The sequence below is a fragment of the Lytechinus pictus genome, chromosome 10 (genome assembly GCF_037042905.1).
Source record: "Lytechinus pictus isolate F3 Inbred chromosome 10, Lp3.0, whole genome shotgun sequence".
Classification (NCBI taxonomy): Eukaryota; Metazoa; Echinodermata; class Echinoidea; order Temnopleuroida; family Toxopneustidae; genus Lytechinus; species Lytechinus pictus.
This window is the reverse complement of record NC_087254.1, coordinates 17,906,345-18,050,523: the sequence shown is the minus strand read 5'-3', so window position 1 is coordinate 18,050,523 and position 144,179 is coordinate 17,906,345. Positions and strand designations below refer to the sequence as shown.

The 144,179-nt window shown below is 35.5% G+C and overlaps 7 protein-coding genes across 10 annotated transcripts in view; 4 read left to right on the top strand and 3 right to left on the bottom strand.

The window, feature by feature from the left end:
* LOC129269921 (cytochrome P450 1A1-like) overlaps window positions 1–1,441 on the bottom strand; it is a 3,276-nt gene extending 1,835 nt beyond the window's left edge. Inside the window, exon 1 of the mRNA XM_064106134.1 lies at window positions 1–1,441. This exon is cut by the window's left edge and continues 1,835 nt beyond it. Coding sequence (XP_063962204.1) covers window positions 1–1,256 — 1,256 coding nt within the window. The 5' untranslated portion in view covers window positions 1,257–1,441.
* A 36,366-nt stretch (window positions 1,442–37,807) lies between these two features.
* LOC129269194 (cytochrome P450 1A1-like) lies at window positions 37,808–42,431 on the top strand. Its single transcript, XM_054906659.2, has one exon. The coding sequence runs from the start codon at window positions 38,498–38,500 to the stop codon at window positions 40,148–40,150; it is 1,653 nt and encodes a 550-aa protein (XP_054762634.2). The 5' UTR covers window positions 37,808–38,497; the 3' UTR covers window positions 40,151–42,431.
* Window positions 42,432–55,148: 12,717 nt separating this feature from the next.
* Window positions 55,149–62,433, bottom strand: LOC129270278 (cytochrome P450 1A1-like). Its single transcript, XM_064105471.1, has one exon. It carries the CDS (start codon window positions 59,889–59,891, stop codon window positions 58,341–58,343), a length of 1,551 nt encoding a protein of 516 aa, XP_063961541.1. The 5' UTR covers window positions 59,892–62,433; the 3' UTR covers window positions 55,149–58,340.
* Window positions 62,434–70,032: 7,599 nt separating this feature from the next.
* On the top strand, window positions 70,033–76,180 carry LOC129269915 (N-acetyllactosaminide beta-1,6-N-acetylglucosaminyl-transferase-like). The gene is made up of 2 exons (XM_064105470.1): window positions 70,033–70,182; window positions 70,915–76,180. Exon 2 carries the CDS (start codon window positions 70,979–70,981, stop codon window positions 72,449–72,451), a length of 1,473 nt encoding a protein of 490 aa, XP_063961540.1. The 5' UTR covers window positions 70,033–70,182; window positions 70,915–70,978; the 3' UTR covers window positions 72,452–76,180.
* A 7,122-nt stretch (window positions 76,181–83,302) lies between these two features.
* Window positions 83,303–87,622, top strand: LOC129269913 (N-acetyllactosaminide beta-1,6-N-acetylglucosaminyl-transferase-like). Of its 3 annotated transcripts, none has more exons than XM_064105468.1 (2): window positions 83,303–83,701; window positions 84,390–87,622. In XM_064105468.1, the coding sequence occupies exon 2, from the start codon at window positions 84,447–84,449 to the stop codon at window positions 85,926–85,928; it is 1,482 nt and encodes a 493-aa protein (XP_063961538.1). In that variant the 5' UTR covers window positions 83,303–83,701; window positions 84,390–84,446; the 3' UTR covers window positions 85,929–87,622. The 3 variants fall into 3 exon arrangements, with proteins under 3 accessions (XP_063961538.1, XP_063961539.1, XP_054763336.2); XM_064105469.1 differs by having other exon boundaries at window positions 83,566–83,658; window positions 84,390–86,586; XM_054907361.2 differs by lacking the exon at window positions 83,303–83,701 and having other exon boundaries at window positions 84,370–86,012.
* A 3,199-nt stretch (window positions 87,623–90,821) lies between these two features.
* On the bottom strand, window positions 90,822–118,704 carry LOC129270273 (sodium-dependent multivitamin transporter-like). Of its 2 annotated transcripts, XM_064105465.1 has the most exons (16): window positions 118,517–118,704; window positions 115,101–115,266; window positions 111,040–111,259; window positions 110,215–110,332; window positions 109,744–109,811; window positions 109,277–109,431; window positions 107,899–108,039; window positions 107,091–107,176; window positions 105,043–105,087; window positions 102,565–102,620; window positions 101,753–101,841; window positions 99,320–99,483; window positions 98,123–98,276; window positions 97,549–97,666; window positions 95,090–95,229; window positions 90,854–93,633 (listed from the first exon to the last, which is right to left on the bottom strand). In XM_064105465.1, the coding sequence occupies exons 1-16, from the start codon at window positions 118,605–118,607 to the stop codon at window positions 93,450–93,452; spliced, it is 1,995 nt and encodes a 664-aa protein (XP_063961535.1). In that variant the 5' UTR covers window positions 118,608–118,704; the 3' UTR covers window positions 90,854–93,449. The 2 variants fall into 2 exon arrangements, with proteins under 2 accessions (XP_063961536.1, XP_063961535.1); XM_064105466.1 differs by lacking the exon at window positions 105,043–105,087 and having other exon boundaries at window positions 90,822–93,633.
* A 4,745-nt stretch (window positions 118,705–123,449) lies between these two features.
* LOC129269917 (peroxisomal 2,4-dienoyl-CoA reductase [(3E)-enoyl-CoA-producing]-like) lies at window positions 123,450–136,259 on the top strand. Its single transcript, XM_064105464.1, has 9 exons — window positions 123,450–123,574; window positions 126,130–126,198; window positions 126,847–126,898; window positions 128,508–128,573; window positions 130,106–130,175; window positions 131,137–131,261; window positions 131,878–131,971; window positions 132,389–132,493; window positions 133,135–136,259. Exons 1-9 carry the CDS (start codon window positions 123,501–123,503, stop codon window positions 133,338–133,340), a joined length of 861 nt encoding a protein of 286 aa, XP_063961534.1. The 5' UTR covers window positions 123,450–123,500; the 3' UTR covers window positions 133,341–136,259.
* Window positions 136,260–144,179: the final 7,920 nt, after the last annotated feature.

The following is a 144,179-nucleotide window of genomic DNA, read 5'->3' as shown; positions in this document are numbered from 1 at the left end:
GGCATGATAGCATCCACCTTGGTCTTATCAAGGAGACCAGTCTCCTTGTCAATGAAACGATCTGGATTGAAATCTGATGGTCGGTGCCAAGTATCTGGATCATGGTGAACAGAGTAAAGGTTGACGAAAACCACAGTGTCTTTTGGGATATGATAACCAAGAAGAGTGGTGTCTGAGGTCGTACTGTGTGGGATGGTGAACGGTACCACCGATGAGTGACGGAAGGTCTCTAGGAGGAACGCCTGAGTCAGTGGAAGATGATCACGTGCGGCGAGGTTTGGTAGACAGTCTCGCCCGAGGACCTCGTCGAGCTCGGCTTGGACTCGGGCAATGACATCAGGATGACGTATGGCGTAGTACAATTGCCAGGTGATGGTAGCTGATGTAGTATCAAACCCTGCTCCAAATAGGTCGAATACTGTTGATATTTGCAATGCTTCACGGGACACCCCGAGCTGCTGAAGATCAGCATCATCTAGTTTGTTGGACGATGTGACGAGGTAATCAAGGATATCCTTCTCGGAGTCCTGTTCATACTCACGGCGGTGCTCCTCGATGTATGGAATGAACCATCCACGGAATGTATTAAGTAGTTTCTTGAGGTTCTGTGTTGTACGAACGGTGACGAAACGAACCCAAGGCATAAAGTCTGCGATGTTTCCGCTGCCAACCGCGACCGCGAAGTCGTCCGATTTCGAGACAAATTCACGAAGTCTAGAATCATCGAGCGAATGTCGTTTACCGAGGATGCACCACAACATTACGTTACTCACTGAAAGTTTGATGACATTAACGGGGTCAATCTGCATGTTATCATCATTGTTGTTATTGTTTGTCCAGTAATTGATGAGTTCTTGAACCTCTTGTGTCACTGTTGATTCTATGCTTGATTTTCGTTGTCCTGAGACGAAGAATCGAATTGAGGATTCAGCTAGTTTACGATGCAATTTCCATGTTGCATCGTTTGTCTGAAATGCAACGGTTGCCTCTGTGTTCTTACGAATAAATTGAAAGGATGCTAAATCAGGTCTACCCGCAAAAGCCACTGGCTGGTGTACAAGTGCACTTCTAATAGCCTCCTGGCCACAAAGTACAACCACAGGTCGACTGCCGAGTCGAATCTGATAGACGTTACCGTATTCCTTGGCTAATTTCATCAGACCTACGTGCGGTTCGTCACTGCCGAGGTTTAGAAGGTTACCCAATATTGGCAACCCCCACGGGCCGGGCAGCGATTTAGCTTTGCTCTCGCTCATATTTCCAGCTGACGTTCTCACAAGTCGTGGGATGATGAAAGCTTTGCCTTGCTGCGGTTTGATTGCTTGGCACGCTGATTATGACTTTCAAGGGCTTTGCCGCCGTCTTTTTATAGGGGCAAATCATAGGTCATTTGTGTATGATAATTCTGCGGAAATCACCTCAGCTGTTCACGACACCTCATCGCAGTTCGAGGGGGAAAATACTTGCAATGAAAAGTGTCAAAACTTTAGCTGCGTAAAATCTGTTGTTCTCAAAGAACGCCCCCTTGCTAAACTGTACACGGTTGAACCATCTCCCCAATTGGCCATGAATGAATCAAAGTACCCGCCCACTTCAGCCCGACCCAGATGACAGGAGGCCTGCGATTGGTCCAAGCTTTGTCACGCCACGTCAATCAACGTTCTACTACGTTTGCTCACGTGAAAGGGCATTGACTTTCTCTGTGGAATGTGCGATAGGAATCCAACAGCCGAGGCTTCTCCTCTACCGTATATACTCATTGCCTTTCTTATCGGCTCACTACTTCACTCGTTAGCATGTTTTTGTAGATTAAAACCGGTAAAAGAATATAATAATAATGATGATGATAATAATAATAATAGGCATTTATATAGCGCCATCTATCTAGAAATAATCTATTCCGAGGCGCATTGTTTATCATTATTATTACCCCGGCTTTAGCTCGAGCTGCCTCTCAGCGCTCAGTGCATTCAAGGAATTAATCCTGCCGAGTACCCATTCACCTCACCTGGGTTGAGTGCAGCACAATGTGGATAAATTTCTTGTTGAAGGAAATTACGCCACGGCTGGGATTTGAACCCACTACCCTCTGTTTCAAAGTCAGATGACTAATCCACTGGGCCACAACGCTCCACAAAATATAAGATCAAAATATCACTCTTTTAGGTAGTACAATAATATGATGTTATGTTTGTAAGATGAATGGAATAAATACTATCAATCACTCATTAAGAAGAATATGAAAGGAATAAAGGAATATATTTTTCGTAGGAGGTTGTGATGACGATGTTGAAAACTTGTATTTAGGCTGTTTAAAACAACGAATAAGATATCACGTGTTACGATTTTGATAATGGCAAATGATAGAACAAGATAGAACAATATTTGAAACATGACAATTTGATTTTCATTATCGTCTTTTGAACACATTATCCCGTATTCTGAAGTGGGGTTTAATTTAAACTCTGATCTAAAATTGCGGTTTAACCATATGGATAACTAATTGTGAAATAATTCTTCAATGCTACATGTTAACTTTACTCGTTCATTTAATACTCAAATAATCAATAAGTATTTGTATATAGGAGCTAAAACAGTTATCTTCATCATTAGAACATGATAAACGAGCACAGTAAACATTAGAAATTTACAATTTAAACATATTTTTGACATTTTCGGCTTACCATAAGTTTCAGCCCAGAGTATGGCTTAAGTTAAACCGGACTTAAAAATACCGTACGGGCGGGCCATTAAAAACGACCCCAGACCGATAAAAGCTATTACGTTATTTTTCAATGACAGATCACTGGTCGATTAGGAGTCAGTTTCATTGATTTGACTGAAATATTAATACAATTGGTCGGTTGATCTTTTTATAGTTACTAATTTGTTATAATTCGTTACTTACACAGTATAGTCACTTCAAGCTCTATATGAACAGTTCTTCCAGCGGGCAGGAATCACTACTTCTGGGCATTTTTTTGTATCAGACAACCTTAAAATCTCTACTTATAAAGCTAAAAAATTGCAAAGTCTAACAAGAGCTGGGAACCTCACTACTTCATTATGAAAAAAAATGTGTCAAAATATAACCATGGCGACCTCCTCTGGAACAATGAAATATTTTGATGTAGTAGATGTACTTTTCTGTCTCACCACCATCTTGTATGAGTTCTGTTCATGATGGATTAATTAAAGAGGAAAGCGACAAGTCTTTGACTACTTCCCCAAATAATTCTTCTTTTATGAAGTGTTGAACTAGCGATTCTTTTACTTTTCAGTTTATGTGCCTTAACAATGAAAACTTTTTTTTATTACTTTGTTCCCTTTCATTGTACTCAATAGTTATTAGCAAAAGGGTTGCTGAAAACTAACATCAACGCCCGATCATCATCGCACAATTCATAAATCTAGCATTCATTATTTGTTTTTCTGTATGACCGCCTCGTTCTATTTTTCTGCCCTTGCGACGTAGTTCGACACGCAATCTCAGCTTCAGCTATTATCTAAAGTCATCCCGCATGCATACACGCAATGAGTGACCATCATGCAAATTACTGGATTCGCACGCGAAGGCCCATTTTTCATTCATCATGATAACATAAGGCTGGTTGATGATTATATCAAGTCGTGCGGATGAAAGAGTGGGGTGGGGTAGGGTAGGGTGGGGGCAAAGGAAAATGGAAGGACGCTTTAATTTGTTTTCAAATACAATAGATGGCATGATAATAAACTATGATAATCAATTTGTTTGTTACATTAATTTTAAAGCTCACACTTTCAATACGGATTGGGGTAGGGGTATTAAAAAAACGGATAATTAGTTTTGTTCGTGAACTTAATTGAAATATGCATGGAAAATTTCTTCCTTCGTGATTTGTAAAATGGCAAAATATACATTTTGGTTAATAACCATCCTTTTCATTTTAGGCAATATTCATAATTTATTGAACATTTTGAAGATTGTGCAGCCTGTCGTATAGTTGCCAGACAGTCGCAAGACCAATGGTGAAAGCAGCTTCAACGAACTGTTTTGTTTTCAAGTACACATCAAGCTCTATGTTATACAGAATCTTCTAACTAGAGGATCATTGATGAGTAAAGCAGTAATGGAACGCTATTGTCTGATTAGTATTCTTAATCTAATTAAAATGATCTCACGCGATGATGACAATCACTGACCAGTATTACTGCTACTGATGACTACCAGCGAGATATGGGTCCAGTCACACCAACGAAACCGATTCCAAACCGATCGATGATATGCCGATGGATATAAAGTAGAGTCTTGCTCGGTCTCATAGGCGGCGGAAGCGGGTGGACGGGGGGTCTTGCCCCCCCCCCCCTAAATTTGAGGTGAGGGGGACGTTCCCCCCTAAAAAATTTTGTGATAACTTTTTTTTTTGCTTGTCAATTGTGTTTTCTGCGCCCCCCCCCTAAATTCAGATGGACCCCCATAAAAAATGTTGGTTGATAACGTTTTTTTTTTTTTTTTTTTTGCTTGTCAAATTTTTTACCTGTGTCCATCCCAAAATTTCAGGTGGACACCCCCCCTAAATTTTTTGGCTTCCGCCGCCAATGCTCGGTCTGGAATCTGCTTTGTCGGTGTGACTTGAAAAGGGGAAGGCTATCTACAAAGAACATCATGTAATAAAGGTTTACCAGTCTTTTATAGGCTTGTTATTTCACAATAATAATAATTCTTTGAAAAGCTTTATCATTACCTCAGTTTATTTGCGCCGGAAAGGATACAAAAAACTGCGGAAGCACTAGACAGCGCTCAACCTTGCAAACCCGTTCTATAAGTGATGCTTGATGTTTCAAAATATTCTTCCCTTTCATTTAAAAACTTCTTTCTCTATTTTACAGGGGATAAGATGGCTATCTCAATGTTTTTTTTATCATTTCCTTAAAAAAGAGATGATTTTATTTTGTTATTCTTAACCTTCATCAGTCATGAAATAAGAAAAGGTGAATGTTTATTGTTTTAGAAGGAAAGTGCCAGTTATACCTTGAGATTTACATTAATTTTTTTTTGTAGCGTTACTTAGGAAATACTTGAATATCATTTTTTGATTATTATAATATATTTTATACCTGCATGCTGACCAATTGTGATTATATCGGAGTGTCAAATGTTCTATTCATTTTTTAATAGTTGAAATGACAGTTTCAATATTATCTCTCAATGACTCCTCACCCCTCCCCTATCCCCTTTCTCTCCGCTCTCCGTCTCTCCATCTATAAATTATATCTAGCAATTTATTAAGCTTGTCTATCGCCCCTCTTTCCTTCTTTGTGTCCATTAAATTGACTCTTCTTCCTAGTTTTATATTTTTATTTAACTTTTACTCATTTTTATGTGCGTCATTCAGTTGTTTGTCAAATATTCCTCCGATATACTATTATAGACCAAGGTGAAACTTGTAATGCTCACTAGTAACATTATGTTTATAAAACATTGTTTTTGATCTTTCCGAATTTATAAAAAAAAATATTCCTAATGATTTCGGAAAGGATATTGACATCGCGATTTTATTTGGAATTGATATTTACTATGATTGTAATATTATTGCGCAGCTACCAATTGATAGTTATTGTTACATTTCACATATTATTCATAATAGGCCTATCATTATTTTGATCTTTGCCATATCAAAATAAATTTTTGAAGTATCATGAATCATGTTCTGTGATAATAAAATGAAAATACATTTCCAACAAACGAATCATAGAATTCCAATCAATTTTGAGCATGAATACTATGAGAATTACACGTTGCGATTATTTATTCTGACATTTGAAAACAAATGAACACAATATAAGTATGTTTCGTAAACATGGTATATAACAGTAAATTACATTTACACCTTGACCTGTATTTGATTGAAACTAAAATGGGAGGTAACTCATTTCTACGGATGCCCCATTTTTATTTATGATCTTCTCTTCTCACGATTGAAGCCATAGATCATTGATATAGATCATAGCGGATTATAAGAGGCCTAGCTGTATAGGCTTCGTCGCCCTACTCATCACGCGATTTTTATTTATTTGCGGGGGTCATTCCATCTTCCCAAAGACAATAAAAAAGACATGTTGAATAGCGAGATAAGTTCTCTGTATACATCACACATAAATCGTTACGCACTCTTGTTGTTTATTTAGTGACCCAGATGATTTAAAATCGTAAATGCTACAGGGGTCCGAAGGTCAATTCCACCCCAACAAAAATGTTGATTTGATCAAAAGTGACAAATCAAGCACAATGCTGAAAAATGAAACAAAAGCGGACGTCAAAAAAAGGCGAAAGTTTTAATATTTTAAAGTTTCGCTCAATTTCACAAAGGTCTTGCAGGTACATTGCGGGTGATTTGCTAATTAGGAAACAGATGACGTCATAAACTCACATTTCCCTTTGTATATTGTTTTATTTCAGGTAAGAGTCTTAAAACTATGGTTTGACTCTACCTTGAACATTTTATTTGATACAATCAGAAGCTTCTTTTTACTAAATTAAAGAAATGAAAATTTGTGATGATGTCATAACACGTATAAGAGTGTGAGACATCATCTAGTGTTGAGCATACTACTATTTAACTATTTTAAGAAATTAAGCTGAACATAATGTCATAGGTTTCTTATTTATTTATTCATTTCCGTTTTATTTCAGCAGGGTAGCCCTTTCAGTTACAAAACGGCTCTACCAAGGATGTCTTATCAGACATTCAATTTTATACAAATTTGTAGTGTTCTAATTGTTAATTATCTGTTATCTGTTATTAAAATCGACTTATAGATATTCAGTATTGAATTTACATTTATTGAAGATGCTATTAAACGATGTACCCTCACTGTATTTTGACTTTGTTACAGAATGATTAAAAGTAATAAAACAAATAAAATCAAAATTTAAATTCAACATTTTTGAACCCGTCTAGAACCATGGTAAATGTATCTTCTGACATTCCAATCTTACAAAAGTCTATAGTGGAATTTTTTTTTTAGTCAGCCGTCAATTTATTTTGTAAAAATTAGAATATTAAGTATTAAAAGTATTTAGCGCCCTCTCTTCTGCAAGTTTTTTTTCTTTGAACATGTTGAAAGGGCAATTTCAAAAACTAATCTTCCATATTTGGTAGATAGATATCAGAAAGCTACATAGTTCTTATTTACTGACATTTCATTGCTAGAAAAAAAGTGTTTTATTTAAAAAAGATGTTTTATTTTGTTCGGTCATCCGATTATGAGATCATGCCGATCAAAAGCCCTTTTTCAAATAAAATCGCAAAATTCATCCAATAAAGTATATTTCATTTCCATATCCTCATGATTCTTCACGTGTTTTAGGCCCTAAAACACGTGGTTGGTTATGAGGATATGAAATTAAAATGTTTTTTTTGCGGGAAGAAGGGGGCAGCCTGTCAAAAATTGACTTAATTGGGCTTTGATATAAGCAATTAAAAAAATTAGGCATCGACAGTGCCACTCAATTTGGTTTAAAAAAAAATGAACAAAACATTAAATGATCCAGGGGCGGCGGAACGTATTTTCGTTGGGGGGGGGGGGCAGAGCCAAAAAAGGGCACTTATATGTCAACATAATAGGCATTTTGGTGCAAACAGATATTGACATCATGAGATTATCATCTGGGCGAAGAAGTTGTGTGTTTTGTAGTAGTTATGTTGAGCAAGTCCTTTTTGAAGTGATTTCTGATTGATAAAATGTATAGTTGGGCTCTATTTCATTTCGCGAGCGAGCGTAGCGAGCGAGTGATTTAGACAATTTTTCAAATCTGAAGTTATGAAAGGTCGCATTTTGGTCAATTGTGGCGCTAATTACTGTTAGAATGGCATCTTTCCGAAATATTGCGAGCGCGAATAGATATACCGACCACAAAAGTAACCTGATAAGGACTGCATTTAGTGACTGATGAATAGGATACATAATTTATCTCACCAATAGAATAATGCAAGCGCGAACTGAAAATTTGTGATATTTTAACATGAAAACTGGACATTCTAAGCACTTTTTGTAACCAAGAACAAAATTAATACCTTACTAAACAATAATTGATGCGAGCGCAAAACGCGAGCCAAAAATTTGTTATATTCCAACCTGAAAACTGGACTTTCTAAGCATTTTGTAAACAAGGACAGAGTGAGTACCTTACTAAACAATAATTGATGCGAGCGCGAAGCGCGAGCCAAAAATTTTGTGATTTTCTAATTTTCAATGTATTATGTTTTACTTCAAAAAGAGTATTTTATTGTGAAAAGGGGCATATTACATTTTTAGAAGAAGGCACTTTCCTTTGTGAAAAAATTGCATTTTTTTCCTACGGGGATTTTTTTTTTTTTTTTTTTTTTTGGGGGGGGGGGAGGGAGGAGTGCCCTCACTTCCCTCCAGCTCCGCCGCCCCTGAAATGATCGTTATGTAATTCGTTCATGCATTCAGTTACCTGAACTTGAGTGATGATGAGTATGGTAAGTGTCAAAGAAGTAAAATTAGCTTAACGTCATTCATCAGATCAGTTTTTTCCCTTTTCAGTAAGGGAAATTCCATGGTAGAAATTATTGAAAATAATTTTTTGGTTCGCTCGCAAATTAAGCCCACAAGCGCACATGCAGTAATTTTGTTCAAGAATCGCACCTTGGCCACTCGAATCAAAGAAACCCAAGGGGCAGGCCACCCTTTCAAAGAAAGTAATCTTTTATGCAAAGACGAATCGAGTTCAAGTTCATGTTGGAGCTAATCTTTAAAACATACGCCTGCAGGATGAAAAAAAAACCCAACAAACTATACGTTAATTTGCTGTTCAGATTTAGGTCTATTACGAGCAGACACTGAACATATTATATAGGTCGGGTTTTACAGTCGACAATGTGTGTGATTATGGGAGGGTGCGTGAAGGCGTGTGTGTGTGTGTGTGTGTGTAAATGCATGTAGGAGGTATATCATTTATAGTCACTGGGTGATCCACCAGTCCATTTGATATAAAGGATAAAGCTCTAGCATCCCGCCCTCTAGAATTATGATGACATTATTTCTATGGGTTGGGTGGGTTTGGCAGGTTTTTAACAAAAATATTGGTAGTCGTAGCCTTTATCTTTTGCTTACTTGTTCATTTTTTTTGGCAATAGAGATGTCACATCTCGGAAACAAAAAGTTAGGAGAAGAATTTTTTAAATGGTCAATGATTTAATAGGCATACAGTTTTTACCCGTACTTAAAATATCCTGAATCTGCTACCGGATTTATTTACTGCGATAGCTTCGAACTTTGGAAAAAAAACTTTAATGATGACTGATTGCCAAAAATTTTGAGAAAATAATAAGCGTTTGTGAAGATGATTGGATCGACCTACATTTTCTTTTCGGATGAAAAGATACATTTTATCACAAGACAGCTATAATATAATAATATGAATATAATAAATATATATATGAATATGATAAATAATATAATATAATATAATATGATATTATGATAAAAAGACGGAACCTTTAAAGGGGAAGTTCACCCACACAAAAAATTTATTGTAAAAATAGCAGAAATATAATGAAAAAGTATTGCCGAAGGTTTGAGATAAATCCATCAAAGAATTAAAAAGTTATTAGAATTTTAATCATTCGATTTGTGACTTCATATTCGAGCAGCATTCATACATAGCGAATGGAAAAATCAATGAAATGTTATTTTCTCAGAAAATTGAAAATGGGTCAATAGAGAAATCGTTTCACACCCGATCATGAAAAGAAAACAAAAATAAGTCATCAGGAACCATTGAAAAATGAAGTTCATGCATTTTATATTACATAACATATGGGGCACCTGCTCGTTTATGACGTCACACATCCAAATTTAAAATTCGAATAACTTTCTTAATTTCTAACGGTTTTTCCTCAAAACTTCACCATCATTTTATTATTTTCCTGCTATTTTTTACCACAAACTTTTCTTCAGGATGAACATCCCCTTTAAAGTGCCATCGACATGACGACGTGGCAAGATACTTTGGTGAGATACTATATGACGAGATCCTACCATGTAGACTTAATAGCCTTATTATGTCAACGTGGCGAGATATATTATCTTATCATGTCGACTTATTAGCCTATTATGTAAACAGGGCGAGATGTTTTATCTTACCAAGTCGACTTAATAGCCTTATTATGTCAACATGGCGAGTTATCTTATCTTACTAAGTCGACATAATACTAAGTAGCCTTATTATGTGAACAGGGCGAGATAGCTTATCTTACTAAGTCGACATAATACTAAGTAGCCTAATAATGTGAACAGGACGAGATATCTTATCTTACCAAGTCGACTTAATAGTCTTATTACGTCAACATGGCGAGATGTCTTACCAAGTCGGCTTAATAGCCTTATTATGTCAACAGGGCGAGATATCTTATCTTGCCAAGTCGAGGTATCTCGCCATGTTGACAAAATTAGGAAAGTAAGTCGACATGGCAAGATAACGCATCTCGTCTTGTCAACATGCATTTTTTTTTCAAAAGTCGACTTGGCAAGATAATGGATGAAAATAATTGATTTTATTGCTCGTTCGCAACGCTCCCTCGTAGGTTGTTGTCACAGATCTCAATCCGCCGGATGCTATTCTCGTCTGCAAAACCCTAGTGCATTCATAATTAAATACCCCAGATCGGTGGTTTGCCATCCCATCCCCTCCTCTTGAAAATTCCTAGCCGCCGATGCCAATGAAAACCCATTATTTTTATCAAGTTAGAATATATTATTATGAAATCTTTGATATTTAACTAAATATAGTCTGTTTTAAAGAATAATAAATACAAAAATTTACATGGCTACGATGTTACCGAAAACCGTAGCTTGGCACATCATTTCACCAGATGTCAGATGAATAAACTGGACATTCTATCACATCCTCATGTAAAATACGTCGAGAGAAAGTACGATGAACTTTAGCCTTTTTTCCAGACTTTCACTTTAGCCACATGGCTAATCATTACACGCATTTGAGTGTTAATAGGCAAAGTTTAATCATTTTCACGTTAGATTGATTTTGTTTGATACCCACGTAGACACCTGACACCATCAGGAATCATGAATATATATTTCTTTAGAATTAAATACAAATTTGACTTGAAACGATTCTAATCAAGTTTACATTCTAAAGAGTGCAATATCTCATCTCTGTCTGGAGGGGGGAAGAGAAAACGGATAATGCTATTTTTATAGCTTAAAATGTCGTTAATGTAAGCTAATTTCCCTGGAGTGGTCTGCTCGTGTTTTGAACAATAACAATTAGATCTCTTTGAAAACAGGTTGATAACACGATAGCCCGACTTTCCGATTGTATTTCCAAATAAACCGACACAAAATAAAACTTGCCCAAATTCCTCGATGTTTATTATAATGGAAGCCTCATCGATTTGCAATTCTTTATTTTTGTGGAATCTTTTTTTTATCGAGCGTCATGTTTATGTTGGTAAGAATGTGATATTGACGTAGGATTCTATCAGAAATGGTAAACTATGTCGAATATTGTTACCGACATGTTTCATCCTATATCTTTCGTAATTTTCGTTTATACTCGGACATCTCCATTACTATTCGGAGATGTAGTGGACCATCGGCTGGCATCAGGGCCTACTAACATGAAACTGAATGATTTCTACGATTGATTCCACTCTTAATTGTACATAATCAATAGCAGTTGCTAAGATTTAGGTTACCATGATTACGGGATTTCTGAATTTCTTATGTAAGTCCGATCGGGTATAGGCCTACATGCGTATATTATATACCTTTATACCCCCCCCCCCGCCCCGAAACGTACATGGATAAACACTTTCGCTCTAATACGCTTGAAATATACGGATCGGTGGTGCCGAAGAAGTTTTGTTCAATTACATTAAATAAGTGACAAAGTAAAAGCCGAAACTCGGCATCTTTGATCAAAGTTTTGTTCTTGACATTCGTCAGCACGACTTTGAATTGTCCTTGACACGGTGACCAAGTAAGAAAGAAATTCACTCTGTACATCATTTTATATGCCTTCGTATGAAAGTATACACTCACATGAGAGCCACCCGTCATAATAAAATATATATTGTATGTCATACACAATTCAGTGTTTTAAAAGCGCCACTTTATATCTAACATGCAGCCAATAATTATTTTAATGAATCTGGGATATTTTCTAATTCCTTCCCAATCGAATAGATAAAAGCAAATTTAGCTACAGTTATTTTCAAAGAAATGAAAATGTAATCTAACCGCGGGTAAGAAAAAAAACAAGACGCGCATTTAAAATCTTCTTAAACGAAATGAATTGTGAATAAAGTGAATGAATTATCAAATTGCACCACTATTATGCAAATAATTTTAAAATCATCGGTATTTTATCGGAAAATAATAATAATGAAATGTAACTGTAAAGCCTAAATTCCACTCTGTAGAGGGTTCAAGAATCCTAAACAATTCAGGAGTAAATGAAAATGTTAATGATATTATTTGAAGGACTCAATAAGGATAAAACTTTTGACATATCAAGGAAGGCTATGTTTATTTTTATTTATTTTATTTCCAGGCAAAAGACATCATGAATATGTACAAGAGGAAGAAATTACCACCGACTAGTGACTGAGGATGGTTAAAGAAAAATGTTTCTGTTATGAAACTCTCTTCACTAGTCGGGGCCTACAAATATACAAAAATGAAATCGGTATAAAATGGCAACAAATGTTAAGATGCATCATTTATTAAAACAAAGAACTTAATAATAAAGAGTGTTTGTTTCCATGTTTACGATATCCAGTCATTATGAAATGTTTATGCATTCTATCAGATAATAAAGCCTACACTGTTAAAAAACCAGATTTTACAGGGAAAAAAAGATTTTGCAGAAAGCAATAAGGATCATTCTGTAAATTCAGAAAACAGGAATTTTTCGGCAATTTAATAGAACAGGTCTGTTTAAAAAGGGGAAAAGGGTGTTTTATTAAAGGAAATTTGTAAGATTCCATACACCAAATACCAATTTCCTGTAAGATTACGCAATCTGGTAAGATTACAGGTGTTCTCGAGACTGCTGCAGGAACTTCTTTTATTTTAAAGAAAAATTTTCTAACAGTGTAGTCAGAAAAACAATTAATTATACTCCTCAATGTGGGGCATGCAAAGATTTTTAAACTTCTGGAACCACAAAGGAACCCGACTTTGAAGAGCATAGACCTAGTTGGTATGTCATATAATGTTAGGGTGAGAAACAGAATATTACCCAAATCAAATTTCAACAATAATAATGAGAACTTTATCATGTTTATGAAAATAGTTCATAATGGCAGTGGGAAAATATACATGTAAGATTAAAGTTCATTTCAAATTGAATATAATTCGCGAGACGAAGTAACGATCATGATCGGTTTAAAAATGCAGAATGTTTTGCTTCCTGATTCGATTGTATTTATTGGAAATATTGCACAAATGATCGCTTTGTAGTAAAAAAAAAATCGTTTTGAATAAGATTATGAAAAGGAGGGGTACTCTATAGGCTGAAAATAATTACATCTTAAGAAATGAGGTAAAAATCACTTAGCAAAACGCTTTAAAAAATCATTTATATCTAATAAGTAACAAAGTTAATTAATTTTAATGCTTAGCAATATTTTGAGAAAACAGTAATATGCATACAGTTATAATAATATAATAATATAGGGTATTTATATTGCGCACATATCCACCTTGTTAGGTGCTCAAGGCGCTCCTACATTACCCGGCTAAGCTAGGCGTTCATAGCGCACACAGCTTTTTAAGGAATTACTTCCTACCGGAAGCAATGGGTTAGCTGATGGTGTCATGTCCCCACTTTCAGTTTTCTTATGTTATTATTTTTACGATCATTTCATACATGCATTATACTCCAATCTCCATAATAAGTTGCAGTGCAGCAGTGATTATTTTGCACGTTAAATTACTTATCAATCCATTTTTTTTTCTCTTCTTGGTGGACAAAATTTGAATTGGTATATTTTATATAATTAAATAGAAAAAAATAATTGGAGATATGGCATCATTGCTAATTACAGATAAGTAATCAAAGAACTGTTTCACCGAATATAATTCAAAACTTTGAAATGTCATACATCATGTACATTGTTATTCTTTTCAGGTTTTGATAAAATTTTCAGTGTTTTGTTTGTCTGATTTTATTATGTTCAAATCGTACTATTTTCAGCCTGGATTACCCCTTTTGGGAAATTGAATAGTCATAGTTCATGACGATGAGACTAATATCATGAACATAATTTGAACAATGTCTATTCTTTTGAACTATGAGAAGTTCCATTAACTATAATCTTTAAACAACACAGAACAATAAGAATGAAATGTAATCGTCGATTGGTCATAGTTAATTTCTTGGATTTGATTGATTCACTCATTCACGAATAATTTTATTTCAATTGTCATAAAAAGACCTTTACGTTGATGGGGTATGTCAACATTAATAACCAGAGCTATCGTAGTACTTTGGGGTTGTTTTTAGTTTACTTTGATATCAATGAGTATATATCTCAATTAATCAATCTCTCTTTGTCGGGTGCTATATATTTCCAGAACAAATCAAAATGCACTAATAAGAGCTCTTTTTCAAATTGCGATCTCCATTTTTCTATGTGTAAACAAAATACTGAAAAGGGCTTGAGAATTAAGGTCTTGGTGCAGCAAGTTCTAAAGTTTTACGAAAAATGATATTTTGACACCCAGCCAGTCTGGTTTTAGGCTACGTCAATAAATCATTAACACTTTTCATAAGGTAATCGCTGGCTGTTTTCACTCCATTTTCTATCGATCATGATTATTCAGACAAAATTATAGATATTATAAGAAACTTGACAATAAAAAATACAACATCAGAGACTAATAAGAAAAATCAAAAGTAGATTGTCATCCCTAAGAATGAATGTCGGTATATAGGAATAGGAACAATAACGAAAACATAAATTAAATTATTGTATTACCACATGCAGTTAACAAAATAAAAAAGTAAACCGTGTTTATTTATTTACTTCTCTTGAATTTTATTTTTGTTATTCTTTTCATTTCTAACTTTACTTAAAAATTCAGGTACATGTGATAAATCGGAATTAGGAAACGTAATATAACCCATCATTTTAATTCTACTAATATAAGAATAACGATCTGAAAAATAAAATAGTTGAAAGTAGCGTTCATCGGGGTAGAAAAACGAATAATAATTATGTTTCTTTATTAACGAAATAGCAATTTATCATTATCAGGAATATATTTCGTGACAATCTATTTACATTAAACTTTTTATTGAAATATATATATGTACATTATCATTTTTATCTTTCGATATCTCTCTATCTCTTGCACGGAAGTACTTTTTGATAGTCTCCTTGTTCTAAACTGTGTTTCCGACAATGACTTTATGCATTCTTTTTTTAGTAGGAAATCGGAAGTAATACAGTATGATAGACCTATATATGTGATAATTGTTTTATGTATTTCCATAAAATACTATTAATTGATTACGAGAGATGGTTTCAGAGAGTAATCATGTATAATTTGATTGATAGCGTTTGTGCAGTGAGACTATGACTATCGTGACACTATTTATACGTGTGTCAATGAGTGTGTGTGTTGAGTAAACTATTAAATTATGGCGTGCCAAGATATCACACGAGATTGTGTTCGTGGACATTGAAATTTGCACGAAATCTATCATTGTATATTTACCCAACGAAATGTGTGAATGAAAGAACTGAAACAGTTTCAGACTTTAGCATTATTGCCCCTTGTACCGTCAATAAATTTAAATTTCCGTTCAAATACTACACATGGAAGTAAAGTTTAATGAGGAAGAGAGAGAAAACGAGATATGATTGCAGATATATTTATATGTAGATTACATCAATGGAAATTCCTTTATCATCGAAACGAATAATATATAAATACATATATATATATTGTGATAGAAATCTGGATGTAGATATATTTCTTTCACAGCATAAGTAAGAGTTGCCAAAGGTGATGTACATTTAAATGTCTCACACTATTATAATTATTATCAGTTTCGATAATGAAGGAATTTACATTAATGTACTCATGTTTACAGGTCTTTGTATTCAAATTTACATTTTCTTATCAGAGCACAACGAATCGATACTTTTTCTGATCTGAATTATTTCTCCGAAAAATCAACCCCAAATTGCTTGCAGATTCATCACGGAATAATACGCTTTTCAAATTCAGGTATACACCTAAATATACATCTAACACAAATTGTACTAATCTTATGGATAAAAAAAATAACCGCGCTCAACATGCTCAAAAAGATATTTAAAAAAAATAGATATTGGTTTGAATAATTTTTTTTTTTCAAAAACTTTAGGCTACATTTGAAGAAGATATATAGATGGTGATTTTGCAATATCCCTAACTATGGCATACTCCACCTTTACTTATTTCCCCTTTGTTCTTTGCTATTTTGAATAAATAACGACACCTATAAAACCTATATAAATAATGATAATTTTACCTTAACTATAAAATCGACAGGATAGTATGTGATAGAATAAATCCAGCAATGAAATATTAATTAAATAATTATCAAAATATTACAAACAATTTAGACAAAAAGATCAACTTTGTATTTTAGATAATCTTAACTTTGCAATAAATTTCAAGTAAGATCACCAGTTCCTTTAATTACACAAGAAGGCTCACCGGAGACCTTGCGTGTTACTTATCTCTTTTGATTTCGGAAGAGAGATTCTAAAATGATAAAGCAAAATAGCGAGTTGGTTTTTTTGTCTATTTAGAAACCACTTAATTGTGTTTTTATGATGAAGAAGGTACAAACACTTGACAATCTTTAGAAGGTTTAATGTTTATTATTTGAAGTTTGCTCATACGGTCGGTCTCTCTCTGATAGCCTGCACGCGATGCTTGGTCTAAAGGGGAGTGGGTCAACGTTTACATCACAATCACTTCTTGAAGAATTTCTTTCAAAACCTTTGTATTCCATTTTATTTCATTGATTCATGTGGTTTGAAAGATATAAATTTATTATTTGTGTAAAATTCTTCATAAATATTTATTATAAACTATTTCTATCTAATGAAGTAAAATGGTTGGCTTTCGCACGAAATTTACTTTTAAACTGACCGAACTTCACACGCTATATACGATCATTTATTGAAAAGAGAGATGTGCATTGGGCAACATACTTCTCTATCACTTAATTTTCTATCAAAGTACCATTCTCAGTTTGATGGGGGTAAGGATCTTTATAAGGATATAAATGAAAATTACCAACTAATTCAATTCAATTCAATTCAAATTTTATTTTATTCAGGTACAGGAAAAAAAAAACATGATGTAGCCAATATTACATGGATGAGGATCAGCTGAGAAGTCGACTTATGAGTTGCTGACCCTAAAACATACCTGTAAAAAGAATGATTGTACAGGTCTAAAGTACACTGATGGCCGTACACACACACATACACGCACACACACACTCACACACACACACACACACACACCCTCCCTCACTCACCCTCACATACACACAAACATACGACGCTAAAAGAACTATGGATGATTTTTAAGTAAAATTTTTGATATTTTCGTTTGAAGAGAGGGGTTAGATCTGATTCCTTAAGGTATACAATGATTTAGGGCCGTTGAAAAAAACTGAGCTTTTTTTTTAAATAGAGCAGCTGTTCTTACCTAAGGTAGATGCTAGTTACTCGTATTTCTTGTTTGATATGAGTGAATTGTGTTCAGAAAAAATAATCAGTCAATGATTTAAAAAATATTTATAAATACATGAATATTGCAACTTGAAATTGATATATATCAAGTACATTAATAATAATAATAATAAAGGTATATTTACCCAGGGTAGCCACTTCAGTTCCGAAAACTGTTCTCCTAGCGGGCCCTGCTATTATTACCCGGCTAAGCTAGGCTCGGTGCACACATCTTTTTTGAGGAATTACTTCCTGCGGGTACCCATTTACCTCACCTGGGTCGAGTGCAGCACACTGTGGATGAATTCCTTGCTGAAGGAAATTACGCCATTGCTGGGATTTGAACCCACGACCCTCTGTTTCAAAGTCCGGAGACTAATCCACTGGGCCACAACGCTCCACCATTCAGTGTCCATTTTCCACACAAGCTTTTCTTATTGTTTACCCGCAATAATTAAACAAGCCTCGTACAATCCTCCTTTTTCGAATTTCGTCATAACGAAAAATACCAGTGTACCACTAATGACAATAAATTTGTTTATTTCATTATTTGTTTAAATAAATCCCTGTCTCGCACGTAACGATTGGTCATCCTTACCACAAGAAGATGACGATGAGGAGGAGGAAGAAGAAAAAGAATACGACGAAGAAGAAGAAGGAGGAGGGGGAGGAGGAGTCGGGGTTGGAGGAGAAGAAGGAGAAGAAGACGAAGAAGGCGAAGAAGAAGGAGAAGAAGAAGAAGGAGGAGGAGGAGAAGAAGAAGGAGAAGAAGAAGGAGGAGAAGATAATGCTGATGAAAAGAAGGAGAGGCAATAATGACTTTATAATGACAATGATGATGATGATTTTGACATTTATAAGTGTATGCCTCCTTTTTTTCTTTACTTTTGTACTAAAAAGAAAATGATTAAGATATCGAATATCAATAACAAGACATGCAAGACAGGTTTGTGTTTATCATTTGTCCTACAATTAACTGTATTTTATTAACATATCAAATTGTCATTGATATGGTCTAGCTTGCGATTTCTTGTGATAGTTTTGATCTTTTATCATTATACCAATGTACTCGGGTCAATTATTTACTGAAACGAATTAACACTTCGCTATTTCCCCTCTTAAAACGATGATCTTGAGAGCAGGGCGGGTACACTTGTTATCAATCTTATTAAAAATTGAAAATTGCTAGTTGCGAAATATAGAATCAGAATGAAGAGCAAAGCATTAGTTTTGTGGTGAAAAGTTTGAACTAGTGTGTCTGAACGAGTAGACTATGAACGACGGAAGCTATTCGTGACCATAACTCGGTCAGAGATGGAAGTCGCTTTATTATCCAAACTCATGCCCTGGAATATAAATATTAGCACGCCAAGGTCAATGTCCCAGCCTAGCCTTTGAACGCCGTGTACTTGAGCTGGAAGACGGCAGACGATAAGAGAGGGAGGGGAGAGAGAGGGGGAGAGAGATTAAGATACTGAATCAGAGGTTTGTGTTGGGAAGCATGAGAAGTGGAGTGCGTGTTGAGCGCACTTGCGTGTGAGTGTGTGTTTGCGGTAGGGTGTGCGTGTGTTTGTGGGTGGGTGTGCGTGTTTAAGGGTGCGTGTGTACGTGGGGGTGATGCGGATTGAAAGGGGAACATCGTGAGAAATGCGAAATTAAATTATTTGTTACATTCAATATGCACGGGAGACAGGACGCCACTATTTTGTTTTTAATATCATTTCTTTTTTTTTAGTAGTTACTTTACTGACCTTACATTAAGACACTGTAAGGAATTGTTATTTTGTATGTCTAGGCCTATTGCTATAGATACGTCGCTCTTTTGCTCATAGATAATCAAGAATACTATTCATCTAAGAAAAATTTCCATATTTTGTCCTTTTTGTGCGATATGTTTCGAGTTGTATAGTCATTTTTAGTTTGGGGGTAATTTCCCTTCTGGAATATCGAATTAATTTCTTGATGTAGCCTTTCATTATCCTGTTTCGTAAATAAGGGGCCTAATTTATATATCAATCTATTTATTTTTTCCTATGATGTATTGATTTTATTTCTTTTTTCCTTTTTTTCTTCCTTTCTTTCTTTCTTTATTTCTTTCTTTCTTTCTATTTTTCTGTTAAACCGGGCTGTTAAACTAAAGGTGGACATGGAGTAATTCCATGGGACTAATACATGAATAAGGTCAAGATTGTGATGACCTAGCAATTCATTGATCATTAATCTGCTTCGCACGCACGCTACTTTAACGTCCTGAAAGTGGACACGCAATGCCGTGGTCCAATCTACTTGAATTTCTCACGCACAACACACCCCACACGCAATGCTGTGATGTTATTATTAATAAGTATAGCGAATTATGATATCAATCGACGCGGGCAAGCGTGGCTAAGAGTAAATCTCTTACTCGATAGATCTCCCATCGCTTGCTCGCTACATGTCATTTAACTTCGTCCTTATTTTATGCACGCAAGCTGCGTTCGCGCTGAAAGTCGCCGTCAATCTGCACGCAACTCTCATTAGCTGACTGTAGTGACGACTTCAACACCTGTGTAATGTGAACTAGTTACAGGGAGTATTGCGGAAGCAGCGAACGGGAAGGCAGGTAAAATGAAAATGTTGCACGCGACGTGCGAGCGGCGCATTGGTTTCATTGCTATTTCGATTTTAGGTTTCTATTGTCAATTTACCCGGTCATGGATAAATATAGGAGCCATCCAAGGTGCTCTCACAGTCTGCGTTGAAATCATTCATAATGATTTCTCAAAGGCCGATCTCAAAGACTGTTATCATGCCATTTTGACGATGCCCATTGTTCGTTTGCACGTTTCGGCGTTTTCTTCCATTGAAATTTGTAAAGAAAAATACCTCTGTTGTGCGCTCACATGTTGTTGAATGATATAGCTGTCACGCGATTCACGATCCGCCTTGCACTGATTGACAGCCAGGGCTAATATAGTTCAACATACATCTCATTTCATTCAGTTAAAACAACAACGAAATAAAAACGATGTCACATCAATGTGATATCAATACTTTACCATGTACAGCAATTTGCAAAAAATAAAAGAATAATGTAATATAATCAAAATAAGTTTAATTTCTTTAAAAAAAAAACACAAAACAAAGAAGCATTAAATTATTTTTATATCAAGATTTTTTAATATATGATTTTAGATTTTAAAGGAGTGATTGACTCCCCATACAAAAATTTTAAAAATAGATTTTCCGGGTTGCCTCTCCCACTGTAACTCCCACTTTCCTGCGTTCGAGAACGGCTTATCTCGAGGGATGCGGTGCGTTGCTGTGCGGCGCGGCACGGAGAGTTTAACGCAACCTTTCGAGAAAAGCCCCGCCCTTTTTTCCTTTACCCAACATTATTGTGATAATATTTTTTCACACCATTAGAGATGTACATTGATGTAATACTAGGATTTTAGCAGATACTCATGCAATTTTTGGTCATTATTCTTATAGTTTTATGTAAGGGTCCCATGATCTGGTAATAAAGTATTATGACTTTGAAACAGAGGGTCGTGAGTTCGAATCCCAGCCATTGCGTAATTTCCTTCAGCAATAAATTCATCCACATTATGCTGCACTCAACCCAGGTGAGGTGAATGGGTATCTGGCAGGAATTTATTATTTGAAATGCCACCGCGCTGTAAAAGGCTGCGGGGCTAAAGCCGGGGTAATAATATCCAAGTCCTTTTGGAAGCGCATAGCGACGATATGCGCTATATAAGAACTGCGTTATTATTACCGTGTTTACACTTGATCGGCTTTTGGTTTATCTTGCACTGCGTTTACACGCTGTTACAGCTCGCGGTTCAGAACCGCGAGCCGATGCAAAAGCCGATTAAGACAGTGTAAACACGGTATTTATTATTATTATTAAATGATTGTGCGCATGAATCTATTCTTACGTTACAATGAAATTTCATCGCGTATTAGTTGCCAGCAGGGGTCCGTTGCAGAAAGAGTTGCGTTTAAACGCAAGTCAAAAAATCAATCGCAAGTCCCAAATGCGCGCTGTTGATTGGTTGAAAATCAAGTTTCGCATGATTTTTAGAGTTGCGATTGATTGCAACTCTTTCTGCAACGGGCCCCAGATGTGGTAAAGGAGCGGAGCGAGATTGCGTCAATTTATTTAATTCAAATGCGCTTGCACTTGCATCTTCACAGAGATTTCTTTTTAAAAATTACAATATTCAGGCGCCATGCTCATGATTTACAGGATTGCCATAAATGATGGTTAGTATAAACTTTTTTTTTCTTTATTAATTGATTTTTAGCTTTGTGGGGGTATCTAAATAATAATAATAATATTGGATGACCAATTTTCGTGGGATGCGTAGAAATATTGTTACTCGCTGAAGAACAATATTTACAGCAAAAACTGTGGTGTTAACCGGTGTACATAGAGGACCACACCAGTTATTTTACACCGGTGTTAAATTGGTGGTGTTAGTTTTACACCTATAGGTGTTATTACAACACCTATGGTTGTTACATTTACACTCTTTGGTGTTATGTTCAATCTCTAGGGTGTTATTTGAACACCTCAGGGTGTGGTCCTCTATCAACACCAATTGGTGTCAGTTTTAACACCACAGTTTTTATAGTGTTGGATTCGTCTCCGACTCATCCAATATTGTTCTTCAGCTCGTACAATATTTCTTCGCATCCCACTCAAGGCCATCCAATATTCCCTAAATATTGAAATAGACTCAGTTACCTGTATACTCATGTTAGATTGTTTTCAATATAAGGTTCCCCAATTGTTTTGGATTTTATTGTCTTATTTGTTTTAAATTATTTTGTTATTAGTAACTTCTAGATGATCCTTCCACTATTGTAAATGTTCTTTAATACGTAATAATTTGGTTTATCTGAAATATTTAATATTCATTGATATTTCATGGTATAGGGGATAGTTATCACGTCAACGATAATTGATTATCTCGCGGTATGTGACCAGTCGAAAGTGTCTGCGGGTTTATAGTTGATTGGATCAGGTGAAATACGATTGGTAAGGGTGATTGCGATTGAAGCTCTTATAAAATTACATTTGAAAAGAATTAAATCACGGTTAAATATATATATTTAAATAAAAAAAAATGATTCTGCATGTTCACCCCCCCCCAAAAAAAAAAAAAATTATTTGAGGCATGAGGAATACAATCTTGATAAATTTTCGTTTAACATGTGTCAATCAAGTAAGATGAATAAAAATGATTCATTTTAACGAACAATACGAGTTTATCTTTGAAAGATCTTCCGGGTTATGGCACGGATCATCTCTTTTTCTTTGTTAGAAATATTATTTGAACTGTCCAGTGAACCCTTGAAGTGAGATGATTTATCTGATAAACACCTGAAATAAACAGATGGTATTATGACATTCCAAAGGTGTCAGCGTTTATCTTCCATAAATTATTCATATTTTCAGTATTAGGTTAAACCTGGATATTATTTTTAGAGCTTTTGTGCATTATTTTTCATAATATTGAATAACGTCTTATATATATCCACAGGTAATAATAATAATAATAATGTTAATACTACTATGTCTACCACTACTACTACTAATAATAATAACAAAAACAATAATAATGATAATAATAATAATAGATAATACGAAGAAGAAGAGAAAGAAAATAAAGAAGCAGAATCATAATAATGATAACGGTATGTCTTCCCAGGGTAGCCACTCCCAGCGGGCCCTACTATTATTATTACCCCGGCTTTAGCTGGGCTGCCTCGGCGCTCAAACATTCGAGGAATTTCTTCCTACCGGCATGACCGGGTACTCCTGCACCTGAGTCGAAAACACGACATGGCTTGGAATCGGACCCACGTCCCTCAAATTGAAAGACGAGAGTCACAACCACCACACCAAGAAAAGGTTATAATGAGATTCCTGAGTGTACTACTAACTACAGGAACTAGAGAGTTAAATGTAATATTAACAAATTTCAGACAGAATATCATCAGAGTATATGATTCTTCTCTCCATCACAAGTCATGATAATTATATTAAAGATGAATTTTATTCCCCTATTGATACCATCACTGTATACTTTCTGGGAGAACAATCATCAATGCTCTAGTTCACTTCGTTTCCTTTTACATGGCTTCATGATTTCGCCACAGTCGAAACAATATTTTTCAAGATTTTATCTTTGAAATATGCTATGAAATCAAAGCTGTTCTGATTTTTATCTTGTCGACGGGTTATAGGTTGATGGAATACTCTTTCATCATTGAATATTTCTGATTTACGAATGGTGAAAACGACAAATGATTCCTAGATTGAAAACATTGATGATTAACACAGCTAATGATGGATGTCTAGATATATGTCGATCAAACTATAACTCTCAAAACAGAGTAGAAACAAGTGTTATGCAAATAAACATCGGCCTCTGGAAGACCCCAGATTGTCCGTCATTTACTGAAGGTTTGACCATTCAGGATCATCAACAATCTAAGGCCAAACCCACCCACCACTCAGGGGATCATCAACAATCTAAGGCTCAACCCACCCACCACTCAGGGGATCATCAACAATCTAAGGCCCAACCCACCAACCACTCAGGATCATCAACAATCTAAGGCCCACCCACCAACCAATAAGAATCATCAACAATCTTAGGCCCAACCCACCAACCAATCACGATCATCAACGATCTAAGGCCCAACCCACCAACCACTCAGGATCATCAACAATCTAAAGCCCAACCCACCAACCAATCAGGATCATCAACAATCTAAGGCCCAACCCATCGTCCAATAAGGATCATCAGCAATCTAAGGTCAAACCCACCAACCAGTCGGGATCATCAACAATCTAAGGCCCAACTCACCAACCAATAAGGATCATCAACAATCTAAGGCCCACCCCACCAACCACACAGGATCATCAACAATCTAAGGCCTAACCCACCAACCAATCGGGATCATCAACAATCTAATACCCCTTTCATAAACCCATCCTCCAATTAGCCGCCTAAGAGTAATGCGGATAATTCAATAAAAATTGCGTTCACAAACTCCGAAAATAATCCGCACTATTTTTACGAGCGCCCGTCCTGAAAAAGGCGGATAATCGTCATGGCAACCGCACACACCCCCTCCGATGTGGTTGTGTTTGAAAAGGGTGACCGCACCATGGCAATTATCCGCATTACTTAGGAAATGCGTTCATTAAGTCAAAATCTGGTCCCGATGCCGCTATTATGCGGATAATTGCAGCATCAAAATAATGCGGATAACTCTGGTCCTCCTCCAATTTTACGACCAAATTATACTGCTATTAGCCGCATAATTGGGTTTATGAAAGGGGTATAAGGCCCAACCCACCAACCAATAAGGATCATCCGCAATCTAAGGTCAATCCCACCAACCAATCGGGATCATCAACAATCTAAGGCCCAACCCACCAACCAATAAGGATCATCAACAATCTAAGGCCCAACCCACCAACCAATAAGGATCATCAACAATCTAAGGCCCAACCCACCACCAACCAATAAGGATCATCAACAATCTAAGGCCCAACCCACCGACCAATCAGCAGCACCAATAATCTTAACACCCCACCCACCAGCCAATCATGGCTTCCCTTTCAGGAGATTCATGAGAAATCAAGTTGACAGCCAGAGATCCCGGGGGGGCCACTTTCATTCACGAGTGGATACCATGCGCGACCATGGGGTCTCGAAAAGCACCCTAAACACGTAATTTCCATATTCTGAAAATGCACCCCTTAACAAGTATTGGCGTGTGAAACCATACCCTTAACAAGTATTGGAAACAAAACGATACTCTTGGCAAATATTCCCTGAAATGAACCCCTAAACAAGTACAGGAATGTTTTATTGTTACGGGTCCTTCGGTCGTCGGCTTTACCTTATTTGGTTTAGTACGACCCCACCTTCCACACCTCGCGCAAATCGGACTCTAAACACGAAGTGTTGGGGCAAAATGGACATCCTTTATAAAACATTTTAATTTTGTTTTATCATTCCCGCAAATTCGACCCTAAACACGTAATTTTCCTAGCGAAATAGACACCCTTTTTTCATTATTTTTGTGTTTTTGACACCCTTATCACGTTACGTACGTAACGTGCCGTATCGTGAAAAGGACATCCTTTTTACGTGTTTTTTTGGTCGCGCATGGTATCCACTCGTCAATGTAAGTGGCCCCCCCGGGCCAGAGATAATATTACTCACGAGCATTTTTAACAAGCACTTCTAAAGAATACTACTGGTAGATTTGCCACTCAAGTCAACTATGAAAACATTCTGTATCATGCGAGTCCCAGTACTGCCGTTCGCCTCATCGTCAACTTCTCCCTTACCATAATTAGTAGGGGAAAGGGGGATACATAACTTGAGAAGAGGGGATGAGAGGGAGAAAATGGACTCTAGAAGGAGGGAAAGTGTTACAGAGGCGGATCCATCATTATTTAATGAGGGGGGGGGGGCACTAGCGTACCTAAGGGGGGCAGACTTCCCCCCTGACGAGTCACAACTCATGCAGGGGACGTACCCCTGCCCCCCCTGACGAGTCACAACTGATCCAGGGGACGTCCCCCCCCCCCTTTGAGAAGGAAAATTAATAGTTTGTAATGTAAATATGCAAAGAAAACCGACGTGTGCCCCCTCTTTTGAACTTGAAGACTTTTTTTTTTTGGCTTGTCAATTTGTTTTCTGGTACGAAATCGTTTATTTGTGGTTGAAGAGCGGACGAAATATCCTCCAAAAAGTTTGCCCCCCTTTTGGAAAATCCTGGGTACGCCGCTGGGGGGGGTGAAAATTTCATTCAAATCTGCGGTGTTTGAAGAGCTTTATGTTGTTGGTGTTGGGTTTTTTTTTAATTGGAGGTAGCGAAGTGTGAAGTTAAGGTCACGTCATGTTAACTTTATTTTGACAACAAGATGGGGGTATTCCGTAAGGACTAAATAAATAATGCAAAATGCGACTGAGCTGATTTTTTTTAATTGACCTGAAAGCAGAACACTCTGAAGATCTTTTTTGTGATCATGAAACTGATGCGTATCTCACTAAACAATTAAAAAATAGGGGACGTTTTCAGGACTGTTTGTAGGAATACCTGAAAGAGAAACATATCTCGCCAATCAAATAATCTGTGCTAGAATAGCGAGCTGGATTTTATTTATATTCAGACCTGAAAACGGGTATTTTGAGCTTTTGTTTTGTTATCATAAACAGGATCCGTGTATCACTAAACAAAATAATGAAAGCTCGAAGCATGGGCAGAAATAATCAAGGAAGCTCCTTGAAATAATTTATCATGTTTATTGTCTTGAAAGCGGGATATACTAAGCGCCATTTAACGCTCTTGAAAGGAAACAGGCAACGGGAGCGCGAAAGTTTTTCTTTTTCCAATTCTTCCCTTTCACTTATTTTTTCCCCTTTTTATCCCCCTTTAGTTTTATTATTATTTCCTTTCCTTCTTTTATGTTCATGTTCTCAATTAGCTAGCACTAATTCTCTTACCCCAAAACGGTGGGTTTCGCGCCGCCTATAAGGAAGGTGGGAGCGTGGTCGCTTTGGTCCCTTTGATCTTCTACATGCTCAACGGGCTATACACACGAAGATAGAAAGATTCATTTTGCACTCTGAATGCGACACTAGCAGTACCATTTGTTGTGCAGTCTATTTGTTTGCATTATGATCATAAAAGGTACATATGCACTTTTTAGGGTACGAAATATCATACGTTCAAAAAGTTCCTTAAAATAAAAATGGTACAATTTTACACCTTTTAGGGCTCATAATGTCCGAACTCACTGTATTATTAAAGGTCAAGTCCACCCCAGCAAAAAGTTGATTTGAATGAAAAGAGAAAAATCTAAAAAGCATAACACTGAAAATTTCATCAAAATCGGATGAAAAATAAGAAAGTTATGATTTTTTTAAAGTTTCGCTTAATATAACAAAACAGCTATGCTATCCTGGTCGGCATGCAAATGAGGAGTAATAATCCGCTTTTATATAGAACGACGTGTCTAACTCTAAGCGCTTTTCAGATATATTATTACCCCGGTCATCGGATTCAATCAGTCATTCCTGCACACATTGTGTGCACGCCTTCCACTCACTGGGGAGTATTCCAGTCAGTCACCGGTGAGGCGCACACAGTACTGGACAAGCTACAATGACTTTCACATTCTACCGGGTACCCATTTAGCACCTGGGTCGAGAGTGGCAAAGTGTGGATTAACACCTTGCCAAAGGACGCCAGACCGCAGTGGGATTCAAACACGCGACCCTCTGTTTACAAGGCGAGAGTCAGAACCACTACACCACGGCTTCTCCACATAAGAGACTAATGACGTCATCCACTCACTTTCTTTTGGTATTTTATTATATGAAATATGAAATATTCTAATCTTCTTCTCATTGTCAAGTGAAACAACGATTAATTCCTCCCTGATCATGTGTAATAAGCAATATGGATCAGTCAAATTGGTCATTATCGTCAAATCTGTATAAAAAAAAAGAAATATTGTATAATTCAGACAATAAAAAAAAAACAAAATAAATAGTGAGTGATGGACATCATCTTCTGTCTCATTTGCATGTCATTGAGTTGTGCATGTCACTGTTTTGTGCAAAATAAGCGAAACTTCAAAATGTCATACGTCCGATTTTGATGGAATTTTCAGCGTTATGCTAGTTTGATTTTTCTCTAATTATTCAAATCAAAATTTTCTGGAGTGAACTTGACCTTTAAAGGTACATAAACGTGTGTATATAGCAGCAATGTTTTGATAATCTCATCTTTCACCCACTTCTCTCCCTTTCTTTGTTTACGTCTTTTTATGGGAGTGACATATTTTTTTGGGGAAGGGTTAATACCACAAGCCCTACCCCATACATCAGTAGGCCTAAAATGCCTAATTTATGCAAGATTGGATTAAAAAACACCAAATGCTGGGTAAATTGACACAATGTGTGAAAATATGTCCATGAAACATGACTTTTACCCAACAAACGAGCATGTATACCCCTTTCACCCAATTATTGAGTGGATTTTTACCCCTCTTATTTTTAGAGTGGTATCACAACCCTGGCATCTGATACCTCGTCATTATTATCGCTGTTTTCCAACTGGCAAACGAACTCTCGCGATGCCGAAAACACGTTTCTGAAATAAACGCTTTAAAGACTTTGTTCATTTCAAATTCTAGATTCAAAGCCGTGCTTCCATTAAATCGTCCGTGGGCTTTCTTTTCGAGCAGAATTTATTGACATAAAAAGTACCCCCTAATCAAACAAGTATAACCTTTTTTTAAATTCAAATAATTTTACACAGGTGTTCCTATCGTGTCTATATATCTGCCTATATTGACTATCTTTATGGAAAAGAGATTAATCCGTCAATGTATGTGTGCATTTTAGGCAAAGGAACTACCACCCTAGGATAAATTTTTCATGCCAAAATAACAGTAAGTGATATGCTATATTTAATCGATATTACCCAATATTCTAGTCAGTGATAGTTCAAAAAGCCATCACGTGACCAGAGCTGCAAGGATCATATTTTGTCGTATCATATATTTTTATGTAACTCCAGTTATATTGGCTTGTATTACTGATTCATTTATTTATCTATTTATCCAATCATTGATTTTTTATCATTTGACCTGGCATATGATAATTATGTTGATCCGAACCCACAGGCCAACTATCCCTACGATCCTTACTCATAACCATTTGACCGACAAAAGTAACGATCTATCTCACGCACGAGAGCATCGCACAATAGCAGTACGCACGCAATGGCAAGATATCGCGTGCGCAGAATGCGTGTGAAGTCAATTTCGGAGAGATTAATCTGATCCCTGTTAAATTGATTGAGAATGCGTATCATCGTGTTTTATTCAGAGCAACGCGCTTATGAAAATTTGAAACCAGAGCGGCATGACTTCCCCGTTTATAATGAATGATGCTTACAAACGGTCGTCTGACTTATCTTAGCTCAATGCTTTTGCAAACTTGCAGTTTATGCAGTTGGGGACATTTGAAACTCTTCTACCCAAATAAAAATTCCGATCAAAGCAATAATCTATGACGCCCTACAGAATATGGTATTGATTTTATCAAACGAAAAGAGAGGTGTGTTATTTGTATTTTCTTCCGTTTTTGTGAGGTGATCTGAAGTAGTTCAAGGGATGGATAGAAAGCAAAGCAAAAACAGGTAATCAATGGAAAGATATACAGAAAGACAATCAAGAGAGTTAACAGAAAGGAAAACAAGACGTTAAATTAACAAAAAACAAAAAGGGCATGGGGTGAGAGAACCTACCTTGCAGCTGCACTCCGGCTCTGAAACTCACTTCCCCCCACAGTTCAAACCCCATCTTCTCTTCAGTTATTCCAAACAAACGTGAAAACCTATATATGTCTCATAATATGCTTAATACCTAGTAAACCCCTCTTCCTATGAATTGCAGTCAAAATTTAATTCATATATATTATTTCGTTTTTTTCTAAAATACTTTTTGTTATGTTGAATTTATATTGAATTGACAGAACCCTTGAGCATTTTTGGAGTGAATAATGTGTGCATTCGAAATGCGGTCATTATTATTATTAAAAAGAAAATGATGATTGACTGAAATAAATACATTCGCAAAACGTAAAACATGGATAAAAACAGTGGGAAGGTGAGAACAGGATCAAAATAAAATGATATTTTATTAGTAGATAATATTTTATTATGATATATTGTAGACTAACTTCATAAAAAAATGATATTCCAATCGAAGGGAAAAGCATATTAGAAAAAAAATTATTAAAAGATATAAATGTAAAACCAGGGAGCGTTTCATCAACATTTTCGTCCGACTAATTGTCAAATTCGACATCTTTCCCTGACTTTGATTGGGTGAGAAGCACTGTTACTATGGTAACTGTCAGATAAGACAGGACTTGTCGGATAAAACGTCCGACAATTCCTTCCATGAAACGCTACCCTGATCGTATAATTAAACAAAAGAAACCGCGAGAGAGGGCAGTCTTTAACTTTGTATTTACGGATAGCAAAGCAGCAAACAAGAGCAGAGTGGTATTTAAAACATAGTGCGGGGGGGGGGCAAAAATAGTCGAAAAGACGATTCAATTATCAATTTATAGAAAGAAAAACGGGAAGATTAGTCATGAAAGCTCTTTGATTTACACCCCAAAAATAATTATGAATATGAAATTATATAAACGCAGAAAGATGATGACAAGAGGAGACGAGGGGTCGTGTGTACATTGTGTTGAATTTGGCAATGTTTATTTCAAAGACCAAATCTATAGTAATCTTTTAATCCGTTTTCGTTTTTCCGTTCACTATTCTCTGTCTCACTTTTTTATAGTTCTTTCTTGTAAACAGACGGGACGGGCTATCTTGCTTCCTTGACCCCCCCCCCCCCCTCGAAGTTCAAAGGAAAGTGAAAAAGGTAGGTCAATCACGCAAACTACAGTGAAAGACATAAACAGGACGTATAGTGTATCTTTTTTATGGATGATTCTTTGTTTTAAGACGCAAATCACTGTATCACCTATACACAGAAGCTTAAAGAACATTACATATTCTGATTTATGCTATATACAGTAACACTAACAAAACTAACTTCCAACCGACCGATGATATGTCATTATGTCTAGTTTTTTGTTATGTTAGTGAGGATTAATTCCATCAAATCATGTGTGCTTTCCATGATACATCCACCTGAAAGATATGTGTATTACCTTGTTATTTTACATCATCCAAGTATGACATTTTTATCTTGAAGTGGCAATAATAAATAAAATAGTAAATTTGGTTAGTCTAGAATCAGTATTGCTTGTGTTACCATGGTTACTATATCATTAAAGACTCTTTGACTGTCGATAAAAAGACTCGATGTTCTCGTAAATTGATTACTGGAGGAATTATCGGGAATTTGGGGAAGCTGTTTTTCTGAATTCCAAAGGTTCATGTATCGGGGGAGGGGGCACACTCTTTCGCTGAGTTGGTGAAAGTGTTAAGGCTATTTTTACCAGATCTCCAAACTCTCATTCGTAATTACAAAATAGTAGAGGCGGTGGGAATTTCGTTTACCTCGAGAACATTATAACACATGACACCAAATTTCAACTCCACTCGTTGGTATCAATCCTTTAAATAATCAGGCCTATCTTGACAGGAAAGAGAATAAATAATCAAAGCACCAATGTATATCACTCGGACTTCCTGTCTTCCGTAATCAACAACGTTGATATGATATGAGGAAAGAATAGAGTTTGTTCACCAGTGTCCATGACAGGTTGCGTGCGGAGAGCGGCTACTCAAGAGTCCTGAAGGATATCATTTGAACAATTATTTGATTACAACAAGATCAAACAAGCAAACTTTATCAAAATTTGGATAGAAAATCGTGATTGTATCGTTTATTGTTAAAACTGTATTGTTGCATTCATAAAGGGTTCTGTGGTTAGAGTACCTGTCTCATAGACAGGAGATCCTGGGTTTTGATCCCCGGCAGAGTCATACAAAAGACTTAAGAAGTGGGAATTTCGGTCTTTATGCTATGTGTGCTCATGTCTCATTATCCTAATATAAGGATAAGCAGGGTGATAATTCAACATTATATTTTCAGGGCCCATTGGAAGATCAGTCTGTAGATGACATGACTAGCCTATATATTATACTCTGGGTAAATCATTACTATCATCATCATCATCATTATGCATTATCATCAAAATGACAGGCACACCAGAAGCAATTCTGGAAGGGGAAGTCAAAACGCTAAAATAATGAAAAAAGGGTATATATTACGCCAGCCTGGAAAGCTATATATGTTAACAGTCCAATTTGCGAGGGTATAAAAAGACTAATTACTTTGCACCAACACTACGTGTTTAGGGTCCTGTGGAAGATGGGTCGTCCCGGGAAACTTTCTCATAAGTTGTATGTTTGTTTGTTTGCTCCTCTGATGTAATTGTAACTCAAATGTGCATACACATACTAGAAAAGGAATTTGCTGATAATACTGCAGCTAATAATAAACTATCGTATTTGTTTAGGGGGTCAAATTAAGGGAATACTTGTCAAGGGTACCTGTTTGTTAAGGGTAGGGTTTCACACGCCAATACTTGTTTAGGGGTACATTTTCAGAACATGGAAAATACTTGTTTAGGGTGCCTTTCGAAACCCCGTGGTATCCACTCGTCAATGGAAGTGCCCCCCCCCCCCCGGGTACAGCCAATACGCTAAAACCAGGGACTTCCTTCCTACAACCATGGACCTATTACGAATAGGTCCATGCTACAACACTGCCCGTGGACTGCAAACGGAGCTAATCTATTCATCTTGAGGGGGATGGGTGCGTCGGCATTCCGACCAAAATCGAAAGAACGGGCCATTTTTTTGTTCATTATTTTTACTACCATATTCCATTCTCGAGCAGGAAATTGGCTCGAAGTTTAATGATATAATCGTTGCTTATAGTTTTATTTTATTCAATCACTAAACTTGTAACATTATAGTTGTGAATGTCTTTTTAAATAAAAATAAAAACAATACTGAAGGAAAGGGTGACGATCACATGTTAAGTTCAATCTATCACAAAGAATTATCAGATGACAAAAGATTTAACGGCATTCACCTTTTGAAAAAAAATGAATGCTAGCTTAAAAACTTTAAGAACCAATTAAACCAACAAGTTATTTGTGCTTCCTTTCCATTACTTTGACTCACGTGCGGAAACAGTTTAAACAGATTTTATCTTCCAAACTGGATCTACTTCCAGATCTTAAAATATAGCAAATAATGATATCATTTTGACTTTGTACTTTGATGATAATTATGAATAGTTTTGTCACGCAAAGTTTACTTTTCACTTGCCGTATCTATTGAGTATGTTTGCATCTTTTGTCATTTGCTGCCTATAATTATTAAAGCCTATTTTACGTCCATTTCCTTGGCACGATCATCTCGTAAAGGCATTCTTTAGACATTTAACAAAAAATAAAGTCACCGTCATTTCAAAAAAACTTTCAAGATTTTGAATCGTAAATATTGTGAGTTTTACACTTGTGAGTCAAAATCAAACAAGGCGTTTAGCTAATACCTGAAATGACACATGGTCAGTAATGGGGCAAAATTAATAGATTTTCATTATTTCAAATCAAGTACATTTTCAATATACAAAATGATTAAGAAAACTCCAACATGGTTGAGTTTGAGTTCAAATTCATTTCAGATCTTGTGTGCAGTAAATTTATATACACCATTAATGATCAGGTAAAAGAAATCGAGAGCTAAAGAGAAACAAAATTAAAATGTGATGAGATTATTATGATAGAGAGATAGGGACATTAACATGAAGTTCAATTCAGTGACTATGATATGGGTCAATGGGCCGATCTTGACCCAATGCAAAAAAAATGCACTTGCTCAAAATATAATTTTTAAAAGTAAAATAGTCAAAGTTAGTGACCAAGCATATATAATGTTTAAATCAATATTCTTAAAATACAAACACATATATACATAATAAATAAATAAATGAATATATATATATACAGTGCGTCCCAGAAAAAACGAAACCGAGATTAAGCGATGATTTATCATAAATTAATCACAAATACAATAGACAAATGACCTACCAATGTAAAGCTTAGAATCTCCTCTTTCATCTGATATTACTTAGATTATTCCTCATTCACGCATGAGTGAGCAAAAACAATTTGAAGAAAGGATACCAAAAACTCATTTGGCGGGGGGTATCTGAATTTCAAAAAGAAAATCACATGACTAAAAAGCTCAATATCTGCTCTTTTATTTAATACCTTAATCACAAAAAATGGTCAAGAAGCAAAAAAGTTATGTTCCCTCGAAACAATGCTTGTATTTCCATAATTTCATTAAATAAACGTGTTTTCACCGGTCCCCCACATAAGCTATCGCATGGCTGATCGTCAACAAAACGGAGTGTCAAGTGAGTTTGAACGCTAGCCTGTAGAACCTCTTCATTTTATGAAATTATTGAAATTCAAGCCTTATTTCAAATAACAAGAACTTTGTTATTTCTTGACCATTTTCTGTAATTGAGGTATCAAATTAAAGAACAGATATTGAACTTTTTTAAAATGTGGTTTTCTTTTTGAAACCCAGATACAGCCCGCCAAATGACTTTTTGGTATCCCCTCTTCGAATTGTTTTTGCTCACTCATGCGTGAATGAGAAATAATCTAAGTAATATCAGATGAAAGAGGAGATTCTAAGCTTTACAATGGTAGGTCATTTGTCTATTGTATTTGTGATTAAGTTATGATAAATCATCGGTAAATCTCGGTTTCGTTTTTTGTGGGACGCACTGTATATATGTAGTAGAATCAATGGATTGCTTGCTGTAAAAAAAAGCTCTAAGATACAACCTATTTGCCGGAAAGCATATGGAGAAAAGGGCATTTTTACTCGTAGGCCTACTACTTGTCAGCATTTGTGTCTGTGATGTTTGTTCAAGCTACAACGAAATAAGGCTGAGCGATTGCATCTCATAATTACGTTCTATTTCAAGATAAGAAATATTTTAAAAGATATTACAGATTACGGATTCGTTTCTGTGACTTTTGAATGTGATTGTTGAGAAGATTACATGCCACGTTTTTGTTGAATGTCAAGGTTATACACACTTTTCGGATATCGCAGTAAAAAAATGTAAGGAACATGAATAACAATGTATTGTAACATCTTTGTCTAAAACAAATAATGAATCAAATTGTGATAACATTTTATTGTAGCGCTTTTGGGCCTTGATAAAAAGAAATTGCTTCAAAGTTCGAACGCGGCAAGGACGGGGGAGGGGGTATGTTTTCTACTGTTAACAATTATAAAATTATAAATTCTGTATTGTGATTTTTGTGTAATTAAAAATGGAAAAATAGTTGTACGTAAACCAGAGTGACAAGTAAAAAAGAAAAGAAAAATATTTTCAGTATAGCTCGCTGCCACATGTACCTCAAGGATCTAATATTACCTCCACTTATGAATATAAAAAGTAAGTGAACCCAAAATAAACTAGCGAAACAAAAAGCATACACTTTATAACAATATGAAAGCCATATAGGACGCCTGTATGTGGCCATATCATGTGTGGATGATTTCCAAAAATTTTACTCGGAGAATAATGGGTATACAATATTCGATAGGACCTCGTTGCATAAAAGTTACTAGTGTGGTAACGTTGTCATCCGATGGTAACTACTATATGGTAACACTAATCAACGGCCAATCAAAATCAAGGATTCCATGCAAGTTACTATTCCATGGAAAACTCAATATTTGTAAAAAGAAAACAGGAAAGAAGAAAGGGATCTTTGAATATTTAGGGGGCATTTGGAAGAATATGACAGTGTAAGAAAGTTGCATCTGCTCGATTTTTGAATTATATTAATATCACACGTACATTGTCATGAATAATAACAGAAGATTGATAAGATTCTTATCAATTAGTAATCACAGTAAGATTCTTATCAATTAGTAATCACAGTTTTCTCTGAATCCATCTAATTCGAACATTTTAATTACCTATTTTTTTAGATACGAATGATCAGTATTACGTTCGACATCTCTTGTACTTTCTATAAAAGTACAAGTTACTTTGGAATCATTTCAGCTGTTATACTGATCCAAGTTAGGTCACATATGGTTTTAAAATCTTATAATTTCCCGTGTTTTGTGAGAGTCATGCAAAGTTTAGCAGACGACATAATATTATCAAATATTAATTTACATTCCCCGAGGTAATAATATGAACATGTAAAAGCGCTTTACAGTTAGAGACACGATGTAATAAGCGTTAAATAAATGTTAATATCATTATAATTATAATTATCTATATTATGAAATAGATAATTCGGTTTAGAAACTAAACAGAAAACATTGTGCACAGATGAAATGACAGAAAGTTTAGAGAAGATTGGATGGAGGCGGTGATTGGCTATTTTAGGAAACACAACGTACATAGCCTGATCATATCAACAGTTATTCATCACTGAGGAAAACAGTTAATAATGATAAGTGGGATTTTTTTACCTGATAAAAAGACACTATTATGGAGATTTTGTAAATAATTTATATTCAAGGAACTTTCACTTTAAAGAGAGCTTCATGATTGACGATCGATTATCCCATACACTTTTGAGAGTCCCAATTTTATTTCGTTATTTGTTTCATATCATCGTCATCATCATAATCACCATCTTTATCATTATTATCATTTTTATCATAGTTATTATTCTGATTGTTAATGGCCCCATAATGAGCATTATGTATAGCATTGTTAGATTCATTATCGTTTTTAATGTTATAATTATTTTCATTATCATTCTCATTTTTTAGTCATTGCTCCTCAAGTTCATTACAGATATCTACATGTATTTGATTTTATTAGTTGGTGCGTCATCAATATCCTCAATACAAGTTAATAGATAAATCAGTTGGCATATGTGAAATCCCGTGATGCTGTTCAAACAGCTTTTAAAAAAAATATAGAAATATGACAAGGTCCGGAAATATCCAGTCTAGGCGTGGAACAACGATCTCCTGCTTCCTTTTTCAAACATTTAAATTTGAATTATCGTCAATTGCTGGAAGAGCGATTAAAGAGCCGCTTGCTCGAGTATTATTTGCTCCTTGACCTGGTGTGTACACAAACACCACGATAGGGAAGGGGGAGGGCTTTATTCGTGTTCCTTGCGTGCAGAGAGCACCCAAGACCTTTATCTATACCAAACAATGTCCATGGATAAAGATGATGACAGACTTGCGTGCGAATACGGCAAACAATCATTATGTAAATGGTTTTGTTTGTCAAACTACTTCAAGCCCCTATGATTTCTCCCTTTTTACCCCGTTTTTTTTTAATTTTACATTTCAATCATTCAGTCACGGCGGAGTGCACTCTTTCAGTGCAGGCGGTTTCGTTGGCACGCAATTTTCTCTTTGATACAAAGGATACGCTGGATGGGCTCGCACGCAAAGTCTGCTCGTACTTAACTTAACTATTATACAGTGTCCGCACGCTGATAGTGTAGTCTGTTTCTACAGGCATTTTTCCATTACTGCTTAAATTTAGTATTGTTCCATTACCCCCCAAACCAGACGTTTCTATTCATAAATTCATTAAAATAAACTATTAAGAATCCTTATTCATCTCATAATGACATCATAAATATGGATGTGGAGTCTATGGCCGTCGATTTATTGTTTTATCCCCAACTAGTATAGTATGACGTCACGGATCGACACCAGTGGAGTCAGTGATATGATTTTTAACAGTAATAATCCAAGACTACGCTAACAAGGTCGTGAGGAGAAGAGTGCACGCAAACTGGGGTGAGTGTTTATGGCTCTCATGCACGAAAAGACTCACGCACTTTTATTTATGGTGAATAACATCTATGGGCTAACCAGATCGATTTCATTGGTTGATTGAGCAAGAATGCTGAAAGAACAAGCCGTCTTGGAACGTGATGCTTGCATAACTTGGTTGACACAAGACTATTTAAGGACACTCGATAACTAGTATCTTCACTTATCAACCTGTTCGTCTTTAAAGGCACATCCAAGAATCGTCAACGAATATTGTTGAAGAAAATCTTCTTTTCGAATTTTGAACTTAATTGTTTCTTCTGAAAGTCTTCAAGATGTTGGACGTTAGTGCAACCACCTCGATGAGTCCTGGGTCTCAGTATTTGAGTCAGACCATTGCATCTTACTTCCTACTCGTCACTGTCGTTATTCTCGTCACCCGAGTATGGTTATCAGAATCATCTAGGCCTAAACCAATCAAGATGAAGTCATCATCGAGCCGAGATGACACCAGACCTCTTCCTGGTCCGTATGGCATCCCTGTACTTGGTAACATGCTGTCTCTTGGTCGTTCTGATCCACATCTCTCTCTCATGAATCTCGCCAAGAAGTTTGGATCCATCTTCCAGATTCGGCTCGGCAGTCGACCAGTTCTAGTTTTGAATGGTTACGAGGCAATCCACAAGGCGCTCATTAAACAAGCTGTGATCTTTGCTGGACGTCCTAAGCTCTTTACTTTCGAGCTTATAAATAATGGGGGCAATAGTGAGACATCGCTGACTTTTGCTAATTATGGAGAGACATGGAAAGTGCATCGGAAACTGGCGGAATCTTCTCTTCGCCATTTCACAGCTGGTAGTCAGGTGAAGTTCGTTGAATCTGTGGTTTCATCTGAGGCTTCAGAACTCGTCCAACATATCAAAAGTATGACATGCGACGAGAACAACAACAACAACAACACAACTAGTACCCAATGCAAATCTCTTCCTGAGAATGTTGGTAATATCCGAAATGTTCTTCGCCTTGCTGTTAGTAACGTGATGTGTTGGTTCATGTTCAGCAAACGACATACTTATGAAGATGAAGCCCTTCTTAAACTTATAAGTATTTCTGATCGCTTCACAGCCGCCGCGGGTAGCGGCAATCCAGTCGACTTTATGCCATGGCTCCGTATCTTTTTCCAGAAAGCAACGAGCGATTTTAAAGCCATGCTTAAAGAATTTCGTACTTTCGTTACTGGAAATCTTCTTGACGCCCATACAGCAGAATACAAGGACGGTTCTGAGCGTGATATCATTGATCATCTCGTTACATCAGGGCGACGCTTTAACCAAGATGAAAATAAGAAAACATCCATTGATGAGGGGGTGTTGCTGGATACTTGTTTTGACTATTTTGGAGCTGGGTTTGAGACTGTATCAACTACCTTTGAATGGTGTTTACTCTACATGGCTGCATATCCTGACATTCAGTGTAAACTCCAGCAAGAAATCGACGAGGTGGTGGGTCAAGATCGAATGCCATCTCTTCAAGACCGTGATAAACTACCTCTTGTACAATCTTGTATCCTAGAAATTTTACGCCACTCCACCCCCGTCACTTTCGCTATCCCTCACAGTACTACCTCCGATACGGTCCTCGACGGTTTCTTCGTTCCTAAGGATACCGTTGTCTTCACAAACCTTTATTCGGCTCATTTTGACCCTGAGGTATGGGATGAACCAGAAAAGTTCGATGCGAGTCGTTTCCTAACATCGGAGGGTTCTATCGATCTGGAGATGAAGAAACATGTGATTCCGTTTAGCGTTGGACGCAGACGATGCATCGGATCAGATTTGGCGCGAATCGAACTCTTTCTCTTCTTCTCCATCTTCCTCCAAAACTTTTCAATCGAGCATTCACAAGACGGTCCAGTGAGCATGGAAGGGATTGACGGGTTAGCCAGACGACCAAAACATTTCAATGTCAATTTAATTTCAAGAAAATAAATCGATCTAGTTATTTTCAATTAAATTTTTTATTGTTTAGATATAGTACCAAAGAGAGTATCGCGCATAAACTATGAATTAATTGTATCCAATATGAATATAAACCAAAGATCTCCAATGCTGTACAGAATATCAATATTATGTTAATAGATGAGAATTTTATTTACCGTATGTCTGTATGTCATATCTCATGTATTTCGTTCAATTTGAAAGTGTTGGTAGTGTTTTATGAAAATCAAACAAATCATTTTATATCGAGGAAGTTTATTTTCGGATAGTGAAGTTTCATTCAGTACCAATGTCTTTCAATAAATGATTGTCCAGTTATTGTCAAGTTCTCGTCATATACCACTAACTGAATTCTGCCATCAGCATGATCAGTCACTGCGTTGTTACCTCAATTTACTTGGCGATAAACTTAGAAAGCCAAATTGTGAATGCAAGCCCATATGTATATAATTATGTAATGTTTATTATGCATATAGTTCAAAATATATGTGAAGGGCCCAAGTATCAAAAGAATAGACAGATGTAAAACGGAGACATAGTTCACAAATTTGATATCGATAAATCGCTAAAATCTCGAATAAGGATTTTTTGGCGAAATATTGATATTGGTAGTGATGCCTTCGTTAATAATTTAATCAATTCTTTATCGCGTATATATATATTCGCTGTGACTAGATTGCGGAGTTATTTACACATTAAAAGAAATCAGTAAAAAAAAATGACTAGTTAATAGGGTCAGTTGGATGCAACTGTTATTCTAGTTATATTTGACTATTTTCTAGTCGTATTTTACTATAAACATAGTTATTTCGGACTAGAATATATGTCAGAAATGTGACAAGATATATCAGTTGCACCCAGCCGACTACTGGTCTAGTCAATTTGACCGATTTGTTTTAAGAGTGTAGCTATCACCAAAGATGTACCTATAACATAGATCTTTAAAATGTAGAAGGAATTATGGTTAAATAATCATTTAAGTCAATTAAGTCATGAAAATTTGTATAGATAATATAGTGATTTTCATGAAATACACAGATTAGGATGGCTTATAAGAAGGTCGGGTTTACTATGCCTGATTTGAATTGAGATAGAAGAAACAACAAACATGACAAACCATTTTTTTAAATAGAAATCGTTAGTAAACTAAAAAGATGTGGATTTAATAGTAATAATTCTCCTTCGTTCTAGTAAACATTGGTTAGGCACAACGCATGCAAAAGGGGTATGGAAACGAAGGAGCTGAAAAGTCGCCAATGATGTCACTCCTTCAATTATTTTTATGCGAATTTTCAAATATTTCATTCTTTTTGGTCCCTTGGCCTAAACGATTAATTGACTCCGTGTGTACTTGTATTACAACTGCTGGTTATTAAATCAAATGTTTTCCTGATATCAATTTTTAACAATGAAATTGGAAACCCATATACGTTCATGTTAAAAGACGTTCCTATACCGTAGTTGTTCGAGTTGGTGTTCACGAATGATTTCAGTGATCATGTTCCAGACTAATGCTACCTTCAAACTGCTAACGAAGCGGACTCCAAACTGACCAATGATAATGATGTTTGAAATAACCTAATGATCGGTCAGGGGTCGTTGGGGACTTTGACTATAGCATGATAAAGGACTATGTTTATAGTGATTTTGATAGTCAGGATGTTGATTGTGGTCGCAGTCACACCAAGCAGAAAGGCTCCTGACCGGTCAAAAATACTACATTATTTCCAATGGCAATCCATCCATGAAATCAGTTAAGATTCGGTTTTATTGTTGTGATTGTGACATTACCTCTGTGTACACCAAGGACCTATTATGAGAGGAACAAGTCCATGGTCCAATGGTACAACTTTGACGGGGGATCTTGACCGATATACGTCCTCGAGAGTGACATAATTATATCACTGCATCAGACACCTTTAAACAGAGAAAGAAATAAAATGCAACGAACGGTATTTCCTATTTATAAGTTCTAGTTCCACTCGAAAAATCAGCTAACTTTATGGCCCATACCTGCATATAGGAAATATAGCCCTATGTTATCTCCTCCATGTCCTGTTCTTGAATCAGAAAGTCTGATATCCTGTTGAAAATTCCCCATTATTTTGGTAACACGTACTTCGGCTCCAAATTAACAAAGAAATTAGATTGATTCATGAATGTACTCTCTACTTACGTGTACTAACATTCCATAACATACATGTAATGTATACAATTGTATTGGTATATGTTTCCCAATGATATTTATTAAAAATATGAATCATAGATAAAATTCTTTTTTTCTCGGGAGTTTCTTTAATTTGAGTCCAAAAAGAGACTCGATGAAAATTGTGGTTGATGATTGCGAATGAGATAAAGAACAAAGAGCAAAATCTAAATACTGGATGGGGAAACGCAACTCGTCTATGAATAAAAGGAAAATATTACTGCTTGCAATTTAAATATGCAATCACGAAAACAAAAAGTTTCATTAGAAACTGTGAAGTTTGTGAAAGGATGGAGTTCTGAAAAGAGAGAGAGATATGTCAAATGTGTTCAATGTTGCCATTTTTATCCTCGCCCTAACATCTGTCTCTTTCTTTACCTACACCATGTACACTGCAAAAACTCCGGTGTTGATTTAACACCAGCCCGGAATCTATATGTCCACTCCAGAGAAGTATTGAAATAACACCAGTTTGGAATCAAACCGATGCTGTTTTAATACTAATTGGTGTTGTATAAACACATATCTGGTGTTAGACCAAAACCAAACTGGTGTTGTTTAACACTTCTCTGGTGTGGACATATATAGATTTCGGGCTGGTGTTAAATCAACACCGGAGTTTTTTCAGTTTAGGTCCCTCTCTTTCCACTTCCTCTAGCCCTCATTCTCTCTCTGCATCTCTTAATGTCAATTTTATATGTGTTTGAATGAGGATGTGTGTTGTGTACGCACGTATAGAATTTGTTTATAATTTGACACTCTTATTTGCAATGATCACTAAAAAATTATTGAAATCAAAATTTCATTTTAAAAAGTCAGTTAATGAGGTGTATAAAGGGTCGTGTTTGTGTTTAAGATTGGGTGTGTGGGTGGATGAGGGTGTGTGTGTGTGTGATTTTATGGGAGTAAGTTTATATATTGATCCCTTTGGTTCCCAGGTTTTTCCTTTTTATTGAAATAATAATTTTTTCCCAGCATAATTTATGTTCCGCATTAACATGCATACATTTATTGCAAAGAGAAACACAATGATGAAAGTTTTGAAGAAAAAAATCGGAAAAGGGATCGTAGGCCTAAAGAAAAAAACAATGCAAGAAGAATTTTGAGTATATCTTTTGATAAGATGATATTTAAGCAAAGAAATAGTCCCGATATCCTATATCAAATAACATTCAATATTTGGCATACTGAAATCGCCATAGGTATAATGATAACAACTTTTTTTTTAAAGGCAATTGCTACATTTCTACATTTGTGATTCATTTTTGTTCAAACTTTGACCTGTCTGCTTCTTTGCCCTTTTCTTCATTTTATAAATAAATGGACATTCAACATCTTAACTAAAGTATATTCAATTTTTACCAAATTTTACATAGTCACAGTGGTCCATAAGTATTATATATACAAAAAATATAGGATTATGTGATAAATGTTAATGTGCTTACATTTTTTTTTTTTTGGGGGGGGGGTCTTTGAAGTTTTCCATGATTGGACATCGGTTAATGACGTAATCAAGGGATAGGCTTCATGATTTTACGTTGAATTAAAATCCACATTACTCTGTCAAATCCCATGAAAATGTCAATTCAAAATTTTCAGGAAACTAGATATCCTTCTTCATTTTAAGGAAAGAGTTTTAATTTGATGTCAACGTAAAAAAAAGTATTGAAGCTCCAGTATTTGACTTGTCAGGTGAACGACGGTTCAAAATCGAAATGGGCGAATGATGTTATAGATGAATCTTTTGAAACTTATGACCGCCATAACTGGGGGGCTTTAAAAGGAAAATAAAAGTAATTTCAATGGATTATACAATGAGCCAGGTGCGTTACTATGTCATTGCATGTCATTTGTTAGGTATACTTAAAGGTCAAGTCCACCCCCGAAAAAAGTTGATTTAAATAAATAGAGAAAAATCAAAACTGAATAACGCCGAAAACTTCATCAAAATCGGATGTAAAATAAGAAAGTTATGACATTTTAAAATTTCGCTTATTTTTTACAAACCAGTTCTATGCTCAACTCAGTGATATGCAAATGAGAGAGTCGATGATGTCACTCACTCACTATTTCTTTTGTTTTTTATTGTTTGAATTATACAATATTTCAATTTTTACGAATTTGACAATTAGGAACCCCTTGCTGGAACCACAACATGTTAAAATAATGGAATTGCACGTGTTCAGGGAGGAATTAAACTTTGTTTCACATGACAATGACGAGAAAATCAAAATATTTCATATTATAAAATACAAAAGAAATAGTGAGTGGGTGATGTCATCGGTCCCCTCAAACAGGATGAGCATATAACTGTTTTGAGAATCAAGCGAAATTTTAAAATGTTATAACTTTCTTATATTACATCCGATTTTGATGAAATTTTCAGTGTTATGCTTGTTTGATTTTTATTTTTCTATTCAAATCAGTTTTTTGTTGGGGTGGACTTGTCCTTTAAAGAACCCCCCCCCACCACCCCCAAAATAACAATTATAAACAGCATTCAAACTTAAAATCTTTATCAGTCTCAATTTGAAATAAAATGCAAAGTTGTAAATGACGGAAAATAAACACTTTTAAAAAGCTATTCGCATAGCGAATGCAATCTAAACCATAAAACACACCCAAAGGGCTTTAAGCATGTACAAAATCTGCTAAAAACTGCATATGTTAAGGAAAAATACTGGAACAAATATTTGAAAGGGGGCTGGGTGTTCCTTTACTCATTTCCGCAGATCCGTCCATATTATATTTATGCAATTAGAATGTAAAAACACAGTTGTAATTTAATACCGGTTTATAATCAAACCGATGTTGTTTTAACTTTGACTGGTTTTATATAAATACTTTTTTGATATTGGACCATAACCAAACTGGTCAAATTACTTTTGATGTGATATTTTGCATTGGTTGTTCATGAATGTTTTGCAGAATATAATGTACACCTTATTTAGAAAAAATGATAATAAAATTCAATAAATCCTGCTAAATTTCAAATTTTAAACCACCGCCGTCAGAAAAGCATGCACCTTGTCTTGCTTCTGCGAGTGATACAAACATAACGGGGGGGGGGGGGTCGACTGAAGAAAAAAAATAGGTATTAGAGCCAACTTTCATAAGTGTGGGGTATGTTTTTCAGATGAATATTCTAATCATAAACGAAATGCATTTCAAAATGTATGGGTATATACAAAATAATATATAATTATAGTTATAGGTATGAAAATAAAGAGAAAAACTGAGCTAGTTAAATGATGTTGGAGAAAATAATATCAAAGCCTGAAAATTTTACCTATATCATGCAGGAAAATGGCTGGAAAATGGCTTGCCATTTTGGGACGCTAAACAGATCATGGGAATACAACCCAAAAATGAGTTATTTAAAGACTATTTTGCAGAAATTCATGAACACTGTTAAATTCTACTGCTGACCCAAACATGGGACATTTTAAGCATATTTTGCAGCCGCCGTGAATAGAAAAAAAATATCTATTAAAAAAATTATTCGAGCGGAAGCTGAAAATTTTTTTAAGCGTTTTTTTAAACATCAATTTTTAAAAACATATGTATTTGTATTTGCCCAATCATATTAAACTCAATGCATCTATCTTTTCTTTCAAAGCTTCATTAAAAAAAAGACCTTTTATCAAGGTATTCATATATCTCACCAGCACTTGTACCTATATACTTGCACACACCCTCACATACACACACACACACACACACACAAACACTTCATATATTCACTTCTACTCTTTTCCCGTCACCCATGATGTGTGACGTCAGATTTTTTTTCTTTCAGACCCGAGCAATATGAGTGGTTTCCATATATTTACCTTTTGGCTGCTATAATTACTCAAGCATTTACTTTGCTTATATAGTTTGCCGCTGTAGTTTTGTCATTACTTTATCCTATGCTTCCATATTGTATTTATGTCTAAATGTGGTTATTGCTCTAATTCTGTTATAAATTTGTCACATTGCAGTGTACATTATTGTCATACTACCATTATGATTGTGTATTGTTAATTTATTTTGACTTTACAATAAATGCATAAACTCCTGCAAAACAAATAGTATTGAAATGGTAGTTTCAAACACACTTGTTGTATGATACACATCTCACTAAACACTTTAATGTAAGCGCGAAGCACATGCATGATGAAATCTAATTGGATATACAGACCTGGAAACGAACTTTTTGCGATAACGAATACGATACGTATACCAAAAATATACCTAGCTAGAAAGCGGAAATTGCAACGACTATTTGTCAATTTCCATTAACAGGATTTGGGTGCCAAGCACGAGCTGGATTTTTTTAAATAGATAATACGGACCCCATGTCTCGAATATAAAAGCAGTCCATATATATTTTATGAACCGAATTATTAAACATTAGATCTAACGTTAGGGGCTAGTCTAAGTCTAGATCTAAAGCCCTGGCCCTGGCCCCAAGCTAACGTTAGGACTTAGGTCTAGGCCCTTACTTAGCCCTGATCCTGAAGTTAGGTCTCAAAGTCGAATATCATAAGCAGTTCCGAGCAGTTCATACCGATAGGCCCCACTAGGCCTAGATCTAGATATTTTTAGGAACCAAATTACTAATTAGGTTCTGATTCTGAATAGGGTCTAGGCTAGATCTAACGTTCAGAAATAAATCCCTATGTGTACTCTAACGTTAGATCTAGTCGACTAAACCTACGTCCTAACGTTAGATCTAACGTTAGATCTAATAACTTCTAAGCTAACTAACGACAATTAACATTAGATCTACCCGTCATAACGTTGTCGTTTGTCATACCTAAGGCTAAGTAACGAGTAACGTTATGTTAACCTTAGAAAGTGCAGTGACCGTCTAACTTTAATCTTTTCACCCGACTCACCTTTTGCGACTGCGAGCATGAATTTGAGCGGTCTGCGACAAGACTTGATGATTGATACATCCGTTATGTCCTTAATAAGTTAGCTTTCTTTTCAATAAATGCCATATATTTTAACATGAATTAACAAGCAAAAGTCAAAGATCGGCATCGTTCCATCGATATGTCATATCCGTTGCGCGCACTTGCGCAATAAGCGCGTAAATGTGCGAATTGTCTAAAACTTTCGATCAAATCGCGCGGATATTTATGGTATCCGCAATCACCGCAGAAAGCAACATTTTGCATGCAATCAAATGGGGATCTCAGCCAAATTTTGCTATGCCCGTCGTTAAGGGGCGGGTCAGGGGGCAACGGGCAGAAATCTTGTTAACTATGCCCGTTGCCCTTGGTTACCACCTTAGTTTGTTGTTTTGAAGGCATGGTCGTTTACATGACCTCAGTTTTGACCAATCAGAGGAACGGATTATTCGACATTCTTAAAGAGAGGTTTATAATCAGTGATATTGACTGATAATTTGTTATAAGCTACGAGAATGCTTGCATCTGATTGGCTGTGATGGAGATTGTCAGTAAAAATCACTGACAAGATGTCTCATGAAACCCCCTACGATGGGGGATTCCCTCCTCAGTTATGTTCTCCAATGTTTCAGAAATACGAGAGAGGAGAGGCTTTAAATGTCCCCATTGAAATTCTGGGAGATTCACGTGACCTGCTGAGAGGAAGACATGCAGTCGGAGTGGTAAATTGCCAATTCGTCTACTGCCAACTCGTCCACTCACCACATGGTTTACTTTCATTTAGTCTAATGCCATTCCGTCCATCAACATTTCAATTCAATTCAATTCGGTTTATTAAGAAAAGACATTGTAAAACAGTCCGAAGACTGACACATACAAAGTTAACAGAAACAAGGAAAAATACATTAAATTATATACCTACGAATTAACAAAATCTAATAAGAACATAAGAGTAAGATTATATATTGCACTCGAGGTTGTACACATTACAGAAATATCATTAAGGGGATAATGCTATATAAAGAGAAAATAGAATGACCGATAAAAACACACAAAAATATTGGGAAATGTATTATGTTGATTGATTTCAATGTTAACTGAGGGGGAAAAAACTTTTGTAAATTATGAAAAAGGAGGTAAAGGGAAGAAAACAATTTTATACTTTTACACACAAATTATATACAAACATGAACAAGGGTTGACATGGAGTTCAATGGCATATACAGAGGCACATACATAGCAATAGCCAATTTCGACATATCACAGTGCAGCATTCAATAATGCTGTGACATGAGGAATCGTTGAGTTCTTGTATCTCTGAGTTCTGCAGCGCGGAGGAATCGTTGAGTTCTTGTATCTCTGAATTCTGCAGCGCGGTAAGTCCAGAAGATGCGCATTACGCAGGGCCAAACTGTGCCGCGAAACAGATTGACGTGTGAGGGGTAACATGTCTCGATCAGATTGACGTGTAAGGGGTAACATGTCTCGATCAGATTGACGTGTGAGGGGTAACATGTCTCGATGGCGGTGAGACTTGAGAAGACCAAGTCCAAAACTCAAGATGAGATCCTTTCTGCGTTCACATAATGAAGGGAGGCCAAAGAGAGTGAGCTGTTGTGAGTATGAAAAAGATGAAGGATACAAAATCATTGAGGGACAAAACTCTCACGAAATCACCGCGCATGATGGCAACAGATTTAGATTTTATTTATTTCCGTTCAACCAAAAAAAATGCAATCAAGGTATTCGGATGTATACAGCATATTGATATTTTGCCCCCCCCCCCCCCCGATAGTACTGCGAAATTGTTTTGCATATATGGGGCTCCCAAATTATTGAATATACTCCCCGCCTGTACAGCTGAAAAAATGATGTCATCCACTCACTATTTCTTTTGTATTTTATTTTACAATATATTTTCTCTTCATCGTCAAGTAAAACAACAATCAATTCCTCCCTGAACATGTGTAACTAGCATTGTTCAATTATGTTTCAGTCATGTTGGCCCTTATTGTCAAATCTGTAAAAAATAAATATTGTACAATTCAAACAATAAAAACAAAAGAAATAGTGAGGGACATCATTTGCATGTCCCTGAGATGTGCATTTAACTGTTTTGTGAAAAATAAGCGAAACTTTAAAATGTCATAACTTTCTTATTTTACATCCGATTTTGATTTTCATTCCATAACAATCTAATAAATATTTCAAATATGAATTTTCTTCAAAATTTGAATGATTTTGGTCATCATTTTGTCTTTGAACTATTGAAAATTTGCTCGCTCGCTTGCATTTTAAGTTTATTAAAATTCATTAGGCCTACTTTACATTCCAAATAATTATAGCCATCGAAAAAGTCTTGATGGGCCTTCAACTGAAGGATGGTAGTATTGTGTGCACATTCATAATATATACCTACGTATACATTGCCCGTGATGTGATAATTACACATCACTTGAAAGAAGGTTTTTGGATACCCTTCTGTCTTCCAACTGCTGAAAATTTTCTCGCTCACTTCGCTCGCTCGAATATTGATATCAACTGTAATTCTTTACTTAATATAACAATAAATCCATTACAATATAGCAATCGATAAATTCGTTATAGGCCTTCAACTAAAATTATGTACACGACTATATACCCACGTATACATAGCCCTTGAAGGGTGTCCCCATAAAATTTAAATTTCTTGTCAATATATTGCTATCACCTCCCCCTCGGACCAGATTTACGCCAGTGTGTCGGGTGTGGTCGTCTGCCCTCCCCCCCCCCTTCCATTGAGGGACAAAACTATGATAGCAACAGATTTAGATTTTAGATTTTATCTATTTTCGTTCAAAAAAAAAATACAACCAAGGTATTAGGATGTATACAGCATATTCATATTTTACCCCCCCCCCCCCCGATAGTACTGCGAAATTGTTCTTCCTACGATTTTTCGGTCTTTTTACCTTTCCTCACCACAGAAAAACCTTTTGTGTCTTTGAATTAGGCGAGAAGACTTGGACTTTAATTTTGTTAAAAGTCTCACGTCAATTTTTTTTTTCATGTTAAGTAAATTATTGCATGTATTGGGATTCGAACCGGCAATCTTGCCACTGTAAGTGCAAAGATTATATATTTTATTTTATTGTAACATATTTAGTCAGGATGAAGATAAAACATGATCAGCCGAGGCTGTTTTACATCTTGGTCCTGCCACACACACACAAAAAATATATCCAATGCACAAAATTGTTAAAAAGAGGTAACGACTATAATATTTCACAATATAAAAGTTCATAAATGGTCTGACCTAGAAGGAAAAACAAGTGAAAAGAAATAAAGAAAGACGAGAGAGAGAGAGGAAGGAAGGAGAAAGAGAGAGAGAGGGGGGGGGAATAAAAAGAGGTCGGCCAATTATAGCACAATACATGTAATGCCATTAAACGACTGCAGATTTGAAATAATGGCATTTATACATCCGCTTAAAAACTTCAAGAGAATTTGCATTCTGAATATCAGATGGAAGGCTATTCAAAACCAAGCCGCCAGGATATGTAAAACAACTGTTAAAACATTCGAGAGTGGGCTTTGGTAAAATGACATTCAACGCCACGCTGATGAGTTGCTCGAGTCAGTTTCTTTTTTTTTCTTTTTTTTTATATAGTTCAAAACTTAAAACATGGATTTTGCAAGATCAAAGACTCATAATTTTTACCAATCAATAGATGGCGCAATCCCATAATGTATTTTGTGTGTGATTGAAGCTCTTTGAACGCGACATTTGAAGCTCAAGGTTGTTCAGTCTTCTTTTCAAATCATCACGAGCCATATACTCTGAATTGTGTTTTAAGACATGATCTCTTTGACATAAAGTCGTAATTTATCGGTCAAAATCATCTAAGTAAATTATTCATTATATCCTACATAGATTGAATCCTGTATAGTGATTGGTTCAAATAGCATCATGTGACCGAATATATTTCAACTATAATTATGATGTTGCGTAACGTCAGACCTCGATATATTTTTCGCTACCAATATTCTGACGTCATTATTTCAGAGAACTGGATATTTGGCTAAACTCTCGGGCGCACCGGCCAGCGAGCTCTCTCTCCTGGCCAAGTCCCGCGATGTGTCGGCGCAGGCACTAATCTGCGTTCCGCTGAGCGCGGTGGCTCGGAGAAAAGTAGGTAATTCAACGCAAGTAACCGGACTTTGCAAGCTCAGCGCATCGATTTTGGTTATAAATTATTAAAAGTAGGATATTAAAAAAATATATCGGGCATTGCATTCGAAAGCATAGTGGGAATTATCAATCCTCGGTTGGACTGGTAAAACTACTATATTTCCCTCGGGGCTTCGCCCCTCCGGAAAAATAGTAATTGCCAGACCAACCTCGGAAAACAATTCCACTATACTTTCTGAAAGCCTGATATATTTGTTTAATATACACAGGCATATTCAATCAAATATCATTTTCCGATAAATCTTTAGATAAAGCATTTCCCTTTGAAATGTCACATTTTGTGTTCCGCTTCTTTCTCACCAATGTTACTTGATTTAACTCCCCTAAACGACGAAATCACGATGAAGTAGATTTCTCAATTTTTTATCCTAATCAAGATTTTTAGGCTGGATTACATCAGTACATCGTTATAAGATTCCTTTCCGTCTTGTCTTCTCAACATATGCATTTTCAATATCATCATCACTGTATTTTTATCAACATTATTTTCGATTTATTTCATATTTTCACAATCATTTGGCGAGTCTCTTCTACAGTGCCTATACTTTCTTGTCTTGTAACCTGTGTGTCCACGTCGATGTAACACTGTTTTTATTTTGTTTAATTTCTCGATTTTTCTGAGCTCTGCCCTATTTTGGTTGCCAATCTACTCTTATTACACAGGCGCAGATCAAGGGGGTGTAGATGTTTGGTCACTTCCTGTAACTTTTGAAATGGGTGCAGCATATTGAATACAATAATTGTGCATTAGGAAATAGACCAATTACGCATAGACGCATCCCATAAAATGATAAATTCACGAAATAACCATCATTTATTTTGACTCCTGAGTCTTTTTTTTTGGGGGGGGGGGGGCTTGTCAAATGAGTTGCATGTTTTGTATTTGATTCCATTATGGAACACAAGAAAACTGTCGATTTTAATCAAAAGAGAGAAAAAAAAACCATAACGCTGAAAATTTCATCAAAATCGGATCTATGCACAACGGTACACATTGATATTCAAATGAGAGAGTCAATGATGTCCCTCACTCACTATTTACTATGTTTTTTATTGTTTAAATTATACAATATTTCTATTTTTACAGATCAATATGGACCAATTTGACTAAACCACAAAATTACAATTGTAATTTAGGGAGGAATAAAACTTTGTTCACATGATAAAATATCGCCTGTTTCGTATGATGAAATACAAATGAAATAGTGAGTGGGTGGCGTCATTGGTCCCCTTATTTGCATACCAACCAGGATGTGCATAATAACTCTTTTGTGAAATTAAGCAAAACCTTAAAATATCATAATTTTATTACTTTACATCTGATTTTGATGAAATTGTCAATGTTTGATTTTTCTCTTTCTATTCGAATCAACCTATAGTTGGGGTGGAACTCTCTCTCTCTATCTCTCGACCCACTCCATTCCCTTTTCCTAAAATGCGATTATCATCATAATTTTGCTCCTTACGGTGGCAGTCTGCACCCGTTATCCCCCCCCCCCCGTCCCCCTCCTTCAACTGGTGCGGCCACCTATTTATATAGCCTCATCCACGGGAATCCAGTTCATACTACAGCCATCACAGGGTCAATTGCATTGCGTGAGAAGGATTCTTATTAATACTATCTACTTTTCCGCATTGTTCACTTTGTCGAAAGGCAGGCGTCAATAAAATAGAACTGTCACACCATTGTATAGAGTTCAATAGAAAAGGACTATCGACAACCGAGTTCATGTTGTTACAATACCGATCTTTACTTTGCATATGCCGTAGTGTGACTGAGTTATAAGGGCCACAGCATCGCGTGCAAACTATTGAATAACCAAACAATTAGCATTTGAAAACTGTCAATGTTTGCGTTGAATATTCAATGCAGAAGAAAAATGATGCGGAAAAAAGACAACAGACAAAAAAAACAGAAAAGGGACGCGAATAAAGGAAACTTGTTTACGGTGTTCATGTTATGTCTGAATTGCTCTCCTTCTGTATTCTTTTTCTCTCTTTTTTTTGGGGGGGTCCGGTTATTTTCCTTTCCAATTGTATCGATCTTTTATTTCTTTATCTGAAGCAATGTCTTTGCCTTGAGAGAGTTCTGTGGAAATACTGTCAGGTACTCTTATGACTTCTCGACATTTATGACATTACCAGCATTTATTACAAAAAGGATGATGCACAAAACTATAATGTCGTCTAAAATATATTTATATATGAAGAATAAGGGCAAAGGTGAAAATAAAAAGAGGTCTGACTAACTAAAGCAACAAACAAAATATTTGGAAACAGATTTGGAAAAAACGCTGATGAGAAGAGCTTATCACACAGTTCAGGCAAGAGACGTGACCCAACTTCAATAAACAAGGTATCCTGAATTAAAAGAACATTTATTTACGCGGTAAACTTATTAAAAAGGTAATGGTTCTTTGTCAAAGTAAAATCATACGGACATTTCTAGAGAGAAAATGATATTAAATTTACAAAAAAATGAGGAAGATATGCTTCCTCGAAAATGGCAATGGGAAGTTTACAAATGTAGAGCTCGAGACATTTCGCACATTACATAATTATGGGAACCATAATAGTTTTCTGAAAATAAAGGATCATCGTTTATTTAAAATTAAACATATATTATTAATGAAACAGAAGTCATAATATTGTAGGTAGGGTGCTCCATTCCACGAGTGGTGAATAGGCCTAAATAAATTAAATTAAAAAAAAAAAGTTTTTGATTTCTTCTTTATTTTACATTGATTCTGAACGATTCCTATAAATGATATACGCATATAATAATAGGTTGAAAAAATAACTTTAATGAGATAAGTTACTACCTATCTAATCACTTTTCTTTCAAAATGATTTTGTTTGAAAGCAAAATAAAATTGTCGCGCACAGAAGATCACAGGGAGAAGACGAAAGTTCTTATTGTCAATTCCGTTGGTTAACAGCGCCATCTAATGTTTGTAGTTTTCAACCATTTTTTTTATGGGGGGGGGGGGCGTTACACCAATAAATGTAAAAGTAGAAAAGACCAAAAAAAGGCGCCCACCAATAAAAAAAAATCCCCTAATGTGAAAACACTTTACCGGCAAAATACCCACATTATGTAAAACACTAATCACGATTAGAAACTGTTACATTTGAGGGTAAAGTACGATTCTACATTTTGTGGGTGAAATTTTTACATTTACGGGTATTTTTTAAATACAGTTTTGGGGTTTTTTTTCTCATAAAGACGGACAGGCAACAGAAACGTCAAGTATTGAAGACTCTCACCCTGCTTTCTACTCAAGCTTTCCACTCATTCTGGTTTACATCCATTTCAATGGCTACTCTCATTCCGAAAAGAATTTTGTAACCTTTCTAACCTCCACTTTTTCGCCTTTCCATTTCACTTTTATCTCTATCCACGTTTATCTCAGTCCTTCCAGGACTTAACCCTAAAAGGATTGGGCTATTTGAGAAGTATTGAGGAAATGGGGGGGGGGGGGCATCATGGCCCCCCTTCTGATCTCGTCCGCAGTTCACGCGATCGCACCAAAATTTGGCACGCACGTTCTACAAGCCAGTATAAAATGATTTACACAGAGAAAAATTGCGAAAGCCAATTTTTCTTTATGTATTTCTTTGTTTTTGGAATTTCTTATGCATTTCTTTGTTTTTCATTGTTTTATTCAATGTAAATTATTACATACCATTTAACAACTAAATTATACCGTAAATTAAATAAACAGACCAATTAGAACGAAAAATAATCACCATGTTATGAATTTCATCTCCCATAGACTTTGTACACAAAGTATAAAAATGAGCCATTTTCGGCATGACATTGTCTCGTAAATATTCACGTGGGGTCGCGATGCTATACCCGTATGTCAAGAATTTGGTTTTAAAAGTTGTGCGAGACTATAAAGAAAAAAGTCTTAAAATTTTGCGGCGCTATCTTTTTGCGTTTCGGAAATATCGCGCGAAGCGTGGGGGGATCATGGCCCCCATCCTCTTAGGGGTAATGGTGTACCGTAAACAATTTCCGCGATATCCATACCACCATGAAAACCTTCAAACATCAATGATATAATTATAACGAGGCTCCAAAAGTTAGATAAATTTTATGGTGCATGATAATAGTACTTTATTTTGTCTTAATAAAATCCCCAACACCACAAAATACATAAGATAACGTAAAACTTTGAACATTGTGAAATATACACACCATTATTACTGTTCAACCATGTATAACATACGGAAAATCCCAAAGTATAAACTCACATATCACAAAAAGAAATGAAACAATCTCATTTTTTTAACTTTCAAATTAATTACGTAAAAATCATTTGTGTGATCAAGTTACTGAGACAAACATTTTCGCTCATGAAATTTCCCCCACAAACGCCAGTCATGCCGTGTCATACCGCCTCAATTTTTATTGGCCATTAAGCAATTGACGAATACATTATTATCGTTATCAATATCCTTATGAATATCATCATTGTTCAAAATATTACTACTATTGCTTTGAACCTGGGGACCTATTAAATGATTGTTTACAATAGTCTGTCATCAATATCGCAGAATCAATTTCTGCGATATTCATACCATCATGAAAACCTTCAAACATCAATGATATAATTATAGCGAGGCTCCAAAAGTTAGATAAAATAATTCTATGGTGCATGATAATGGTACTTTATTTTGTCTTAATAAAATCCCCAACACCACAATATACATAAGATAACGTAAAACTTTGAACATTGTGAAATATACACACCATTATTACTGTTCAACCATGTACAGTGCGTCCCAGAAAAAAACGAAACAGAGATTAAACGATGATTTATCATAACTTAATCACAAATACAATAGACAAATGACCTACCAATGTAAAGCTTAGACTCTCCACTTTCATCTGATATTACTTAGATTATTCCTCATTCACGCATGAGTGAGCAAAAACAATTTGAAGAAAGGATACCAAAAACTCATTTGGCGGGGGGTATCTGAATTTCAAAAAGAAAATCACATGCCTAAAAAGTTCAATATCTGCTCTTTTATTTGATACCTTAATCACAAAAAATGGTCAAGAAGTTAAAAAGTTATGTTCCCTCGAAACAATGCTTGTATTTCCATAATTTCATTAAATAAACTTGTTTTCACCGGTTTCCCACAGAAGTTATCGCATGGTTAACAAAAGACTTATTAATGCATGGCTGATCGTCAACAAAAGGAGTGTCGAGTGAGTTTGAACGCTAGCCTGTAAAATGTCTTGAAATTCAAGCCTTATTTCAAATAACCAGAACTTTGATATTTCTTGACCATTTTCTGTAATTGAGGTATCAAATTAAAGAGCAGATATTGAACTCTTTGAAAATGTGGTTTTCTTTTTGAAACCTAGATACAGCCCGCCAAATGACTTTTTGGTATCCCCTCTTCAAATTGTTTTTGCTCACTCATGCGTGAATGGGAAATAATCTAAGTAATATCAGATGAAAGAGGAGATTCTAAGCTTTACAATGATAGGTCATTTGTCTATTGTGTTTGTGATTAAGTTATGATAGATCATCGATAAATCTCGGTTTCGTTTTTTCTGGGACGCACTGTATAACATACGGAAAATCCCAAAGTATAAACTCACATATCACAGAAAGAAATGAAACAATCTCATTTTTTAAACTTGTAAATTAATTACGTAAAAATCATATGCGTGATCAAATGATCAAGTTACTAAGACAAACATTTTTGCTCACGAAATTTCTCCACAAACGCCAGTCATATGTCATACCACCTCAAATTTTCTTGGTCATAAAGCAATTGACGAATACATTATTATCGTTATCAATATCCTTATGAATATCATCATTGTTCAAAATATTACTACTATTGATTTGAACCAGGGGACCTATTAAACATGACTGTTTTCAATTGTCCGTTATCAATGAATACAGTACATAATTGGAACGAACTATGTTGATGCTTTCAAGAATTCAGATCTGATATAGGACCCCGAAGTACTTTTAGAAATGAAAAAGTTTATAATCATCATAATTATTTACAGAAATTACAGTGAAAATAAGAGAAGTTGGTTCTAATATAGCACGCTGATGGTATACTCACTTGGGAATGTTTCATGAAATATTTTGTCAATGATTTAAGCGACTGTTGTTGCTACTGTGAATCCTTGAATCTGATTAGCTGAGAGCAATGTTGTCATTGAAAATCACTGACAATAGAATTCATGAAACGCCACCCTGGTGCTTCTAAGATTCGATTGTTTTCCTGACTAGAGCTACCAATAATAATTTCCTTACCATTTATTCACCTGGGTAGAAGATGATATATGCAGATCAATGCCTCGTTACATACCGTACATTTAACCATTATGAATTAAAATTTAGATAAAAACAATAAAACATCTTTAAAAAAATTATGGATAATTAAACAATTTCTTTTCGGATGGAAAACTTTTAAAGATACAGGTAAAGAGTAAGTATAAAAGTAGTTTCAAACAGTGTTTCAATAAATTTCTTTAAAGTGATTTTTTTTTAACGTATGATTTGTTTTCCTTTTTTCTTGTTCTGTGTTTGTGTTAGTTCAGGGTGCACAGTAACCAAAGTGTTTCTTACTTAGGGAAGTTATTAATTTGTTCCTGCCAAGATTCCTGGGCCTACATATTGTAAATTATTTAAACTATTCGTTTTTGACAAACATATTTAAAATTAAGGCTACATTGAAAATATATAATAATTCATGTTCTTCATAATACGACAATTTGACAAACTTTTTTGTGTAATCAAACACCAATTCACTTTTCAAAGACTAAATCATTTGATTTTCCAGTATGACGATAGAGGGCGCTTATCTTGGATCGATCTGCACGTTGAAAACCTTGGGGCGTATTGGGAATCCAAGGCTGCCAGGCTCAATACTTCCTTTCTCACCATCTGGACATCTGAAGTTAAGCTGATGCAGGAATGTGGTGAAGTAGGTGAAAAGCTTGATCCGAGCCAGACCTGATCCCACACACCGTCTCACTCCAAGACTGAATGGAATAGCAAGCTTGGTCTTTTCCTCGTCAAGTTTTCCGTCTAGTGTTAGAAAACGACGGGGATTGAATTCTTCGGGTTTGTCCCAGACACCAGGATCAAAATGAGCTGAGTAGATACTAACAAAGACTAACATGTCTTTAGGAATGTAGTATCCATCAAGTACTGTATCTCTGGTTGTACTGTGAGGTACAGCAAAGGGAACTGCTGTTGCGTGACGCTGTATTTCAAGAAGGCATGACTGAGTCAACGGAAGCTTTTCACGGTCACTCCATGAAGGCAAACGATCACGACCTATGATATTATCGATCTCGAGTTGGACATCAGACTGCACTTCAGGATGGGTGACCATGTAAACCATCATCCATTCTAAAGTAGCCAAGATGGTCTCGGTACCAGCTGGGAAAAAGTCAAAGGCGCTTTGGTAAAGTGCCTTTCCGTTCAACCCTAACCTTTGAAGTTCGTCCTCACTGTTGCGCCCTGTGGTAATTAGATGGCCCATGATATCTCGTTCAGATCCAGACTCATACAGAGAATCATGTTCTTCAATGATTCCAACTAGGATTTCTCCAAACTTCTTCCGAAAGTTCTTCAATGGGGTCACAGATTTTGTAGTTATATATCTTAGCCAAGGAAAGAAGTCCAAGGCGCTCCCACTTCCAGAAGGCTTTTCGGAATCAGATGTCAAAGAGATAATATCTGTGAGGGTCTTGTCATCATAGGAACTACGTTTACTGAATAAATACCAAAGGCTGAGATTGGTCACAGACAAACGAAGTAGACGTTGAATAGCGGGTATTCCTTCGGTCCGGGAAGCCTTCAGGTTTCCTACAAGTTCTTCTGCTTCTCCTTTCATCAGATCCTCAAAGAACTGTGCTCGACCACCTTCAGAGAAATGCCGGAAAGTCTCCTCGGCAATACTTCGATGTAGCTTCAATTGCTCGCTATGTGTTTTGAAGGCAAGAGCTGGGCCATAGATACTCATACTGTTCATGAGATTGAAGGTAAACATATCAGGTCGACCTGCAAAGACGACTGGTTGCTCAATCAATGCATGTTTGATTGCTTCAAGTCCATTTAAGACAAGGACTGGGCGGCTACCTAGCTGAAGCTTGTACACGTTTCCATAGTCCTTAGCGAGCTTGATCATAGATAGGTGAAGGTTTTTTGTGTCTACAGACAGCATGTTACCAATAATGGGAAGACCCCATGGTCCTGGAAGACTTCGCCCTCCACTTTCAGCAATCGCATCATTTTCCTCTCTCTTGTTCATGGCATTTCTTACCATGTTTAAGATAGCAATCACTGCGGTGATAACCACTGCATAAGCAGTGATCGATGTTAAATTCAGGAACTCAGTCATGATGCAAACCTTCGTTCTCTCCTTTGCCTTAGACACACCTAGAAAGAACTGATATCGCACTGTATACTCCACAGCATACACTCACAGCCAAATACTTTATAATACCACACAAACTTGTGTGATATTAATATGTGATAATTTCAACCCTCGTTGTGTGGTTTAAGCTATTTTTTCCCCAACAAAAGAATACCGATTTCGTTCATGGCTTCTCACAATGCAGTTGCTATAAAGAGAAAATATAATGAATAAAAAGTTCAAGGCGTCATTTGACTTTGATCATTCAAACAAAATACATGTATTCACATGAAAGAACTTTCATTGTAAAACGCAATTCAAATGTGAAAAGGCCAATAGCGCAATGAGCCACAGATTTTGAGGGGGCCAACGATATCGTTTGGGGGAAATTTCTAAAACGTTTCGAGTGAGCGAGCAATAATGATATCAGAAATCCATGGTTTAATCGAGGGATCTTATATTCAAACGGAATAAACTTTATAGATCACACGTTTCTAATCGATCTGATCATAATTTTTATAGGGATAAGAAGTATATCGCAATACACTGAACCGCCCGGAGAAATTCGAACTTCGAAAAAAATATTTTATTCTATAAAGAGATGGAAAATGCAAAAGGGAATTTGAATGCAACGTGGAATGTTATAATATTGATAAACAAAAGTTAATCACATAATATGTTGAAAAACTTGAAATTCAAAATGAAGTATTTACTGACCCATTTGAAATTGCTCAAGCGTTTAATAATTTTTTCACGAACATCGTGATAATAAGGATTTTGCGGACTATCTCTACGATCCCAACCCAAATACAATGCGTTTTATTCGAAAAGATCTACATGAAATACTTAAGAAAGTCGAAGTTTTAACATTAAAAAAAAATCAAAAGGATAATAAGCATAACGCTTTTAGAGTATGTAATATATACCATTGTCTCTCCATTAGAGAAAGGTGTTGTCCTGATTTATTAAAAATAACAAAAGTTGTCCCAGTTTACAAATAAGAAGACCCGACTAAAGTTACTAATTATCGTCCCATATCACTTTTACCATGTTTACCATGTATATCCAAAATATTGGGGAAAATTGTGTATAAACGATTGGATTTTTTTTTATCATTACATGAAATTCGTACGCCAGCCCAATTTAGCTTTAGAAAAATATCTCTTCTGATTATGCAATAAGTAAACTTCTTGATAATGTTGTAAACTCTCTTTCCAAAAGAAATCATACAATCGCTTTATTTATGGACCTAAGTAAGGCCTTCGACACCATTGAACATTTTACTTCATAAATTATATAATTACGGAATACGGGGGTTGCTTGGTCTTGGATTAAAGCTATCTATCAAATCGACGACAGTTCTTTTCTATTAATGATGTTAAATCTCCTTTGTCTTTTATTAACTGCGGAGTGCCACTAGGTTTCATTTTAGGACCTTTACTGGGTTTTTTTTATATTGGCCTCAATTGGCCTACATGAACGACATAGTAATTTCTTCCTCGATTATTTCATTCATTCTAAACTATATGCTGATGATACGAATATTTTGTTATATCACAGAAATATAGATGAATTAATCAATATAATGAATTTAGAATAAAAAAAAAATCCTCGTGGTTTAAACATGTTAAATGTAACAAGTTATCTCTAAACACAAACAAAACTTATTGTATTAATTTTCAAACTACTTTATAGGAATAAAAATTGTCCACAAAAGATTTCAATTGATAAAATACATATAGATATAAAAGAATATGTAAAATTCCTTGAAATTACAATAGACAAACATTTATCATGGAACCAGCATGTAACCAATATCATGAATATATCATCATCAATAGCTAAAGGAATTGGAATATTATACAAACTAAAATATTTGCCAGAGCATTGCCTTTTTATGATATAGGCCTACAATAACTAGCGTACCTATGGGGGGCAGGGGGGTCACAACCCATGCAAGGGACGTATCCCTGCCCCCCTGACGAGAAGTCACATCTGATCCCTGACGAGCCAGTGGCCCCCTCCTTTGAAGGACCTTTTTTTTTCTTTTTTTTTTGCTTGTCAATTTTTTTCTGGTACGAAATCCTGTATTTTGTGGTTGAAGACCTTTTTTTTTCCTTGTCAATTTTTTGGCGGACGGTTTTGCCCCCCCCCCCCCCCTGTGGAAATTCCTAGGTACGCTACTGCCTACAATGCGTTGGTTCTACCATACATCAATTATTGCAACCTGATCTGGGGAAACTGTGGTAAAACCAAACTCGACCATTCATTTTTATTTCAAAAGAAAGCCGTTAGGATCTGTAAAAAATGAGCACATCTGTCACACACTGATCCTCTTTTTATCGTTTAAAAACATTACAAACTGTTTCCCCCGTGTTTACCGATTTCTTTTCATATATTATAATAACAACTTCCATTGCTTGAGCAACACGAACTTGTCATAACATTCATTTAGATAATCCCAAGACCAGTGGCGTAACTACGAGGGGGGGGCATGGGGGGCACGTGCCCCCCCCAATCGGCTGCCCCCCCCCCCAAAAAAAAACAAAAAAAACGGGGGAAAAGGAGAAAAGGAGAGGCGTATTATTAGAGGAAGAAGAAACTAGTGTATATTCTATTATATTAAGTTATGTGTATTATATTATATTATATTATATTATAATATCATATATCTTTTTTCATAACTTCTATGAAACATAATATGCCGAGGGCCTATGCCATTGTGTTTATCATTCCTGGTGCTCGCAATTTCTGTTTAATGAAATATATAATCCTGTTGTACTAAAACATCCCGTTTTCAAGTCAATAAACACGTATTTCCTCGCACTTCTAGTTATTGTTTTATGTAGTGAATGCTTCTCTTTCATGACTACTTAAAAAATTGCCCTCTTCTAAAGTCTGAATATAAAATATTCCCAGGTAGTGCTTACATTTGCATTAGTGGATTTGGTGAGATATGTCTGCTCTTCATGAATTCCTGAAAACATTCCTTAAAATTTTACCTTTACTGGTCTGAATACTCCAACAAAAATTCTCAGCTCGCGCTTCGCGCTCGCATCATTTAGTTAGTGAAATACATATGGTCTTAGTGAATTTCTACAAACAAGCCTGAGAATGCCCCTCTTCAGGTCCGAATTCCAAAAAATTTTGCTCGTGCACCCCCCCCCCCCCCATGATCCACGGTACGCCACTGCCCAAGACACTACTAGCGGAAAGGTTGAAACCAATCCTGGACCATCCAGTGATACAGCCAAGACTTTTCCGTGTGCAATCTGTGATGAAGAAGTGCGAGATATACGACCCAGCCCTTTTGTGTGATCATTGCGACTACTGGTGTCACATTTCGTATGTGGGCATCTCGCCAGATTCTTATGATGTTCTGACAAACAAGTCAAGGAGTTTTGACTGGGTATGTTTTAAGTGCTCCTCAACCAATATTGGATCCAGCAATTCTCTGCATGAGCTCAACCTAGCTCTCACAGTCGAATCGGTTCTCACTCTTACAGCATGACTCCGGTAATGATGACAAAACTCTTCCTCCTTCAATTCCTTTGACATCTACTCCTACTTCAAGTCTTGTGGGTAGTTGCCAACCACAATTTCAACCGCCAACCAGAAATCGTGAAAAGATGTTCAAGGTAATGGTTGTCATCTGTAATGGTCTCAAGAGTAGTGCCAAACAATCTCACTTCCACTCTATTATTGCAGATCACACTCCAGACTTCATCGTTAGGTGTGAATCAAAACTAGATAGCAATATATCTTCTTACTCAATATTTCCGAGTAATTATTCTATTTATAGTAAGGACAGAAATATTCATGGAGGTGGGGTATTTATAGCTGTCATCGATACACTAACTGTCACTGAATGTCCTGAATTTGACTCTGATTGTGAGATTCAATGGTGTAATGTTCAACTTGCTAATGCCAAACCACTCTACATTGGCAGCTTCTATACTGACATCCGAACAACAGGCAGCATGGCCTTGATGGCTTGCATCATTCATTGAGCAAAATCATGGCAAGGCACAGACGCACTCACCCTAACATCATACTCGGCGGGGACTTCAATCATCCTGACATCAGCTGGGACAACCATGATGACTACAAATCCCGCCAGTACTACCAGCCACCAGAAGCTCTTGGATATTCTACTTAATAATTCGTTGTTTCAAGTAGTAAGGGAGATTACTCGTCCTGTTTTAAATAATATCCTTGATTTAGTGGTTACCTCAAATCCTGCCCTGGTAGAGAATGTTTCTATTCAATCTGGTTTATCGGATCACAATATTGTTGCCTTCACGCTTGCTGCAAATCTAAGGACCTCCGTAAAACCACCTAGAAAGGTTTTCCAGTTCCACAGAGCTAACCAACAGCAACTGAAGAATGCAGCTGCAGACTTTACAACTGAATTTCTTCAATCAAATCCAGAAATGAATTCGGTAGATGAAAACTTGAAAGCGATCACCAACTTTTTGAATAGGTGTATGTCTGAGCTTGTTCCCTCCAAAATAAGTAAGGGTAAGAGGCATCTCCCCTGGGTTACAACAACCATTTAACGTCAGATGAGGAATAGAGATAGGCTTTAATTTCAAGAAGACACATACACAGTCATGTCCAGAAGCATGGAAAGCATACAGGCAACATAGGAATCAGGTTGCTAAAATTGTGCATCAGACACGTCGGGAGTATATCAACAACATCATCGGGGAAAGCCTTAAAGACAATCCAAAGTCATTCTGCTCATACATCAGGACATGTCGATCTGAAAACATTGGTATCCCAACGTTCCGTACTCCGACCAAGCTTTGTGCTACAGCCTTGGATAAGGCAGAGGCATGACTTCTTCCAGTCAGTTTTCACTCGTAGCCAGCCTCAATCACATGTGCAGAAGAGACCATCCCCTTTATATCCAGCCATTCGCCACTTGCACATCCATAGGACTGGGTTGAGAAGCGCCTTCAACAGCTCAATCCATCCAAGGCTAGCGGACATGACGAAATTCCTCCAAAACTTCTGAAGCTGATAGCTCATGAGACTGCCGCACCTCTTTCATTCCTCTTCCAGCAAAGTTACAACTGTGGTGTTGTACCATATCAGTGGAAGCAGGCATTAGTCTCTCCCATACACAAGTCTGGTGAAAAGTGTGACCCCTCAAACTATAGACCAATCTCGCTGGCATATATGCAGTAAGGTTGTGGAGCATATCATCCTGAGCCATACATCTAAGCACATAGCGAGAAAAAACATCCTTACTGATGCTCAGCATGGATTTAGACTACGACTCAACTAACATCAGTAGTACATGGTCTTCTATCCTTCAACGTCGAAGTCAAGCGGAAATCATCTTCCTCGACTTCCAGAAGGCCTTTGACCGGGTCCCACACCATCTTTTGTCTTCTAAGCTTTAATTCTATGGAATCACCGGTAACTCTCTACGTTGGATAATGTTACTTCTCGCTGATCGGAAGCAGGCAGTTGTTGTTGATGGATCAAAGTCAACATGGAGAGACGTAACATCAGGAGTGCCGCAGGGATCCGTTATCGGGCCAACCCTGTTTTTGCTGTACATCAATGACATCCTAGATAACGTACAAACAACGGTGCGTCTCTTCGCAGATGACGGTTTCATTTACCACGAGATCAAGCATTGTGAAGACCAACAAATCCTCCAACATGACCTCCAACAACTGTCTAGTTGGTCTACCAAATGGATGATGGACTTCAACATCGAAAAGTGTGCAGTGTTAACTATTACCCGCAAACGCACTACCAACATCCAGCAGTATCATCTGACAAATAGTGTAATCCCTAGAGTTAGCAACTACAAGTACTTGGGTGTTACAGTTTCTTCTGATCTGCGATGGAACAAACATTGCCAACTCGTCCGGCATAAAGCAAGTCGTACTCGGGGTCGTACTCTTGGTCTCCTGCGTAGGACTCTTTCCTCTTGTACAAGAGATGGGAAGTCGAGGGCCTACACATCCTTAGTGCGCCCCCAACTAGAGTATGGCTGTGAGGCCTGGAATCCATACACAGTCACAGTCATGAACCTGCTTGAGCAAGTACAAAGATCAGCGGCTCGCATCGTGTACTCGGACTACAGGATTTCCACATTACCTTCCTCTCTTGTGACGTCACTGTAATGGGAAGCACTACACACACGCCGAATCCTTGCCTAATGTTCTCTCTTTCACAAAATCCACTACCATCATGTCTTCATAACTCTTCCCCCTATCGTCACCCCAGCAACAATTATTACAAGACATGATCACAACCTGAAGTACATCAGCTGAAGCCAAAATCGACACCTTCGAGTTCTCGTTCTATCCAAGAACGATAAGGAACTGGAACAACCTACCCACTTCAGCTGTCGACACCAAAGGAATGTCCAGTTTCAAGGAGGCTGCTCTCCCTGCCATCATGCTTTACTGTGCATATACAAACTTGCTATGTCTATCCATCACAATTTCTGCACTTCATGATGCTCCTTCCAGTGGCTCACTTTATTCATAATAATAATAATAATAATAATAATAATAATAATAATAATAATAATAATAATAATACTAATAATTATAATAATAGGCATTTATATAGCGCCATCTATCTAGAAATATTCTATTCCAAGGCGCATTGTTTATTATTATTATTACCCCGGCTTTAGCTCGAGCTGCCTTCCAGCGCTCAGAGCATTCAAGGAATTACTCCTGCCGGGTACCCATTCACCTCACCTGGGTTGAGTGCAGCTCAATTTGGATAAATATCTTGTTGAAGGAACTTACGCCATGGCTGGGATTCGAACCCACGACCCTCTGTTTCAAAGTCAGGAGACTAATCCACTGGGCCACAATGCTCCACATCCCAGTATATCATCACAGTATAGCTTCTGTATGAGCTGCCAAAGGGATTACTACATCAAGTATCAAGTAAGCACATAAAACACTCAGGCTCACTCATAGAGACGAAATTCCCTTTAAATAAGGTATTAAAAAAATACTGCTTAATAAATACTCGCTGAATTAAATGAAAATATACATGTATTCTTTGTCTTTGTCAATCTATAACATATATATTTTTCCCCAAAAAAAACACGAATCAAAATCTGAATACATTGTTTCATTTCATTTCAATTTCATTTCAAATAAACATTTATTTTCCTCCATTTTACAAAATTTCTTCATTTTTGTTAACAAGAATTCATATGAAATCAATTTCCATAAAGAATATAAATATATACAACTTATGTGTACATTGTAAGGACCATGCGCTCTTTCCCTCCTCATCCCGCCCCCTCCATTCTGCACCTGCGCTCCTACATTAAGAAATTGTTTTTTCCGGGGTTGCCACACAGTCAAGCTATGCTTATAGTGGCACCCCCTGCAACCTTCTAAAATTATTTTTCTCATAGAAAATACAATCATATTCATATTTTTCATTGTTAAATATTTTGTTATTGTAGGATGGGGGGTCGGGTGTCCGGACACTTTATATTTTTGAAGCCTTCTTCCTTGTCTTTGGATTACACTAAAAATACGAATTCAATAGTTGTAATCATCTTCTATTTTGTTCTCTATAATATTTCCTGACATTTTGTACTAAAAATTGATAAAACTTCCCTTGTAAATTTTTCCAAATGACTGTCTAAAATTGATCGTCCGGACACACAACCTGTCCGGACACACAACAACTGGGTATACTATGTATTTTCTTTGTTATTTTCTATTTGAAAAAGTTGCAGAAACAAAAGAAATGAAATGAAAAAATGAAAATGATCTTGAGTCTTTTGATTAAAGAAAAATCAAATTTAGTGATAGATTTTTAGATATTATTCAGAAAATGATACCATATTTCCCAACCCTTTCCTTTCCTTTTTCGATATTCCCTTTTTTCTTCAGGGTGAAAACTGTGGACCCGGCCAAGTCCCCACCTATTCGCCAGTGTAACATGCGATATAGTATTACAGTAAATCCATGAAAGTGCCTTTAGCTCCACCTAAAAAAAATGGCCCTGCGATAATATTACAATAAATGATAATCAAAAGACAGGTATTTCATTGAGCTTTTTTTTTCAAAGATGCACAATAGGCCTACGTACAGTGCGTCCCAGAAATAAAAGGACGCTCAGGCTATTAATGTTGTTAGGGCAACATGTCATAATGTTGTTAGGGCACTTGTGCTCTCCAGGCTCGACTATGGTGGTTGCTTGCTTGGGGGTATTAGTAAACAAGATCTTAGAAGACTTCAACGCCTTCAGAACAAATGTGCAAGATTAATCTGTCAAAAACCAAAATGGTGTCATGCTACCCCTCTTCTAAATGAACTACATTGGCTACCTGTTTCTGATAGAATACTTTATCGAATACTTGTTCAAACCACAACTTCCTTCTTACATTTCTTCATTATTTCAGCAACAAAGATCTACATATTCTCTTCGTTCTGCAGCTGCTCCTTCCTATAATCCAGAAAGCAGGCCGGATTCAATTCCTTTCAATCTCTTGAACAAACTCCCTCCATCTCTTCGAAACCTCTCTTCTCTTGACCTCTTAAAAAACATCTCAAAACACACTTATATAACCATAAATCTTAACTTGTCTTATGCAGTCAAGAGCGCTTTGTATCCTCTGGAAAAAGCGCTATATAAATCCAATTATTATTATTATTATTATTATTATTATTATTAGTTTTCCAACATTGGCAAATGGTTTATGATATTTCACTTACATCATGATAACAAAGCTCATCTTCTTCATTTTGATACCTAATATGATACTATGATTACTATCATTTCACGCACAGCAAAAAGTGTTTACAATTTTTAGGTCATTAAGTTTCGCAAAAATGATGAATATTTGCTGAAGAAACGGCGATTATGCGTATAAGAAGGCTGGCTCATTCCTTTTAAAAAATGTCTAACTGAGATTGGATTCAGATAGTTTTTTTTCATAATCATGATAATTTCAAACAAAAGCCTAAAATACAATTATTATGATAAATAAAGTGGGGATAAGAGTAGACTATATATAGAGCCAAGGTCGCGATCAGTGAAATCTATCAAGCATGTAGGGCTCGAAAAAAAAATAAGGCATGAGTGAATAGACTTATCATAAAGTGCGAATTTAAGGCTCAGGTATTGGGATTATCATGATTATGGGATCTATGATCTCACTTGTAACAGTGTGGATTGAATATCCAATACAAAGTATCGATCCTACATAGAATGAAGTTGACTTATCTCACTTGCTGTATATATTGTCCCATTTACATGAATCGTTGGTTTTTGGTAAATGAACTTTGTTGCTGTGTTTGGTTCTGAATCATTACTGATGTGGACACTGCCAATTCATGTACCATAAAGTCATTCAAAACTCATCTGTTTATTACAGGAGGTACTTTGGAAGTCGACAGAGCTACATTATCTTGCCAGTTAAGTCGCCATGCGCCATGACAACATGTTATTCTTTGTTGACTAAAAATTATAGGCTTAACTTGTATACCGCTGGCATTCTCTGATTAATCGATTTTATTTCTCATTTCTAAACGCAACCCACACAAAATAAATGCAAGATAGATATTAATATAAAATGTGAAATTAATATGATTAAAAAAAACTGTAGAGAGCTTGAATATAAGTTATCCGGAATAGGGGTCATATTGTATCTTGCCATTATTAGCCATCCCATCAAGTCGATTGACCCGTCCGTAATATCCACACGAGGGTTGTTAAATCTATAGCAGGAAACCGCAGGTTGAGATCACCAGACTACTAAAACGTTTTTTTTTTATATATTATATTTAATTTTTGTTACATCTGTTTTCATTTAGGAATACATATTGTTTGAAATATCATAGAAATATGCTCCGAGGGGGATACTTCATTATAGTTCATTAATATTTTGTCCGCCGACAGCTGACACCGCTGATTTTCGTGATCATTGATTGGCTTGGTTCGGCTTGCTATGGCAACTATAATAGCAGTGAATGGCTTTTAACTTTCAACTATTAAAGGTTTACTCCGGCCTTTAACAAGTTCGAGACTTCATTTATTGTATACGACCGGAGGACTGTATATGGTTTCCCAATCGATAATCCATTGTTCAATCCAGTTTAAGTTGTAACGTGTTCTATATGCGTACTGGTTGAAAATAAGGCGATGTATTGAGGGACTATACAACATAGACGAGTAGAAAACAGCGGCGGTTGATGAATAAATAAGGTGATCTGAGTTTGGAATTAATAACCAGAGGCTCCCCGGTGTTCGTTCATCATGTAACAAGGTAAGCACAGTTGAATTTCTTACGATTTTCAAAATAATTTGGTTATATTCGTAATCTAAACATGTTAAAGAAGTCGAGGGTATAACTGTCTGACAGTTGTTTGACCAACGAACACAATTTATGAAGACATGAGTCATAATATATTCAGAGCTAAAAAATACATCATAAGTATGCTCCGTATTGGAATGATGATCAAAATTGTGGCAGCTTCTTGTTCATATTCATTCATCCTAGTTAGTTACAAGAAGATTTATATTCGTATAAAGAAGACGTTTTCAGGTTTAGTTTCAAAGACAAGCAATTTTATGTTTTTCAGCATTCGGTATAAGAGATTCCATTTTTGTATTTTACGATGTTTGTTTCATGAATGTGTGATTAGAGCAAAATGCAACTTATTGTCTTCTTATTCTTCCTCCCCTCATCCCCTTTTCTTCATCTTCTTATTCATCGTTTTCCCCTTCAAATTCTTAATTTTTCTTGTTCTTTTTTTTTCTTTATTTATACTTTCTTTTTCTTTATTTCCTTTTTTTCTTCCCACTTTTCTTTAAAAAAATTATTTTTCCTATTTCTCCCCTTCGTCCTTATTCTTCTTTGCCTTTATCTACTTCTTCCCTGTGTTCCCACATAATTTTATAATCAACATCTCCCCTTCCTCTCTTCTTATTATTCTTCTTTATTTCTTCCTTCTTCTTATCCCATTTCTTCTCCTCTCCATCCTTCACATTTTTGTAGGAGACGGAATGGACTACATGGATCACAATTGAATTTTTAATGTGAGAAACCTGCTGAAAATACCATGATCGTCGCCAGGAAAGCACGTAGAGTGAGCAGTCGACTCTCATTGAGTCTATCATGGGCATCCGTGTTATGGACGGCCATGGCAATTATTGTGCTTTATGTCATCCAATACCAAGTTTACCAGAAATACCATACAACTAACAACTCAGAAAAAGAAATTTCAGGCAAAAACTCAATTAATGGTTCGATCTTTGGTCCAAACAAAAGTAATGATAATGATTCATTGAGAACAAAGATGGTGGATGCGCAACAGCCAAATAGTTCTTATCCCCAGGTGAAAGCTAAAAAGCTCTTTGACGAGGGGAAATGGAACTCATCCTCTGTTTCTTCTTATCATAAACACTTTCCAGTTAACTGTGCAGCCATAATACGAGGAGAGCATCAGTCTATTACCATGGCAACAAAGATGTTGAAAACAAATGGAAAACAGATACCAACAGCTGTTGAAGTCAAGAATTGGACCAGTGACTGTGAGCATTACCGTAGTCAACGAAGGTATCCGGTATTCCCACGATCAAAGGAAGAAGCAGAGTTTCCAATCGCATACATTATAGTCACCCACTCAGAATCCTCACAACTTGAAAGATTACTCCGTGCCGTATATCAGCCACAGAATGTATACTGTATCCATCCAGATGCAAAGTCACCTTCATTATTTCAGGATTCTGTTCGATCCCTAGCTGAATGCTTGCCAAATGTTTTCATTGCCTCAAAGACAGTCAAGGTGAATTATGCTCATTCAAGTCGTCTTCAAGCCGATATCAATTGCATGTCAGATCTCCTGCAAAGACCAGAACCTTGGAACTATGTCTTGAACCTTTGTGCACAAGATTTTCCACTCAAAACCAATCTGGAGATCGTTCATCAGTTGAAGGCTTTCCAAGGATATAATGACATCCCTGGTATCCTAGCACCAGATTGGTTTGATCATCGGACTCGCATACACCATGAATTCCGAAATAACATGATGATCAAGATGAAGGATGTGCCAAAGCCACCACCTCCGCAAGACTTCCGGTTCTTCTTTGGCAATGCCTACTACGCTGCCACTAAGGAGTTTGTCCACTTTGTCATCCACAACCAAACAGCTATTGACCTATTGAAATACAGTGAAGACACTTTCAGTCCTGATGAACACTACTGGGTGACACTCCACAGGATACCTGGTGTTCCTGGAGGGTACACCAAGTCATCTTGGAATAGCATTGTCAGGTTTGTCCACTGGAAGAACACTTTCAAGACACCTGAATGTGTTGGTAAATATGTGAGAAACATCTGCATCTTCGGAGCAGGATATGTTCAACATCTGGCCCATGCTCGTCACCTCTTTGCAAATAAGTTCCAAATGTCATTTGATCCCATTGCTATTCAATGTATGGAACAGTTGTTGGATTACAGAAATGCTAACCCAGAGGCTATCAAAGACTATGTTTCAGAATTCCCTGCAACTGATATGTTTGGACTGAATTAACATTCATCTTATGCTACAGTCACCCCAACAAACCAACTCCAGGGTGATATAATGTTATCTCCTATGACATACCATCGGTCAGTAAGGAGTTAGTTTCACTGATCATGCTGTTGTGATTCACTGTAGCAAAAAAAAAATCACGTTTACATTATATATATTACTTGTATACATGTCGGCCTAATAGTCCAGGAAAAATAAGGTTTGTCCGCAGACAAATTGCAATGGAATTTTTTTCAACGCAATGCGTTTTCATGAAGTCCCCAAAATGACATACTAACAGTCCAGAAAAATCCATTTAGTGGAAAGATGTCTAATTTGCATAAATCCAAAATGGCAGCTACCGTGAGAAATTTTCATGAGTATTGATATTAGGACAAACACTGGTCTGATCATAGTACTTTTAAAAAATTATGATAAAAGAATTAAAACTTTCACCAGTGTTATATGTTAGCATAGGCTTCATTTTGAAATCAGGATGTAAGTCAAATTTGACATCTGCTGACCTCTAGAGGTCAATGACCTTAAGGTGAACGACCTCAAAATATCAGAAAATTGATGTTTTGCATTATTAGTTCATAATAAATATGGTTATAATGAAGAAAAAAATAATAATGATTTTGAAGGTATCCTGATATTGTAGAGAGAATTTTGTGCATTATAAGTTTTGACCTTTGACCCTAGAGAGCAGGAAAAGGTCAATGACCTTAACATTTTAGAATACTGACACTTAGCATCTCCGATTTATGATAAACAGGCTTCTAGTGTAAAAATTGCAATACAATTAATTTGAGCACGATGCATTTCCATGAAGTCTCCAAAATGACATACTTAAAGTCCAGAAAATCCATGCAGTGGAAAGACGTCTAATTTGCATATATCCAAAGTGATTTAAAATGATTTATCGTAGTAGTACAAACACTGGTCTGATCATAACACTAAAAATATGATTAAAGCATTATTGTTTCATCAGTGTTATATTTTATCATAGGTTTCATTTAAAAATTCGGATGCAATTCAGATTTGACCTGTGCTAAACTCTAGAGGCTATGACCAAAAGGATTATTGACGTCGAAATATCATTTTTTTTAAATTATGTTTTGCATCATAATAGTTCGTTATAAACATTGTTAGGTTGTGAGAATAGTTAATTTTAACTTGTAAGGTCCCTTGATACATGATGAAATTTGCGAGTATTAAAAGGTGTGACCTTTAACCCTGAAACTTTCAATTGTCACTGTATTTAGAATATTATACTTCATAGTTTACTGTCCAGCTTCTGCTGAATAGAACAACCCAGTATAAGTCACACCAAAGTGAATAGCTTCCATGGGACCAGTCAAATGGAGACTTCACCTGGATATTCATATTGAAGGAACAAAGAAGAGAAAGGCAGCACGCTTCGGTGACATCCCTCTGATTAAATGAAACATTTTTATCGTATTGGTTAAGAATGGCTTGTCAGCCTGTTTAAAGAACAAGTCCACCCTAACAAAAAGTTGATTTGTGTTAAGGATTCAACCTTCTTCCCCTGTGCTATCCCCTATTGTTTTGCACAATTAAGCCCTGGGACTGAATAAACCATTGTTAGGGTCCAGTGCACCCTCCCTGGCTTAACAGGTGGAACATTTTTGCATTGGGTGTGTTGCCTTACCAAGCACTTAGGCTTCACTATCTGCTCAGAAGTCAAACAGGGAGGACCTATGGGTCTATCATTGATTCAGAAATGCTGTTGAAAAATTGAAGTTTTTAGGCTTGAATTTAGGGCAGATAGCGCTGCATTTTCCATTTCAAAGCATCAAGAACATTACTGCTGAGAATTGAGGCCTTCCTGATGATTTCCTGCCTTTAGTCACAGACGTCAAACTAAGTGAAAATGATTTTGATTACTGTTCATTTTGTATTTTGATTGTGTCATTGAGAAAGTCAAGGTCATTAAAAGGACCATTGAATTTTAAATAAATGAGAAGAGTGTCAGTTTATAAACTATCTTCAATTTAATTAATATCATGTTAATTAATAATTAATATGAAGAAGTTGAGTTGGTCCAGGACACAGATTTATTTACTTTTTGAATCTCAGAAATCGGAAAGGATTTTCTAAAAAGAAATGCTTTTAAGGAAGGAGTCATTTTCTTGTTGTATGTGAAACATTTTGAGGACTGATCATGCTTATTAATCAGTTGTGAAATTACAAATGAGTATTTTGAAAATTGGAAGACATTATTCCTTTGAATACAGGAATTAATCTAGAGAATTACATATATAAATAGTGTGAAGATTTAAAGATATTATTCCTTAGATTATTTATAGTTTACCAGAATTAATCTAGGGAAGTATATATATGAATCTTGTGAAGATTTAAGCATATTATTATTCCTTAGATTATTTATAGTTTGGGTAATGTTTGTTTTAAGATGGGTTCCACTGGTCGTTCCACTCGTTGTACCAATTCTGGTTCCAAGTCTGACTCCAATTCTGGTTCCAAGTCTGACTCCAATTCTGGTTCCAACTGCCGTTCCAATGGGCGTTCCAGTAGCCGTTCCGGTCCCATTCCCGGCTCCGGCTTTACCATGATTATGACTGTCAAATCCCGCTATATATGGACAAGACTTCTAAAGAGAGTCAGAGAGGGAAGACAGATCCGTCGTCGAGTGATGTAACTATTTAACGATTTATCAGTATCAATGAACATTGGACTGGAGTGATTATTACACCGCATAAGGTGGGTTACTTTGTATGCTAATTCAAAGACTTCTATTTTATATGTTATTTGTACTCTGAAACAAAAGCCATCGTTCTACAAGAACCTGAATACAGTTTTAATAAATTCATTAAACTGTATTTTTATTGTTCATGTAATTAATTCATTTTATGTCCTCTTGAGTTACTTGGGTGTGATAATTGGTTGCGAGAGTTGATTGTATGTCCTCTTGGGTTGACTTGGGTGTGACAATTTGAATGAAAAAAAAAACTCTAACGAACATAACACTGAAAATCTCATCAAAATCAGATGTAAAATAAGAAAGTTATGACACTTTTAAGTTTTGCTTAATTTAACGTAATATTTATATGCACATCCCGGTCGGTATGCAAATGAGGGAACTGATGACATCACTCACTCACTTTTTCTTTTGTATTTTATTACGTGAAATATTTAATATTATAATTTACTCATTGTCCTGTGAAACAAAGTTTTATTTCTCCTTGAACATGTTGAGTTACCATTGTATTATGATTCAGTCAAGTTGATCCTTATCATGCTTATTATCAAATCTGTAGGAATTGAAATATTGTATGATTCAAACAATAAAAAACAAAAGAATAAGTGAGTGAGGGACATCATCCATCGATTCTCTCATTTCCGCGTAACTAAATTGTGCATATAACTATTTTGTGAAAAATAAGCGAAAATTTAAGATGTCATAACTTTCTTATTTCACATCCGATTTTTATGAAATTTTCAGCATTATGCTTGTCTGATTTTTCTCTATTGATTTAAACCAACATTTTTCTGAGGTGGACTTGACCTTTAAAGGTATCCCGATTTCCGACAAAGGCACCTGCTTTCTGGGTTTTTACGCACTCTTCCATGTATAATTTACATACTGTATTTTACATTCATTGTTTTCTCTACTATATTAATGATATCAGTAATGTGTATATTATATATGAAAATTGATTAAATGTCAATTGGAATAAAATAGATGTTTCATTAAATTGAAATGAAGTTAAATAATACAACAAAAAATCCTGCGACATTCCTTCAATTACTTTATTCATTTCAAATTTATGGGAATACTGAGTATAGTAAACATTCATCTGAGAATTGAACTTGATCATCAGAATTTGAAATGTAAACTTCGTTTGAAAATTATCACGAAATAGAGATTTTCACTTCGAAATGTTTGTCGTTTCACTGGGCCTATCATCCAGTATCATTTTGATACTTGTTATCTAGGTGGCGGAGATCATCATAATTATGGGGGGGGGGGGTTGATATAAACAAAGACTATGAGGGAAAAACGACTTGGAAATATTTACATTTTATAATGTTCAGTAATGAATACTGTAAAAATTGGGGGCTAGGGGCCGTTGACCCATAAACAAATTTTACGGGAAAAAAATGAAGTTAGAAGAAAGAAAAGGAAAGGAAAAGGAGGAAACATTATATTTTCTGGATAATATGTTATAATCTGTCCCCCAAAAAAAAACAGATTGGTGTATTAAAAACGTAATTTGTCGGCTCAATTGCTTCGGTCGCCCACAGTTCCTTAGAAATTTTGACCCACACCCCATATCTGGCCCCATCATTTTAATTTTTGAGGGCGGGGTCCTACGTCAGTGGTAATGAATTTGGTTTGGATCAGATTATATCGCCAGTAAAAGTAATTCTAATTTATTTAAGCAGCGTTGGATCCCAAACTAACGGCACTACAAATGTCAATAATAGCCCGCAGGCTAGTTAGAACATGTCTGAAAATGTTTAAAAATCTTCATTTTGTTATGAATAACGCATATTTAATCCAAGTTTAGTTTTATAGAGCGCCACATATTTAAACACAAAAATCAATTAATCGTCTCAATATTTTCATATCTACTCGAGATCAAAATGCACAGTGGCCATAGTGTATTCCTATTTTGAAGGTTCGATATCTCAATTTCACTTTTGAATGTTGATGTAACGTTAGAGCTGTCACCCAGCAACATTTTGATACATGAATGACGTATTTATGGCATATACAAGCGGAGATATGGCAAATTACATTTCACCTTCCCCTTAAAAGTTATTGATTTTTTTCTTCATTTTTTGCTATTTTATATTGCTCTTTAAATTCAACGGTAGCCAAAAAGGGATACCACAATTTGAGACTACTACCTACCTAGCAGTGATCTAGAGGGTCCATATTAACTACCTATGGTATCAAACATTTTCTGTGGTGTGGGTTGTACGAACTCATTTTTCACAGGTTCTTGCTCCCGGACTATAATGAGCCTCTCCTTGGCTACCTCTAGTTGAACCTTCCACGCCAACGTGAACACCTTTTGATCTATATTTTGTAATAATAGGGAGTTGAAGCATATTCCCACATTCTTTCCATATACTAGTATACTGAAATCATAAATGTTTGTATGTGGGTCTCTAAGCAGTTCGTATAAAAAAAAAAAAGAGTTTACACTTAGAAAAAATCCTGTAAAATTATACATTTGTAATATCCTGAATATTTTTCCGCATTTTAACATTGGTACAGATCCTTTTAAGCAAATGACGATATAACTGTCGAAAAATATTTCCGCTTTCAGAGTGAGCACCACTTACTTTTGAAAAATTAGTGAAAAATGATTTGCGCAGAAATAGTTATGCGAACAAAAGTAGACCTTAATCATGAAGAACACATGGAATTTAGCTAGTAAAATTGATTTGAATATATCTTTTACCTTGTTAAACTTTTTTCCTTGCCAAAAAAACTTCGAATAGTACATTACGCCCCTCCCCACCCACCCACACACCGAGGCCATCGTGACGAGTCACGATATTAACTTTACACTGAGCTGTGGTTTCCATGAAATGGCTTAGGCTTGATTTTCATTTTGTTAATCATTATCAAGCTTGGGAAAAGTCTGGAGAAACAAGTATCAAATTAAAAATGAAATGTAAACCCACTTTAAATGATAAAAACTTAGTGAAAAAATGCTGGAGATGTCTGATTTTAAACTTTTGTTCAGATTCAGTTATGTCCAGCTGGCACAAAAAGGGTAAAGGTTGTGCTGAGTAAATATTGACATTTCATTTTGGGTGGCAGAATTGTTACAAAATGCTTGAATGTATCAACTAAAAGTGCAAGGGAAATGTATGAGAAATGTTTCGCAGGGTAAGTTTGATTTCGCCCTTTCCCCTTGACACAGCGTGAAAACGCGCATTTCTGCGCAAACAGATTTCTGCGAGCTTTACAAAAATGGACATTGCTCACTCAAGTGAAACCTTCTGTCAAAACTTTTACTTTCATTGCATAGATGAGACCCAAACCCAAGAACGTGCGCCTGTAATCCAAGCTGTGTGGGGAAGTTACAAATTGATGCAGAGGTTCGAGCTCTGGTCACGTCTTTCGGATGGTGACGTTAAAGGTCGGTCCCAGACGTAAATAATCATATCTGATTGATACACGTCTGACAAAACTCAAATACACACACACACACGCTCATGTATCCGAGTCTCGCTAAATCGGTACACACAAAATTGACACTTTAATTCGCATATGAAATCATGAATTGTATCCAAATTCTTATACATGCTTCTTGAATTTAAATGGATTAAACTCAGATCAAATTCAGTTGTCAAACTCATTTCTTGACTTGCTTTAAATTGTTCAGGTAGCCAATACTTATCATTGACATCAAATATATCGGTATTCCGGTCAGGATCGATAGTATCAAAAAAGGTCATCAAAATCACCATTTTCATCAAACAAAATACTACTATCATCAATCAATATGTTTTCATTGTGGAATAGATTACCAAACTCACAATCAGAGAGATAAGGGAAACAGGAAATCACACACTTTCATCATCACTCACTAAAACGTAAAAGTAAAAATAACAAAAACAACATAGCCTATATATAGGTTACTACTCGTTGTAAAATAAGGAAACATCTAAGATTATACAGAAATCGAAATATCATTAAAAAAGCAAATGCAGGAGGGAAATATGGTGTGTAGTAATTACATTGTCAGTTTATTTCACATGGTTTATATTCTTCATTGATTGTTTATAATTTGTCCAGATCAGTTTTTTCTCTTATCATTCTCTTGTGCTGCTTGTTGTCAAGACCGTGTACAAGCTAGGTCCGTCGCTTACCCATGCGTCCTTTACTTTTCGGTGACTTTTGGTCGACCAGAGCAATTCTTGATTACTAGCAGTTTAATAGCGATTTATCGATTGCTAAACCAATTTTAGTTTTTTGCGAGCTTTGAGTACAGCGTCGCGTACACGATAGGACGAAAATTTGACAATCACAGCTCGTGGGCGGGTCTTCCTTCCGCCCCCTTCTTTCTCATTTGTCTTTTTAGCGACTCTGTGGGAACGATCAATGTCAGATTTCGATAGCTGAATCCCAAGACGATCATTCGCGATTCTGCACATGATCTCATCCGTATCCTCCCGATGATCAGCGACTTCAGGTTCGGCGATTCCGTAGGGTAGAATTTCAGGCAATTACTATATAGTACGCCGCGAGTATTGTGTTATATATAAGAATTGTAAGAGCAATTACATTCATTTATTTGCTTATTTCCTCTTTAAGGATATTAATAGCATATAATGACTAAGAATATTCCAGAATGTCTCAGTAGGTGGTTTCAGACCGCCTCGAAGTTCGCCAGTTCCAGGTATTCTCTGATCGGGAAATTTACCCCGATCAGAAAATACCAGGTATTTTGGCGGTGTGAAAGCAAACTACGCGTAATATCCCCGAAAGAAAATCCCCGATAAATAGTAGGTACTTGGCGAAATTACGAGAACTTTCGCGGGGATTTTTCCAAGGTCGTGGGTATTTTGGCGGTCTGAAAGCAAATTACGGGAACTTTTAGCCCAGCGTGTCGTTGGGTGCGGCGCCGTGCATGGGTTGCTGCTGGGCTATAGTGATTTTGAATTTCGCGCCTTGCTGCTTATCAGACCATACTGCGCATGCTCGTAACTTCAGGAACTTATCCCGAAGGGTATGTTTCAGGGCGGTGTGAATGCAGGAATAATTAATGGGTATTTTTCAGCCTAAAAAAGTTCTCGTAATTTAACGGGGATTCTTGTGATCGAGGCGGTTTAAAGCTTTGTTAGGCATGCTATTTAATGAGATAAAATAATCTTTGTTATTTCTGGAATGTACTAAGACAGACAATAGACTGCTAGTGGCAGTGAAAAGGACAATAGGACTAGCTATGTTGTTTACATCATTAATTTCACTGAGGTCATCCAAGAGTCTTCTAGAAGTGGACTATTCTAGAAAGAAGGGTAATGCTCTTTTAAAGACAATACTAGAAGCTTCCAGAATAGTAAATATTTATGTATATAAGCTGGCAGTTTCTTCAAGGACATCATCATATCAGATCAGAACTCAGAGTTTCACGCCAGACTTTATGTCAGAGCATAGTTTATTTCCAACTGGAATACGACATTAGCTTCTGTAAAATTGTTTGCACGCCATCAATGAACTGTTTGCAGTTACTTTGAGAGAGGAATTCTCATCTCTCATCGAGATCATCAACCTGTTTCAATGAACTCTTTTCAACCCGTGGATTGCTGAAATTGACTGTTTGTCATCATCAACATCGTCTTCACAGACATTTCAACTCGTTACACAGTGACTCTTGTTATTCATCGTGCTTCAACATCAATTTCATCATCGCCATCATTGTGAACTTTTATTTAAGGAATCTTCGCCAACCAACTTGGATTTTATTTGGATTTAATCATAACCTTGGATTGCACATCGAACTCTTCAAGAGGCTTATTATATTCACTCGCATTCGTAATCACTCGCGTCGGGTTGGTAATCACACGCGTTTTTGATTTTTGGCGATTTTTTTTTTTTTCGGTGCGATTTTTTTTCTAACGGTGTCTTCAATGGGACAAACGTACTGGAAAAATAAAATGAAATTGAAATTCGAGTTTCGTTTTATTTTAAGCTGGTAAGTGCCTTAAATAAAACGTTCTCGACCACTGTTTTAAGATAACAAGCAAATTTTGACTACTGTTTTAACATAATCACATTCCACATCTTAAATCTTAGAGCCATAGGCGGCGGAAGCGGGGGGGGCTCCCCTAAAAAAAGAGAGAGGGGGGGGGGGGAGAAAGGAAGGGAAAGAGGGAGAAAAGAGAAAGAAAGAAAAAAGACAGACAGAAAGAAAGAAGCAAGGAAAAAAGGAGAAAGAAAGGAGAAAAGGAATAAAGAAGAAAAAGGAGGAAAGGCTACTCTCGATTTAGCTTTGCCTTTGGAGGATTTTCCTGAAGTCTGTGGTATTCTTTATAAAGCATAGTGAGGTGCTACAATTTCATAATATCACTATTTATTTGCTTCTTCCTTTCTTTGTGAATTATTCTACACTACCGTAAAAATCAGGGAGGAAAAAAGTGCTGAAGAAGAAAAGCAAGAAGGAGGAGGAGAAGTAGAAGAAGAAAAAAGAAGATGGAGGACATAAGGGGGTAAAAATAAAATTAAAAAGAGAAAATTGAGGGGAGGATGTAGAAGAAGAGAAAGAGAAGATAAAATAAGGGGAAGACTGAGAAGAGAAAAGGAAGAAGTGAGAAGGGAGATGAACAATAAGGACAAATACAGAGAAATTACAAAAAAACAAATACAGAGAAATACAGAGAAATTTAAAAGAACAAATACAGAGAAATTTAAAAAAACAAATACAGAGAAATACAGAGAAATTTAAAAGAACAAATACAGAGAAATTTAAAAAAAAAATAAAAATGTTTGAAAAAAACTCCTCAAAACAGACTGCTGCCAGCTGTCTGGGGCGGATCAAGCTTGTTATCTATTCTTGGTACTTAAAGGGGAATCCAACCCAAATAAAAACTTGTTATTATATGGAATAGAAAAATCAGACAAGTTGATAGGTGAAAGTTTGAACAATATTGGACAAACAACAAGAAAGTTATGGATTTTTAAAAGTTGTAAATATTGGTAATCACTATACCCATGGAGACTTAAAATTGGTCGCATATGGGATGTCATAGTGATGTAAGGCAAGGACTATTCTTCCATGTACTCCAATACATATTATGGCTAAATTGTCATTTTTCCAAAAAGTTTTATTTCAAATGATATTTTTCTTTCATGAGGACATGAAACAATATACTACCTGGGTTATATTTAGATTTCTGCCCCAGGGGAATGGGTACTTAGGAGAAAACCACAAATCCCTGATAATAAAGTACATGGCCTATGGGAAAGTTGTCCTTGCCCCTTGTCATAATTTACTTACTCAGTTGCCAATTTGAAATCTACATAGTATTAGTGATCTCAATTTTAAAGCAGCTATAACTTTCTTATTGCTTGTCCGATTTCTTTCAAACTTTCACCATTCTGTTTAATTAATTTTTCTCCTTCCCAACACAACATTTTATGGCCAAGGCTGGATTCTCCTTTAAAACAGTAGTCGAGTACATTTTATTTTAAGGCACTTAATTGCCGGCTTAAAACGAAACTCAAATTTCCCTGCATGTCTCTTTCATTGAAGACACCGTTAAAAAAAAATCGCACCGAAATAAAAAAAATCGCCAAAAATCCAAAACGCGAGTGATTACGAACCAGAACGCGACGCGAGTGATTATAAACTGCCCTTCAAGACATGTAAGAATTTTTGTTTTGTTTTGTTAATTGATATATTTCCTGTAATAAAAAAGGGAGATCGAATTTAAAACTAAATTTTCATTGTTAATTGTTGGAGTATCGTAACAATTTATTGTTCGACATCGTTTGCTGCGATCCTGAGGTTCCTGCTTGCGTCACTTTGTTGCGATACGGGTGCGATACTTGCTCATTGAGGCGACGAATTTCTCTTCTTTAGAGACTTCTATAATTCGAGTAACTTTCCATTGTTACGCCCGATGTTTTGGGTGATAACCTTTTTTCTTTTTTGTTGCTTCTCAAATTTATTTTGGTCGAAACGACCTGAAATTTTGCGGTGAATAACCTTTTTTTTTGCTTGTCAAATTTTCCAGCCCTTGGTCCCCCTACCTTTGGGGAGAGATTTCCGCCCTTGCTTATTTCCAAACACATTTAAACGCACCCCCCCCCCCCAGGATCTGTCTAAAAAGCTCCGGCCGAGCGAGCAAAACTCTAGAGCCTTTACTGTCACCGCTGATTTTCGTGATCATTCATTGGCTCTCACTGATAGGCTTATCTACGGCAACTACTATTAGTGAATGGCTGCAGCGCTGACAACAAATCTACCAGCTAGTATAAAACGGCCTGTTAAAAGTTCAAGAATTCATTTGTTGTATACGATCCTAGCACTACTTGTATATGGTTTTTCAATCGATAATCCATTTTCATCCAGTTTAAGATGTTCGATCGCTATTGTGAAGTTACAATCCAGGGCTACTTGTAACGCGTTCTCAACGGGATGTATTGAGGAGCTAGACAAGTCGAATTTAGACAGCTGAGCTAGGTTGATCAATAAAGTGATCTGAGTTAATCAATAGAGGTAATACCCACTATACCCAGTGTTCTTTTATACATGTAACAAGGTAAGCACAGCTGAATTTCTTAAGAATGTCAACAAAAAAGGGTTGATATGTTCATAATTTAAACATGTTATAGATAGTAGTGTAACAGACTGGGAGCTATATGACTCACGAACATAAGAAATAAATATTTCAAAAATGCTGTCGTTATGAGTCATGAATCCAGAGCTAAAACATATCAGCATGCTTCGTAATTTGAATGATGATATAAACAAAATTTGGGGTTTACTTGTTTATATTCATTTAGGCCAATGATGGTTAGTATAAGGAAGACGTTTTAAGTGTAACATTAAGATATTCCATTTTAATAATCTTTTCATGCTTGATTTAACATGTTTAATGAACGTGTGATTGGAAAAAAAACAACTTAGTGTCTACTCTTAATATAGTCTTCTCATCCTCCCCCCTTTTCGTTATCTTATTCTTCTTCCTCATATTCTTCATTCCTCTCCTATTTCTTGTCCTATCTTGCCTTCTTTATCCTTCATTTTCTTTCTTTTCTTTCCCTTGTTCATACTCTTTTTTTCTGTCCTCGTCCTTCTCCATTAATTTGTAATCACCTCCCTCTTCTTCTCCTCCTCCTCCTTCTTCTTAATCTTCTTCTCCTCCTTCTTCTTCTCCTCCTCCATCTTATTCTTCTCTTATCCCATTTCTTCTAATCTCAATCCTTCCTATTTTTCTTTAATCGTAGGAGACGGAGTGGACAGGATTACACATGAATTTTTAGTGTGAGAAACCTACTGATACCATGATCGTCGCAAGGAAAGCTCGTAGAGTGAGCAGTCGACTCTCCTTGAGTCTATCATGGCCTTCATGTGCATCTATGTTATGGACGGCCATGGCAATTATTGTGCTTTTTGTCATTCAACATCAAGTTTACCGAAAATACCATACAGCTAACAACTCAGAAAAAGAAATTTCAGGCAAAAACTCGATTAATGGTTCGATCTTTGGTCCAAACAAAAGTTATGTGTATGATGCGTTGAGAACAGAAAAGGTGGATGCGCAACAGCCAAATAGTTCTAATCTCCAGGTGAAAGCTAAAAAGCTCTTTTATGAGGGGAAATGGAACTCATCCTTTGTTTCTTCTTATCATAAACACTATCCTGTTGATTGTACAGCCATAATACGAGGAGAGCATCAGTCTATTACCAAGGCAACAGAGATGTTGAAGATAAATGGAAGAAAGATACCAACAGATGTTGAAGTCAAGAATTGGACCAGTGACTGTGAGCATTACCGTAGTCAACGAAGGTATCCGGTATTCCCACGATCAAAGGAAGAAGCAGAGTTTCCAATTGCATACATTATAGTCACCCACTCAGAATCCTCACAACTTGAAAGATTACTCCGTGCAGTATATCAGCTACAGAATGTATACTGTATCCATCCAGATGCAAAGTCACCGTCACTATTTCAGGAGTCTGTAGGATCCCTAGCTGAATGCTTGCCAAATGTTTTCATTGCCTCAAAGACAGTCAAGGTGAATTATGCTCATTCAAGTCGTCTTCAAGCAGATATCAATTGCATGTCAGATCTCCTGCAAAGACCAGAACCTTGGAACTATGTCTTGAACCTTTGTGCACAAGATTTTCCACTCAAAACCAATCTGGAGATCGTTCATCAGTTGAAGGCTTTCCAAGGATATAATGACATCCCTGGTATCCTAGCACCAGATTGGTTTGATCATCGGACTCGCATACACCATGAATTCCGAAATAACATGATGGTCAAGATGAAGGATGTCCCAAAGCCACCACCTCCGCAAGACTTCCGGTTCTTCTTTGGCAATGCCTACTACGCTGCAACTAAGGAGTTTGTCCATTTTGTCATCCACAACCAAACAGCTATTGACTTATTGAAATACAGTGAAGACACTTTCAGTCCTGATGAACACTACTGGGTGACACTCCACAGGATACCTGGTGTTCCTGGAGGGTACACCAAGTCATCTTGGAATAGCACTGTCAGGTTTATCCACTGGAAGAGCACTTCCCATTCACCTGAATGTGTTGGTAAATATGTGAGAAACATCTGCATCTTCGGAGCAGGATATGTTCGACATCTGGCCCATGCTCGTCACCTCTTTGCAAATAAGTTCCAAATGTCGTTTGATCCCATTGCTATTCAATGTATGGAACAGTTGTTGGATTACAGAAATGCTAACCCAGAGGCTATCAAAGACTATGTTCCAGAATTCCCTGCAACTGATATGTTTGGACTGAATTAACATTCATCTTATGCGACAGTCACCCCAACAAACAGACTCCAGGGTGATATATAATGTTATCTCCTATGACATACCATCGGTCAGTTAGGAGTTAGTTTCACTGATCATGCTGTTGTGATTCACTGTAGCAGAAAACAAAGCAAATCATGTTTACACTATATTACTTGTATAGGCCTAACCATTTAGAATCAATTATGACATTACATGTATCCAAGGTGACAAAACATAGAATACCTTTACTCGGATGATGAATTATGAAATCCTCATCTATAATGTTTAGATTCAGGGTGAATGTACATTTAATTTTTCTGTAAAAGCGTTGCTTTTAAAGATTCCAACAAATTGTGTTCTGAAGTTTGGTTTGGACAGTCTGTGTATGACTGGTCTCTCAACCATCCTCAACAACACATAAGTGGTATCACTAAAGGATCTTTTGAACCAAGAGTGATCAAAATTGATGCACAAATGAAGAAATGAGAGCAAGTTGAACACTTCATAAAAGGACGGACATGACCTCATGTCATTTGAATTTTTGACCCCTAGATGACCTTTGACCTCATCATCCTCATGAACACACCACACATGAAGTGTTACCCAAGGCTCATATGCACCAAGTATGAACATAATTCATGCAGAAATAAAGAAATGAGAGTTGGACAAAAACTTGTGGGTTTTGTTTTTTTGTCTCTTATTTTGTAAACCGTGATGTTGGTGATAATCAATATACTGCAAATAGTAATAAAATTATACCAACAATTCTACAGAGCCTTTATTAAAATGATACAAGGCCAAATGAAAAAAATATATATCAACACCAAATCTGAAATAATCAATATAGAAAACATCAACTTTCTTTACAATATATTGATAATTTATTTCAGTAATTAAATCAAAGCAGTTCTGTAAAACAATATATGGAAAGTACTCTGATAGATTTTGCAAGTAACTTTCTGCACAACATATGACTCCAACAAAACTTTGTTCCATCATCTTTCAGATCAGTATACATCTTCCAGACATTATACTGGAATAATTCAAATACCAATGTTGTCTTATTCAATAAAATGACAGTTCCATCACATTTGCTCCAGCAACAATTGCTCCGCTGTTAATTCCACACATTAATGCTATGACCAACTTCAACCATGGGTTTAACACTATACCCTATTCTAAACCTAACCCTTAACCTAACATAAAACCCTATTGCAACATTTGCAACCCGTACCCTATATCTGAGAAGAAATAAAGCCCAAAGCAATTGTCGCTGGAGCAAATGTTGTCACCAAAATTACACAACACCTTCTGAGTATTCAAGTAATTCCATCTAATAATAATAATGAGAATAATAACGATAATAACAAAAGCTGTATTCATATCGCACTTTTTGCCAACAGTTACAAAGCTCAATTATCATTACCCTGGCTTAAGCTTGAACTACCACTTCATCAGCAATGCTCAGTGCAATTGATTAAAAGATATATTTTTAAAAAATACAAGAGATTATTCTAACAATTGTAAAGGTGAAATGAGTTTACTCAGTAGACAAAGTTAATTTGGAGAATTTATCAAGTCATGTGAGTGGTGCTCAAAGAGAAGTCTTGAGAACTAGGGGCTGAGGAACATCATGGTCATTTAACTGATATGGTACTATAGAGGCTGAGAATTAGTCAACAATTCAGTCTGAGCAAGAATTTTTTTAAAAAAGCAGGGAACTTATGGATATTTCACAAGTTGTTTAATCAAGGAATTAAACACTAAAAATGTGGATGAAAAAAAGTAACCGCCTTTTTTGTCAACCATAATTTCTTTACAAAAATATTTTGATCCTAATTTGGCTAGTGCATGAAATTCAATACATCCACCATGCACCATCATGCACATTTCAGTGTGTATCAAAGGCAATATGTGGGGGTTTCTTTAGGAGTCGATCGTTCTGCCTGATTAACAGTCAAAAGCATTTTATTTATCTGTTCTTTATAAAAGCATTCTCATTCAACCATTACAACATCTTAAACAAAAATATGTGACTATACTATGTTGAGTCAAATATTTTGTGAGTCCACAGAAATTAGTATGAATGTTACTTTAACAGAAGACCTACATGTACAGCATATAACACAAGATTGGCGTAATCTAGTCTAAAAATATTATTTGACTTGGACTAGTATCTGAATTATGGGAGGTCAACTTATATAAATTTACCAGTATATGAATTTTCAATCATCTAATGGCCTTTGATAGTATTTATCTATCAAGTTATGCATGTGTGAGTGTGTACCGGTATAACAGGCAATATTTTTTTCATAAGTCACAGGAGTCCAATTTTATGATTGATAAAAAATAGACTTTCATTAATTCTTTGCTTTAAAGCATTCTCATCAAACCAATACTATCTTGCATGTTATGATATGAAGGCTATAGACGTTCAGTCAAATATTTTGTGGGTTCAAACAATTCGTATGAATTTTTACTTTAATAGAAGACCTGCATATATGTAGCACATTTTTGGCATAATCTGGTAAAAAAAATTGATTTTACTTGGGTTAATATTTTTATCATGGAAGGTCACTTAAATGTATGTTTACCAGTATATGAATTTTTAATTAACCTCATGGCCAGCATTCACAAACATGCTTTTTAATCTGTTGTCGACAACCATAGTTTATGCATATAATTATACTCGATCCAGTGCACATACTGTGAGAAACCAACAATGACTGTTGCTATGGTTACAGCATCGAGAGAACCACTATCTGTTATTAAATGAGCCACCTTTTGTATGCAGCTGCTGTAACCTTAGCAACAAGTGTAAATTCAGGCAATGAAAATAGTGTGGATTAATTAATTGACTCTTCCTCAATATTAATTTTTTTTATCGGGCCATTAGGGTTTACCATTCAAAAATTGATGAAGAATAAAGGTTACTATCATCTATATAGAGCGTTTTAGCCATACATTAAAAACGCATATTTTGATCTGAATCAATTGCCTGTGCAGTATCAGAGCGTATTCCTAGAAAGGACCGAAATCTGACGAATATCCCATAGGCTCCTATACAAAATTTGCCGTTGAGTATGAGAGCATATTCAACAGTATAGTGCGCATGATGCGTGAAATATACAATGCGTACAACAATGAAAGCAATGCTGTGCGCAGCCAGTGCGCAGCATAAGAGCACGACACTCAATGACGTCATAATGAACTACATGCAAGTCGAATGTCAACGACCAAATTTGATCTTATGAAGCTGTGATGATGCCATTATGACTTTGTGATATGACTTGTTTAATCAAAATTTCTCCCTCTTTTTGATTGCTAGGGGTGGGATAGATGATAATAATTATATTGGATGGCTTTCTTTCATGGAATACCAAAAATATATTTGCCCAAACTCTTTGAATCTTTCTGGTATTCCATTCTTAGCCATCCAATATAATATAATGCTTAAAAACACTGTCAAAATGTCTGGAGTAGTGTGAGGGGATTGACAATACAGATTAACTGTAATCATGCCAAAACATACACAAGAGCCCTGATTCTTCAAAATCCTGTATAAAAATTACGCAACATTTTGTAAGTGCATGTCAGACCCAAAATTGCTCAAAAATGCGATTCCGTGTACAAAGTCAATGCAAATTGTGTTTTTCAAAAAAAAAATCATAAATGTATGATTATTTTTACTTCTGTTGGGTTAAATGGATTTATTTTATGCTATTTATGATTGCAAATGGATCCCCGACAAAGCTCAACAGAAAAACAAAAGTTTGAAAAAACAAAGAAGTACATAATTTAAAAAAAAAAATACATAAGAAATTAATTATATTTTTGCATTTTTTTTAGATATTTGTTATAAATGTAAAAATTGATACTCTCATAAAACAATGGCATTCTTCTAGCTATATAAATTGAGTTAAAGACAAAAACATACACAAAAAACAAACTTAGGGCAAATTTCTTACGCTTATTTGCATACTTGTAAGTACCGGTAATTAGAAATAAAATATAAACAATTAATTTTTTGAAAATTTTAATATACAGTCTTGTAGTTTACATCCGGCTCTACGCGCATGCAAATTTTCACAGCGATCGCACAATCAGTGGCCGAGATCTAAGGGGGCATTATATACTGGTCTGAAATATCCCAGTTAAGATACATGTAGGTAATAATTTAAATTACCCCCCCCCCCCCTCTTTCTCCAGGTACATATCTATGACATAGGCTACAAAATAAGTACTGAATATAAAAATTACAGATATTTAAATGATCTTTCAGCATTCTGAATTTCTTCAGACTGTATGTCAACAATAATTTGATGCCATAATATCTGTGTATTAAATGTATAATACTTTGCATTGATGTAATATCCATGTGCAATATACATGTACATGAAGTTATTCTATTCCAGACTAAGAAACTACATGTAACTGTACAACTGGTCGAATGACATTAATTTAAATTTGAGCAATTAATCATCTCGTATTATCTCTCCGTCTGTTAATATCCCTGTTTCATATAAAGTCACATCATTAATCAGTATCTTGGGTATGCATGAAAAGACAGTAAATTGCACTGTGTATTATGTTGAGAGAAAGCATTCTCCAGTGTGCCTCAAAGTCTGTCTGATAGAGAAATATACACTCTGGTAATTATGTTCCATCATTGAAGAGCACTTAGAGCATTCCTATAAACAGGTATTGAGTGCTATATAAGCAAGTATTATTATTATAAGTTATTTCTGATATCAAACAAAGCAATTAACTTATCTTTTGATTCCACTGGATGAGTCAAACTGTCACATATTATTATAATTATTGTTATTATTATTATTATTAATTGATTTTCATCTTCTTTTTCATCATCATCACCATTATTAATACTATAAATCATAATATGAATGACAAAGAAGATTTTATTTTATTTTTTTCAAAGGAATGTCCTGTCCTATATACATGTAAAATAAAAGGGCAGTATTTCAGTACTATTTATACAATGACACATACACACAATCAAAATATGCTTTCAAATGAGACATCATACTTGTTCAAACAGCTGATGTCCCAAGTGGAAGAAATTTCTTCTAGCAGCAATTGCTATTTGAAAATGAATGTGGTAGTACTTTCTTGCTTTTCTTGTCTGACGTCAACTAACCTTGATGGAATCCTGAAGAGTAAATAATTTACTTTTTGTTTTATAATTATCCACAGCATAGAGATGTTTTTCTAATGTATTGTAATAAAGTACTTAAACGTGATTTTAAAAATAGAACATTATTGATTACTTCACTTTATTGTACAAGAGCATTGGAATTTCTTGGGAAAACAAGTGTAGCACCTCTGGCAGTCTCACCTGCATCGCGCGATTCAATATAGCAGCAGTGCTGACTTTGAAAACTACTATAAAATAATTATTCACGAAAATACCATTCATATATTGATACAACAGGGGCCGCGGAATGGTTTTCAAAGTGGGGGGGCTGACCATGCAAAAAATCACAATCCTATGGTCATTTTTATGTTTTTTTAACACTGTTTTGGAAAAAAAATGGGGGGCTGAAATGGGGGGCTGAAGCCCCCCCCAGCCCCCCACTTCTGTGGCCCCTGTACAATACTACGTTCATTGACAATAAATGAAATTTGACCTTGATCATGCGACCTAAGACTTGTCAGTGATACTTGATTACCTCTATATACACATTTTATAAACTATATCTATAAACTTTGAAAGTTATGACAGCAATCTAATAATTACCTCCAACCTTTGACTCTGGTCATGGGACCTCAAACTCCCATGAGATGTTCAGTGATACTAGATTACTCTTATGCCCAAGTTTTATGAACTAGATCCATACACTTTCAGAGTTATGATGGTTATTCAACAAATACCCCAAACATGGCCAAAGTCCATTGACCTTGGTCATGTGACCTGAAACTCGCACAGGATGTTCAGAGATACTTGATTACTCTTATGTCCAAGTTTTATGAACTAGACCAATACACTTACAGGGTTATGATGGTAATTCAACAAATACCCCAAACATGGCCCAAGTTCATTGACCCTAAATGATCTTTGACCTTGGTCATGTGACTTGAAACTCAGGCAGGATGTTCAGTAATACTTCATTAACCTTAGGTCCAAGTTTCATGAACTAGGTCCATATATTTTTCAAGTTATGATGACATTTCAAAAACTTAACCATAGGTTAAGATTTTGATGTTGATTCCCCCAACATGGTCTAAGTTCATTGACCCTAAATGACCTTTGACCTTGGTCATGTGACCTGAAACTCAGGCAAGATGTTCAGTAATACTTGATTAACCTTAAGGCCAAGATTCATGAACTAGGTCTATATACTTTCTAAGTTATGCTGTCATTTCAAAAACTTAACCTTCGTTTAAGATTTGGTGTTGACGCCGCCGCCGTCGGAAAAGCGGCGCCTACATGTATAGTCTCACTCTGCTTCGCAGGTGAGACAAAAATTAATGAATGATAATAGTACATGTCATTGTCAGAAGAAAATTTTTAATTTCATACATTTCAGTTAAACTTCAGCCAGTGTGCAAAGAAACCGTGAGAATAAAAGCTTTGAACAGTCTAGATTTAAGTTAGAATAAGGTTATATGCCAAAACCATACTGTACTTTGAACTTCAAGATTTAAAGCAAAATTTGAAGTTTCCACAATTTCACAATGTGAGAAGTACGACTTTGTTCACAGAATAATTATAAATCAAGCATTTGTTTTAAACTTGTCACTAAAAATTGATGAGTTTCAGTCAGCAATCTTGGTGGATTTTCTTTACAGAGAGGTAAACCGTTGTGTTGGCTCACTAGCAATAAAGATATATGATTGTAATACATTTCTTTAGGGCCAATCAAGCAACCAGGACAGATTATCAAGCATTGTTGGCTGACATTTCCCAAAATTAAAGCACATTACTTGGTTTCGGGAGGTATCTTCACTCATGAGAATGCCCACATAATATTCTGGTTTGAAATGCTGTTTTCTTTATAAATCTCTATGCAACCAATAAGTGCTGAAAATTTACCTTGCCAAAGATCACTGCCTCATAATGTCTGTTTTATAAACAAAACACATCAAGGTTATACATTAAGCTTTCCATACTCACATATATCCTCAAATAAAGGATATGGGTTTTGGCTTTGCCATTACTCTACCCGTTATAAAAAGCAACATAATAATACTAATAATAATAGGCATTTGTATAGCGCCATCTATCTAGAAACAATCTATTCCGAGGCGCATTGTTATTATTATCATTACCCCGGCTTTAGCTCGAGCTGCCTTGCAGCGTTCGAGCATTCAAGGAATTAATCCTGCCGGGTACCCATTCATCTCACCTGGGTCGAGTGCAGCACAGTGTGGATAAATTTCTTGCTGAAGGAAAACACACCATGGCTAGGATTAGAAACCACGACCCTCTGTTTGAAAGGCGAGAGTCAGAACCACTAGACCACGACACGCCCACAGAACATAAACAGAATGGAAATAGCAGAATAATATTCACATGTTATCACCAACGTTTTCCATTTCATGTACATTTTGATCATCCATGCTATCAATAAGAGGCTCTTCTTCGTCAACTACGATATCATCATCATTAAGACGAGTGATGATAGTATCACCAATACGAACACCAGGGTCATGGCTCTCTGTAGCTGATATACTCTTGTGCCATCCTTTGGGTCTGTGTGAGGATATAGAAGGTTGGGTATACGATTCGTATTCAAATTTATTTCAAATTTGTAACAAAACCAGAAACAAGTAAGCAGTTGTTATTGTCACCTCTTCTCCATGGCACAAACATAGTGCAATTTGTGCTTAAAGGAAATCAAAACCTAAGAAGAGGAGCAATCTTATTGGAAAGAGTAAAATGAGAGGAACAATGTAAAACAAGTTTCATCAAAATCGGTTGTGAAATAAGCAAGTTATGGACGTTAACAAGGTCTTGTTGTACTTTCTATGGGGATCCTCAAATTGGCAAACATGCTTCAAAATGGCTGATTTTGTGGACAACCCTTCATTTGTTTTGTACACAATTTTTCAGATTTTCCCCACTACAAGACTACATGTATATAGTCAAATTTTCAAAAAATTAATTTTTTTTAAATTAATTTATAATGCAATTAATTGTATGAAATTGGCCCTTAATTTGTTTTTTTTGTGTGTATATTTTGCCTTTAACTCAATTTATATAGCTAGTAGAATGCAAATTTTTGGTGAGAGTATTACATTTTTTTACATATCCAACAAATATCTACAAAAGATTTGCAAAAATATAATTAATTTCTTATGTATTTTACTGTTTTTTAAATTCTTATGTATTTATTTGAACATTTTTTTTTGACCTGGGTTGTTTTTAATGTTTTTTCCGATGAAATTTGTCGAGGACCCTTTCGCGATCATAAATAGCATAATATAAATCAATTTAAACCAACAAAAGTAATAATAATCATACCTTTATGATTTTTGGTTGAAAAACACAATTTGCTTTGACTTTGTACACGGAATCACGTTTTTCAGCAATTTGGGTCTGACATGCACTTACAAAATGTTGCATAATTTCGGAACTGCGCACCCGAGTGTCGCAAATTTGGTCTCTAAAGATGCGCAAGACTTGAAATTAAAAAGTCAGAGAGCGGCACGGTCAAAAATTTTCACGCGATGGCGTAGTTTGTCGAGGGGGACGGGGTCGAATTGACCCCGCCCTCCAGTTTAATAAGAGTTAGAATGGGGGTCTCCGGAACTGCTCTAGTATCAACGATTGCTAAAAATGTAATGCTCTGGAGCGGCATAAATTCTATATTTCGGTGCATTGCGTCAATATAAATGCATGAAATTGGTCATGACGTCTCTGCGCAATGAACCAATCAGTGGCCTTTGAACGCAGTAAATGGCAATTTGCAACTGTATAAGCGGGCACTGGAAATAGAAAACCACAAATTTGAGGGTCTCTGGAATGGGGAAAAATGGGAATTTCTATGGCTTTCTGAATTGGTGATGCTCTGGAGGAGAAATTTAGGCTGAAAATGGGTCTCGATCGCGGCATGTACGTATCATACATTTATAATAAGTAACCCCCCCCCCCCCCGGGTCAAATATATAATCTGTCTCTATCTGTGATAACATCTAAAAGGTCTCACCTTAGAAATGTTGCTAGTAACAATGGATCCACTCTCTTATATCTTTCATCAACGATGGCTAGACGAATGATTTCACTTACAATAACACCGACCACAAAGGTACTAGTTGTTGCAAACATGCTATACCATAAGAAAGACACCTATAAAGAAGAAACATACAAAGCACTATCAAATACTTGTCAAATTAATATGATCATTATTAAATGGTTGATATATGTAACTTCTCTTGTAATAAGTGTTCAAAGCTATAGTGTTTTCTTAAAGCAAATATACTTTACAAATCAAAATTTCAGCATATCCGCAATTCAAATTACTTGAAAATAAATAAGGTTATTAAGTAACAAAAAAATTAATTTCGAAAAAGTAGATTACTAATAAAAATGGTATACTGTATTGTATAAGCTGTTATTTTCGCATACAGAATTTTCACGGGTTGTTGAATTCGCGATCGGAAGATGTATCAATCACTTCCACAGCATTTCAGAAGCAAAAATAGTGCAAAACATGTGCAAAAATATGCTCCTAAATAAACCCATGCTGACATGTCATTTGTACATAAATATGTCTCTGTAAAAACAGTTACAAAGTGTGAAAAAATGGCTTAAACTTCACTTTTTTGTTCTTTTAGATCTGAAATTCATCATGTCAGAGTTTGATCTGTAAGTGTAATCTGTGGAAGTTGTGTTTTGTTAGATTCCTTTTTTTTTTAAAGTAGGTTTTTCAGTGCAAAAATGTTGAATTTTGTGAACAAAATCTTACACCTTCAAAACGTCTGGTCATGTGACTTATGAATATTAATGAGTATGCAAATAGCTGCCAATATACATGTGTATAGAGTCAATCAGATGACAATGACAATAAAATCAAATTATTTTATGGAAAATACACTGTAATATTGCAGTGAAAGAATAAACATGTTAGGAAATGATTTAGGCTCTGATTTTGTTTGAGAAATAAAAAAGTGAAAATCTAGCTAACTTTTTGAGAAACTAACCATACTTTTTCAACCTTATTTTTGTATATTTAGGTGCTTATCTCCATATTTTCACCAAACTGAAAGTTTGCAATAGCAAAGCTTTGCTGTTGGGGACATTGGCACCAATTAATAAATGTGTCAATATTTTCGCGCATTAACTTTGCTGCAATTCGCGAAATCCGTGACAATAACAGCTTATACAGTATTTCAATAAATTATTGAACCAAATAAGTACATTTACATTCTCAGCTTTTTCAATTCAATTCAATTCAATTCAATCATGGTTTATTTCGTATAAAAACAATACATGTTACAAAGCCAGAAGGCTGAAATTAACATGTTTACAATAAAACGGTCACAAAGCATGGATAAAAGCAAACAATTACAATGTACATAGATAATAGATAAATTTTAAAGAGCAAGTGTACATAAAAAATCATTAAAAATAATAAAATAGAACGAAAAAAAAAGAAATACAATATTAAAAAGTGATGAATATTAGACAATTAAAAATTTAAATATCAATTGGATTGAAATGGAGACTAAAACAATGGCAAAAATTTGAGTTGATTTCAAGGGTATGAAAGTAAAAATTTATTTAGAATTTAGTAAATCAATGAAATATGGTATTGCACTTTTTCTAAAGCGAGCTATTTTGCAAATAACATTTGCTTTTTTCACTCTACAAGCTGTTTTTAAAGTCTTTCCCATTTAAGCTTGATAACTAGGGCCACAGTGATCAAAGAGATGTGCAAATGAAATTATCAAGCATTATCCAAAATGTGGCCATCTGATTGGTTGAAAATAACTTGCATTTGATTGGAATTCATTCTGCAGCAAGATCCAGGATGACTTCTAGTTTGCCTAACTTCTTATCCAAATAAGAAAATTACTATACCATGGAACACTAGAAAGTATCATACCACTTCATGCTAAAATTGGTCCAATGTCTAAAGCAGTCAAACCTGCTTTAGCGACCATATCAGGGGTGTGAGTGGTCACAAATAAAAAGATCTGAAAAGGCTGAAGAGTGTTGAAAAAGGCTGAAGAGTGTTGAAAAAGTCTGAAAAAGAAAGAGCTCCCATACATTGTGCTTTTTGCATAGAGGAAAGCCAAAAATAAGCTGAAAATAAAAAGAAAATAAATCTGAAATCAGCTAAAAATCCAAACTCTCACACCCCTGCCATATGTACATCATCATACTTGGGTCCTTTGAACAGCATTTTCCCATTGAATTATGTATACAGAAACCCATAAAGAGAGACCACCTACTCATAATGACCAGTCTTGTATCCTTTTAGGGTGGCATGTATTCAGGTTTCACTGTACATATTCTAAACTAACCACAAGTAAGGAATATGTCATCTAACAATTATTATATTACACTGAATAGTAGTGGTTGGAGAGTGGTGAACAGATAAATTGATAAAATCCCAGAAGACCAGAAGATCTATGTAGCATAAAGGTGAAGAGTTGAACTCACCCTATATAACCAGAATGCATCTTCTTTGATATAGCCATCATCACCTTGATGTGTCAATGCTCCTACTGTAATCCAAAGACTCAAATATGTTCCTACTAACATACCAAGCAATGCTCCACTGAAAAAAAAAGTTATAAGATGAAACAAGATAGTTGTATATGGCCATATGCATTACACAGATTAGTAACTACAAATTAATATAATTTGTAAACAAATTTTCGGCATTACTCCTATGTGTTTAAGATCACATGCTCGATCTGTAATGAAATCATAAGTCAGAAAAAAAAATAATAAAACTAATTAATATGTTTCATAATTTTCATAATTCATTATCCCTCTAGCAAAACAGTACCATCCTCTTTCTCCATCTCATCTCATCATCATTGTCATCATCATCGTTGTTGTCATCATAACCATAATCATCATCATCACCATCGTCATTGTCATCATCATCATCATTGTCACCATCATCATCATCATCACCCCACCATTGTCATCATCATCTTTATTACGTTATTTTAACTTTGGGGAAGGAGGGAGCTTGAGGGGGAAGTTCACACGAGTAGACACTTACCCTGTATTACATCTTTTATAAAGAACTCCTAATGTAAACACGCCTAGGATTGGTCCTCCTAATGCTCCCAGTACAGTGTTAGCCATCTGAACTAGTGAACCCATCTTACTGGCAACAAACGCAAGACCCATAGCACCAACTCCATAAACAAAAGCTGTCAGGGATAGACAAATAATATTCTATGAAATGCTGATTTTTTCACCGTCACTAAATTATAAGCTTTTTTTCAAAAGGTATTCATGAGAGGCTTGAGAATGCAAACTCAGGTAGGACCATTGCTACTCAACTTAATTCATACAATGCAATTGGTTCCCTATCAGCTAAAGGCAACTACACACCTTACGGCTGGTCCATGATCCGAGTTTGGAAAAAATAGCATCTTGCTCATTTTCTGAAAATGTGAATGAAAATTATCTTTTATTTCAGGTTCAAATTAACGGAAAGAATACTAATATGACAATTGTGGATGATTGCAAGCCTTTATTTTGGAGTATAGGCCAAATAAGTTTCAAATCTTGGCCAATCATACGATTGCTATGACATCATAACGACTAGATATTGAAGTCGCTTTTATTCTAATAAGAATGATAGCATAGTCACAGATTTGAACATAGGTAATTTGTACGATGATTAAAATCATTGCACAGTAAGATATTCCATGTTTCAATATTAGCATCGAATTCTACAACGTTTTATTCATTTTTAAATCGGGTCTCAGGGCAATCGTAAGGTGTGCGGTGGCCTTTACTCCACAAGTCATCTATGAAAAACTAAAATGTTACATGAGTGGTAGGGCAGGTACCTGTACAGTTACTACAGCAAGGGGATGGAATAAACTTCCCATTACGCTATCTGAATCCTTACATGATAGAGTTAAGAAACAGTTGAAAACTTACTTGTATGCAGTATAGATGCTCCTTTTAGTGTTATCACTTTTATATATTTATTATTTATTTTTGTGTAAACGCCATGACATAGCATATAGCGTCACTAAATAATAATAATAGAGTGAGAGTTACATTTAAAACCATTACCTGACTGCTGGTTCACGTTTAAACTAATGCTCAGACACACTCATCACATAATAGCTCTCATTTGAATGTACTCAATCTTCAAACTTTTAAACATTGACTTCTACTGAAATCCAATTTATGAATAGAGTCATCACTAAGTTTCCATGATTAATAGTTTACTTACTTAGTACTTTTGATAGAACTGTGTCTTTAAAATCTTGTGAAGGATTATTAACAGCCGTTCCTATTCCAACTGATTCTACCTGACCTGTCCTAAAATGTCTCCATGGTTTGATTATATCAATCAGAGTTACAGCAGCCAATGCATTCAACCCAGATGCTACAGTACTGAAAAGAAAAACAAACAAATTAAAATTAATTAATTAATTAAAATTACAATAGAATGTCTCCATGGTTTGATTATATCAATCAGAGTTACAGCAGCCAAGGCATTCAACCCAGATGCTACAGTACTGAAAAGAAAAACAAACAAATTGAAATTAATTAATTAATTAAAATTACAATAGAATGTCTCCATGGTTTGATTATATCAATCAGAGTTACAGCAGCCAAGGCATTCAACCCAGATGCTACAGTACTGAAAAGAAAAACAAACAAATTAAAATTAATTAATTACAATTACAATAGAATGTCTCCATGGTTTGATTATATCAATCAGAGTTACAGCAGCCAAGGCATTCAACCCAGATGCTACAGTACTGAAAAGAAAAACAAACAAATTAAAATTAATTAATTAATTAAAATTACAATAGAATGTCTCCATGGTTTGAATATATCAATCAGAGTTACAGCAGCCAAGGCATTCAACCCAGATGCTACAGTACTGAAAAGAAAAACAAACAAATTAAAATTAATTAATTAATTAAAATTACAATAGAATGTCTCCATGGTTTGATTATATCAATCAGAGTTACAGCAGCCAAGGCATTCAACCCAGATGCTACAGTACTGAAAAGAAAAACAAACAAATTAAAATTAATTAATTAATTAAAATTACAATAGAATGTCTCCATGGTTTGATTATATCAATCAGAGTTACAGCAGCCAAGGCATTCAACCCAGATGCTACAGTACTGAAAAGAAAAACAAACAAATTAAAATTAATTAATTCATTAAAATTACAACAAAATGTCTCCATGGTTTGATTATATCAATCAGAGTTACAGCAGCCAAGGCATTCAACCCAGATGCTACAGTACTGAAAAGAAAAACAAACAAATTAAAATTAATTAATTAATTAAAATTACAATAGAATGTCTCCATGGTTTGATTATATCAATCAGAGTTACAGCAGCCAAGGCATTCAACCCAGATGCTACAGTACTGAAAAGAAAAACAAACAAATTAAAATTAATTAATTAATTAAAATTACAATAGAATGTCTCCATGGTTTGATTATATCAATCAGAGTTACAGCAGCCAAGGCATTCAACCCAGATGCTACAGTACTGAAAAGAAAAACAAACAAATTAAAATTAATTAATTAATTAAAATTACAATAGAATGTCTCCATGGTTTGATTATATCAATCAGAGTTACAGCAGCCAAGGCATTCAACCCAGATGCTACAGTACTGAAAAGAAAAACAAACAAATTAAAATTAATTAATTAATTAAAATTACAATAAAATGTCTCCATGGTTTGATTATATCAATCAGAGTTACAGCAGCCAAGGCATTCAACCCAGATGCTACAGTACTGAAAAGAAAAACAAACAAATTAAAATTAATTAATTAATTAAAATTACAACAAAATGTCTCCATGGTTTGATTATATCAATCAGAGTTACAGCAGCCAAGGCATTCAACCCAGATGCTACAGTACTGAAAAGAAAAACAAACAAATTCAAATTAATTAATTAATTAAAATTACAACAAAATGTCTCCATGGTTTGATTATATCAATCAGAGTTACAGCAGCCAAGGCATTCAACCCAGATGCTACAGTACTGAAAAGAAAAACAAACAAATTAAAATTAATTAATTAATTAAAATTACAATAGAATGTCTCCATGGTTTGATTATATCAATCAGAGTTACAGCAGCCAAGGCATTCAACCCAGATGCTACAGTACTGAAAAGAAAAACAAACAAATTAAAATTAATTAATTAATTAAAATTACAATAGAATGTCTCCATGGTTTGATTATATCAATCAGAGTTACAGCAGCCAAGGCATTCAACCCAGATGCTACAGTACTGAAAAGAAAAACAAACAAATTAAAATTACAAAAAAAAAAAATCATGTGCTTATCTCTTCAACATACTTCTTTTTAAAGCAAATTGCTTATGATGAAAGTCCTCCTACATATCAGGAATGTTTTATTAATTTGACAGTGAGTTGTTTTTAATGCAAAACAATTTATCTTTATACACATTTTCTAAGATTCATGTAAAAAATGTAATCACTGTATTCTTGATTGTTATGTTATAGCAAAATGAATGAATACCCCCCAAAATAATAATAAAACAATAGCAATTATCACAGAAAGAGATCTAATTTTGCATTGGGAGCAATGGTTTTTAATTCACATTTCAAATCAAAGTACAATTATTCGACATCGAACAAAACAATGTTAGAATGGTTAATTTCTTACCTTAAAGTGCCAGCAAATAAGCAAGCTACAAAGAGGCCCTGCATACCGGGAATATGACCAAACTCTATGCTCACAAAGTAGACTAATATCTGTCAGAAAGAAAAGAAATATACAATAACATTTTGATAATCATAATTTTTAATAATAGTACCGGTAGTAGGCCTCTAAGTAAAACTTGAACCATCCAAGCATTTGATTAGTTTATCAACAATCAGCAATTGAATACTACTTTTACAGTGATCAAATGTTCACCAGATGTTGATTACTGATTTGAGACATTCGATTAAACAAAAACACATGGCTATAATATTCAATATTTAACCTGGCCTCGAATGGCAAAAAGGCCTAATTGGTAGCACTAATGCTACTATCAATTCATGCTGACAATTAATGCTACAACCTTACAATTACAGTGAAAATAATGATAGCAATGATGATGAAGATGATTACAAAGATAGTGATGATGAATATGATGATGAAGAAGACAATGATGGTGATAACATCGACAACAGTGACGATCATGACGACAACAATGATGGTGATGATGTTGATGAATCAATGATGATAAAGATGGTGTTGGTGATGATGATTATGCTGATGAGGATGATGATGATAATAATGAAGATGATAACAAAATTATAATTGAATATCAATGATTGTACACTGCATATATGAAGGAATGAATGCACGTAGCACAATGAAAATAACAAAAACTACCCAAACATAGAATGCTGGCATGTGATTTCAATGATTACTATTTTTTAAGTGAAAAGAAAAAAAAAAAGAGTATGAGAATGTGTGATAGATCTTACCTGATCTGGAGTAGAATACTTTGGCGTATAGTGAACTGGATGACCATCACTACCATCTTCGTAATCACAGCATTGATGAAGAAATATGAAAAACAAAAGGAATAAACAAAATAACACCATCATCATCAATGAAAAAATATGAAAATAAATAGAAATAAACAAAATACCATTATTACAATGATTTCAAAGTGGAATTACATGAAGGACAATCCAACCAATGAATCCAAGTCTCTATCAACAAAAAATGTGATATTAGAAGTGCTAACCCACACCTAGATATGAAAGGTGACAAGTGGACTGAAAATTAAAAGTGCAATCTTTGAACACAAAGCAGGAAAATAAAAGCAGAAAAATGATGGGGAAATTGACCCTGTCAAATTGAAACCTAAATGATGAATAATAGAGATTGACTGCTTAAAGAAAGACAAAATGAAATAATGGCTAAATGGAATGAAGCAGAGGAGCCACTAAATATAATGTTCAAAATTTAAACAATGTATAAAATACAAATAATTTTTTTTTTCATATAACTTTTGTAATGGGTTGTACTTGTATACATTTATCCACTGATAATATTAATGTCAAATTTTTGTGTGCTTGAATTGATTCTATTTTGCTGCAAAAAACTTATTCACATGTTCTAATCAAGGTCACCTAATAACATGCAATAGTATTATAAAAAAAAAAATAGTATATAAAATGCAAATTTATTAAGAAGATAATTTCATTTTACCATAAAACAACAGCAATTAAAGAGAACTGGAAGCAAAAAAGTATTTAAAAAAAAGAAAGCTCACTGCTGTTTCATACTGTATGTAATAGTTTGCATGCATAGAATAAAAAAAATTAAGTACCAGTATTACATGCAGGCTTAAAAGTGATGAATTTTCAACAACTTCTTTGTACAACATACACTTTATGAAGTGACTGTTAACGCATTAGTCATGATGTTACAATTTCTACACCTGGTTGAAAAATATAGAAATTTTCAATTTGGGGCATGTGGCCATTAACATTGGTTTCTCAAGCAAGCATATGACAACCTATGTTGTTTTCCGCCCTTTGCTACCATAATCTTTGGCAGAACAATTCAATGTGTTTCTCTGCCTGGAATACCAACAAGAGACATTTGTATTTCATTTGAATTGAAAATTCACATGTAGTGTCTCAACTTTTAAATCAATAGGTGTCATTTAGCTGTTGATTTGATTTATATCTAATTTCAGGGCCAACTTCATCCAAAATTGCATATTTGTGAAGTTGTTGAATTTGGAACTGTGTATTGCCATTTTTGTTTTAATTGCAGGAATTTCAGACTGTGTATTGCCAGATTTTAATAGCAGACATTTGGAAAAGAAGGCATGGTTCAGTATAAGCAAAGCATTTGATACCATAAGAGGTTAAGGGAATGGAATAGACTGCATCGTTTGAACACAGTAGAGGTGCATTGAGGGTTGGCACAAGATAACTTACATGTAATAAGCAACCAAAAAAAAAACAGAAAAAGAAAAAAATTACAATATTCTTGGATACAATAAGAAACAGAGGATCTTACAGAGGATCTTAATCTTACATGGGAGGGTTGGAGGATATAAAACATTTAGCTTAAATATCAATGTATATCATTATTGTACCATTATCTATTCATCAGGGTTCCCAGCTTTTCAAGAAAACAAAATTCCCTGATTTTTGCCTTACAAAGTTTAAAAATTCCCTGATAATTATTTAAACCCATTCCCAGTTTCGCATGTTTTTTTAAGTTGTTGCAGTGAAGTAATGTATTTTCAGTGTAAGCAATAATGTAAAACTAATTTGTTAACACTAAAACACCACCATAACCAGTCATTCAATGGATGTTGTTTTGATATGCAACAATATATAACGAAGTCTGACTGACTACCGTGCTCTGGACTTTTGAGCTGATCAGAATTCCCAGATTTTTTCCTTGTTTGAGGCATTTTCCCCTGATTTGAGGTATTTCTTTATCAAATTCCCTGATTTTTCCCTAACTGGAAAAAAGTAAAATAACTTTCCCTGATGGGCTAGGAACCCTGATTCATTGGTGCATATGTCAGTTAGTATTGAAATCCTATTTAAGAAGTCCCATGGGTTTAACACAATGATCCATCCCCCCCCCCCCTTGCCAAGATCTCGGCCATTGACCAAATATGACAAAAATCTACACACCTGACGGAAAGACTTGTACAAAAGTCCAACTTTGAAACAAAAACATGAACCGGGTTTAAATATATGAACAATTAAATGACATCAAACAGTGTTGGCTGCTTTGCACATTGAAAGACAATGCCCAAAATGTCAAGTGGGCACAACCACCCCCCCCCCCTCACGTGAAATTGCACATCCAATCTTTTAAAATTCCTAATATGTTTACCAATTGGCATTCCTATCCTACCCCCCCCCCCCCCATTAACAATAGAATAGGTTGATATCCCTGGTATGCTAACCAATCATTCTTACTTGGATAAGTGTGATTGATCGCTGGCTGTAGGTGTGTCATACCATCTGTTTCAGTAGAGATATAATAAAAAGCTAATATCAGATGGTGTCACCATTAGAGAAAGGAAGATATTAGCCTATTAATGATAGCAAAATATTGGAATCCTTATAATCAGCTTTTTGTCTTGAAATTTGCATGCAAAAAAAAAACAAAGAGTAGGTTTAATAGTTATAAATTTGTGCTTTTAATGAAAAATCAAATTGCAAGTGTAATGATTTTATAAGGTATTTTTTTCTTTATTTTGCACGTCATGAAAGATATTAATTTTATTGATTTGTTTCAAAAGAAAAATATAACATGGCAAATGTGGAGCTACATGATGCAACGTCACAAAATTGACAATTTAACATCCATATCTCTTTCTCCTTTGAGGAATCTCAGCAAGCCTTCATGAATTTATTTTTCATTTTTTCTATTCTTTATCAAAACCAACATGACATACGCATACCTGCAAACTTTTTCCAAATGAAAAATCTTTACTGAAACAAAAAAAAAAATCTGATTTTGGGGCAATTACATACGAAAAGTACACTGTACCTACTTTAACCCTAAAAGGCCGGGGGGGGGGGGATTCCGCCCCCTCTACATTTTTCAGGATAAATCCGCCGCGCAAAATTTTTCAACCGCGCCGCTCGCTGAATTTTTACTTTCATATCTCACACAACTTTTGAGACCAAATTTGAGATGCCTGAGTACATGGTTACAAAATTATGCACCATTATGTAAGTGCGTGTCAGACCCAAAACTGCTCAAAACGTGAATTCATGTACAAATCCGATGCAAATTGTGTATTTAGCCAAAATTCATAAATATCTCATTATTTCTACTTTTACTAATTAAAGTACTTAATCAATTTTGTCTTGTTTATATAACCTGACTCTTTAATAGGGTTAAAATCTGATTTTTGCTTTTATTTTGCTAGTTTGAATGACAAAATCTTACTAGATCTGATAAAATGCTGCTGGATGGCGGATATGCCAAAGGGTGGACTTTTCGGTTAAGAGTTTTAAATTCAGATCAGAGGAGAAAGGAAAGACCTAGAAAGGGTAAATATGTGTACTACCGGTATGCAAAACAAATGAATAAAAAATCAGAACCTGCCAAAAGGAAAAAAAACACTGCAAATAGAAGTTAATGCTAACTAAAAAAACACCAATGAAATATGATGGCTTCATCCAGAGGGTATTCCTGTTGTAAATGTACTTTAAATTTCCATTTTGTCATATCTATCATTGAAGATATAATTTTCTATCACTTCTAGTTTATATTCCTATTCATAATGGTTCATAATAGTTTGGTGTTATTTAATTCCAAACATTTTTATCCATTCAAACATTTGGATTGACAGTGAAAATTAGAAATAATTTTTCTTCGCTCTTTGTTTTTTTTTAAAGAGAAAGAGGATCAGTGCTATGATGGAAATCAACCTCCTGTATAGCTTGAATGTCTAAGCTACAACTTGGAATGAAACAAATTGATTTGCCATTGCACTTAGTTGATATCTATGCTTCTGCCATCAAAAAAAATATATCAGATCATCTTAAAGAAAATTTTTATCCCATTTATAACATGCATGGAAGGTTTGGCAGGATTGATTTCCTGTTTGCACAAATGTCTGTATGGCATGCTCTGGTTCAACTAAGTGAATGCAGAAAATGGCAGATTTTGAACCAAAGATTTTGAGTAAAATATCAAAAAAGAACTACAATGCAAACCAAGCCTAGGGCCTGGGAATACATCACTGGCGAATCCAAGGTGGGGGGGGGGGGGGGGGCAAAGCCAGCCCGTGCCCCTCCCCATTTTTTGAGAGGCACAATTAAAATTTGTAATGTAAATTTTTTTTAAACAGAAGTGTGCCCCCCCCCCCTGTTTGAAAGTGAAAACCTTTTTTTTCTTTTTTTTTTGGTTGTCAATTTTTTCCTCGGGAAAATGTGCCCCCCTCCCCCCTTTTTGGAAAATCCTGGATCAGCCCCTGGTATACATGTATATGTAATTCAATTAAACTCACCATTGTAATATGCAAATAGAACTAATCCACACAGAGCAACAATTGTAATCATGATGATATTCCCTGGTAATCCATACCACACTGATCTGAAACAAGAAAATATTTCATATCGAATATGATTTTAAACAAACAAAACTATTTTTTTTTAATCCTTTCAAAATATATTACACTTTATCTTCTTCCAAAAGGTACCTACACAAAGGCTCGTATTAAGAACTTGGGTTTAAATCAAACCCTGGTTTAAAGTTTTGGTTTAACTACGGAGAGTCAATTGGTGCACAAATCCCTGACAGTACACATCTATTACCTCATATGACACCCAAATTGTTCATAATTGTCCGTGAATGATAAATTAAGTATTTTGATGTATTTTTCTTCAATATGAAAGCAAAATATTAAACATAAGAAATATACAATAGAAACAGATTTTTATATTTTTTGGCTTCCCACAATTTTAGTACAGAGTTAAACCGTGGTCTAAGTTAAACCCGACTTCAGAATACAGGATATTGTATCTAAATATATTACATCCCGCTCTCATTGCAAATCTTCAAATATCTCTACAAAATTATGTCTGTTTCTATTTCATCAAACAGAGTACAGCGAATACAGGGAGTTTGTCACTAAAACCCATTTACCAATCTAATTTCCAGTTAGGCTACTACATGGTGCACCGAATGATACCATCTTGCTGCACCATTGCAGAGACAACGGTTAACTTTACAGAAATGACCATAAAAGAGAGGTTGACCGAGTGAGCATTAAACCAAATAATGGTTGATTGAACCAAACAGATGAAATGGTATACCTTTTAGCTTCTTTGAGTGTCTTTGAGGTAAGGAATCGTTGTACAGCAGTCTGGCTTACAGCCCATAGAGGAAGGCTATTGAATGCACCACCAATCAAAAGACCCCAGAACGTTTCTCGTTGAGTCAAACTAGCTGATGGTCTAAAACAAAACAAAGACTGTTTCATGAGGCATGTCATCAACGATTTTCACTGTCTCATTTGTTTTGAGCCAATAAGATGCAATGATTTCAGTAGCTTCTAACAGTTGTCAGTGAAAATCTGTTTCACTCCAAGGACGGGAGAAAGGTAATGTGCATAGTGCATGTATGTCTGTTGATAAAATTCAAACATAAATTCTGGCTGTAGTTAAATTTCTCAATATGAGTTCGAACAGAATCTAATAAAAATTACCACCAAAGTGTTTGGATAAATCATTTTCATCATTGCTGAAAACTTAGCAAGATAAGCATAGCATTCGTGCCAGGAGACAGGTTTTTTCTAACCAATGATAACAAATGTACCCACATATGCTTATCTATTTTAGTGATCTTCAGTGTATTAGTTCTGTGGGATAGATTTCATTAAGTCACAAAGTTTAATTTGTGTAAACTCACAAAAATACATTAACAACTGATGTCAAGGTATTTGCCATGAAATTATTGCTTGTTAAAACTAATTAGATTTCACTTTAACATTTTGCTTATACTAGATTGGAGTGGTTCCGATGGAAAATCTAGGGGATTTATGGAATTTCAGTAGTCAGTGTGAAGTTAATCTAAATATGCACAGATATCAAGCGTTATGTGTAATATGTGATGTCTTTGCTTGCCATATTCATAAAGTAAAAGTATTCAGTAGGATTTAACAATTAATTTCTCATACCACCATGCATACCTTTAAACATCATCTAATTCACTTCTAATTCTAATTTAAGTATGCACCAGTAAATTAACACATTTTCAGTCTTACTTTTTTGGTGAATGGAGCATAATGAATGCAAATATTTTCTTAAAGAAATTATTATAAAGGCCTGCAACACAAAACTAATGACCATCAACTGCAATCAATTCTAAAAAGCCAAAGCTGGGCCCCATCTTACAAAGAGTTGCGATTGATCCGATCAATCGTAACTATGGATGGCCAGTAACGTCAACATGTATTATCCATGTTTGTTCCAAATATTTTCCAACTATGATGTATATTCATGCATTCATTGTTTTCTTGAAAATTCACTGTGCTTCTTTTTGTTTACAAAGGACATTGTGCAAATTTCCTATAGACAAAATTATGACACCGATGGATTTCCATAGAGTTACGATTGATTGGATCAATTGTAACTCTTTGTAAGACGGGGCCCTGATATCAAACCAAGCAATCAATCTCATTGCACTACTCACTCAAAGAAGTTGAGATGGCCCTTATCTTTGTTGTAGTTCCATACATAGACCATCCCACCAGCTTGAATGGTCCCTAATATTAGCACAGTCAACAAGGAACCAAACAAGACCAAGAACTGGAACACATCAGTCCAAATCACTGCTTTAATACCTCCCTATGGATTCAGATAAAGGAAATGATAATGGATTATTGAAGTTTCAGTAAAAAAAAAAGGATAGACAAATGGAAGTATGAATGATACAAAGACATACATTATGGATGTTTGAAAGTAAAAAACAAAACAAAACAAGAATATGAATTTTATAACATAATTTCTACAATTATTTAGAAATAGGCCTACATAATCTGAATCATACAACTTATTAAAAACAAAAGAATGATACATAGATCAATTCATAGTACACAGTAGTATAAGGTTACAAGTTCAAAGTAGCTGAGATAGTCTCAGACGGACTTGGATACTCACCAGAGCAGTATAAATGGAACATAATACACCTGTCAATAGTACTGTAGCTGGTATGGGGAACTTGGTCACTAAAAGAAAGAGAAATAAACAACATTAATTCTCAATTGCAATCTTATACTGATACTTCTGATCACTTCTTAAAATCTACCTTTATACAAGGATTGATAGAACTGTGGAAGGAATGGATAAGTGATAGATGCTTAATTCTTTGATTCAATGAAATATTGAAGAATGCAATTCACAGCTAAATTAAATGTAATAATCTTGCCACTGACTTGATTAATATTACAAGTACAAAACTTGTCAAATTTGTATTTACACTTGGTTAAAAGACATCAGTCTTTAATTTTTTTAATATCCTATTCTTCCCACACTTAACATTAAAAAAATGATACAATAATTACATGATACCATGTATAAAAGGGACACCATTAATGAAAAAGGTCAAAGTTCAGAGTTGAAATGTCATACCTGCATTGATGGCCAGTGCTGGAGCATATAGAACAATAGCCATGTAAAATAATGTCTGAAGAATGAATAGAAGAGCACATCCAATCCTGACAGACATACTGAATCTTTTATGAAGATACTGCAAATAAAAACAATTCAGACTATGTGTAATGGGTACTGACATGGTCCAAGGCCTGTTGCATAAAAGTTACTATTATGATAATGTTGTCATCCAATGGCAGCTTCCATGGAATCCTTAATTTTGATTGGCTCTTGAGTATTGTTACACTGAAAGCCTCTTTCTCATGTAACAGGCCCTGATAATCATTCAAAAAGATGGAAGTTTTCCTTTCAATCTCCTTATTCTGTAACATCACATTTTACATCAGATAGAGCATTTGCAGTTCAAAATAATGCTAGAAATACTGAAATAAAACTTCTGATTTTATTAGTCCAAGCACTGTATATATGGATGGACAAAGTACAAATTGGCTTCATCAAATCCTATTTCATCTTTATTCTGAAATTGCAACACAAATTGATATGTAGTGTGTGTCCAGCTTTACTGCACTGGGCTATTTTAAACACATCTACAAAAGGATTCAAATTTCCACTTGAGTTTTAGTGGTGGTGTTAGTGCTGGAAGCATAAATGAAATTGCCTTACCTTGCTCTAGCACTTTGTGTTTCAGAAATGATCCAAATCATATCATTGATAGCTGAATACTCAGTGATATTCATACCAGGAACAGCTCAATTTTAAGTTTGGTGCTTTCCTGAGCTAAACTGACATAACACCAACACCAAAAGTTGAGCATCACACTTGAAATCATTGATTACAACATACCTCATATGCACTGGTGACACCGAGACCATGAAATACTGGTATGAAGACCAAGGCAGTGACAGGAATGGTGATGAAGAAACTAAAGATAACCATCCAATATTGTATTCCATGAATAAAGATCTCTGCTGGGATACCTAGAATGGTGATGGCTGACACGTAGGATGCTAGTACACTGATTGCTACAGGGATGCTGTACATGCTGCGATCGGCCATCAGGAACCTACACAAGACATACCAAGATAGAGTTCATTAAATCGACAGTTATTGCTGGTAATCACATAACACAGGGGCCTAGGAACAAGTGGGATTGACAATGAAAATATCACAATGAATAGTCATTTTCATATATGTACACTTTATCCCCCCCTGGCACCACTGCCCTAGTAACATGCCTGTTTTTAGGTGAAAGAGTTGGCAAGTTTACTTTTAGTGTCAGGCCCTCCCAATGTTGGCAGACACATACCTATTTCCTCCACTCGGCCTACAAGGTTTTATACATCTTCTTTTGAAGAAGAGTAACAATTTTTTGCTTGTTTATTTAATAAGACAATGAGACTGAAGTTGACATCTATACAAAAATCCTGAAAACAACCCAACCCCCCCCCCCCCCCCCGGTTCCGGTTCCCAATGTCCAAATTCATCTCTCAAACCAAACGATTCCTTATTGTGACAAGGTAAAGCTTCTTGGGGTCATTATCCAAAGTGATCTAAAATGGGATGAGCATGTGAGTTATATTACTTCCAAAGTTTCTTGGAAATTGCACTTGATAAGGATGCTATTAACGCTTTGGTATGCCATTATCAGACCTCACAACTGTGTTCACCTCCTACATCCGCCCACTGTTGGAATACTGTTGCTTGGTACGGCATTCATCATTAAATCAACAACAAATTGCAGCAACTGAATCTATCCAAAAAAGAGCACTAACATTGATGCTAGGTAATGACATCAATCATATGAACAAGCTACATATATGGCATTATGCACCTTGGTCAGTAGAGATGAACTGTGGATCGTAGAGATGAACTGTGTTTAAAGTTTGCCTAATTTTTGTTTAATTTTTGCATGGTCAGCCCCCCCCCCCCCCCCATTGATAACAATTGCATCCCCCTGTATCGAATGATTGTAGCTGCACTTTGAAGGAATGCTGTATTTGAATGAAATTAGATATGGTAAAGACCTTTTCTCTACTACTTGCAGGTATAAGATAAAATATTTTAAAGAAATTAAAAATTTCGAGATTGGCTTCCATCTACAAGGTTATCCCAGCGACAGCTTCGAAATAGTCACAAATTCACAGAAGTTAAATGCCGGATGGAACACTACCGCAAAAGTGCATTACCGATACCATACATTGTCTGCTGGTTGAACACTTAACTATAAGCTTAATTTCGCACCTATATTCTTAAATAATTTTGATATATATTTTATACCTTGTTGTTTATTTTTAGTCATTGCTTTCATGTATTTTGAAAATGTTTCTACATGTATTTATAGTTTATAGTATAAATGGTAAAAAGTATTGTGGGTGCGTCGTGGTCTAGTGGTTCTGACTCTCGCCTTTGAAACAGAGGGTCGTGGGTTCGAATCCCAGCCATGGCATGTTTTCCTTCAGCAAGAAATTTATCCACACTGTGCTGCACTCAACCCAGGTGAGGTGAATGGGTACCCGGCAGGAGTAATTCCTTGCATGCACTGAGCGCCGGTGATGGTAGCTCGAGCTAAAGCCAGGGTAATAATAGCAGCGCTTTGTATCCTCAGGCAAAAAGCACTTTATAAATCCAGCTATTATTAGTAGTAGTAGTACGGTACCATTGAGTTTTCTTGATTAAATATTGAGTATATTCACATTTGATTACTTGTGATTAATTTTCCTATTTAAAGTCATGTAAGTTGCTCTCAAACTAGCCATTTAACTGATGTTACCTTTTCAAAATTTTACAACACTATATTTTCTAACAGACAGGTTCAAACAATACTCTTGAATTCATTGTTTTTTTATATATGACATAATTATAATTTCTTATTGAAGTTCTGCTCTACCTTCTCAGATGATCTTTCAAATCTTTAGTAAAATACATATTCTCATAGTTTTTCAAATATTATCTTACATTACCACTTTTACCTAGAGAATACCTTGAGTTTTTTAATTTACATGTATCTTGTAATTTCTATACAGGGCGTCCCAGAAAAAACGAAACCGAGATTAAGCAATGATTTATCATAACTTAATCACGAATACAATAGACAAATGACCTACCATTGTAAAGCTTAGAATCTCCTCTTTCATCTGAAATTACTTAGAATATTTCTCATTCATACATGAGTGAGCAAAAACAATTTGATGAGGGGATACCAAAAATTCATTTGGCGGGCTGTATCTAGGTTTCAAAGAGAAAACCACATTGTTAAATGTTCAATATCTGCTCTTTAATTTGATACCTCAATTACAGAAAATGGTCGAGAAATAACAAAGTTCTGGTTATTTGAAATAAGGCTTGAATTTCATAAAATGAAGAGGTTTCTACAGGCAAGCGTTCAAACTCACTTGACACTCCGTTTTGTTGACGAAGCCATGCATTAAGTCGTTTGTTAACCATGCGATAACTTCTGCGGGAAACCGGTGAAACACGTTTATTTAATGAAATTATAGAAATACAAGCATTGTTTCGAGGGAACATAAATTTTTACTTCTTGACCCTTTTTTGTGATTAAGCTATCAAATAAAAGAGCAGATATTGAACTTTTTGGCATGTGATTTTCTTTTTGAAATTCAGATACCCCCGCCAAATGAGTTTTTGGTATCCTTTGCTCAAAATTGTTTTTGCTCACTCATGCGTGAATGAGGAATAATCTAAGTAATATCAGATGAAAGAGGAGATTCTAAGCTTTACATTGGTAGATCATTTGTCTATTGTATTTGTGATTAAGTTATGATAAATCATCGCTTAATCTCGGTTTCGTTTTTTCTGGGACGCACTGTATATTTCTTGATTCTTTGTTACATTGCTTATTTGTTAATTTCATTGTCTTTTTAATTCTAAAACATCGGTCAATCCAGCTTTTAAGCTGCGATCATATGTTTATAATAAATCTTGAGAAAAAAATGTGACTAAAATTACTAAAATCATTTTAACTTGTATGGTGCATGTTAAATACCTGTCATGTAACCTAATATTAATCAAATTAACATATCTGGAAGAAGAAAAGGAGGAATGCAGCCCTGTTTTTAATAAATCTTTGAGAAAAAAATGTGACTAAAATTACTAAAATCATGTTAACTTGTATGGTGCATGTTAAATACCTGTCATGTAACCTAATATTAATCAAATTAACATATCTGGAAGAAGAAAAGGAGGAATGCAGCCCTGTAAATTATGTCAATGTCTGTTCCTACAGGTATTTCAAACCTGCCATTACAGACCACCAAAAGGGGGGCAAAAGGCGATATTTATGAACAGGTGGTTTTCATGGTGATGCCCATGTACATGTATCAATGGAGAATACTATTCAAGGAAAACCATATTTGTGGTCTTTATCAAGACAGGTGAACCTGTATTAGGTCCCATTTGGTCAGAACAAACCCCCTTGCACAACTGTATATCAACACTATTACATTCATACTAAAACCTGGCACACACTACAGGTTCCACTTATCTTTAATGTTACAAATAATGGTATGAATCTAAAAATTGAAATTCCAAATTCCTGTAGGAATGAAAGAAAATTTAATTCCAAATCATTATGACAGCATCATTTGCGGCGATTATAAACCAATTTGGACTTTACCTCAACCACTAGGCTTCCAGTAAAGAAGAATTTTCATTTTGTATTCCGTGCATTATACCCAACTTCAAATAATATAATTTGACTTCTTTGAACTTTCATATTCAAATGCCAAAAGTGATTTCTTAAAAAATTGGATCATAGTCAGATCGTAGTGTGCAACAGGCTTAACATGAGTAATTGAGAAAACATTCAAGAGCTTCTAAACTTAATAGATGTGATTGTAACAACAAATCATCTTTTCAACAATCAGCATATGACAGGATAAACATACTTTGCTGTTGTTTTTTGTCCGCCACCAGAAAATGCATGATACAAGCCAGTAGCAGTGGAAACGAGTAGCATAGCTGAAAAGATGACATAGTCCAGAGCTGAGAAGGATTGAACATCAGCTTGAGATGAGTTCCCTTTACCTACACTCCTTACATCACGTAAGTCATCTGAAGAAAAAGAATACAAAGAATATAAAAAAATTAAAAGACAGAATAGAATATCAGTTTAACTCATAACATGCCACATTAATTTGTAATTGAAATAATAGCAGATTTTTTTTATCTTTGAGATTTTATGAAAAAGCCCTGCTTAGTGTGAATAATTGGATAGTAATCCACAGACACAATACAAAGAATATTGTTGTTTTGTAAAGCCTGTATTTCTAGCACTAAACAGAAAATGAATTATTACAACCAGGGGCGTATCCAGAATTTTCCAAAAGGGGGGCACATTTTGTCTAGGAAAATTTGACAAGCAAAAAAAAAAAGGAAAAAGGTTTTTAATAAAAATTGAAGACCGTTTCCTCCACATAAAATTTGACAAGCAAAAAAAAATGTGTATGCACAAAATATTTCCATTGAAAATATTTTCTGTGTCTCTTAAAAGAGGGACACACTTGTGTATTAATGGAATTTACAATAAGAATTTGCTATGGCTCTCAAAAGGGGGGAGCACAGGCCGGATGTGGCCCCTCCCCTGGATCCGCCACTGATTACAACTGATGATAAGTAGAATTGAACAAAAGCACGTCCGTGACACGCTAAGGGTTAAAATTGAATTTAAAATTAAAGTACCTGTAGGGGAGACCGGGGTTAGTTGGAACATTTTTGACAAAAATGGCTGTAAAATCCAAATAGATTTTATTCAAGAAACAATCAATATATATGCTTGAAGCATATATATCTAAGGGATTCAAATGTACCCCATAAAATTTTAAACTCTATTATGGTTACTGAAAAATCCACCTTGAACAAGACCATCTCAAACGTTCCAACTTACCCCAATACGGGTTAAGTTGGAACACTGCATGGTCAATTAAGAATTATACTACTTAAAACTGTAATATTACATGGTTTTAGCCTATTTGCTTTATTTTTTTCAAGTTCAAAATATTTAAAGTGTGGATTTGTTGAACTTTATGTTGTGTATTATACAGCCACTCATGCAAGCAGACTGTGTAGTAGAATTCCGCATATTTGGGTGTGTTCGATTTTATATGCAATTAAGTGTACTATCAGCAATTTCATGTACTTCTGCATCAAATTTACAAGACAAAAATTAATTGTTTATATTCTTTTCATTAGTTAATTATGCAAATAAGCATATGAAATTTGCCCAAATTTTTTTTTTTTTTAATGTTTTCATGATTGATTTCATCGATTTATGGAATTAGATGTCAATATTGCATAATTTGTTGAGAAAAAGTAAAAACACTAAAAGGAATATGAAAAATTAAATCATGAATTATGCTTCTCTACTGTCACTTGTTTCATTAGAACATTGGAATAGGGAAAACTATAACAGATTCTTCTAGTTCTAGTATTGGATCAAACATATTCAGTATTTCAGGTGATCACGACAAAATTCTTGACTCTGAACTAAATCAAGCTAATTTCTACTCAGTGTCAGGAGTAAGAGTCATATTATGATGGGGTGACCATAATTTGCGCACATTTTAAAAATCATAATGAAGTTGATTTTCAATCAAAAATTTCTCACAGTTCACACAAAATTAATGAAAATCATAAATACCAGACGGAAGGCGAGATCCCAAAGTCAAATTCCATGGCGATCAACTAGTGCGCGCTCGGCTGAAAAAGTGTCAAAAAAGTGTGACCTTAATTTGCGCACGATCATTTTGCAAAGCTTTAGAATTAGAGTTTAGAAACGAAATGTTACAATTTGTATGGTAGGGGGTCCTAAAGCTGCGCGGGTCCTAAAGCTACGCACCACTCATCGCGCATGCAGTTTTTATGGCAAATGCGCACTCTGTGTGTGGAACTGTGTGACTACAGAGTGACGAACGATTCCTACTCAATTTTTTCAAGAGGCTGCAGTAAATCTCTAAATGCAGAGAAAACCAACAACTGTTTGGAATTTTGGAGTTATATTCGCTTAAATTTCATTTTATGCTATAATAATATGAATATATTTTAGAAATTGAGGCACAGGATATACTATTTTTTTGCATGATAAATCGAGTGCGTAGCTTTAGGACCCCTTCTATATCGGGTGGCGAAATCAAGAGGTGTTCGGAAAACACGGCGGGATTTTCGTATAAGTGAGTTTTGCGATATTTTCTTCTTGGTTAATGATCTTTAGAATGTTTGCCACAAATTAGTGAAAGATATTTGTTGAAATATTAAAATTGGGATAGTTTTTATTGTTTGAAAACAAAGTGCGTAGCTTTAGGTCCCCCCATCATACCAAAAAAATCTGAAAAATACTTGGATCTATAGACCTTATTCTTTGTTTTATTGCATAATTAAAGAAAAAGTAATTGCTAAAACTTTTATCAAAAGCATGTCGACATTGTCGTTTGTCAATGTATTCATGGCATTCCAATACAATTTATTTCTGTCCTCCTGTGAGTGACTGTGAGCATAGCATAGCCATAGCCTATATGGTTGGAAGTACCCCTTATCGACCACCTAATCTTCTAAGCATCGTATCTGCGAAAATATTCATCAATTTTACCCAGTTTTCGTCTCATTTGTGCAGAAAATTGAGCAGATCAGATTCCCATGTTTCATTCGGCGACTCCGATTCAATCCGCGTATATATCGACGAAAAACGAATACGACGATTTTACATTTACTCATTTGCACCCGTCTTTTGAAACCGACCACCCGCGATACACTAAGTTTACGGCCGATTCTTGTCGCGGTGGCGAAATATTTTTACTCTTCCAAATCATTTCTATGATGTCAACATGCTAAATTATCGTTTCACTCACCAGTGCGAGCTCCGGCACATGATTCGACGATTGACGACGGGTATTTGTTCTAAAGCCGTTTTCTATCGGATTTCTTGGTTTTTCAGCGGGGTTTGGGTTTGGTCAATACAATTTTGATTAATTCTACTAAATTTTTACTTTTTGTTGCTTCTTTTTTTCTCGTAAAATCGATTCATACCGTTTCTATGGACACTGCGCCTACTCTCCCGCGCGTATCGTTTGTAATACGCAATAATTTTAACGCGCGCAAGGTGGTCGGTTTCAAAAGAGGTGGTCGATATGTGGTAGTCTCACCATACTATAGCTAACCTGTAACCATAGCATAGATCCTCCATCACGGACGAGCTCTGCCGGTTCTTCCCGGGGCCGCGCCGGCTTACTGTCGGGTACCGTACCGTACATGAACTGAACCAGGCCAGGCTACCAGCCCCAAATTCCCAATTGTTAATTATCTTACTTACCTGAGGATTGAAGTATCGGTAGGAATTCAAGGACAGACAGTGTCAAAATAACAACCACGGACAAAAGGGCTGCTGATCTACGATAATCCATGATTCTAACACTAACAGAGCACTCTTAGATTATTGAATAAACGTTTGGCTCCTGTTGTTATTGACCCTACATCGGAAGCTTGATCCAGTGTTACGGTATGCTGCAGTCACATCGCGATATCAGAACTCTCTAGGTAGTATTCTAACCCACCTTTGGTTCGAGTCAGTTTTGTTGGTGTGACTGTGCATAAAACCGTACAGATAGCTGGATATAAACAATATTTTACAGAATTAGAAATGAAATAATTAATGTTCCGCGACGTTTCATAAAAATCATAACATTTCAAGAGCTATAGGTGGAATAAATCTTTGATTTTTTTATTATCACCGAATATAAGCCATTGATAGAATAATCATGCACTAGTTGGCGTAAAGATACGCGGTCTGAGCAGTGGGGGGGGGGAGATGAAAGCAATATTGCAGGGGCTGCGCTGCGGAACAGTTTTCAAAGTGGGGGGCTGAAGCCCCCCCCCCCCCCCGCTTCCGCGGCCCCTGTATTGACCTGAAATTAAAAATTTGGGGAAACCCCCACACCTAAGGCTATGTATAATTATACGCTGGTATAACGTAACCCCCAGGTATAACCTTACATAATCCCCGAAATAATCCTTTTATCTTTCAATGAGTTGGAGGCCTCTAAGGATTTTTTTCAATGGCCATAATAATGAATTTGTTGTGTTATACTGAACTACAGTTAATATCCAAATGAGAGCGAGCAAATTTTCAGTAGTTAATTGGAAGACAAATCGTCTCATGAGGCAGTGATTATTGGATATATATGAATGAGCATATAGCGAGCGAGCATTTTTTTAGGTGGAAGAAATAATGTTGCCCCCGAATACTACAGTACCTCTTTCAAGAGGTGTGTAATTATCACATCACGGGCTATTATGTACAGGGTTATATATAACTGCGTGCATTATTATAATACTACAATCTTTCACTTGAAGGATTATCACAATGATGGTTATATTGTAATGGATTTGTTACTATCCATATAGTTGGAAGAAACAGAAATCAAATCGTCTTTCAAGCATGTCAAGTGTAATGAGGGAGAAATTACTGTGGTGAGCGTTAAAAAGTTGCTTCAGTCGTTTAAAATAAATATGCAATTGGACCCTTCTGAGAAGATATCTCCTCTGAAGGGTCCAATTCTCCCATTTTCCCCTCCCCTTATTTCATTCATTTTAACTTATCGATATCCCACTCCTATTTTTTCTCTTTTTCTCCCCCCCCCCCCCTTCTTATTGGTTTCATTTTTTGTTTGCGCCGCATAGGGCCGGGCCATGGTCCAGCCCCTTCCTGGATCTGTCCATTGGTATAGGCTTCTCAGATGATTTCGATAACCGCATACTGTGCGATCAAAATAGGTAATCCAGGCTGAAATAATATTAGATTTTAAAAAATCAGACACACAAAACACTGAAAATTTGATCAAAATAGGACAAGGAAATTGATGAAGGAATAACGATAGAAGCAATGCAATGCATTATTTTGGTGAAACATTTCTATTGTTGACGTAAAATCATGTTCTTGTGTATGCTGATATGAAATTAGGTTTATTCAATATTTATCCTCCTAAAATAAATAAAAATAAATTGATTGAGAACTGATTTAATTATTTGATTAATATTAATTGCTGCAACTTACTTTATAAGGGAGACATATTACAGGGTTTTAGTTTAGAACAAAGTTCGTCAAAAACATGCCTTCAAATTTATTACATTTGTGGGTAAAGTCATTACTACATAATTTTGTGGGTGATCAAAAATTATTACATTTATGGGTAAAGTGCATTATTACATTTGTGGGTAAATTGTTATTACACTTGTGGGCGTTATCATACATTTTTGGGTATAGTCTTATTACATTATTTTGTGGCCGTTAAGTTACATCTGTGGGAGTTATTACATTTGTGGGTGTAATGCAGCCCCCTCCCCCTAAAAAATAAATATCCCTGGCTCTGACATAGGCCTATTTAGTTTCAAAATGTATTACATTTCTCAATTAAAATGTACAGAAACTATAGAAAGGTCATTTCGTTTCCAACCTATATGCAGTGGTGCATTTCAGCCCATTCCAAGTTTGCAGCATTGCTTTATTATATTCTGCATTGTATCTATAGCTTGTTCATCCGCCTTTATAACGTCCAGGATCTGCGCAGGGACATTTCCTTGATCTATCCAGGCTCAACATAATCATAAACTTGAGCTTTTTCAGAGGGGAAAGAAACATTTTGCAATACTCGTTGCAAGCATGTCAAGCTGAATAACTATAATTTAATCGGCTTTTGTGTATATGTGTATTATATGCGCTCATACGTAGACATGTATATTATTAGTTTTATTTTTTCTTCTTCGTAAAATTGCAATTATAGCCATAGTATATATACCTGCTCCTGCATGCTGCCCACCTTTCTACTTAGTGTACACTGCACTCATCTGTCCCGGCTCCTCTCTTCTCCCCCTCCCCCTCTTTCTCCCCCCCCCCCTCTCTCTACACACACACACACACACACACACACATATATATATATAGCCACTAACCCGTCTCTGTGGTCTAGTGGTTAAGGCACGTACCGGCGTTCAAAGCTGGGGGCCCGGGTTCGCGATTCCCGGCAGAGACATTTTTCGGCATCACCAATTTTTCAAAAGGGTAGATATATAGCTCTGGGGAACCTTGATTTAAGCTACGCCTACAAATTGTTCTCTTCATCCATTTCTTTCAAACAATATTTCAATAAAAGAGTTGCAAAAGCTGTTGTACATGTATAACTTCACACATTTATATATATATATATATATATATACAGTGCGTATTAAAAAAAACGGGACAGTTTTGAAAAGTCTATAAAAAATTTGTTTCAAATTAAGATATCTATATTTTGATGTTAAAAGATGTTCTGAAATCTTATCTTTGAAATTCCATTAAAAAAAAAAAAATTGTTCATGCTTGAGCAAACACGGGACGTTTTTGTCAGGGGTTCAAGAAGAGGCTTGCGCCAAAATGGCAGAAATGAGAAATTTGATTATCAGACTTTTTGCTAATCAGCAGACTTCCTTTTAACTTTTTCATTATCTTTGCCATGATTTTCGAATTTTAGTGTCAAATTTCATTTACAAATTTATTTATTTACTTGAATTATATTTGTTTTTTCCTTAAAACTTCTTTAACCTTTGAATTTTCCTTCATAAGCAAGAAAAGAAGACTTTTTGTCAACCCAAGCAAGAAGATTTGCATTATTTATTGGGAGAACTAGTAATTATTCAAATCATATTTTATTATGTGAAACAAATTATGTTAGGGTACCTTTACAACATGAATCCTATTTTCAAGGGTTATTGATTCCTTGACCAAGTTTAATTATGTGCTTGACAGGACAAACAGGAAAGGATTCATGTCTTTCAATGGCGAGCAAGCAAAAATAACCACTTTTTTATTTAAAAAGTATCAAATTTTGTGATCGATTTTGATATAATATTCAAAAAAATAAATCATATTTCACTTCCTATCTTTCCTTTTATTTCCCTTCCACTATTCTTTTTTTTTTTTTTTTATTGGGGGAACACCCCGAGCCCCCGCCCATATTTATGCCACTGTTCTGAAGGCATATAAATTTTTGTAGCACACAATGAAATCTTATGTATGATTTTGATTCAGGAAGTCTCCCTTCAGCCCTGGCACTGATATTTAAGAAAAATAGTCAAGTACACAATTACAATACTAAACAATCTTCCACTCTCCATATATCTCGTGCAAGAACAAAGTTCACTTTGGGCACTCTAGAGTCTAGTGACCAGTGCACTGGACCCAGGTTTTGGAATGCACCTGACCCTGACATTACACATGCTGTCATGCAGTTCTACAGTGTTTAAACAAAAATTGAAATCTTATTTACTGAGTAACTATGGAAGTGATTCGTAATGCCTATTTTTCGTGTGTTATTTATCAGTTAATGCTAAATTATCAATACTTAACATCCCCCTTTCCCGGGCCTGGCTGGTCTCTGTCCTCATGTCCCCTTTTTTGTCCCTTTCGTACATAAATGTGTCCCTCTTCTCTCCCCTCCTCTCTCTTAATGCCATTTATGTTGTTTATCCAATGTTCTTTGAATTCGTAATGAGGAACCTTAATTTACAAGCATTGCTTCACTTCTAGGTCTCCTCGTCTTCCTTTAAAATTATTTCTTTTTTGTCTTAAGCTGCATGTATAATGTATTTAAAAACAATGTTTTTTGCATACTCTGTTTTATATATACCTGTATGTTTTATCATGTACTCTGCTCATTGTTTCATACACACTTATATGTTTGTCATGTATTCAAACTCAAAGTTGGAAGACAAATAAAATGAACTTATGAACTTATGACCTTATGATTTGAAAAAAAATACACGCTCTCCCATGATTCAGTTGAAAAAAAAATTGTTTTTGATTAAAGAAGAAATATTGAAAGCTAAAAGATAACATAAAAAGAAACAACAACAGAACAATTCAAGCAAATAAACAGATTTGAAAATGAAATTTGACCGCATAATTCGAAAATGATGGCAAAGATAATGAAAAGGTTAAGAGGAAGTCTGCTGATTAGCGAGAAGTCCGATCATCATATTTATCTATTTATGCCATTTTGGCGCAAGCCTCCTTTTTAACCCCAGACAAAAACATTCCGTGTTCGCTCAAGCATGAACGAAACTAAATTTTTTTAATGGCATTTGAAAGATAAGACTTCAGAGCACCTATCAACACCAAAATATAGACATCATGGTTTGAAACAAAAATTTTATAGACTTTTCAAATATGTCCCGTTTTTTTAATACGCACTGTATACCGGTACCGGTATATGTATACCGTATTATCTGCCAGCAATATCAAAATCAAATCTGACTCGTCCAAGATGGCAGCATCCTCAACCATCGCTGATAAGTGCATGAAAGCTTACAACCATGTATTCAATCCAAGTCTGTTCAAGTAAGTTTGTATGTGGCCCTGTATTGCTTGATGTTGAAACATAAATTTCTTGATGTTTATTACAAGCCGGGATTACAAGGCAATAGATAAAAGACTCTTCCGCGCCCCCGGTATAATTACCAAGCAAGCCATGCCTTGCTGCTGGCCGAGGGCGGGACCGGGGCGGGGCAGGCATCGCTGGCGCAGTTGAGTTGGCTGGCAAATGGCAATGGACGGGGGCGGGGGCGTAACGTAGACCTCTTCTCGCGCGAATGTTTTTCATGGTATTAAATTACTTTTTTGTAGTAGTCTTTATTATTCATTCAAATAACATTCATACAATGATACACATACATGATGAAGAAGATAAAAAACAAAATGATAATTGCATGCAGCTGTAAAATTTTCTACTAAAAACAAATAAAATTACACTAATAAACATAGCAGACAAATTGTATCGAACCTGACATAATCCGAAATCATGCAAAATTTTTTTTCAACAAGTCATATATGCAGCTAAAGCAATAAAAAAAAACACATACATAACGTAACAGCTACGTAAACTGAAAGAATGATAAGTATGGTAGTGGATCGTATTACTATTACCGAACACTTCATGAATTCAATCATATCATCAAACACAATATTCATAAAATTCATCAAAGTTTTACTTAGTTTAGCATAATTTCATAAATAGTCGTTTCTAACGTTAGATCTAGCGTTAGGCCTAGCAGTTACACAAAGATCTACTAAAATTTTGCTGAAAATCAATTTTTTTCTTTTTCTATTTTTATGGTCATGATGTTATCAGCTGACCAATCGCACCCCTCTTCGCATGTGAAATAGTTTGGTCATTTGAAAATGGTATTGTATTATTATTGAACTTGTGCTTTCTCAAGTTTCAGTGGGAAAAGTTGAGAAAACGACAAAATCACTGATCAGTACATGCTGAGGAGCTGTTTTTATGATTGATGACTGAAAAAATATTTTTGACCATTTTTTTCCCTATCTATTCAACTTCAAGTTCCCTATGGAAGGATGTTGTAAACTTTTCCATTGCCATTCCAACACTATGCAGCTCCACATGTTTCTATTGTCCTTTTCTCATTTATATTCAGAACATTCTTCATTCATATCATCCTATCTCATCGTCATTGCACCTTTCACCCTTGGTTCTTCCATTCTTTCTTTCTCTATTGGTTGAATCGATCATGTGACACTTTTTTTGTGTGAATATATATGAATATTAGGCAATGCCCAGTGAGGTCTAGATTTCAGGCAAATAAATCAGAGCATCACTGGACTTCATTTTGTCGACATCTTTATTTAGGTTTAGTTCAGCTAGATTATCTTCTTATTTGGTGCTTCTGGCTGTTTGATGTGATTTGAGTTTGCTTGTTTTATGTTTATGACTGTTTTTGGTGAGGTGTATCTTGGAACATTCAGCCACTATACTACAGGTACTGTACTGGTAGATCTATTCTATGTCTGCTCATTTAACGCTGATTAAAACATGCATTTTTTTTCAATTCAAGGTCAAGTCCACCCCAGAAAATTTTTGATTTGAATAAATAAAACAAAATCAAACTAGCATAACACTGAAAACTTCATAAAAATCTGATGTAAAATAAGAAAGTTATGGTATTTTTAAGTTTTTTTATTTTTCACAAAACAGTCATTGCTCTTTATATTCACAGCACAGGAGTAAGTATGCCAATTAAACTAATTTGAGCAGATTAAGATCTAGAATTCTAGATAGCCTTGACCTACCCTAAAATCAAATTTCTTACGTAACAACAACTTGTCAATGGTGTAACTTAGTAGCGGTATAAAGTAAATTTGACATTGAGATCTTTCAGTCTTTCACTTAAAAAAATTACAATTCAGGAATTATTTTGCCTGATCTACATGCCTGAAGTCCAATAGCAACTCACTATTTTGATTTTTAAATGTACACTCAAGACTGTATTGAAACTGCCCGATGTAGACTCATTGTGATAATAAAAAGGAGGAAGATTGAATCAATAAATCATAATGGCTGGAGGTTGATTTTATGACCATCATTGTGCTGGAAAAATGTGAATTTTCATGTCTGCTCTTTGTTGAATCATTCAGTGACTTATTTAATAATAATCCGCTTTTATATAGCGCTTAATACATCGGAACGACGTGCCTAAGCGCTTTACAGATATATCATAACCCCGGTCGTCGGATTCAATCAGTCATTCCCGCACACAATGTGTGCACATCCTCCACTCCCTGGTAAGTATTCCAGTCAGTCGCCGGTGAGGCGCTCACAGTACTGGACAAGCTACAATGACTTTCACATCCTATCGGGTACCCATTTAGCACCTGGGTCGAGAGTGGCAAACTGGATTAACGCATTGCCAAAGGACGCCAGACCATGGTAGGATTCGAATGCACGACCCTCTGTTTACAAGGCGAGAGTCAGAACCACTATACACCATGGCTCCTCCACTATTTTTAAGATAGAGATGTGCAAATTGTTTTCATCACTGTATATTTAATTCATACCACTTCTTTGTTATTAATTTTGTTTTTTGTTTCTATTTCAGAGGCCAAGTTGCTTTCATCACAGGTGGGGGTTCGGGAATATGTTTTACAATTGCAGAAGTTCTCATGAGGTAAATAGACAATAGAAGTAAAAACTTTCAGTTAAAATGAAATAAGACAATCAATGCAAGAATTAATAATAATAATGATAATGATATAGGTATATTTACCCACGGAACCCACTTCAGTTCTGAAAACTGTTCTCCCAGCAGGCCCTGCTATTATTATTACCCCGGCTTTAGCTGGCTGCCTAGGCGCTCAAAGCATTCAAGGAATTTCTTCCTACCGGGTACCCATTTACCTCACCTGAATTCTATGATAAATTGTATTTGTATATGATTGATCAAGACTCCAGATGATGTGCTAAAATTTACTCTGAAAGAAAAAAAAAATTGAACAGAACACTGTGTAAACTGAAAATGAGCATAGATTTATAGTCAATATTCTCAAAGTTCAGCAAAACAGTTTTAAGATTTTGGATTGGTAATTTTAGTAGGAGTGGGCTATACATGGGTCAATAATACTTTTTTGTCATTTTAATATGGCAACAGTTTTTATTTATTCCTTGTAATTTATCTCAACATGAAATGACAATATTTTTTCTCTCGGGTCTGAGAAAAATTGTGCTGGGCCAAAATCCAAAATGGCAACCAAACCTCCCCCCCCCCCCATCATGAAATGATGAATTACTTTAATATGAATATATACTTTATTCACAGGCATCAGTGTTCAACCATAATAGCCAGCCGCAAGTTAGAACGTGTGCAACAGGTTAGAACATATTTTTTTTATATTCTAGGCTTGGGCATCAGAGCGAGTATATATTTCTACCTGATTCTGTATAAAAGAGCTGATTCTCTTATTACTACACCTAAAAGCCACGTTGATACTCATTCCAGACTTAGTTTATATACATTTAGGATCCATTAAACTGGATCAGACATGGTAAGAGATCAGTGTGTAATTCATTAGTTTGTAAAGCTTTGACAAAGGACTCAAATCTTCTCAGAAGATGAAGCCTTGGGTCAGAACAGGATTTATAGGAATCGATTCTGACAAAGCTGAGAATGTCCCAAGCCTAGCCTATTAGACACCTTAGATAATGATTGCATTCTTCCCATACATAAGAAGATGACACATTAAAGGACAAGTCCACCCCAACAAAAATTTGATTTGAATAAAAAGAGAAAAATCCAACAAACATAACACTGAAAATTTCATCAAAATCAGGTGTAAAATAAGAAAGTTATGGCATTTTAAATTTTTGCTTTATTTCACAAAACAGTTATATGCACATCCTGGTGGGTATGCAAATGAGGAGACTGATGACGTCATCCACTCACTATTTCTTTTGTATTCTATTATATGAAATAGGGAATATTCTATTTTTCTCCTCATTGTCAAGTGAAAAAACAATTAATTCCTCCCTGAACATGTGGAATGAGCATTGTTTAATACTATATGATTCAGTCAAGTTGGTCCTTATTGTCAAATCTATAAAAATGAAATATTGTATAATTCAAACAATAAAAAACAAAAGAAATAGTGAGTGAGGGACTTGATCGACTGTCTCATATGAGTTGTGCATATCACTGTTTTGTGAAAAATAAGCAAATCTTTAAAATGTCATAACTTTCTTATTTGACATCCGATTTTGATGAAATTTTCAGGGTCTTGCTAGTTTTATTTTTCTCTATTTATTCAAATCAACATTATTCTGGGGTGGACTTGACCTTAATAATTGAACAATGGCTTGCACACAGAGAGTCTCAGTGTAAAAATGGCAGAGGTAATAATGGTAGAGGTAAAAATGGAGCTTGATAGAGGTAAATGTTGCAGAGGTAAAAATGGTAGCTTGATAGAGCTAAATGTTGCAGAGGTAAAAATAGTAGAGGTAATAATGGCAGCAGTTTTTACCTCTTTTCTTTCTGCCAGTTTTACCTATGTCTTTTTTACCTGGCACCCACAGAGAAGGGGGGCAATAAATACCTGAGTAGATGTGTTAAGCATTGGAATGTTTTCCCAAACAAGTTGATAAAATCATGATATAAATTGGAAGTGACAGTAAGAATAAGAGCCATTATGCAGTATGATACTTTTGGGGTATATGTTCCTTTTTATAATAAATGATAGAAAACACCAAGTGGATTGAAATGAATCCTAGGTTTTCAGCAGTGAACGTGTACTTGCTCACACAAGTCCTACTTTATGGAATAGCTTTCAAAAAGACATCAGGAATTCAATCTCTGTATTGAGACCTCTTGAAACACTTCTGATTAAACATGCACCTTTAGCACTCTACCTAGCGGATGATATGGGAATATGACAAACCATATGCGAGTAAATTCAATTAATTTCAAGATGTCTTCATCTCTTATAGGCAGCAGAAGAATTGAGTAAAGTTACTGGACAAAGATGTCTTCCCATTCAGATGGATGTCAGAAAGGTAAATGATTCTCAAGTGTACCTATTAAAGCACCAGAATACACCCTTGCCTGTCCCAAGAATACATTAGTACATCAGCACATTTTGCGTTAGTCTTTATCAAATATTTTTCAGAGAAAGAACTAAAGAACTAAATTGTAGTGGGTTTGGCGCTGCATTCAGGTCAGCTTGTGTTTACATCAACTAAAGGTGGTTTGTGGGCTGATCCAAGACTTCTACGTGGAAGTGATCTTGGTACCACAATTCAATTATTTTTATTGCATTTAGGGTTCATGCATATACATGTAATATGAGGATGTTTTCTTCGCCGTTTCCTTTTTGTCTTGTTAATTCATCATGTGGTATTTGCTATTCAATATGAGTTTTTTTTAATGGTATTTGACTTAAGATGATACTAATGATTTTATTTTTGCTCATATCATAAGTGATGGGATAGAATTAACTGTTGAAAAAAAAAAATTGTGTTGGAATGTGAGGCATACCATTTCTCTTTCTCTTGTATAATTATACCTGGAGCATTTAGATGAAAGATAAAAGATGGCAGTTGTTGCATATCTTAAAGGAGAATGAAACTCTTGGAGCAAGTTAGCTTTTGTGAAAGCAGAAAAATCAAAGAATAAGATCAAAAAAAGTTTGAGTAAAATAGGACTAGCAATAGAAGAGTTATGAGCATCTGAATGTTGAGATCACTAATGCTATGGTGATCCTCTCATTGGCAATGCGACCAAGATCTATGTTGTCACAGATGAACAACTCCTTCCATTTGGACACTGAAAATATACCCCAAAACATCTCTTTTTGCTCATTCTAATCATATGACAAACGATTCATCAATGATATAATGTTGTGAAACCTCTGTACTCGTCCTCTCATAAAATGAACACCTCACCTTGTGATAGACTCTATAAAAGTGAGAATATAAGTGAAATAAGTACTTAAGTAATGAGGGAGTTGTACGTGTGTGACATCACAGATCTTGGTCGCATTGCCAATGGGAGGATCTACATGGCATTAGTGATCTCAATATTCAAATGCTCATAACTTTCTTATTATTCATTCAATCTTCCTCAAACTTTCAACAATATGTTTCTTTGATTTTTCTCTTTGATATGGATTCAGCTGGTTTCAAGGGTTTCATTCTCCTTTAAAATTTAACAAATAATCACGGTTTGCCATATACAATTCCTGAGAGCACCAAGCTAGCGGACCATGTAGATGGCCTAGAGGAGTGGCATGTTATTCCTGGAGGCATTGGGAATTATTACATGTATATGGTGATACCATGATCATGACATAGATATGATATACTGCTTGGCCTATGAAGCTCTAGCTATTCTTGTCTGATTCAAAGGTTTGGAATTAAACTATTTGTGTTTGAATTACCATCGGAATCAGTGTTTTATTTGAATAGTGAACAAAGTTATTAATTAATTTAAGTATTCTATGATACTGCAGGACAACTGCCTTGACTCTATGATGGTGAATGGTGGTGATCATGTTTTTACCACATTATTTGATTTTGTTTTGTTTTAGCCCAAAGAGGTCGTGGCTGGAGTCCAGCAGGCTATGCGGGAATTTGGCAAAATTAACATCTTAGTGAATGGTAAGAATGCAATCCAAAGTTTCTGATGATTGATAGTATATCATTTAAGAGAGTACATGGATGTGCTTATTTTCCTTTGAGAATAATGAGACTTTTATATTAAAGGACAAGTCCACCCCAACAAAAAATTGATTTGAATAAAAAGAGAAAAATCCAACAAGCATAACACTGAAAATTTTATCAAAATCGGATGTAAAATAAGAAAGTTATGACATTTTAAAGTTTCGCTTAATTTCACAAAACAGTTATATGCACATCCTGATCAGTATGCAAATGAGGAGACTGATGACATCATCCACTCACTATTTCTTTTGTATTTAATTATAAAAAATATGAAATATTCTAATTTTCTCCTCATTGTCAAGTGAAACAACGTTTAATTCCTCCCTGAACACGTGGAATTAGCATTGTTTAATACTATATGGTTCAGTCAAGTTGGTCCTTATTGTCAAATTTGTAAAAAATGAAATATTGTATAATTCAAACAATAAAAAACAAAAGAAATAGTGAGTGATGGACATCATCGACTGACTCATTTGCATGTCACTGAGTTGTGCAATATATCACTGTTATGTGAAAAATAAGCGAAACTTTTAAAATGCCATAACTTTCTTATTTTACATCCAATTTTGATGAAATTTTCAGCGTTATGCAAGTTTGAATTTTCTCTACTTATTCAAATCAACATTTTTCTGGGGTGGACTTGAACTTTAAAAGATTTAGCTATTTTTAGGACTTGACCACAATGTGTTGCCACTCCCAAACCCTTCCACTTTGATCTTGGCCAATTCCTTACAATAAAAACTACAACTTACAAGTCTGTAATATTTTTGTCAGTAATTATTATTACATGCATATTGCCCAACTTGTATCTAGAAAATGAGTCTGATTTTACATTCTTCTGAATACAAAACCTCAAAGTCATGTTGAATTGTCCCACTATTTGTGTTTTGTTTATCAGGTGCTGCTGGTAACTTTGTCTGCCCAGCTGCTTCTATGTCATTCAATGCATTCAAGACTGTCCTGGAAATTGATACTATGGGAACATTCAACACATCCAAAGCAGTCTTTGATGAATACATGAGGGTATATATCTTAGAAGACAATCTCATTTCCATAATGATTGCTTCTATAAAGTGCCAAATGTCATTTGTAAAATAACATGCACTATATGAACTATCCCAGCTTTAGCTCAAGTTTCCCATTCCAGCACTATGTGCTTTCAAGGAATTAATCTTGCTAGGATTAATTCACCTCACCAATGTGAATGAATTTCTTTCTGAAGGAAAACATGCCATGGCTGGGAATTGAACCCTGGTCCTCTTATTGAAAGATGAGAGTCAGGACCACCAGGTGACAATGCACAAAATTAAGAGAATAAGACTCAACTTCCAGTGAATATGATTGAGGAGCAAGGTGTGTAGTGTAATGATTTCATGTTCAGTGATTATACCCAAAAAAAATTGATTCTTGATTATGTTGCTAAGCAACAGCACACATCTTACTGAAATCTAAATGAGAGAATGTGCTATCAAAACATGAGTGAGATAGAGATTTATGTTTCTTTTATATTCCAATGTTGATTAATCCCTTTTACATCACATGTACCTTTATTTCATTACTTTTTCATTCTTCTGTTTTTGTTTTGTTTCGTCATCATTTTTTTCAATGTTTCTATGTATATTGCTTATTCTCCCCATAGGATAACGGTGGTGTAATAATCAACATATCAGCTACCCTTGCATATAAAGCTACAGTCTTACAGTGCCATGCTTCTGCAGCAAAAGCAGCCATTGGTGAGTATTTTTTGTGATAACCTGAAGACATTTATTGTAAAAAAAAAGTAAAACAATTGCAGGACTTAATAGTCATGTGTGTCCGATTGACAAAGAATATTGTTTTGATGTAATCTCACAAGGCACAGATAGGTTATTATTACTGGATTTCCTTTCGGTCAGATAGGAAGCAATCAGCAACACAGCATCAAAGAATGTTAAGATTTAACACAAAAGTGTAGATAGCCATACAATAATCTCATTTAATGTTGATACTATGAAATGGCTGTTATTACTATGATATCTATGAAGAAGTAGAAGTAAGTAGCAACTGAAACATAGAAATGCATTATCTTGTAGCTCTGATTTGATTTAAAAGTAAAAGCACAAGTATCCTTGTAATAAATGATTGTTTTTTATTCTGGTCTTACTCCCAAGATTCGATGACCAAGTCTCTGGCTGTAGAGTGGGGACCTCTTGGTATTAGAGTGGTTGGTATTGCTCCTGGTCCAATTGATGATACAGAAGGAATCCGTAAATTAGGTAAGAATCTGCAAGTTAGTTTTAAGAAAAGGTAAGAGAAAGTGAAAATATAAAAAAGAAAGCAAAAGAGAGAGAAAAAAATGAGAGAAGAATGAGGATGATTAAAAAAAACGGACAATGGAAGATAATTTTTTGCAAGGGTCTTCTTCGGATTATGACAGTGAAATTTTGCTCCCATGTGGACAAAATTAGAAAAATGAAAAGAAATTGAATGAAAAGGTTAAAGAGATCAGTAAAACACACAACAATAAAACATGCAGAAAAGGAAGTTTAAACTGTGCCTTGGGAGAAATAATATTTTTTTTAAAGTGGATGAATACTTAAACAAATATAATAAGCACATTTTGCTCGTATGCATGTTTAAAGAAAATAAATATTGGCCCAGCCTTCTTATGCTTGTATGCTTAAAAATTTCCCAGAGTCATTTTTATACTGTGGTTTAAAGTTTCTGGAATTCAAGCCATTAATAGGTGCAGCAATTTTACTTTTATATATATATATATTTTATCATATAACTATTCATACAACTAAATTCATAGAATGGAGAATGATCATTTAAAATGGAGAATATCAACAAAACAAAGAAAAGAGAAAAGGAGCTCAGCTACCTCTCACAATTTTATAATATTTGATATTTACAGCTGGTCCCCTTGCCGAGTCGATTCCTAAACGTATTCCTCTACGTCGTATGGGAACCAAGGTTGATATAGCCGATTGTGCAGTGTTCGTAGCATCTCCTGCTGCTTCTTACATCACCGGTGATACTATTGTGGTTGATGGCGGTGATTGGATGACTGCCCCAAATGATGCTGAGATGAGGTTGGAATCAATGAAGAGCCTACTCTGATTATCTAGCTCAAGAATGCTATTTAATCTAATAATTGGAGTAAGCTAGCAAAACTGCTCACTATTTTGCTCGGCTAAGAAATTTATTTAATTCTATCCAATTTAAGATTTTAATGGAAGCAGGAGTTCCTGATAAGAAGCATTGTGATGTCACATGCTATTTCAAGTTAAGCATTTGGCGCTAGTGTTTTTGTTAGAAGCATAATTCAGATTGTGTTCCCTAGCTCTATAACATAATGTAGGACAATGATAATAATCAAAATCTCTTTATTGATAATTCTACCCCTAGTTGGATTATTCTCGAGACCAGCATCATGTTAAAGTTTGGTGTTTTAAGTTTGATTTAAAAATGAACCCAACACCAATGGTCAGGTCCACAATATACTCCTTGTGACGTATCTATAGGTGAAATAATTGACATATTTGTCGATTGACAATAAAAATAAAGGTAAAATTATTGTTTTTCTAACTGAAGTTCTGGATCGCACACTAGACCAGTACCCTGTCCTGTTGGGTTTTGCATGAACCTTACAATCAATAGCAAATCAAATTTAGGTCCACAAGTAAAGAAATCTTGCAATAAATTGCACATTTATGCTTGATTTCTTATCTGCTTGTAAAAAGCACTCAAAAAATGATTTCCCTCTAATTACAATTGATATATCAGTTTTAAGTTTGCAATAGAAATTTGCAATGATTGATTGCAAGTATTTTTTTGCAACATGGCCCCATAAGTGTGATTGATTTTTATCAGTTTAATTTGAATCAGTAGCTAATCAGATCTTGACTTTACATAGTGGAGAAAAACCTAAGCCAAAGAAATATTTTGAGACAGGACCAATTTTTGTATGAGATCAACTTTATCTTTTATATATTTTGTATCAGTATGATTGCTCTGATGGAATAGGATAACAAACCAGTGGTATGTTGTTAGAATATAGAATAAATGACATAAGACATGCAATCTGTTCAGGGAATACATTATGACACAATCAAGAAAATGTGATTATACAAGTTAGCTGAGTGTGCATTTGTTATTCCAGATGGAATACATGTTTACTTTGCTTTTAACATCAGACTGCGAACAAATGTAGTTGATTGTTTGTAATTAGTTTGCATCAAATCTCAGAAGAGTATGTCTTCTTTCTTATCAAAATACTCAAGTGTCATTACTGAGGTGTTATTATACTTAAAACAAAAGCACCTATATACCAACCAATATAAAAAATATTCAAAGAACTTCGTCCTCCGTTCTATTGGTTAATAATCTAATAAGATGAACAAAATAAAGATGAGCACTGGTCCAAACTCCCAAGTTATGCTCTATTGAGCTCTTAACCATTGGGTATGGGTACATTCATTGCCTCACATGACACTTTTTGAGGGTGGATGAACAATTATTCATTCTGTAATATCATTTTTATGTAGGAGAAATCGTAGACTGGGAACTTGGACAACACAGAAAACAAAAATAGTTGTTTGTGATTGATTCATTTTCATCTCTAATGCGTAATTCAAGGAAGCTTGTGTGACTCTTACATGAATGTTTGTTAATGATGCAATGACTACCTCAAATACTGTACCGGTACTGTATAACCTTAATCAGTATAATTAATCCAAAAAATAAATTATATGGCAGTGATAGGTAATGGTAAGAAACTTATTGTTTTCTGAATGTGGATGTTAATTTTGTGCTTAACCAATCTCCTTCAGGTGCCAAGTGGTCCCAGGACAAACAAAATGGGAATAAGAGAATTCAGTATTCAGTTGGTTAAGAAAGGGGAGAATAAAAATTCCATTAGTCTCTAAACACTCCAAAATGATTGTGATCTCACTCATCCATCCAGTAAAGCCTGTCTCACATTGTGCGATCCGGTGTGACGTGATTTTTCAAGAAATCGCATTTTGCATTTAATATGAAAGCTCCAAGAACTAAAATTATTTTATTCAGTTTGGCATATTATTAGGAAAACTAGAATCATATTTTTACTTTGCGGCAAGCCCTATGTTCGGAGTAAAGTCCAAATCAGCTTCAAGACGCAGCTGATGATGACGTCATTACGATTTGGAACTGAATTTGTTTTTATTCATTCAGGGAGGATCTAACTGGACTGAATTTTGATTTCAGTAGTCTTACCACTATTCTGAACTCTGATCCGTAATATTTATTAGTTGGAATATCCATATAAAAAAATATCACAATTAATTTGAAATTTGGATCGCAACAAATCGCATTGTGTGAGACAGGCTTTAGAGGTTATCAATTTCAAAAAATATATATTTTCAAGTAAAATCAATTTAGTTATGTATGAGATCCTTTTCAAGCTGACTGATCTATTTTGGTCATTGACATATTTTTGTTCAATCGTCGATGATGCATAATTGAAGGAATTATAGTGCCTACTTGTATAGCACACAGGTTTGCATTCCAAGGAAATTTACAGTAGATGTGGACTCATAATTGCCTCAAGAGCCCTGGAAAGCTGAATAAGAACCTAAGAAATTCCCATAGGGTCCATTTAAATTGAAAAGCAAATTTGGGCTCGTGAGCTAAAAAATTGCCTAGGAAGTTTGTAATTCGTTTATATTTTTTTGCCTTGCGCATTCCAGTACTTTTATAGCACTTGAAAAGTTGAAAGAAAAGTAATTGTACATGATAGATAATGAATTATATTGATATTCAACTTGCATCATAATACAATACATGTATGATTATCCAAATATGAGTCCACCTAGCAAAGGTGATGTTCTAAGTATATTTTTATGTGTTCTAGACTAATTGATATGATAAATTGTATTTTAATGTTCATTTATGCAATACTATTTTTTTATGGATGAAATCTTATCTATGTTATTTGCCAAAATGTGATGTATGATATAAATTTATGCAAGAAATTGAATTAAATTCATATTGAATGAATATAGAATAATGAAGCTGTATTTCTTTCTTTCCCCCTTCTCTTCCTTTCCTCGATCGCCCCCTATTCATTCTCTCCTTAACCTTTCTCTTTTTCCCCTCTATTTTTCTTTCTTTTCCTTTTTCTTTCGTTTTCTTTCTTTTCCTTCTCTTTTTCTTTCTTTTCCTTCTCTTTTCCCCTCTCCTTATCCCCTTCCATTTCTTTCCCATCTCCCATTCCTTTTGTTTCCTTCTCCCTTCTTTTCCTTCCTTCTCTCTCTCTCCCTTTTTTTCCTTGGGGGGAGGGGAGAGGGGTGCATGGCCCCTCAATGGATCAGCGCCTGCCCTTACCCTCAACTCTAACCCTGAATCCCAAATGCTTGTAAGATCAATGCACTGTTTTGCACTACCTGACAATAGGTGCTATTCTGTTCATATATATGTAAGCTAAGAATTTACACAAGAATAAATCAAACTTACAGCATTGATATACATATACTCAAATCACGAATGTATGATTTATTAATCAAAATGTCATCCATCTTTTCTTCAATGTATTCAGGGTCAATTGACACTTCAAACATCTTCTGATAAATATTAGTTGGCCTAATCTTACTACTTTTCCCATGTCTGACAGCAGCTTTCGTTTATGACGCGCACTGATTCATGGATCTAAGCACACACAGCCTAAATTGATGCGCTTACTTCGATCGCACAAACACACAGACAAATAAGTAGAGACACATGCTCACCAGTGGTACAAACCGAGGGAGAAAGCGCTAGCATGCAATGAGTCTTGCCTGATTTCGTGATTAATGAATATGCAACATCTTTTGACCCCTAAATGACCTTTGACCTTATCCTCATGAACATTAGTGTGTTACCCAATTATTATTTGTACCAAGTATTAACACAATAGATGCAGAAATAAAGAAATAAGAGCAAAGCTTGATTTTTTTTACCCTTAGATGACCTTTGATCCTATCATCCTAAATAACACATGGTATTACCAAATGATTATTTGACCCAAGTGTGATCAAAATTTATACAGAAATAAAGAAATGAGAGCTAGTTGAACAAAAACTTTGAAAAAAGGATGGACATGACCTCATATCATTTGACTTTCTGACCTCTAGATGACCTTTGATCCAATCATCCTCATGGACACATATTCAGTATAACCCACGGATCATATTGTTATGTTGGGATGGGATCGGTGATTATTGAAGGGAAGCGTAATAAGGAAACTTTGGCGAAAGGTATGCAGTTCAAATCACAAAGTATTTAATCATCAATATTCAGCTACAGTTCGAAGTACATGAAGATTCAAATATAATAGAAGACGATGAATATGAAATAATTTCGAAGTATAAGATTAAGATTCGAAGTGAAGTTAAATTAATACTGGATGGACATCTAAGTCTTGAAGTCAGTCAGTCAGGATTCGTGTGGGTCTAGTATTTTATCGTTGGTATTCTATCTCTCCAATGATCAAGAAGTCTTATTTATATCATTAGTTTTGGGGGTGTAACAATTTAAGGTGGGATTGATCTAAACTTGATCTGATTGGTCTACAGGTAACTGTCTATCAAACTTTCTCTGGTATAAGGGGTGTGGTGATGCTCTGTACAAGTGACTGGGGCTGGGAGTGTGAGTCATACTTCTTCCATGAAGTTAGCTGACGTCACTGAGGGTTGGTCTTTTTATGGTCAAGGTTTAGGAGTTAAATGGTCTTGGGGGGGTTTGGGGATTCTTAGATGACATTGGGGGTGTTTGTAAACAAGTGAAGGTGAATGACTGAAAGGATAACAGGAAGTTAAATACATACTACATAACATCCCCTTTCTTTGGAAAATGAGGCTCCTCTCCTCATTTGGGAAAAAATGTACACAATTAGATTACAAAAGTTATTTTGAAAAGTGAGTGAAACCAGAATAGTGTATCTCAATTGTCCACTGTACTTTCACTCTCTCACACACGTACTATGTATACTAAGAGGATTAAACTTATTCTACATCTTAACTAATTTCAACTTAAACTAAAGATATAACTAACACATCGAATACATTCACAGAACTTAAAAAAACAAAATATATTGAAATAAAGTAACACACAAGTAAATTAATCAACTGATCAACCAATAATGATACTATATACATTAACTCGTGCAGACTTATGCACTTTGAAACAAATATTTTTAAATCAATGTTCATTAATTACATAATTACAAGTACAAACTCCTTCAAATTAAACGAAGAATACAGATTAATTCCACTCTAACTATAGCACTAAATTAGTTCAAGCAATAACAGTAATAACAAGAAAAAAATGTATGCTATATAAATCTTAGCATCTGATCAACATGATGATTAGCGGAAAGTTAACAGGTGCGCTCTAGAATTGACAGTTTCTCTATGTTAGGAAGGCCAGCCAATATGTACTTCAAATGAAGCAATCAACATAGAACTCAATTCTTACTATCACTCCTATCCTGTTAGAGAATATCTTTCCTTATTCATGTTATAAAAGAACAAAATAAACAAGTACTTTCAATCTTGATAGATATCATCATATGACAAGTATAAATTCAAACTTATCTTGGTAATCAACCTTGCGATGATAAATATTTGTTCAATAAAATATGTATACTAAATTAAACTAAATTAAACACATTGTCAACAATATAATTCAATCACAAACAACATTAAACATTAAGCAATTACTATCTACATCAAATACAATTGTCTGAAAAATCTCTGTGGAGTACCTGTCACAGGTATAATTCTTTCAGTAAGTATCTGTCTGATCAATGTCTCAGTGTTTTTGTACATTCCAATGTTCCACCAAAACCTAATTTCTGTGGGTTTATCGTCACATACTTTATCATATGACGTCAGGATCTGTAATTGTCCGTCCTTGAATCGTCCTCTGTGTATTTTCATATGTCCATTATTGGGGGAAGTCATAAGGAGGTCAAGTTGCCTATCTAGGTCTGGTTTTGTTAGAGGGGTGGGTGAAGCTAATCCATTATTGTCTGTCATGGCATGCAAATAGTCTGATGTATCAACTGAGTTAGTCATCTGGGAACATTCTACTGGCGTAACATGGAATTCGGGCAATTTTTCATCATTTTCATCGATGAAGTTTATTGTGTTTATGCACCCTTGTTCCTTGTCAGTAGTATTTCTTCCTAATGCCTCTCTCAGTTTCTGAATGTGTGTGATATTTTTCTTATTATTGGAAGCTCTCATGAAGCAGGGCTTGAGTCTGTTGTAATTGAAGATGTCCCGGAGGATTTCTCCTTTCATTGTGGCAAGAATGTAATGGGTTCTATCGATTACGTCATGAATTACTAAAGGTCCTACCCATTCTGCTGCAATTTTCTTTGAATTTGCAGTCAGAGAAGATGATGTCGGTTTGTAAAGATAAACAAGCTGACCAGTGGAGTAGATTGGGGTCTTATCCAATTTGTTAGAGATCTTTGTATTTTGTCTCTCTTGCTGTTTTCTCTGTAATGACAGCATTGTGTTGGATAATTGGTCAAATTTCTTTTTGAGATGCTCTGCATACTCATCATAAGAAGATGAAAGACCAGACATTGGGTTGAAAGATAGATTAGATAGATTAGGAGGTTCTCGGCAAAACACTAGCTCGTATGGGCTGTGGTTTCCAAGATGAGGGGAAGAGAAAGAGTTGTATGCATAACACGTTGTAGAAATGAATCTCACCCAATCGGTGCCAAATTGATTGAGGTTAACTTTCAGAAAGTTTGAAAGGGTCTGAATGTGTCTCTCTGTGTGTAGACTCCCATGATTTTCTACACTAATCACCTTGCGGTCAATGTTCAAAGTTGTACATAATGCAGTGAGTAGCTTACCTGTAATTAAGGGAAGCCGCTGCATCAGTGACAAGACATGATGGTGGTCCAAAAATGCAAATGACTTTTTGGATAAGTGCCTCGCAAATTGTCTCAGCATCAAGCGATTTTAGAGGCGCGCAAATTACAAACCTTGTAATTTCATCGCAGATAACCATCAAATGTCTAAATCCGGTACATGAGGTCGGCATTGTCTTAAAGTCGAGACTAATGCGGTCAAATGGTCTGTACGAGTCCGGTACCCTAGTATGAAATGGTCTAGTCTTGTCAGGCTTGCCACGGAATTGTTGGCAACGTAGGCATGCTTTAACGTAATTGTTAATTCGTTCAAACATATTTGGCATAAAGAAGTTGCGTCTTATTGTCAAATATGTACGTTGGGTCCCTTGGTGATTACTAAGCAGGTTGTCATGGTATTGAGATATAATAGTGTCAGTCAGAGTCTCAGGTATAGCAAGTTGCAGTCTGAAGTCATTATCTTTCGTAAAGAAAAGTCTGAATAGTACACCATCACAAAGGATGTACTCTTCTGCCTTTAATTTGACTGTCTTTGCTGCTTTCTTATCACTTGGTAATATGTCATGGGCAAGATAGTCATAGACAGGTTTAAAGAATGGTGAGGTTTCTTGTTCTGTTTTCAGTTTTCTCAAATCAACAGGTAGATTGTAGTCCCTAATTATTTTTCTCTTTATCAACTCAGTGATCCTGTCTAGTTCTTGTTGCTTTGGAATGTGTTTGGCCTTAATGTTGTTTACCTCTGAGGTCAGTGGTCTCGAGGGGATATAGAGTTCACTGGGTACTTCACGATAATGGTCAGTAACTGTGTCGTTACATCTGTCAACAAGTCTGGGCTCTGTGTTGGGAACAGGTGGGGTGTGTCTGGGATGAGGAAAAGTTTGTTCATGATTCTGTGAATGGGAAGGATAGTTATCATGTTGTGGGCGTGCAGGAGGTGTGTCCTGTCTTGGGGGTCTGTGAGTGGTAGATTGTGAATGAGATGGTCTAGGTTGTAGAGAAGGGGATTTGTTTTGGTTTGGTTTGTCGGCTCGCTTTTGTGTAGGGAGATTGGCATTTGGAGGGGTTCGTTCACACTTGTCAGGTTTCTTGGGATGGATTTCAGGAATGGGGATACCCATTTTCTTTGCATAGGATCGAGTAACTACACGATCGGTTTGTTGGGCTGGGTTTAAGGTGTTCATGTCAATCAAATCGGTCTCATCAAACAAACAATAAGCAATTGGGATTACTCTATCTATTTCTGACTCGCCAGTGGTTGGTGCTCTAGAAAGAAAGTCTGCTAATACTAAATCAGTACCTTTCTTATATCCTATCTTGAATGAGTATTGGGATAATTTCAGGATCAATTTCTCTAATCTGTTTGTACATGGGGCTTCCTTGGATTTGAGAATTTGAACTATCGAACTGTGGTCAACGAATGCATCAAATTCACGTCCTATTAGCAAATGCTTAAAGGCCGTGACGTTGATCAACAATCCAAACAATTCCAATTCTGTCACACTGTAACGTTTACATGCGTCTGGGAGTACTTTGGAATAATATCCGATTATTTGTTCTTTCCCGTTAATAACCTGGGTTAGGTATGAACCTGTCGCAGTACGAGATGTATCACTGTAAAGCGAAAATCGTCCGGTTGATTGGGGCATGTGTAAGATGGGTGGATTAGTCATTAGTTGTTTAATCTTATTAAAGGCATTCTCGTGTTCATCGGTCCAATGGAATTTATTCCATATGGAAAAGTAGTCGCATTTGCTCCCGAGCAGCGACCGAACGCGCGTACGTGTACAGAAGCTATGGCACTCTAGATACGAAATTATGTTGTAATGGGGCCGAAATGTGAATTGACTCAAAAGTAAAATTCCTACGAAGCTCGGTTGAGTGGAAATCTATTTTCTACACCTTTTTTTATGATAATACCAAATTTTAAAGAAATTAGAGATTCAGGCTCCACGGAATTGCTGTTTATAAAACACATGTTTGAGCTTCTCCCACACCAGATTTGCGTATTATTACACGTAAATTTCCCTGTTTGCACACGCTGTGTCGAGGTGGGACGGTCTGTCAAAGACTGTATCTCATGAACCAAACATCGTACGAAAGCCGGTTTCCCGCCAATCTGTGCAGAATATATTTCTCTACAATACATGTAAGAATGATGCTGATTGGTTAAAAATTGTCTACGGAAATAAAGAAAAACTAAGACCCCTTCATTTGTTCATCCAATCAGCCGTCAGTGCGATCTCTGCCCTCATTAGCATACCGGGTCATGACGTATCAAGACGTCTGAGTTTCATCATGGTGGATTTTACATGTAGCGCGGCCTGACATTCTCGGAAAATCAGACAACATTTGAGGTTTACTTCGGGTATTTAGCTAAATTGGATTTTGATCTAGTGACATAAGACTGCAAAGAGTCTGAAACTTTCATTTATATGTATTGTTAAGAACAGAACGAGGAGAATTGTGCTTTTTTCTGCAATGTCGGCTCAGGATCGCCCATTCTCATAACTGTACAAAGAGAGGTTGGATAGCACCATTTGTGTCTACGGGGGGATTCATGCCAAATCTTAAGAAATATAAAATTTGTCATAATACCAAAATAATCACATAACAATATGCAGAAACAACATAAACAACTTTTGTATTTACATGTAGATCTGCCCTCTATAAAAATTTAAAAAAACGAAAGAAAATGCCATAAACATCAAGCCTACAGTGTTCTGTATGCATGTAGATTTTACGATAATTTACCCATTTTCCATAATGGACGCGTCCGTATCGTAGTTTCGTAAGCTGGCGTGCGCATTGGACCGGAGAGCTCATGAATAATTCATGAAGCGGGCGGCGTACGTCGGTGACCCGCGGAACCCGGTCATTTTGAGCAAATGCGAATTTCCACCCCAAACTTTTCCATATGTTCTTTCTAGTTAGTTGATGAAGGGGCTTTAGGATGGTCTGGGTATTGGGGAAAAATCCTGCTACATAATTAACTGCTCCAACAAATCGTCTGACTTGTCTTGGAGTTTTGGGCCTAGCTAGATTTGCAATCGCTTTGCATCTATCTGTCATCGGTTTGAAACATGCTTCTCCCTGAGGAGTAATCATGATTCTGTGTCCCATGTATTCTACGTCATTTCTAAAAAGTTTACACTTCTTGGGGCTTACTTTAAGTCCATTACTTGATAGGGCTTCTAATACACTTGTCAAATGGGTCTTGTGGGATTCTTTGTCAGGGCTGAAAAGGATGATGTCGTCATGATGGGCAATACAAAAGTTCCTAGAATTGGCTACGGTGGCCAATATCTCATCAATTCTTGCCTGGAAAATGGCAGGGGATACATTTAGTCCTTGGGCTAGTCGTTTGTAGTAGTAATGCTTTCCTCCATGATAGGAAGCTATGCCTGTGTACTTTTGAGCGGATTTTGAGAGGGGGATGCAATGAAATGCAGATTTCAGATCAATTACACTAAGTACTTTTGTGGTAGCATTGCCGATTCTTTTGAGAGTTTCCGAAAATAGTGGGAAAGGGTGATTTCTTCTCTTGATACGTGCATTCAGGAATCTAAAGTCTGTAACAACTCTCTTTTCAGACGTGTTCTTCTTTGATAGGAGAAGAACTGGAGAGGTGTATGGTTGGTGGCCTATTTCTAGTATACCTAGCTTGACAAGTTTGCTCAATTCCTTTTCAATGGTAGTCTTGCCATCTTCAGTAGCGAAGTATGGTCTTATGAAGAAGGGGTCATCATTATTCAGTTCAATGTCAACTTCAAAGTCAGGGCAGCTAGAAATTTCACCATACAAAGAGAAAGCATCTCTGTTTTCCTTTAGTATTTTTCTTATTTCTTGCTGTTCGGGAGGAGTGAGAACGCTACTATTAAGGTCAATTTGTTTACGGATAATTTCATCTTCTGTCATGTTAGCAATGGGGTCATTAGGGTCAATATGAGGATATTTCCTAAGATTATTCTGTTTGACTGAGTCATCATGATCATGATGTTGTCCAGTGTACAGATTGTTATTCGAATTCATTGTCATGTTCAAGCAGTCCG

Excerpts from the sequence above, each read along its gene's own strand:
- LOC129269194 (XM_054906659.2), top strand. The coding sequence starts at position 38,498 with ATGTTGGACGTTAGTGCAACCACCTCGATGAGTCCTGGGTCTCAGTAT.
- LOC129270278 (XM_064105471.1), bottom strand. The coding sequence starts at position 59,891 with ATGACTGAGTTCCTGAATTTAACATCGATCACTGCTTATGCAGTGGTT.
- LOC129269915 (XM_064105470.1), top strand. The coding sequence starts at position 70,979 with ATGATCGTCGCCAGGAAAGCACGTAGAGTGAGCAGTCGACTCTCATTG.
- LOC129269913 (XM_064105468.1), top strand. The coding sequence starts at position 84,447 with ATGATCGTCGCAAGGAAAGCTCGTAGAGTGAGCAGTCGACTCTCCTTG.
- LOC129270273 (XM_064105465.1), bottom strand. The coding sequence starts at position 118,607 with ATGGATTATCGTAGATCAGCAGCCCTTTTGTCCGTGGTTGTTATTTTG. Across the intron at positions 109,432-109,743 it reads GTTCCATTTATACTGCTCTG|GGAGGTATTAAAGCAGTGAT; the intron begins GTGAGTATCCAA and ends CTGAATCCATAG. Across the intron at positions 105,088-107,090 it reads TCTATTTGCATATTACAATG|ATGGTATGACACACCTACAG; the intron begins GTGAGTTTAATT and ends CTACTGAAACAG.
- LOC129269917 (XM_064105464.1), top strand. The coding sequence starts at position 123,501 with ATGGCAGCATCCTCAACCATCGCTGATAAGTGCATGAAAGCTTACAAC. Across the intron at positions 126,899-128,507 it reads AGTTAGAACGTGTGCAACAG|GCAGCAGAAGAATTGAGTAA; the intron begins GTTAGAACATAT and ends CATCTCTTATAG. Across the intron at positions 130,176-131,136 it reads AATTAACATCTTAGTGAATG|GTGCTGCTGGTAACTTTGTC; the intron begins GTAAGAATGCAA and ends TTTGTTTATCAG.